Here is a 144,179-nt window from a genome sequence, read left to right on the forward strand (position 1 = left end):
AAATGGCAATAAAAAGATTTAAAAAAAATAATCAGCTCAGCCTCAATTGATAGCATTCTCACCTCCGAGTCAGATAGTCACCGATGGCATAACATCCAGGCCGACTGAGCGAGTGCTGCACAGTCACGTGTGCTGCCATTTGGTACTTTGAAGACGGACAGAGAATTGGTAAAGTGGTGAGTTTTTGGAAGAGAGATTCAAAGTGCAAGGGTTGCTGGCTGAAAACACTGATGCTGAAGTGGATTGTGGGGTGTGTGGGTTGCCAGTCATCAAAATATTTCCAAAATGCTCATACTGCGTTTAAATAGTTACATGAGATTGCAGCGATAGGATGAAGACCATGAGGCAATTTGCAGATGGGGAATCAATGGAAAACAGTGAGGACCAGTGGGTAGGACAGAATACAAATGGCAGTGTTTTGAATGAATTTGAATAAACGTAGAGTGGATCTCATGATGTCAGTGCAACTCCATCTGTACACCTGTGGACCCAACCATGATTCAGCATCTGATATCCCAACTTCCATTGTTACACAAGCAGACGTTACCCAATGTCTGATAGCTAAAGTGGAAGCTGCCTACTGTCATGTATGTTCAGTTGCTGCTGGGCAGGTTCAAGCTGCTGCCATCATGATTTGGGATATAACTGATGCAAAGGGTTTGCAAGGTGTCACAGTAGTTCAACAATCTATCCTTCAACAGATAACTAGGACTTGCTGAGGTGCGGCCTTTGTGGAATGGCCATTGATCTATGGAACATGGACTTGTCAGTCAGCCAAGCCTAGATTACTGTAATCAGCAGTCAGGCCCCTAGGCCCAGAGCTGCTTGATGTCATTGTCCAAGGCCAACTGGAGTCTCCTCCAATAAAAGTCAGTGGCTTCCACCAGCTATGCTGCAGTCACTGGGGTAGCACTGCATGGTAAAACTGGGACAAATGAAAGCACATGTAAGGCAGGCTCTGAGGGAATGATGAAGGCAATTAGTTCACATTTGTATCTGATAAGGCATGATGTAATTTCTGAATTTGGTTTAGAATGTTTATGTACTGGCATTATTCCTGCATGGTGACCATGCAAATGCTGCGATGATGACCAATGTCGGAGGAAAGGTGAATTGTTAGATTGTTGGCAAATGGGGTAAATAGGGTAGGGTTGACATGTGGCACCAGCAAAGTGGTATGCTTGCAGTGAATACCACCCTGCACCATGGGGAAGCCAGCAATGCCTGTAAAGCCATGTGCTGACTCTGCCTGCTGGGATTGGGATTACTGATATTCATTCGAGTCCATTTTTCACAAGCAGAAAGAGGCTGTCTAGGTTGCTGACTCCCTTCCCATTCACTCATCATTATTCTTTTGCTCCTGCTCCCCATTGAATAGCTGGTAGCATTGGTTGTCCTCTCATGATGGCGAGGTGATGCATCATACAGCTTGATACCCATGCTAGCAAGTATTGTAGGGCTCCTCTGGAGGAGGCAGTTGGATAGGATGTTTCAGCATGTGAATGGTCTGCTCTATCTCATTTCATGTATCAACATTTTTTCAATTTATGCACATAGGAGTCATCACCTTGTCAAAGGATAGCCATTGTCAACCAGTGGAAGGAACATAGAAAAGGAGGCCATTCAGCCCAAACCTCCGAAAAATCACTCTGCCGAGGTCCATTCCCCCTTCCTATTCCTGTAACCCTATGCAACCCACCTAACCTGCAATCTTTGGACAGTGGGAGGAAACCAGAACATCCGGAGGAAACCCATGCAGACACAGAGAGAATGTGCAAACTCCACACAGTCACCCAAAGACCAGAATCCAACCTGGCTACTGCTGGTATGAGGCAGCAGTGCTAACCACTGTGCCATCGTGCAGCCACTCTTTGGTTCACTATGGTGGCTCAAACACAGTTGGCACAATGGACTGATGCAGAATGAAAGCCAGGATACTTGACAACAGCCTGCATGACTCCTTGAAAAGAGTCACACATCAGCTGGATACTGAGGAGATATACCTTTTTCAGTTTTGGTATAGGGTAGTGTTGACAAGTTGCACCAGCAAAGTGATGTGCTCAGTCAATAGGTGCCTGCACCATGGGGAAGCCTACAATGCTTGCAAGGCCATCTGCGCGCACTGCCTGCTGGTCTCTGCCAAGAGAGAATAAAATGTAGCTGGCTGTTTGAATTGAGAGCATCTGCGACCTCCCTTCTGTAACAGTGGATGGCTAACTGTGAGTTGTTCCAAATATCTCCGGCTCCAACCTGAGAGGAACCAGACACACAGAGCTGAATGAGAAATAGAAAATGCTGAAAAAATATAGCAGTTCTGGCAGCATCTGTGGAGAGACAAACCTGCTGAGTTTCTCCAGCACTTCATGGTTGTATTTCAGCATCTGTAGTATTTTGCTTTTTATTATACCGAGGTCGGAACTTTCAATTGCCCAAGGGAGTAGGATTACCAACCCTCTTGAATTGAAGATCAAAGTGCAGCACGGTGGTAGGCATTGCTGCCTCACAGCACTGAGGACCTGGGTTCGATCCTGGCTCTGGATCACTGTCCTTGTGGAGTTTGCATGTTCTTCCTGTGTCTGCGTGGGTCTCACCCCCACAACCGAAAGATGTGCCATGCTAAATTGCTCCTTAATTGGAAACAAATAATTGGGATACACTCAATTAATAAAAAGAAAGAATTAAAGATCAATCTATAGGTTGCTGTGGACAATCCTGACAAAATATCACAGGGACAATAAAAAATGATGTTTTATTTTCATTTTCAACGTTTTTTTATTAGATATAAAAAGATTGCAAATGAGGGGGAAAATAGGCCGTTTTTGCTAACATCCAATGGGGCAATAAATCTTTATGCTTTCCAGTTGGTGCAAGAAGGCAGTGCGTCACAGGGATAGATGCGTGGCTGGCGTCATGTCATGTGATGAAACTTCCCAAATACATTTAATGTGGGGTTGAGTTCAGGTGAGGATGGGCCCCTGAAAATCGTACACTTGGAAAGTGCCTCTGGCTTCGAAGCCTTAGTGACGAGGTTAGATTTTCAAAGGAAAGGTGGGAGAGGGGAGAGCCAGCAAATGGCACGCATGCAATTAATTGCTTGAATTAATTGCAGAGCTTGTTAGGAGTAGGGGGGGGACGACAGTTAACAATTTTCAACTGACCAGTTGAACTACGAAACAAGTTTGAGCATAGCTGTGAAATCATAGAATTTACAGTGAAGGACGCCATTTGGCCCATCGAGTCTGCACCGGCCCTTGGAAAGAGTATCCTACTTAAGCCCACACCACCACCTTATCCCCGTAACCCCACCCAACCTTTTTGGGCACCAATGGGCAATTTAGCATGGCCAATCCACCTAACCTGCACATCTTTGGACTGTGGGTGGAAACCGGAGCACCCGGAGGAAACACGGGGAGAACGTGCAGACTCCGCACAGACAGTGACCCAAGCCGGGAATCGAACCTGGGACCCTGAAGCTGTGAAGCAACAGCGCTAGTGGGCCGCCCAATAGTTGTATAGAATCTAAGATTTAAACTCAAATTGTTCACATGGAGGTACAGTTACCATCGCAAGAGCTGAGAGGCTTGATTTTGTGAGGAGAGTAGTTTGGACTCAATAGGAATAAGAGACTGCTGGCATCCATAGTCACTTGTTTAGTTGGTTCTTCTTCCAGATGGAAGGAAAAGTGCAGCTCCCTCGTGCACCAGGGCCTCCAAGGAGGCATCAGACAAACATGGGGTTGGCTGCGGACCAGACCACTGCAGCCCCTTGCTGGTTCCCACTCATTGATTTCCAAAGGGAAAGGTAATCTCAGCCATGGTTTCAATTTGCCTTTTAATCCCTTTCCCTTTGTGCTTACATCATGCCCATGCATGATGCCATTAATTGGGCACTGAACTCGGTTCTGAACCAATTAGCGCTCGACACTGATGCAGTGCAGGATTGGGACCAGAAATGTTCCAGCTACTGAGTTCCTGACCCTGAAATAAAAGTTTAATGCATAACGGTTTATTACTACGGCCACCTTCACAGCCAGTGAAAACTCAATCCTTGTCTTATTCCATGGTTACATTTGTGGGTGCAGCAGCTGGCAGATTTTAATGACTGTCTTTACTGAAGCACTGATGTCTCTCAGTGCTCCTCACTAAGGTTCAGCTAGAATTGTTCCCTCTGTCCTCCTGCTGACAGCCCTTCTCCATTTCCAACGTCTCTCCTTCGAAGAGCTTGCACTGCTCTGCTTGGCTTATGCTCAGTGTTCCAGTCATGCTGTATTCCAAGTCTGCTAGTACATTCATGCCAACTGGTTTGTGACAAAGCCTTGAATTCAGTGAAAAGGTTTTCCAGTACATGCCAAACCACTCTTTCTGGGCCTTACAACTTGAAAGCACGAAACATTTGTAGAATTGTAGCAACAGCCAGAAAAAAAAAAGAACAACTAACCTATAAGTAGTTGCTAACTCTGTGCGGGTGGGTCCTTGTTGCTGCTTAACAGTACGGCAGGATGGTACAGTTGTTCGCACTGCTGCATCACAACACCAGGGACCCCGGGTTCAATTTTGGCCTTGGGCGAATGTGGAGTTTGCACATTCTCCCAGTGTGTGTGTGCTTTCCTTCCTATGTCCAAAGATGTGCAGGTTAGGTGAATTGGCCATGCTGAATTGCCCCTTAGTGTCCAAAAATGTGCAGGTTAGATGGGGTTACAGGGATAGAGTGGGCCTCTTTCGGAGGGTTGGTGTAGACTCAATGGCCTCCTTCTGCATTGCAGAGGTCCCGTATGATTCAACTTTATGGGATTAATAAAGGGCACGGACTGGAGCACAGAGATCCAAAGTGGTACCACGGGTCCAATCAGCAATGCATGCTGACCAATGATGTGATTTCCCTGCTCTGCATTCTTCTGGTGCACTTTTCAGGAAGATGGTGATGTAATGTCACTGGCCTGATAATACAAAGACCTCGGCTACTGCTCTGGGGCCATGGGTTCAAATCCCATTATAGCAGCTGGTGAAATTTAAATTCAGTTAATAATCATAGAATCCCTACCACCGATAAATCTGGAACATGAAGCTAGTCTCAGTAATAGTGACCTGGTTCACTAATGCCCTGCAAGGAAGGAAATCTGCCATCCTTACCTGGTCTGTCCTACATGTGACATCAGATTCACAGCATGAGTGGCCTAACCAAGCCACTCAGTTCAAAAGCAATTAATAATAACATGAAACCTTTTATTGTCGCAAGTATGAAGTTTACTGTGTAAAGCCCCTAGTCGCCACATTCCGGCGCCTGTTCGGGTAAGCTGGTACGGGAATTGAACCCGCGCTGCTGGCCTTGTTCTGCATCACAAACCAGCTGTCTAGCCCTAACTCTGGCCCACTGAGCTAAACCAGCCCAATTAGTGACAGGCAAATGCTGGCCTTGCTAGAGATGCTTACATCCCATTAATGAATGAATGAAGAAAATTAGGTACCCACACACACCCTCAGTAAGGCGGCATCAAACACAATACACTGAAGCATGTGGGTGCATTACTAGATACCATTTTGGACCCCGATCAGCACCCAAAGTCCCCAAATGGGAGCTGACAAAGTCAATCTTGCATCCTACATTTTTAATAATCTTGAGCTCATAAAATTTTAAAGTGAGAAATTACATTTCTTTGCATTTAAAGAAACAAACACTGTGATCTCGATCACCAGCCAAATTGCACCGCACGTCTGACCTCACTAGCAAGACACATTGAACCATTTTTGTGATTGTGCAAAATTTTAGGTGGATTGGCGATCTACCAGCACTCAATGAGTGCAAGAAATCCAGCAGCTTCTCCACGCAGCTGAGCAAGAGGAGGGAGGTAGGGACCCAATCACAGATTGGTGGGACGGGTGGCAATAAGTGAGTGGTAGCAGGTTGGAAGGTTTGCCTGGGGTCAGGATTGTTGGTTTGGCTATTTAATCATCAGACCTGCTCAGCGGAACACATGTCCAGCCCAGCAGAAATTCTTTCAAGGTCTTAACAAAGGGTGTAAGTACCTGATCAAAATATGTGAAGGAGGTTGAGTACCTGTTTTGGGAAGGATTGCTAGCTGCTCACTGCTCAGAAATTGGGTGAAGTTTAAGGTGGCTAATAAGTGGTATTTTAGTATTCCCCCTTTTTTTAAAGGCAGGAATGGGGTGGTCCAAAAATGAAAAGAACCCCCTTTATAATTCTAACACACATCTACACAAGTTTCAGAACACAAGGGAGGTGGATAGCATAAACCTGTATTTCTATTACCTTATTTTCTGTCATAGAATTTACAGTGCAGGAGGCCATTCAGCCCATCGAGTCTGCACCGGCCCTTGGAAAGAGCACCCTACCCAAGCCCACACCTCCACCCTATCCCCGTGACCCCATCCCGCCTTTTTGGACACTAAGGGCAATACAGCATGGCCAACCCATCTAACCTGCACATCTTTGGACTATGGGAGGAAACTGGAAAACCCGGAGGAAACTCATGAAGACACGGGGAGAACGTGCAGACCCTGCACAAACAGTGACCCAAGGCGGGAATCAAACCTGGGTCGCGGTGAAGCTACTCTGCTAACCACCGTGCTGCCCAATTCTTCAATTTTACTCACTAAGGTGAAATTCCTTCAGTATTCTCCCAAATTGATGGTGCTGTTAAAATGGTCCAAACTTTATTTAATAATACTCAAGCCATGAACATAAGATCCACTTGTCTTGTGAGTATAGGGAAGAATTAGAACATAAAATCCAGTGATACATTTAGTAATTTGCAGCTATAGCTACCTTGAATGATTAGTTGTCTAGGCGCTGGTCAAGGTTCAGTACAGTAGCATTCCACTGAGTTGTGAAACCTGCTACACCCTATGGTTCTCATTCTTCTGTCGAAACACAGCCACATATGTTTCATGTTATTCTTAGTTATACTTCAGGAATCTCACGGGTGTGTTTCCTCTTCATCCCAGAACAGTGCCAAATTGATTCTACAGTTCGGATTGCACAAACCTTTTGCTGCCAAAGTTTTCATAGTAGATCCTATGAACGAGCAGTTCAAGAGTAATGAGAAAATAATGAGAGTTAAATACAGCAATTCATATAAAATGATAAATAGTTCCCCGTCCCCATCACTCTGTTCCTCCTGAAAAGAGTGTTAAAGGGGACAGTAGCCATATTGAGTTTTTAAAGGTTGCATTTAAATGCTGGCAAGAATAGAAAACTTCGTGCTGCACAACAGCGTTAAAAAATTTTGCATCGGTGCATAATTCAACAAGAATTCTTTTGAAAAATCACATATTTGGTGTTTTAGAGAAATATAATAAGATTCACATATTGAGATGCAGCAGTGGACGTACTCATGAATCACCTCTGGAAAAGTCAGAAGAGTGTTTTGGATACTCAAGCTCTTGAATATTGGCCCATGATGGGAACCCCTCGTTTTCTCCAGACTGACATCAGCATGTAATTCAAATGCATGACTGAAACAGAGTCAAATTCACCATCAAGAAACTGAATTCTTTGGAGATCTGAACTATAATTTGTACCTTGAGCGAGTTCACGGCTTCCAATTATCCAATGTTTTGCATTCTGTCATAAAAGTAATTTCCACGGCCACCTCAAACAATTACACTTTGGTGGAAGATGTGCCGTTTTAGTGTGACATCCTAACTATGCAGTGTGTTTTTAATTTGATGTGAACGTTGCTGGCTTTGCCCATTCGGACAACCACGATTGGATTGTTCAACATTGACCTTCGTTGCAGATCTGAGAGCAGAAAGCATTGGAAAAATCTAAAATTAAGATTAAATTTCAGATTAGGATTCCTAATCTCATGGCACCGAGGTCCCAGGTTTGATCCCGGCTCTGGGTCACTGTCCGTGTGGAGTTTGCACATTTCCCCCATGTTTGCGTGGGTTTTGCCCCCACAACCCAAAGATGTGCAGGGTAGGTGGATTGGACATGCTAAATTGTCCCTTAATTGGAAACATTTATATTAAAAAAAGGATTCTTAATCTATTTTGAAAACTTGCAAAAGTGTGTCAATCAGAACGCCGTGGGGGCTCTGAGGAAATCAATTGCTACTTGCCTGGGGCTTTGGGGGCAGGTTTTCATTTCATTTCATAGACTTTACAGTGCAGAAGGAGGCCATTCGGCCCATCGAGTCTGCACCGGCTCTTGGAAAGAGCACCCTACCCAAGGTCAACACCTCCACCCTATCCCCAAACCCAGTAACCCCACCCAACACTAAGGGCAATTTTTGAACACCAAGGGCAATTTATCACGGCCAATCCACCTAACCTGCACATCTTTGGACTGTGGGAGGAAACCGGAGCACCCGGAGGAAACCCACGCACACACGGGGAGGACATGAAGACGCCGCACAGACAGTGACCCAAGCCGGAATCGAACCTGGGACCCTGGAGCTGTGAAGCAATTGTGCTATCCACAATGCTACCGTGCTGCCCTTGTATATACTTAAAGAAATGTTTGTGTCTGGATTGTTTGCATCCAATTATAAAATTATGCAATTAGGCAAATTGGTTCTGGAAAATCAAAGTGGATAAATTTATAAAAACTGCCAGTAGGAACTATCATTTTTTTGTATTTCGCATACATGAAATTTTAATTTTCAAATGCTGCAGATTACAGGTAAAAAAATATATATGCTAACTGGTTAGGGAAAACAGATACCTAATCTGCATATTTTAAAATCTGTCAATTTTAGATTTACAATGAATAGGGGCAGCACGGTAGCATGTTGGTTAGCATAAATGCTTCACAGCTCCAAGGTCCCAGGTTCGATTCCCGGCTGGGTCACTGTCTGTGTGGAGTCTGCACGTCCTCCCCGTGTGTGCGTGGGTTTCCTCCGGGTGCTCCGGTTTCCTCCCACAGTCCAAAGATGCGCAGGTTAGGTGGATTGGGCACGCTAAATTGCCCGTAGTGTCCTAAATAAGTAAGGTTAAGGGGGGGTTGTTGGGTTACGGGTATAGGGTGGATACGTGGGTTTGAGTAGGGTGATCATTGCTCGGCACAACATCGAGGGCCGAAGGGTCTGTTCTGTGCTGTACTGTTCTATGTTCTATGTAACTTATTGTCTGCTTCTGTAATTGCACAAAAATCCTGAGTTGGAAAAGCCTCAAGTCTGTGAAATTTAAGGAACAAACGTTCCCTATATTACAGCCAGGGGTGGGGCACGTGGTGCAGTGGTTAGCACTGGGACTACGGCGCTGAGGATCTGGGTTCGAATCCCGGCCCGTGGTCACTGTCCGTGTGGAATTTGCACATTCTCACCGTGTCCAAGAGGGTTTCACCCCCACAACCCAAAGATGTGCAGGTTAGGTGGATTGGCTACACTAAATAGCCCCTTAATTGGAAATAAATGAATATTTGGGTACTCTAAGTTTAGAAGAAAACTTGAAAAAAAAATAACAGCCACAGAATCTCTGAATTTTGTCGTATAAATTGCTGTCAGAATGGTTCAATACAATGAGATGCTACATAAATGCAAGTCTAAACTAGTGGTCTTATTTCTAATCTACAAATTTAAAATATATTATAGGACAGGGATGTGTAGAACCAGAGATTCACCAGCATTGGGGAATTCATTTTTTCTCGTGTGAACCCTTAATGGAATTCATGACAAAATGCTGTCATGAAGGCTACTACCATTGTTCAGGTGATAACATAGGAACAGGAGGCGGCTATTCAGCTCAAGCTTGTTTATGGCATTAGCTTGTGGCTTATCTATACCTCAAATCCATTTTGCCTACCTTTGATTTGTACCCACTGATACCCTTACCCAAACAAAATCTATTGATCTCAATCTTGAAAACTTTTAGCATCCACAACTGTGCAGAAAGAAGGTTCCAGATTCCACTAATTGTGTCTTGTAAAATGTTCAGCCCTGTTTAGCCTCAATGTTAAAATGCTGCCACTTTCTTCTGAATTTTGCCAACACGACATCTACTCTACCAAATATCTTTAGCATTTTAGAAACTGTGATTAGTTCACCTCTCAATCATCTAAACCAAAAGGAATGCAAGTCAAGTTTCAGCAACATGACCTCATAATTTATCCCTTTATAGCTTGGTATAAAATTCGAGTGAATCTGCACCGTGCCCGTTCTACAGCCAATATGCCTCCAGAGGTTAGGTACTGAAAACTGAATGCAGTACTCCAAATGGAGTCTGATCAAGACTTTATACAACTAAAACAAACTTTGTATTCCAGATCCCATGAGATAAAAGGCAAACATGCATTTTTGATCACCATTTATTCCCAAGCATTAACTTTTATTGCTTTGTTTAGCTGGTCATCCAAAGTCCTTTGCCGCTCCACAGTTCTTGTCACTGGTCATTAAGAAAATACTCTGATTTATCAAGGAGAAACTTGTTCATGCAGAGGGTTGTGAATCTTTGGAATTCTCTACGGCAGAGGGTTGCAGACGCTCAGAATCCTTACAGTGCAGAAGGTGGCCATTTGGCCCATTGAGTCTGCACCGGCCCTCCAAAAGAGCACTCTACCTAGGCACATTCCCCTAACCCCAATTAATCTTTTGGAGTGATAATTTAGCATGGCCAATCCACCTAACCTGCACATCTTTGGGCTGTGGGAGGAAACCGCAGCACTCAGAGGAAACCCACACAGACACGGGGAGAATGGTACCAACTTCAGTCACCCACGGTCGGAATCGAACTTTGGTCCCTGATGCTGTTATGCAGCAGTGCTAACCACTGTGCCACCACCTTGATGAATATATTTGAGACTAAGGAGGAGAGTGATATGGGAATAATACAGGGAAGTGGAGTTGTTGCAGATGTTCAGCCATAACCTTATTGAATGGTGGAGCCACCTCAATAGGTCGTGTAGCCTACTCTTGCTCCTATGTCTAATAGTCACCAGCTCCTAAGCCAGGAAAAAAAAACTTTCCCTAAGCATCTGACCAAACTTTTCAATTTTAAGTGTTTAAAAATGACATCTCTACCAACTAACTGCTCGTTTCTTCGATTATCCCCTTCTCATTTTATGTTTAGACGCGTAACATTTGATATTTGTGTTTTCAAAGAAGTTGTGAATTTAGTTAGTACCCTTACTACATTACTCGCCTCCAGAATAGACCAGCTCAGCGACATCTTTTGAAATTACTTTTTAAAATCTTTAAAAAATATATTTATCAGTTGCTGTTCAACAATCTCCCTCTACGTACTTCTGCAGTCCTTTCAAAATAGAGGCAAAATATTGTTAAACAGCTCCATCATTCATTTATACAAAACCAAAATACAGATGTTGAAAATTTGAACTAAAAGCAAAACTACTGGAAATTTGCAGGTCTAGAGATGGAGCCAAAATTTCAGGTCAATGACCTTTCATGCAAACTGAGATTTGATGAAAGATCGCTGACCTGAAACATTCATTCTGCACTTCTCTCTCCACAGATGTTGCCTGATCTGGAGTATTTATACCATTCTGTTTTTCGCCCATTATTCATTTATTCTCTGCTATAAAACTGCCTCTTTCATTCCTTAGTGACTAAGCCCTTCTCTAATTACCCATTTACTACCTGTTTCAAAGTTTTTGTGCATACCTTTTCATGTTGGCTTCCAGGCTTTATTCATACTCTTAGCTCTTCAGATCGACATAAAAATAAATCATAGCTCATATACAGTGCTACGATAATTAACTTTTCACATTTAGGTAACCTTGCAGAACACACGATTAATGCGAGCTTTTTATTTGAATCCATTCATGGCCCCTTTCTATTTCTCAGATCTTCCTCGCGGTGACATCACCTGAAAGCAATATCAGGTTCCACATATACACTGATTACACCAAGTTCTACCTCACTACCTTCTATTTCTAACCCTTCACTGCCTCGGATTCTTCATGCTACTTGTGCAACGTCTAGTATCGGATGAGCAGAAATCTCCTCCAATATTGGAAAGACTAAAGCCATCGTCTTTGGCCCCGGTCACGGATACCATTCCTAGCCACCAACTTCATGCCTTTCCTTGGCAATGTCAGAGACTGAAGCAGACTGTTCACCACCCGGGCATCCTATTTGACGCTGATGTGAGCTGAGCAACTGAGTCCATACCCTCACCACCACCACCAAGATCACCTAACTCCGACTTCATAGCACTGCCAATCTCTCAGCTGAATCCATGACTTGTTATCTCTATTAACATCGACAAACATGAGGCAGCAAACAAGTTCCTATCCACAAATCTGACTTACTGTTGTTCCAATTCTTGGTCACTCTTCTGTTAACACTTACCAATCCCAATGTCAACATTTCCCATTTCATTTTATTACAATTGTCCCAAAGTATTGCAAATTCTGGCCACGAGAAACTCTGCAGAGTAAGTTTCTGAAGGTTCCTCCTCCATCTTGTATATAAAATTGTACATTAATCAGCTCACTTTTTACAGCATCTCACACAATTTACTTCAACAAAAACTTGCATCATGTTCAACCACTTTAGCAAGAACTGAAAATTCCCCACTTCTTCCTCAAAAAATACATTTTATATTTTATCATCTTTTATGGAATCAAGTCACCAAGTTAAAAGTTGCTAATGGATGCCCAAGTTCATAAGATGCTCAAAGGTGAGGGGCTCCATTCTGCCCATCTTACTTCATCCATGTATAACTGACACTATTCAGTTTACAACACCCAATCATTTCTGACATGTTTTTCACCTTCATTTCAAAAGTCCATTCCAAGTGTTCATCACTCTCAAAGAACAAAGAAAAGTACAGCACAGGACCAGGCCCTTCAGCCCTCCATGCCTGAGCCGACCATGATGCCCGTCAAAACTAAAATTTTCTACACTTCCGGAGTCCGTATCCCTCTATTCCCATCCTATTCATACATTTGTCAAAATGCCCCTTAAACGTCACTATTGTCCCTGCTTCCATCACCTCCTCCAGCAGCGAGTTCCAGGCACCCACTACCGTCTGTGTAAAAAATCTTGCTTCGCACATCACCTCTAAACCTTGCCCCTCGCACCTTAAACCTCTGCCCCCTAGTAATTGAGACCTCTGGGAAAAAGTCTCTGACTATCCACTCTGTCTGTGCCCCTCAGAATTTTGTAGACCTCTATCAGGTCGCCCCTCAACCTTCATCGTTCCAGTGAGAACAGAGTTTATTCAACCTCTCCTCATAGCTAATACCCTCCATACCAGGCAACATCTGGTAAATCTCTTCTGCACCCTCTCTAAAGCCTCCACATCCTTCTGGTAGAGTGGCGACCAGAATTGAACACTATACTCCAAGTGTGGCCTAACTAAGGTTCTATACAGCTGCAACATGATTTGCCAATTTTTATACTCAATGTCCCGGCCAATGAAGGCAAACATACCATATGCCTTTTTGACTACCTTCTCCACCTGTGTTGGCCCTTTCAGTGACCTGTACAACTAGATCTCTCTGATTGTCAATACTCTTGAGGGTTCTACCATCCACTGTATATTCCCTACCTGTATTAGACCTTCCAAACTGCATTACCTCACATTTATCTGGATTAAACTCCATCTGCCATCTCTGCCCAAGTCTCCAAACAATCTAAATCCTGCTGTTTCCTCTGACAGTCCTCATCACTATCCGCAATTCCACCAATCTTTGTGCCGTCCCGCAAACTTACTAATCAGACCAGTTACATTTTCCTCCATTGTTATTTACATCAGTTACATTTTCCTCCAAATCATTTATATTTTTCCTCTAAATCATCTATATGAATAACTCCAGATATCCATCGTACTTTTTACTAATGTACCCCCTTGCCTCCAACAAAGCTCAAATGTGATCTTTAAAATAATGCTCTGGAATAACTTCTAGAAAGGCCGCTGTTAATTTGGGTATTAATACTCAAAAAAACTTTGTTTGTACTCATTAATCAAAACTAATTGATAAGATGTGAACATTGGCATTTGTAAAAACTTACATAACTCACCAGATCATAATAGTCAATCCTTGGGAGGTTTCGGACTGGATTGTATATTGCCATTCCTCAATAAATGTTTAAATGCACAGGCCAAATATCCCCACTGAGTAAAGTTTTGGGAGGGGCACAATCATTAAAAGAACACTTATCATTCTTACCAGCAAGGATTCATATTTAACTAATTTACCAGTAGTTCATAAGAATCAGAAGCACAAGTCGGCCATTCTGCCCCTTGAGCCTGCTCCATCATTCAATAAGATTGTGGCAGATCTGATTGTGGCCTTAATTCCACTTGCCTGCTTGTCCCCCATAACCCTCGACTCCCTTGTTGATCAAAAACCTGAATGCAAGTTGTACTTCCATTGTTTGAATTTTTTTGGATTGACTTATCCAATCGGATTTATAGCATAGCCACTGCTGCTGACCAAATCTATACAAGATTAAAACCCGCTGGTCAGATAGAATATTTATATGTCTTGCAAAATGTGTTTAGAGAATGTTGCTGAGAGACAGTTATATCAGTCTCCAATCACAGTCAGTCCTTGATGTAATCTTATCACAGAACCCCATACCATTTCCTCAATCTTTTGAATTACAAGGGAGAACATGACAGAGCCAAAATGACCGAATAACTTAGGAGGCACATCAGGATGGGAGAAAGACTTCTACAATTTTTCATATTGCTGGCAACATATTGCCAAAGCTTTTCATCTTGCACTCATCAAGACAAGCACAATAGTGCCAAATTTCAAATCATCACAATAATTTATACTACAGGAGAAAAGGATGCGGATTGGTTCGTTGGTAAGTTGACTGATTGGCCGAGGCATTGCAATGGAGAAAGCAATGGGAAACTATAGGCTACTTAAGCTCTCAGATCATTAAAAAAAATTCACAAGGCTTCCTTTTGTTTGCCGAAAACGGTTCCTTGTGTATGAATGAGCCATTTTATTAGCTCGACTGATTATCTTAAATTGGTTTAGTGTAGCTTTTAGGGCATTCAGGATTGATCAGCAAGTGCTGCCCAATCCCAGAATGAAATCTAACAGCAGAGGTTTTGTTTTGTGTTTTGCAAGCGTGGGCTGGTTCAGAACAGCCTGTACTCTGCCTATTACAAACAACCAAAGGCACATGCTGTTTGATTTGATCAGCCAATCGCTGGAATGTGGGGCCTATGTATTTCAGCCAGAGTAGACTTCCCAACTAACCAGCCCCCTTTTCTCCTGTAGAAAAAATTGTGGTGATTTTTGAAATTTGGCATTCCTGCATTTGTCCTGATGACTGCAAGTTGTAAAACTTCAGCAACACGTCTCTTTTCAGGCATATTCAAGCTCTGTGCTTTTTCAGCCAAGAGATCCAATGGGCAGCACAAGTGGATAGCACTGTGGCTTCACGGTGCCAGGGTCCCAGGTTCGATTACCCGCTGGGTCACTGTCTGTGCGGAGTCTGCACACTCTCCCCGTGTCTGCGTGGGTTTTCTCCGGGTGCTCCGGTTTCCTCCCACAGTCCGAAGACGTGCAGGTTAGGTGGATTGGCCATGCTAAATTTCCCTTAATGTCCAAAAAGGTTAGATGGGGCTATTGGGTTACGGGGATAGGGTGGAAGTGAAGGCTTAAGTGGGTCGGTGCAGACTTGATGGGCCGAATGGCCTCCTTCTGCACTGTATGTTCCATGTTAATACATAGAATTGTTACAGTGCAGAAGGAGGCCATTCGGCCAATCGAGTCAGTACCGACTGTTAGAAAGAGCACTCTATCTCGGCCAACTCCCCCACCCTATCCAGATAACCCCATACCTTGACCATGGCCAATCTACCTAACCTGCATATCTTTGGACACGAAGGGGAAATTTAGCATGGCTGATCCACCTAACTTGCACATCTTTGGACTGCGAAAGGAAACTGGAGCACCTGGAGGGAACTGATGCAGACATGAGGAGAACATGCAAACTCCATACAGTCACCCAAAACCGGAATCCAACTAGTTTCTCTGATGCAATGAGGCAGCAGCACTAACCACTGTGCTGCTCCTGGATGTCTTAAAAAGAAGTAATCTCAAGGTTGTAATGCTACAACTTTTATAAAGGTTACACACAATTAATTCGCGGAACACAACAAAGTCACAGTTATGCACCTAGAATCTGCACTTCAATGGACCAAAGCACTTCCATTCATTTGACCCACCTGGCATTACAAAAATATCGTCATTTTGAATGAGGTGCATCAAATCTGCTTCAAGGATTTAAAGAGATGAGTTTTATAGAGGGAGCTTTTGATAAACTGGTAATGGGCTGGGAAATTACTCCACTTCCGCATCATTTTGATCGCTCCTGCAATCATTCAAGGGCAGGGCAAATTGAATTTGAGTAGGTAACTCTAGTGATTTAGCTTGATCTAAAATGTCGAATCTATTTGGGAATATATCACAGCGTCACTGTGAATTCCCCAAACAAGTTTTATTTTGCTTTGACCAACAGAGTGAGACAAGAGGAAAACTTGTTATACATTCATTTTCCAAATTCAGCTACTGAAAAATCCTTTCTGTCAGCCTGACATGGAATGCCTGTAGGGACATGTGAACTGACTCTGCTAGTTCAGCAAAGTTTAGGCACTAGCTGGCAACTGGCTTAGAGAAGGCCAAGCTTGTGAAGGCTACTGCTGAATTAGCAAACTGCTAACCAACACGGAGCACTGGAAAACCTCCTGTTGTTTTAAAGTCAGAATCAGGTTTCTTATTGGTGTCACAGCCTAGTGGAAGACTACCAACTCCCAGTGACAGGTTTAGTCCTTCTAGTCCCATTAATAAACCAGACAGAAAAAACACCTATATAGTCCTGCAGTCTTGGATATCGGATTGGTGAATATGTCACAGGACTTATGGGGTTACAATGGCTTAGTGGTAGCAGTAATGTCATTGGTCTCGTGATACAGAAGCCCAGGCTAATGCTCTGGACAGGGATTTAAATCCCACCACAGCAGCTGGTGGAACTTAAATTCAATTTAAAAATCTGGAACATAAATGAGTCTCAGTGATGGTGATCATGACAACTGTCATCGATTAGTGAAATCAGAAAGGAAATCTGCCAACCGTACATGGTCTGGCCTTCATGACTCCAAACACACAGCAAAGTGGTTGTCTCTGAGCTGCTCACTGAAATGGCAGAGAAAGTAAAAAAAAAAAACAGGAATCATCTTTCATCACCAGGCACGTCATGTTTAGCAGCTAAACTCAAGAGCCGGTCACGAGAGACTTCTTTGAAATTCATTCATGGAACGTGAGTATTTTGCTAGGCCATTTCAGAGGGCAATTAGGAGTCAACCACATTACTGCAGATCGGGAGTCACGTAGGTCACATTAGTTAAGGATGGCAACTTTCCTTTCCCGAGGGACATTAGTGAACCTGATGGGTTTTTGTTTCGTGGTCACCATTACGGAGACCAGCTCTCAATTTCTGATTTCTAAAAAACAAACGGAATTCAAATCTTGCCAGCTTGCCATGGTGGGATTTGAACCCATGTCTTTAGATTATTAGCCTGGGTCTCTAGTTTACTAGTTCAGTGACATTACCACTATGTCACCATCTCTCCTGTTAAAGACAAAAAGTTGAGGAGAAAAAACCTTGCAGTGAAACACTTTACACTCTGGCCTTCCAGTACTCGTTTTTTTAAATATGCCTGCGTACACATACTCTGGAGATGAGCATAGCAACTTCTTCGGCAACTTAGTGGGTAATAATGAGGCACATTAACAACCAAGTTTTGTAGTGTTTATTTTCTAGCAGACACACTACACAAAAGTCCCCTTAAATTAGTGTACATTATTACCCTTTCATAGGGCAGGTCCCTCAGAATGCCGTAGAAACTGCTTTGAAGGCAGCCTTAGCTAAGAAAAAAGGAAAAAAAAAAAAGAGAACCCACTTCAAACCAATTCCTTTAAAAACAAAACAAAAAAAACAATTCCCAGAACGATTAAAGCAGTGGAGCATTGATTTCAGTATTTTTCAGTGCCTTTCCTTGTTTTTCTTTTGAGAATTTTCTCGCCAGCCTCTGGTCAGCTGCTGCTGGGAGGGCAGGAGGAGCTCTTCTTTTCTCATTGAGTTTTGTCATGCTAGAGCACAAGGATTCCTGTTCACATGATGCGTACACCTTGGATCGAGGATTCCAGAGACTGAAAGGAAATAAAAGTACTAAATGAGTGCATGGTAGCAGAAGGCAAGAGTCGTGTTCTGGTAAACCGGATGAAAACTTTCGGGGGAGAAATAGAACCAAATTTTGCTGATTGTACACTTGTTGTGGGAATCCTGATTGGAAGGCAGCAAAGATGGAGAGAGTTAACCATATATCATGTAAGATAAAAATATAACAGCTGAAGGAATGAAATGCAAAGCAGGAGCTTAATGATAATATAAGGAACCAGAGTTGTTAATTATTTTATTGGCTGTTACCAGATTGCTACATTGACTCTTTGAACCCTAAATGAATGCCTCCCAATTACGGTCGTCTTAAGCTTACTGTATACTCAATTGTAATATTGAGTCTCTAAAGCAGATTTTATCAATAATGCTGCTTACACAGCAGGCAATGGGATAATTAAATTATTTTCCTTCTGCCCCCCCCCATCCATTTTGATTTCCTCCATAGTCTCTTCTTTTTGATAGAAGCTTATCGACCTCAGGCCAAAAATAGTAAGTTAACCAGTGAAAGGAAACGTAAAGAGGTGGCACAGTGGCTAGCACTCTTGTCTCACCGCTCCAGAGATCCAGGTTCGATTCTGACCTCAAGTTATTGTGTGGGTTTCCTCCAGGTGTTTTGGTTTCCTCCCACCCCTCAAAGATGTGTAGGTTAGGTAGATTAGACATGCCAAATTGTCCCTTAATGTCCAAAAGGTTGGGGAGGTTACTAGGTTGTGGGGATAGATCAGGGGCTTGGGCATAGGTAGGGTGCTATTTCAGAGGGCCAGTGCAGACCCTATGGGCCAAATGGCCTCCTTCTGCACTAGGATTCTATAAATTTCAGTCCGATCACTTAAAACATTCCCCCCTTGCCTTTTCTGAAGTTGTTTTTAGATGCTAACCAATCTATGTATTTTATATCTTTACAGGCCACATTGACCAGTGGTAGTATTCAGACCCAAGTTAGAATATCAAATCCTGCCCAAAAGATGCCTGAACATACACAAAAGCTGGCACTTCATTGCAATGTCGACGGAGTGATTATGCAGAAAGGGTCATGTCGTACTTCAGCCATTAAGTTGAGACTATGCCTGTCTGCCAGGTAATGCCAAATATTCCACAGCACTCTGTTTCGGAGATTAGTGGCAGTTGGGTGTACACAATCTTACAGTTAATACCTGACATTTCTCAAACAATGTCTCCTGCCAATGCAAAATGGCCATTTATACCTGTCCACGCATGTGCAGTAAACCAGTGACATCTTTGGCCAGAGACACAGTGCCAGCAAAACAGTCTTCAAAAAAACCTTCTGTGGAGTTCAGTCCAGCATTGGTGCTGGTTTGTATGTTAAATATTAATACTGAATCTTCCATTTATAGTGCAGTCATCTCTCTCTCTCCCACTGTGTTTCTCACCCCCTCTCTCTGTACCTATCTAGCCCCCCCAACTCTGCTCATCTTTCTCATCTGTCTTCGAAAGTCTATCAAAATCTTTTTTTTATCTCGAACTACCTCAAAATTACTTAAGTGATTGAAATACACTCTGAAAAGTTTGTCTTACCATTTTAAATAATGCACACTACAGCCATTTATTTATCAATACTTTACATTGGGAAATTAAGAGTGGGGGGGTCATGGGGGAGATGGAAACAACTCACAGGTTGTCAGTATACTGAATTTGGGGAGTGCAGCCACGGTTGCAGTGCAGGAACAGCTGCAGGCAATGATGTCAGAGTAAAATAGTACAACTATGCATGCACCTCACTCGCAGTCTTTCGCAAATCAGTCCAACTAATTTTGAAGAAACTACTAACAGAGCATTTGAACTGGTTAATGGCTTTCAATATCAACTCCAACTGCATAGTTTCATACAACACACATAATAAGTTCGAAGTCTTAATTATAAACTATTAATAAATGTTCCTTGTGTGGTTGGAACCTATTGAAAGCACCCCAAAATAAAAGTGTCTTCACCTTCAAATCCCAAATTGTCATTGCGCCGTCAATACCAGTAGTGCAAAACTTCCGACAATCTCTTTTATCACCTTCATATACCGAGACTTGGCTATGGAGAGAAAAACTATTTTATATATATAATACATACACTTCAATCATGTTAAAAACAATTTTTTTTGACTTCAGGTTATGAGGGGTTTAATATTACACTTGGTATACAGCACATAATATTTAATGACATTACCATTGCTGAACCCCCCACTATCCTGGGAATTGCCAGTGACTGGAAACTGAAATACACCAGCCACATAGATAATGTGATTATAAAAGCAGGAATTCTGTGGAGAGTAACTCCCCTTCTGACTCTCCAAAGCCTATCCACCATCTACAAGACACAAGTCAGGTGTGTGATGGAATAGTCTCTTGCATGCTTGGACAAGTGCAGCTTCAACAAAACACATGAAGCTTGACATCACCCAGGACAAAACTGTCTGCTTGACTGGCACCCAATTGGCCACCTTCAACATTCACTCCCTCGACCACCAACACCCAGTCGCAGAAGTATGTATCATCCACAAGATGCATTGCAGCAACTCATCAAAGCTCCTTTGACAGCACCTTTCAAACCTCCACCACCTATAAGTGCAAAGACAGCAGATCCATGGTGATACCACCACCTGCAAGTTCCCCTCAAAGCCACATACCATCCTGACTTGGAACTATATTCCAGTTTCTTCAATGTCACTGTGTCAAAATCCTGGAACCCCCTTTGAACAAGGTGATCCTACAACCCATGGACTGCAGCTGTTAAAGGCAGCTCACCACCACCTTCTAAGGGCAGCAAGGCATGGGCTATAACACTGGCTTAGCCAGCGACACCCCCATCCCATCAATGAGTAAAACACAAAAGTTTGAGGAATGGGAAAACAGGTTAGAAGGAAAGATGGTCCCGAAGCAGTGGCAGACATTTAAAGAGATATTTCATAACACTTAACAAAGGTATATTCCACTGAGAAAGAAAGACACAAGAACGATGAGCCATCTGTGGCTAACTAAGTAAGTTAAAGATGGCATAACATTGAAAAAGGCGTACAATGTTGTGCAGATTTATGAGGCAGGTTTTAGGTAAGATCCCAGACTTAGAGTCACATAACCTGATCATGGGAAGAGACTTCAATAGTCATTGATCCGGAATTGGACAGGTCAAAATCCAGGACAGGGAGGAGGCCGGCTGTGGCAAAGGAATTGAAGGGTTTTATGGAACAGATGGGGGAGTAGACCCATGGAGGCTTGCACGGCCGAGGGCAAAGGAGTTTTCCTTTTTCTCACATGTTCACAAGGTATACTCTTGCATTGACTTTTTTGTTCTGAGCAGGGCGCTAATACCGGAGGTGATGGATACCGAGTACTCGGCAATCGCAGTGTCGGATCATTCCCCGCATTGGGTGGATCTACGGGTTAGTATGGAGAGAGGGCAACGCCCACTTTGGAGACTGGATGTGGTGTTGTTGGCAGACAAAGCGATCTGTGGGCGGGTCAACAAGTCCATCCAGAACTAGCTGGAAACAAATGATACGGGGGAGGTCTCTGCAGCGACGGTTTGGGAAGCTTTGAAGGCAGTAGTCAGAGGGGAATTAATCTCAATTCGAGCCCACAGAGAAAAGGCAAAATGGGCCGAGAAGGATAGATTAGTGGAGGAGATACTCCAGGTGGACGCGGGGCGACTGAGGGAGCGGCAGAGGTTACAGGCGAAGTTTGGGTTGTTGACCACAGGGAAAGCGGTGGAACAGTTGAGGAAGGCAAGGGGGGCCATCTAGGAGTACGGGGAAAAGTCAAGCAGAATGTTGGCGCACCAGCTCAGGAAAAGGGAGGCAGCTAGGGAGATAGGTAAAGTAAAGTAAAGAGTAGAGGTGGGAATACTGTCCTGGACCCAGCGGGAGTAAACGAGGTGTTTACAGACTTCTGTAGTAAATTATATGAATCGGAACCCCTGGCTGGGGTGGAGGGGATGAAGCAGTTTTTGGATCAGTTATGGTTCCCGAGGGTGAAGGAGGACCTGGAAGGGCTGGGAGCCCCAACTGAGATTGAGGAAATAATCAAGGGGCTGGAGGGCATGCAGTTGGGCAAGGCCCCGGGGCCTGATGGCTACCCGGTGGAATTCTATAAAAGACGTTTTCAGAAATATTGAGTCCACTGCTGGTGAAGACATTTAATGAAGCAAGAGAGAAGGGAATCCTCCCCCCAACAATGTCGCAGGCCTCGATTTCACTGATCCTGAAACGGGAGAAGGATCTGGAGCAATGCGGGTCATACAGGCCAATTTCTCTACTGAATGTGGATGCCAAACTGCTGGCTGAGATACTGGCTTCAAGGATATAGGACTGTGTCCCGGGGGTGATAGGGGAAGACCAGACGGGATTTGTAAAGGGCAGGCAACTCAAGGCCAATGTTCGAAGGCTTCCAAATGTTATTATGATGCCCTCAGAAGGGTAGGAGGCGGAAGTGGTGGTAACGATGGATGCGGAGAAGGCTTTTGATCAGGCGGAGTGGAATTACCTGTGGGAGGCGCTGGGAAGGTTTGGGTTTGGTGAGGCTTTATTGACTGGGCGGTTTCTCTATCAGGCACCAGTAGCGAGTGTACGAACCGGCTGAGGTCGGAGTATTTTAAAATACACCAAGGGACGAGGCAAGCGTGCCCCCTCTCCCCACTACTGTTTGCTCTGGCCATAGAGCCATTGGCCATGGCGTTAAGAGCCTCTAGGAACTGGAAAGGGCTAGTTTGGGGGGGGGGGGGGGGTCTCGTTCAATGCAGATCACCTGCTCTTGTACATTTAGGACCCATTGGAGGGGATGGGGGAAGTAATGCAAATCTTGGGGGAATTTGGCAATTTTTCAGGGTATAAATCAAACATGGGGAAAAGCAAGATGTTTGTGATCCAGGCAAGAGGACAGGCGAAGGGACTGGGAGAGCTGCCACTTAGAATGGTACGGAAGAGCTTTTGATATCTGGGAATCCAGGTGGCTTGGGAATGGGGAGCACTGCACAAGTTAAACCTATCCCGGTTGGTAGAACAAATGGAAAGGGAATTTAAGAGATGGAACATGCTCCCGCTATCACTGGCGGCGAGGGTACAGACAGTGAAAATGACGGTCCTCCCCAGATTTCTGTTTGTCTTTCAGTGCATCGCCATCTTCATCCCAAAGGCCTTTTTCAAGCGGCTGAATAAGGTTATTTTGGGCTTTTTGTGGGCGGGTAGAACCCCGCGAATGAAGAAAGTGTTGCTGGAGTGCAGTCGGGGGGAGGGTGGGTTGGCGCTGCCGAACTTCTGCAATTACTATTGGGCGGCTAATATAGCCATGATTAGGAAGTGGATAGTGGGGGAGGGGTCAGCATGGGAGCGGATGGAGGCGGCGTCATGCAAAGACACCAGTTTGGGAGCATTGGTAACGGCACCTCTGCCATTCTCGCCTGCCCGATACTCCACAAGTCCAGCAGCAGTGGCGGCTCTGAGAATCTGGGGGCAATGGAGGAGATATGAGAGTGGAGGGAGCATCGATTTGGACCCCTATTTATAATAACCACAGGTTTGTACTGGGTAGGCTAGATGGTGGGTTCCGGAGTTGGCAGAGGGCAGGAATATGAAGGATGGGGGATCTATTTATAGACGGGAGCTTTCCCAGCTTGAAAGCCTTGGAGGATAAATTTAAATTGCCAGCATGGAATGGTTTTAGGTATTTGCAGGTGCGAGACTTCCTGAGAAAACAGGTGCTGGTATTTCTGCTGATGCTGCCACAGGGGATACAGGATAGAGTAGTCTCCAGTACCTGGGTGGGAGAGGGGAAGGTATTGGATATTTACCAGGAGCTTTCGGAGGTGGAGGAAACCCCGCTGAGACGATGATCTCCCCCCTCATGCGGGAATCAAAGTTTCAGAATTAAGGATTCCCATTTAAGATGGAGATGAGGGGCAATTTCTTCTCAGAGGGTTGTTAAGGGCAAATGGCAGGGCGAGCTAGGAGGAGAGATAGAGGCGGGTCTATGGGCGGATGCCCCAAGCAGGGTTAATACCTCATCATGTGCCAGGCTTAGCCTGATACAATTTAAGGTAGTCCACCGGGCACACATGACAGCAGTTAGGATGAGTACGTTTTTTGTGGTAGAGGATAGATGTGCGAAGTGTGCGGGAAGCCCAGCAAATCATGTCCACATGTTTTGGGCATGCCCGAAGCTTAGAGGGTTTTGGCAGGGTTTTTCTAAGGCAATGTCCATGGTGCTAAAAACACGGGTGGTGCCGAGTCCGGAGGTAGCGATCATTGAGTGTCGGAAGATCCGGGAGTTCAGGGGCAAAAGAGGCCGACGTCTTGGACTTTGCCTCTCTGGTAGCCTGGAGACGGATTCTGTGGAGGGTCTCGAAGCCCCCGAGTGTAGAGACCTGGCTTAGTGACATGGCTGGGTTTCTCAGTCTCGAGAAAAGAAAGTTTGTCTTAAGCGAGTCTATGTTTTTTTTAAAAATCATTTTTATTGAGAAATTTTGATTTTATACAACATTGACGCACCTTAGTAAAATACCGAAAATAACAATAATATTAACAATCATATACATTCGCCCCATCCCCATGAACAACCCAGCATTTTAACAACAACGCATATTAACACACTATAAAGTTACAGAATAAACACTACAATAATGCACCCCCCCCCCCCCCCCCCCCGGGTTGCTGCTGCTATTGACCCAGTTACCTATCTCTGAGCCAGGAAGTCCAAAAAAGGCTGCCATCGTTTATAGAACCCTTGTATTGATCCTCTCAGGGCAAATTTGACCTTTTCCAATTTTATAAATCCCGCCATGTCACTGATCCAGGTCTCCACGCTTGGGGGCCTTGCATCCTTCCATTGTAACAGAATCCTTCGGCGGGCTACTAGGGACGCAAAGGCCAGGACACCGGCCTCTTTCGCCTCCTGCACTCCCGGCTCTACCGCAACTCCAAAAATCGCGAGTCCCCACCCTGGTTTGACCCTGGATCCAACCACCCTCGACACCGTCCCCGCCACCCCCTTCCAGAATTCTTCCAGTGCTGGGCATGCCCAGAACATATGGGCGTGGTTCGCAGGACTCCCCGAACATCTGGTGCACCTGTCCTCACCCCCGAAGAACCTACTAATCCTAGTCCCGGACATATGGGCCCGGTGCAGCACCTTAAATTGGATGAGACTAAGCCTCGCACATGAGGAGGAAGAGTTGACTCTGTCCAAGGCATCCGCCCAAGTCCCGTCCTCTATCTGCTCCCCGAGTTCCTCCTCCCATTTAGCCTTCAGCTCCTCCACTGACGACTCCTCCACCTCCTGCATTACCTTATAGATGTCAGACACCTTCCCCTCTCCTACCCACACCCCCGAAAGCACTCTGTCCATCGCCCCCTGCGAGGGCAGCAAAGGGAATCCCTCTACCTGTCGCCTAGCAAACGCCTTTACCTGCAGGTATCTGAACATGTTCCCCTGGGGAAGGCCAAATTTATCTTCCAGTTCCCCCAGGCCCGCAAACCTCCCGCCAATAAACAGGTCCCTCAATTTGCTGATGCCCGCCCTTTGCCACCCCCTGAATCCCCCATCCGTGTTCTCCGGGATGAACCGATGGTTGCCACCCAGTGGAGCCTCCATCGAGGCCCCTGTTTCCCCCCGATGCCGTCTCCATTGTTCCCAGATTCTTAGGGTCGCCGCCACCACCGGGCTCGTGGTAAACCTCTTAGGGGAGAGCAGCAACGGTGCCGTTACCATGGCACCCAGGCTCGTACCTCTACATGACACCATCTCCATTCTTTTCCACGCCGCCCCTCCCCCCTCCATCACCCATTTACGCACCATTGACACATTGGCTGCCCAATAGTACCCCAGAAGGTTAGGCAGTGCCAGCCCACCTCCATCCCTTCCTCGCTCCAGGAACACCCTCCTCACTCTCGGAGTCCCATGTGCCCACACAAAACTCAGAATACTGCTAGTCACTCTCCTAAAGAAGGCCCTGGGGATAAATATGGGCAGGCACTTAAAAAGGAACAAGAACCTCGGAAGCACTGTCATTTTGACGGACTGCACCCTCCCCGCCAATGACAATGGCAGCATGTCCCACCTCCTGAACTCCTCCTCCATCTGATCTACCAGCCTGGTAAAGTTATGCTTGTGGAGAGTCCCCCAGTCCCTGGCCACTTGCACCCCCAGGTACCTAAAGCTCTCCCCTGCCCGCCTAAGCGGGAGCCTACCAATTCCTTCCTCCTGGTCTCCAGGGTGCACCACAAACACCTCGCTCTTGCCTAAGTTTAATTTATAACCTGAGAAGGTCCCAAACTCGGCTAGTAACTCCATCACTCCCGGCATCCCTCCCACCGGGTCCGCCACATACAGTAACAGGTCGTCGGCATACAACAACACCCTATGTTCCTCTCCACCTCGCACCAAGCCTCTCCACCTCTCTGAATCTCTCAATGCCATCGCCAGCGGCTCGATTGCCAGTGCAAACAACAAGGGGGACAAGGGGCAACCCTGCCTGGTCCCTCGGTAAAGCCGGAAGTACTCCGACCTCCTCCTATTCGTAGCCACGCACGCCATCGGGGCCTCATATAACAGCCGTACCCATCTAATGAACCCTTCACCAAATCCAAACTTCCCCAACACCTCCCATAGGTACCCCCACTCCACTCTATCGAAGGCCTTCTCCGCATCCAGTGCCACCACTATCTCTGCCTCCCCCTCAATCGCCGGCATCATAATGACATTCAGCAATCTCCGCACATTCGTGTTCAGCTGCCTTCCCTTCACAAAACCTGTCTGGTCTTCGTGCACAACCCCTGGCACACAGTCCTCTATCCTGGTGGCCAGGATTTTTGCCAGCGCCTTAGCGTCCACGTTGAGGAGAGATATGGGCCTGTATGAACCACACTGCTGGGGGTCCTTGTCCTTCTTTAAAATTAACGAGATCAGCGCCCATGACATCGTCGGGGGCAAAGTCCCCCCCTCCCACGCTTCATTGAGTGTTCGCACCAGCAAGGGGCCCACTAGATCCACAAACTTTTTATAAAATTCCACCGGGAACCCATCCGGCCCCGGTGCCTTCCCTGACTGCATCTGCCCGATCCCCTTAACTAGCTCCTCCAGCTCAATCGGCGCACCCAACCCCTCCACCTTCTCCTCCTGCACCTTCGGGAAAGAAAGCCCGTCAAGGAACCTCTCCATTCCCCTCCTCTCCCCCGGTGGCTCCGACCGGTACAGTTCCCCGTAAAAATCCTTGAAGACCTCATTCACCTCTACCCCCTTCCGCACCACATTCCCACTCTTATCTCTCACTCCAGCAATCTCCTTAGCCGCATCCCGCTTACGCAGCTGATGAGCCGGCATCCTACGCGCCTTTTCACCATGTTCGTACACTGCCCCTTGTGCCTTCCTCCACTGTGCCTCCGCCTTTCTAGTGGTCAGCAAATCAAATTTAGCCTGCAGGCTGCGCCTCTCCCCCAACAGTCCCTCCTCTGGTGCCTCTGCATACCTCCTGTCCACCTCCAGCATCTTTCCCACCAGTCTATCCCTCTCACTCCTCTCGCTCCTCTCCGTGTGTGCCCGGATGGATATCAGCTCCCCACGAATTACTGCCTTCAGGGCTTCCCAGACTATCCCCACCTGAACCTCCCCCGTATCATTCACCTCAAGGTACCCCTCAATACTTGCCCAGACCCTCCTACACACCTCCTCCTCCGCCAACAACCCCACATCCAACCGCCACAACGGACGTTGGTCTCGCACCTCTCCCATCTCCAACTCTATCCAATGCGGAGCGTGGTCGGAGATTGCAATGGCCGAATACTCGGCCTCCTCCACTCTCGGAATCAGTCCCCTACTCACCACGAAGAAATCTATCCGAGAGTAGACCCTATGTACGTGGGAGAAGAAAGAGTACTCGCGTGCCCTCGGCCGTACAAATCTCCATGGATCCACCCCACCCATCTGGTCCATAAACCCTCTCAGTACCTTGGCCGCCGCCGGCCTCCTACCCGTTCTAGAGCTGGACCGATCCAGTGAAGGATCCAACACCGTATTAAAGTCCCCCCCTATGATCAGACCTCCCGCCTCCAGATCCGGGATCCGTCCCAACATACGCCTCATAAAGCCCGCATCGTCCCAATTTGGGGCATACACACTAGCCAGTACCACCTTCTCTCCTTGTAGCCTGCCCCTAACCATCACATACCTACCCCCCTTATCCGCCACCACCTCCGATGCCTCAAACAACACATTTTTCCCCACCAGAATCGCCACTCCCCGGTTCCTCACATCCAACCCCGAGTGGAAAACCTGCCCCACCCATCCCTTCCTCAGGCGGACCTGGTCCGCCACCCTCAGGTGGGTCTCCTGAAGCATTGCCACATCCGCCTTTAGCCCCTTCAGGTGAGCCAGTACCCTCGACCGCTTCACCGGCCCATTCAACGCTCTCACATTCCAGGTGACCAACCGGATCAGAGGGCGTCCCGCCCCCCTCCCCCGTCGGCTAGCCATAGCCCGTTGACTGCCCGCCCCAGGCCAGCACCCCCTGCTCGACCCCGTCCCCATAGCGACAACCCCTCACCTCTGTCCCCCCAGCCCCCACCAGCTCCTTCTTGACCCTACCAGCAGCAACCCGGTATTCCCCTTTCCCCCCCTCCCTTCCCCCCCAGGCTAGGAATCCTCCCAGCCGCGAACCGTCCTCCATTGTACTTCCGTGGGTCAGCTAACTTCTGCTGACCCCGGAAACTCCCGCCAATAGCCCGACCCCTCCCGAAGTGGGATCATCCCCCAATCTATCCCTCCTCCTGGCACCGCTCCAGCGCGGGGAAGAACCAGTTAAGGCCCCGCCTCCCCCGTCACCATCTCCACCCCCCAGCCCCGCAGCACGAGAAACCAGAGGAAAGCCCGCGCTTTTGCACTGCCCCACCACACCCTTCTGACGCAGCTCCCAAATATCAGCCCCACTCCATACCCCCACTCCGGCATAGAATACAACATACCCCCCCCCGACCCTCCCCTCAAGATACACAGCCCAGACAATGTCCCACAGCACAAAAACAAAAACATAGCAGAACAACCCCTCCGTAAATAACCATATCAAAATTGCAAAAGTACTAAACAAGAAGAAAACAACAGAAGAAAAAGAGAACACAGCAACAGCAGAATCCAGCACTAATATCTTACAGCCGACCTCGCAACCCCCAACCCCTAGTTCAAGTCCAGTTTCTCCGTCCGCACGAAGGCCCACGCCTCCTCCGGGGAATCGAAATAATAATGCCGGTCCGAATAAGTTAACCACAGGCGCGCGGGCGGCAACATTCCGAACTTTATCTTTTTTCTATAAAGCACGTCTTTCGTCCGATTAAATCCGGACCGCCGCTTAGCCACCTCCGCACTCCAGTCCTGGTAGATCCGCACTACCCCATTCTCCCAATTGCTGCTCTTCACCTTCTTGGCCCAGCGCAGCACGTACTCCCGATCACTGAACCGGTGGAACCTCACCAGCACCGCACGCGGGGGTTCATCTTCCTTGGGCCTCCTGGCCAGCACCCTGTTCGCTCCCTCCAGCTCCAAGGGCAGATGGAGAGATCCGGCCCCCACTAGCGAATTCAGCATTACAGCCACATAGGCTGTCAGGTCCGATCCCTCCAGCCCCTCTGCAAGGCCCAAGATCCGCAGGTTTTTCCGCCTCATGCGGTGATCCAGCTCCTCAAAGCGTTCCTGCCACTTCTTGTGGAGTGCTTCGTGCCCCTCCACCTTACTCATGAGGACCACGGCCTCCTCCTCTCGTTCAATGGCCTGCGTCTGCAACTTCTTGATGGCAGCACCCTGGGTGGACTGAATCTCTGACAGCCTTCTGTTCGTTTCCTGCAGAGAGCTCAGTACTTCATCCTTGAATTCTTTAAAGCAGCGCAGGAGATCAGTTTGTTGTTCCTGGGCCCAGAGTCTCCATTCCTCTGGAGCTCTGTCGGCGGCCATCTTGGATCCCTTCCCCCGTTTTTTCTGAGGAGCTGTTGCTGTTTTTTCCCCCTTTCCACTCAGAGTTCGAGTCATGGACTGCAGGGAAAGTCGTTCAGCACACCTTCCCCCACCGGGAGACGTCGAAAAATTTCCGTTTTGGGCTCTCAAAAGAGCCGAAAAATCTCTTTAAAACGGGAGCTCCCAGATGTGTGGCTTACTGATCCATCACAGCCACCGGAAGTCGAGAGTCTATGTTAGGGCTCACCTGGAGGTGGCAGCCGTTCGTCGACTTTCTCGGGAAAAATTAAAATGTCAGCAGATGCAGTATTCCGGGGGGGGGGGGGGGGGGGGGGGGGGGATTGTTGTTGTATGGTTGAGGTGCGTGATGATTGGGATGGGGGGGGGGTGGAAATGTTTATTTTACCATGTTGATGTCATTGTTTATGTTACCATGTTGATGTCATTGTTTATGTTATTGTTATAAAAGTTTTCAAATACCTCAATTAAATATTTTTTTAAAAAGGAAGGATGGAGTATAAAAGTAGGGATGCCTTGATATAATTGTCCAGGGCTTTGGTGAGTTGGTGAGTCACAGCTGGAGTACCACCTATAGTTCTGGTCTCCTTATTTAAGGAGGATTTGTTTCCATTGCAGGTAGTTCAGAGTTTCAGTAGGTTGATTCCTGGGATGAAGGGAATGTCTTGAGGAAAAGTTGAGCAAGTCGGACCAATGCTCATTGGAGTTCAGAGGAATGGGTGATCTTATTGGAACATAAGATTCTGAAGGCGCTTGACAGCATAGATGCTGAGACGATGATCCCCCCCCCCCCCCCCTCCCCCCCCATACGGAATCAAAGTTTCAGAATTAAGGATTCCCATTTAAAATGGAGATGAGGAGCAATTTCTTCTCAGTGGGTTGTTAATCTTTTGAATTCTCTCCCCCAGAGAGCAGTAGAGGCTAGGCCATTGAATATATTCAAGGCTGAGTTAAAACAGTATTTTCATCTGTAAGGGAATCAGGGTTATGGAGGGACAGGCAGGAAAACTGACTACAGTACTCAGATTAGCCATGATCACATTGAATGGTGGAGCAGGGCCGAAGAGCTGAATGGATTACTCCTACTCCAGCTTCTATTGATCAAGTTCTTATGGAAAAATTACGGTCTAAAACTACCACCTGTCCAGAAGGGGTCTAGTTGTGCGAAAGGGCCTTGTGTCATGGAACAAAAAAACACCGGACTGTTTTTCGGGGAAATCCCTGAGCGGAACTGGAAGAGAGACTGTGGACTGTGTTTGAACAGCTGGAAAATGTATAAATATTACAACTTACTTTTTACGGATTTGTATTGTAATTTACTTCTCTTTGCATTGTTACAGAGTTCAAGTTAATGGTGGGTTGATTGGCGATCTGTGTTGCGACGGTTAAATGTTATGTTAGTGAATTATAGGGGTTGGATTGTTGGGTGTGTTTTGTTGTTTCTTTCTCCGGGACTGGGTGGAAGGGGACGATATGTCTTGGCGGGGGGAGCCACCCACGCTAGCTAACTAAAGTCAGCTAGTGAACAGAGGTGAGGTGAGAGGAGGGCTGCGGACGTTGGAGCCTGGATAGCAGGTTTCGATGGGCCTACGAGGCGAGTGAGAAGGGGCAGGGGGAAAGAGAAGAGATGGATGTTGGGGGATGTTGTTTCAGGGGGAAATGTAGGGGGGTTCTCGGGAGGGGGGGGAAGGGGTTCGATGTTAATAATGGACAGGGGCGGGTCAGGCCTATGGGGCAGGGCCCGGTGGTATGACGATGGTGGATAAGAAAGGTTGGGGGGGGGGCGCGGAAAGAGAGACCCCCAGTAAGTATAGTCACGTGGAACGTGAGAGGGCTAGGAGGTCCGGTCAAGAGGTCAAGGGCGCTTGCGCATCTTAAAAGTTTGAAAGCCAATGTGGCAATGCTGCAGGAGACTCACTTGAGGGTGAAGGACCAGGTGAGACTTAAAAAGGGCTGGGTTAGCCAAGTGTTTCACTCTGGATTTGATGGAAGGGCTCGAGGGGTAGCGGTGTTGGTCAGCAAAAGGGTATGCTTCCAGATGGAGAAGATGGTGGCAGATCAGGGGATAGATATGTGATTGTGGCAGGGGCGCTGGAGGGGAGATTAGTGGCGTTGTTAAGTATATACGGTCCCAATTGGGACGATGTGGGATTCGCGAGGAAAGTGTTTGGGGCCATTCCCGACTTGGACACACGAGTTGATTGTGGGGGGAGGACTGAAACTTGGTGCAGGAGCCAAGGTTGGACAGATCACGGCCGCGCTCGCTGGTCCCATCAGGGGGGGGGCGAAGGCGCTGGCTGGGCTAATGGTGGAAATGGGAGGAGTGGATCCTTGGAGGTTTCTGCACCCAAGGCAACGGGAGTACTCGCTTTTCTCAGCAGTCCATCAGGTATACTCGCGGATCAACTATTTTGTGGTGGGAAAGGCTTTGCTGGCTGGAGTCAAGGGGTCGGAATACTCTGCAATTGCAGTCAGATCACGTTCCACGTTGGGTGGATATGGTGCTGGAGAAGGGGGTAGCGCAGAGGCCGAGGTGGAAACTGGATGTGGGGCTTTTGGCGAACCAAGTATTCTATGAGAAAATTGAAAAGGTAATTAAGGAATATGTAGGTTTCAACTGTACGGGTGAGGTGTCGAAGGCAGTTGTCTGGGGGTGAGGTAATTTTGTTCAAGGCCAGGGTGGACAAAGAGGAGAGGTTGGAGCGGCAGAGGCTAATAGATGAGATGTTGGAGGTAGATAGGAATTATGCAGAAGATGGGGACCCAGCGAAGATGATTCCCAGTGGGTCAGAATGGAGGAGAGTTTATGCAGGGGTCGGGGCTGAAAGCACTAGCAGCAACAGCGCCGCTCCTGATAGCTCCGTGGAAATACTCAGTGAGTCCGGTAATAATAGCTTCATTGAAAATCTGGAGGCAGTTTCGCCAACACTTCGGGTTGGGGGCAGGGTCAAGGGAAATGCCGATTCGGGGCAACCACAGATGTGAGCCAGGGAGGTGGGATGGAAGTTTTCGGAAATGGGAAGAGAAGGGGATTAAGACGCTAAAAGATTTGTTTCTTCGAGGTCAATTTGTAGGGTTGAGGGAGCTGGAAGCAATGTATGGGCTGGAGCAGGGAGAAATGTTTAGATACATGCAGGTTCGGGACTTTGCCAGGAAGGAGATACAGAGCTTCCCGGAGGAACCGGCTTCCACATTGCTGGAGGAGGTGCTGACGACAAAGGGACTGGAGAAGGGGGCAGTGTCAGCGGTGTAGGGAGCAATGTTGGAAAAGGATAAGGCACCACTGGAAGGGATCAAAGCAAAGTGGGAGGAAGAGCTGGGAGAGGTTATAGAGGAGGGGATCTGGTGTGAGGTGCTCCGGAGAGTGAATGCCTCCACCTCATGTGCGAGGTTGGGGCTGATACAGCTGAAGGTGGTCTATAGAGCGTACCTCACGAGGGCGAGGATGAGCCGATTTTTTGAAGGAGTAGATTAGCGGGGGGCCCCCGCTAATCACGTTCATGTTTTGGTCCTGTCCAAAGCTAGGGGAGTACTGGAAGGAGGTGTTTAGGGTAATTTCTATGGTGGTGCATGTGAAACTAGACCCGTGTCCCCGGGAGGTCATATTCAGGGTGTCGGACCAGCCAGGGTTGGAAACGGGTGCGGAGGCAGATATCATAGCCTTTGCCTCGTTGATCGCCCGAAGGCGGATCCTGCTGGGATGGAGAGCAGCCTCTCCACCCTGTGCCCTGGCGTGGCGGGGAGACCTGTTGGAATACTTGACCCTTCAGATGGTTAAGTTCGAACTGAGGGGAAGCTCTGAGGAGTTCTACAAGTCATGGGCACTATTTATTATGCACTTTCAAGAACTGGATAACATCGAACATTAGTTGGGGGAGGATGGGTGGGAGGGTTGGGGGGGTGGCGGGGGGCTGTGTATATTAAAGATGACTATGGGTAATCCCCGATTCCTTTTTGTCATTTGCTTTTGTTAACATGCGGGGTGATGATTGGGGGTTGGTGAGAGGATGGGATCGTTGTTATTGTTATGACATATTTGTTGTTGATTATTGTTTGTTGTTGGTGGGTGGAAATTCGGGAGAAAATGTGAAAAAGGAGAAAAAAAATATTTAAAAAAAAACAATCCGGTTCTGCAACAGGGTACTTCCAGGGTCTTGGACCGGTGCGCTCAGTGGTAGAAAAGGTAAAGCCATGCTCTAAAAATCCTTTTAAAGTCACTGTCAAAATCCAAAACCAAAACAAATTGAGCAATATCGCGCAATATTAGACCCATTCTGAGCTCTTGGGGCTTGTGTCAGCCTTGAGGGCCCAAAACTTCCAACTAATTGCTTTAATCACTTTCATCATACTACATTTTTCAAAGAACCAAACACTAATATTAAATGTATGGCCCATTAGATTCCCGATACATTTTAGTGGTTGATATATGGACTAATGTAGCTTGTCTAAATCTCTAAAGACTTCAATTTAAATTAGCTAAAATTCTAAGAGCAACACTCAAATCTATTTGTAGTTGGTAAAAGCACAATAGTAGGAACGAACTGTAGCTTCATCCAGCACATCCTTGCCTATCCGGTTTGGTCTCTAAAAATCCACTCCTACCCAGCACACAGTGGTAGCATCCCTGCCTCCAAGCCAGAAGCTCTTGAGTTCAAGTCCCACTCCAGGATTTGATGGCAAAGGAAGGGGTGTTAATAACATGACCAAACAGGTTGAGTATCGGCCTGCAAATCCTTCCAAAATGTGCCAATGGCAGATGGCAAGGACAGGAGAGTTTTCCGATTTGCAATGAAAGTAAACGGCAGCCTCTATCATCACTGTTCTAGCTTCAGGACTAGAATATGGATGTAAACATGAATGTTACCACAGTAACTCAGACTCCTTGAGGGAGTTGGTTGGGTGGACGGCAAGTGTGGATCAGATTGGATTTGATCCCCGTTCCAGCTGGGATGCATTCGGGACCTGCATTCATGCAGCGAATATATAATATATAATCGCTTATTGTCACAAATAGGCTTCAATAAAGTTACTCTGAAAAGCCCCTAGTCGCCACATTCCGGCGCCTGTTCGGGAAGACCGGTACAGGAATTGAACCCGCGCTGCTGACATTGTTCTGCATTACAAGCCAGCTGTTTAGCCCACTGTGCTAAACCAGCCCATAACGGGCTGCCTTAGCCCGTTTAGCCCATAACGAAAGAAGAATATTGCCCGATAGTTTGATAACTACTCAGTAAATTTGCGAGTCAAAGATTTAAGCATGAAATGATCACCAGCTCCAAAGCTCCCAAACAGAATTAAGTTATCAAATCCTCTTTTCTGGCCCCTTCAAATTTCTATAATTTCCCTGAATTCCTATCACAATACATGTCACCCCAATCAAACTGACAGATAAAAAGGGGTTAAAACCTAATGATGTTCAGGATTGCCAAGTACCGGCTCCACTTGTAGATGAATGAGAATGATGGATGTATTTTGCTTTTTGCCATCTCATGGGTGCCTGAGAGTTGGAATGTCAATGAGAACAAGTGAAACTCAACATGACTGAGGTGGGGGTCAAACTGACAAGCAACTAAGATTAGGAACTCATCAGCAGCTCATTAGGCGAAGAAACATTCTTGATGCATAAAATACCAAACCACTCCAATTAGATGCATTTTGACGACCAACATAAACACTCAAGTCTCACAGAATATTACATGAAAATGGGCCCCATGGCAGTTTGGCTGAAAAACTGCTGGCCTTGACTACCTCAAACTTACGTGATACTGTTCTGGTGGAGAGTCTCGAGCATGGTATTTCGATCCTCTGTAGTTGCCCTTCTATCCAGATTGTGGAAGCGCTGCATGGCAGACATGTTGCGCTGAATGCTCTGCTTTGGAATGTCTAGCTTGGAGATGTAAGTCAATGAACCACGATCATCATACATGAACAGCATCGGACAGCAATCATGGCCCTACAGATACAGAGAAAGCTGTAGAACAGGCTATCCAGTTTAATGTCCATCATTGATAAATACTGATAAATGTGCACAATTTTAGAATCAAAAACCAAATCCTCTATACTACCATCTAAATCTATTTCTAATTAGCGTTTAGCAAGCAAGTAGAATCTTATCTAAAAATAGCACTACCAACCTAGTACACACATAAACATTAATAGATTAGATTTTGACAATGTTAATTCAAACAAGAGCGCCAAGAAGCAATACTGCGAGTGGAATCAGAGTGCTTTATGCTCCTGCTCTCCCTCAGTTTCTTCATCTTTAGTCCTGAAAGATTGCACCCCAATGGGGTGTGGTACCTCGGGTTGCTGAGCCCTCTGGTTACCATTAGTAATGTAGAAGCCAAGGCACCAACTGCTAGCAGACTAGTTGTTCATGGGTGACATCCAAGCCAAGTGCAAACTGCTCCATTTGATACGTGCTTTTCCCAACAGAGGCCAGTGAACAACACACAAGGCTGAATCTCTCCCCTCTTATCCCTCCTCCTCCCTCCCTAGCCCAGGGCCCGGTCATGAATTGTACAGTATATCCCATGGAACCCAACTTTTCATTGATTTACCCATGCCACGTTGGCTCCTCGTTCCTACTTTGATATTCCAGAACCGATGAGTGGCAGAATGCTATGTTCAAGACTTTTAATAAAGGACTACATAATACTTTGAGTCACTCCCATAGACTGTTGTAACATGAAACCAGGTTGTACTCACTGCTGCCACTATGTTATTCTCAGAGACAAAAATCACACTCAACAGAGGGAGAAATTCGGTCTTCGTTTGAGAAACCCTATAAAGAAAGATTACACTTTAATTCTAACCACTTATCTTTTAAGCATCCTTAGCCACTATTTAATCACCTATTTCCTGATTAAAAGGTAGAACTCCTACAGTTAAAGATGAAATTGACACAAGTCAAAAGTATTTGCCCAATTTTCTCCTCATTTCTTTTCATGGCAAGGCCCTTATGAGAATAATTCATGGACACAACCAGCTCTCTGTTACGAGTGCAGCTAGACAGTAGGTATTAGCAGACTGTTCAACTGTGGAAAGCATCATAAGTGCGCCATTCTCTTTTTACTAAGCATGCACACTTTCCAGTTGGGATCACTGGATGTGTTTGGGAGCAGAAGCCCTGGTTGATTTTCCCTCCATCTCTAACCAAGAGAGACTGAAGACAATTGTCAAACCACTGTCTCAGCTGAGATTAATTAACTCAAGACATATCAGGCACTTCCTGGTCTATATAGTTGTACTAAACTGAGAAATAGAACAAAATACCTAGTCATTTTTCAAATTGCTATTTTTAACACTTTGATGTTGAACTAAATTGGGCTATCAACCACATACTGAGAAACAGCAAAGGTCATTTTTTGGGTGTGCTCGTAATAAGCATGACCATAGCATACAGGGAACAAAGGTGTAGGGAGAGTACATTTTATCCAAGTACTCTTTGCTTGCATTGGCTAAATGATATTGCTGTCAAATACTTTGACTTATAATATATTCATTTCACCCATCACCATTGTACCATGGAGACCCAGAGTTTGATCTCCCTCGATGCCTGATCGCTCAAGGAGTGTCAATTACAGGGAGCAGCTCAATTACAAACGATAGAACACACAATTTCACAGTAGCCTAAGCCTCAGGAATCAATGCTAAGAGACTAGGATGTCAAGTGCCTAGACTGCAGCAAGATTAACAGGCTTCCCTCATTCTGGCCTAGAGCCGCACCAACTGCTGTTTGCAATAGAATAACTCTCCGATTTATGATTGGTATTTCATAACAGACACCTTGGGAACAGCCGAGCTGGAAAGAACAACCTCCTTCAGGGACTCTAGGTAAAAATAAAATTGCTTTGAAGAATTAATATCTAGAAACAGTATCATGTTCTTTCTAAAAAAATCAGGGGTGGTTTTGATCAAGGCTACTAGCCGACATTTTCTCCCAATGTCAGGATGTGCACGTTTACATGGCATCTTACTGACACCATGTGGTGCGAACATGCATTACACAAGAAAGCATTATGTAAAACAACTCAATACAAAATAAATGCCAACACTTAATACAGAAACAAAGGAACAGGAGTAGGTAGCTGACGATACTCAAAGTGATGCGAATTTACTTTGTACAAACACAAATTGTCTCTTCACACTTGCTTAACCAATGTGAGATATTGCAAATGTCAACCACCAAATTTGAATGCATTTGAATCATAAAATCAACACACCTAACCTCAATTTATGTAAATGAAATTCTAATTTTAAGGATACCAAACATCAACACTTCACGATTCAATTACAGTAGACATTTCCTAACACCAATGTATCAAAATTGCTGGACAAGTTTGAAATAAAAAACATTAGAAAAGTGGTGATTGACATATATGCTTAGATTCAAAACCCATCTTCCTATGCTTTACTTCAATAATTTTGAAATTGGAGGCCAGCATGACCCTTCGTTCATGTGAAAATAAGAGACGGAATGGCACTTACGTCATATTTTTACCAGCGTCAACAATAGATACAGTGCTGTCGTGGCTGACCCATGCCAGGCGGTTTCCTGTGGCAGAGAAAGAAACACTGTGGACCCAACCACCACTACCTGCACCCCCAAACTCTGCCATTACTTGTCCGAAAGGCATTTTGGAACCCCAGGGTGTGGCAGAAGGCTTTGTGTCTACTTCTTTGATGTAAGCAGAGAAAACTCTAAAGGAAATAAAATTGAATTGTCAGAAGAATATGGTGAGGGATGGTTAATGACATTCTGCATGGTTAAGTAAAAGATACAGCACGGTAGCACAAGTGGATAGCACTGTGGCTTCACAGCGCCAGGGTCCCAGGTTCGATTCCCCGCTGGGTCACTGTCCATGCGGAGTCTGCACGTTCTCCCCGTGTCTGCGTGGGTTTCCTCCGGGTGCTCCCGTTTCCTCCCACAGTCCAAAGACGTGCAGGTTAGATGGATTGGCCATGATAAATTGCCCTTAGTAATCAAAAAGGTTAGGAGCGGTTATTGGGCTATGGGGATAGGGTGGAAGTGAGGGCTTAAGTGGGTCGGTGCAGACTCGATGGGCCAAATGGCCTCCTTCTGCACTGTATGTTCTATGTTCTATAACATGACATCACAAAAACATTACAAAGCATTTGGTGTAAGACAGAAATGGTCAAGAGATAAAGTGGTAATACTATGCAAGCATTTTTCTATAATACAACCGTTGAATACGATGAGTAACTACCAACCTACAATCAGCCTTACAGAAAATCAATTGTTGGCACTATCTCACCCAAAATATGACCTCAACTTTCCCACAACACCATGTATAATTCCCTTAAAATCACTTACCTGCCCCTGCTATGTTACCCGAAACATCTCTTAGCAAGTCACAAATGACATTCTGTGTGACTGCGACAAAGGCAAACTAACCTTCCTCGTCCTTCTCAACCTGTCTGCAGGCTTTGACAGCTGATCATCCTCCCCAAAATTCTCTTCGCTGTCATCCAGCTTGGTGGGACTACACTTGCCTGGTTCTGTTCCTATCTACCTAATCAGTCAGAGAATCATCTTCACTCAATTATCTTGCCAACCCTGTTCAGTTACCTCTGAAGACCGATTCTTGGGACCCATCCTATTTCTCATGTTGCCCATCCAAAACCACAATTTTGGTTGCCATATATACAATGACAACCCCAGATCTCAGTCACTACCATGTCTCTTAAACCACTCCCTCCCACCCCCACTACGGTCCCTAAATTCTAAGTACTCGATGAGCTGAAACATCCTCCGATTAAATATCGAGAAGACTGCAGCCATCATCTGCTATCCTTGCCACAAACTTGGCTCCCTTGGCACTAACTCCATCTCTCTCTCTGCCAACTGGTTGAACCAGATTGGTTTTCAAATTCGGTGTCATATCGGATCCCAAAATAAACTTTCATCCACATATTCAGTCACTAATACTGTCTCAATTCCATCTTCTCAACATCTCCTGATTTTAATTACTCTACGATAGATTTAGTGTCTTCAGTTGCCGAGATTCCAAATCTCTAGAACACACTCCCTAAACCTCTCCACCTGTGTTTAGGATAGAGATTGATGGATCCATGAGGCAATAAATGAGGGATAAGAGGGGTCAACGCAAGATGTGGGGAGTAGGAGGAAGCTCCTGTGGAGTAGAAACCTTGACATAGGCCTTTGGGACCAAATGGCTCGAATCTGTACTGTAAATTCTAAGTCATTATAAAGTCTTTTTGAATACGATGAGTAACTGCCAACCCAGCGCCGGCTCTAGGGTTGCTGGCGCCCCGGGCAAGCTGAACTTCGGCGCCCTTGGGGGGGACGGGGCCGGGGCGGGGCGGGGGGTGGCCGAGGGGCCGGGGCCGAGGGGGGGGGCCGGGGCCGAGGGGGGGGGGGGGCCGAGGGGTGGCGGGGCCGAGGAGGGGCGGGGCCGAGGAGGGGCGGACCCGAGGGGGGGGGCGGCGCCGAGGAGGGGCGGACCCAAGGGGGGGGGCGGGGGGGGGGGGGGGGGGGGGGGGGGGGGAAGGGGCAGACACGCGGGGTGGCGGACGCGGGGCGCGGGCGGACCCGAGGGCGGGGCGGGGGGGCGGACCCGAGGGGGGCGAAAGTGAACGGGGGGGGGGGGGGGGGGGGCGGACCGAGCCGGGGGGCCGCCCTGGGGGCGGGCGGCCACCGCGCATGCGCTGGTTGGCACCGGCCCAACTGCGCATGCACGGGACCCGAGTCTATGGCGCCCCCAAGCACATGGCGCCCCGGGCAACAGCCCGAGCTGCCGGTGCCTTGAGCCGGCCCTGTGCCAACCTACAATCAGTCTTACAGAAAATCAATTGACAAGTAGTCTTTCTAGATGCTCAGGAAGAAAAAGAACTAATGCCCAAGGAGAAACTAGGTAAAAATGTGAGAGAGACAGTAATAGAAGTTTTTGCAGATTGGGTTAGATGAAGAGGGATGGACCAGTTAGGCCAAAAGACCCGTTTCCGATTTGCATAAAATACATAGCACTATGTTATAGCAGAGCCCTGCTCTGGTTCTGGAAGTGAGGGGAAGAGGCGAGAGGAAAAGTGGAGAAAATGGAATGGACACAGTTGAGGGTTGTTAACAACAGCCAAGGGAGTGGGAATCCTCAGCTAAGGAAAAGAATGGCTTATCAAAAGCACTTTTATGGAAGGTGGCAGAACAGATGCGACAGACACAGAGACTGAGAGAAAGTATGGTCAAGGTAATGGAGAGTCAATCAGCGTAAGGTGAACCCACAAACGGAGACAAAGAAGCTGAGGAAGGGAAGACAAAGAAGCTGAGGAAGGGGAGACAAAGAAGCCGAGACAAAGAAGGGCAGTGTCAGAGATGAATCGCCTGATGTGAGAGTAGAGTGGAAATTGGAAGCAAAGCTGATAACATTTTCATATTCAAGGTGAGGAGCAAACAGCACTAACAGCAGCTAGTGATAATTCTGCTTTTCCCACTTACAACTCCTCGAGACTCAACTTTTGTTTCTTTACTTATCCCATTACTACCTCCGTTTGCTTTGCACCATCATCCATTTTGTAATTTAAATTACTCAAATGTCCATTGAAACATGGATTAGAAAAGGGCTTCCAGCACTTGAATGGCCCTTTCCTTCTACACTAAAATTTTATTGACGACAATAATCAGAGCTTCACTCCAGGAGTTTAGTTTACCATCTGAATCCTTCAGTTGAATTCCTGTGGTATACATTCAAAGCTTTTTGAAGAAACTATGTACATGTTTCTTCGACATCAAGAGGAAGCTGCATGAAATTCATTTTGGTGTGGTACAGTATTGTATATTTATGACCAAAACCAGCACCCATAAAATTATATAAAAACTTCAAACAGAAGCTGCAGTGCCTCTCACCTGCATTTGAAGTCACACGAGCCTGCTGCCAGTAAGACATTATTAGGATGCCAGTCAAGGCTAAGGATAGTAGAACGAATTGGCTTCTTGATGTGTTTACTCACCCACCTAAAACAGAGAACTACAGCTAATTATGTTAATGCTTAATAAATGGGTTCTTTCATAAATAAGCAAAATATAAATTTCACCTAAAATGAGATTATCTTGAAACTTCCATTCATCTGGTTAAAAAGTATCTCCCTCTTCCACATCTCACTACCTTCACTGTTTTAGAGTGCATCATTTCTTGAGCAAGAGGATAGATGGGATCAGTTCCCAGGCTTCAGCAAATGCTGTGCAAAGCAGTGGACACTAGACACAAGAGCCTCACAATTTTACATTCTACCCTCGAGAAAGGAAGCATCAATTTGAGTTCAGCAATCAACCTCTGATGGTTTAGGCAAGAAAAATTAACTGTCTGTGTGGAGTTTGTACTTTCTCTCCATTTCTGCATCGGTTTCCTCCTACAGTCCAAAGATGTGCAGGTTAGGTGAATTGGCCATGATAAAATTACCCCTTGATTCCAGAGAGGTGCAGGTTAGGTGGGGTTACAGGGATAGGGTCTCAGTGTCTTTCAGAGAGTGGTTGTAGACGCAATGGGCTGAATGGCCTCCTTCTGCACTGTAGGGATTCTATGGTGCTATGGCTTTGGTTCAACATGAACAATTGTGGACATCAACCCGCATCCTATCATGATACAATGCAGCAGCATGATTTATAATGCAGCAGCATGATTTACATGCTGCAAGTTAACCAAACTGTTTATGGAAAGATCAAATGAAAAAGGTGATGCCAAATTTGGAGTGGGGTTTAAACAATTGCAGAAGTAAAGCAAACACAAAGGGATCTGTACAGATTTAGAAGATGGGTTTATGAGAGGAGAGAAGGGAAATGAACAGTGCAGTTAGAAACAAAATACTTCTAAGCTACAACAGGATCTGAAAGCATTAATCAACAACTCACTGCAATCAATAGTATAGTGCTTGCCAGCGGTAATAAAAGCTAACAAAATCTTTATGTAAGACCATGAGATAATAGATAATACAAGCAAGTGTAATGGCTACACGTATAAAATGGTATAATTCCAGGCGCTAGACAACAGCAATGATATCCAGGATTTGAAGGCAGCACAGGGAAGAGAAACCAAATTGATATGTTATGGTATCAGATCCATGAAGAAAGACTGAAAAAACTTGGGGATACTTTGCAGAAGACAAGTTTCTATGGTGGTATTATCGAAGTATTTTTAAAGACAGTAGAAAACTCAAATCCCGGTAATACATTTCAGATTGCCACAAATTCCAGAAATGATGATGTAAGCTTAAGAGGGAATGTCAAATACACAGGGAGGAAGAAAGTATGGAAACTTTTCAGAAGGAATTGGATAGATATTTTAAGGGAATGTAGGACTGAGACATATTCACTTCAGGGATCAGGAAGTTAGATTACAGCATATTTCCATTGCTGTGGCGTCTATAAAAAAGATACATTTTGATCAACACTTGCCAAGACTCAGCTGATCTGTACAAACCAGGAAGGTCCTAAATTTTACACTCCGTCAGTGCTATTTAGCAGAGTGCTAGCAGGAGAGCAACAACTGTACACTGTACCCATGGATTCGATGAGCAGAGATACAAACGCTGGCACTGGATATCTATCTACCAGTTTCTGCTGCAAGGCACATGCCTGTGAATGAAGATGTGGCTATGATGCACCCAGTGGTCGAATATCTAGTCATCACTAACTATTTAAGTTTATACATATAATAGGAGTATAGTAGTGGAGGACACCGAGTACCTAAGAAATGAGCCAAGCAAGGAGTCATCGCATTCAGGAGATGAGTTGGTCAGGACAATGATAGAAAAATACCGTAAAACAAAGCATTTTAACAAATAGTGTTTGAAGACTGCTGTTTATTTAGAGATCCTTCTATTCTCGTGTATATTTTCCCCCAGATGCCGAATAAAATGGGCATATTTTAAAAGATACTCCGGAATCATATTTAAGCAGTTTAAAATGTCTTTGTTCAAAACAGCTGGAGGTTAAACCCAGCATGAACAAATTAGAGCTAAAATAACTCCACAGTTAAAAATACATTTGTCATTGAAACAATGTCACCTATCTTCAGCAGAAGATGACCTGAATAATCCTCTATGTAGCTTGTCCACAATGACTAACAGAAAGAAAAAAAATCCATGGTCTAATTTTCTTCTATCCGTTTAAATGTTTAACAGTCCCTTTCAGGAATGCAGAACAAGGCTCGACAGTAAAACCCCAGCATTTGCAAATATTATAAATTAGTAAATACTTCACACAGATTCACTCTAAACGAATAAAACTATCTGGCATCCAGGCATAGTTTCAAACCATATTATTTACCTATATTAATGACATCAGATGAAAGGACTGAGTGTAACCTATGTTTGATGATACAAAGCTTGAAGGGATAAGCTGTAAGGAGAACATTGTCTGCAAAGGGATAGATAGACTAAGTGGGTGGAAAAGAAGATGGCAGATGGAATATAATGCATGAAACGCGAGGTAAGAATAGAAAAAAGGCTTTTATATGGTGAGAAACTACGGTTGAGTGTCTTTGGAATTTTCTACATCAGGGGCTGTGAATGTTTAGTTGAGTATAATGAGGTTGGGGGCTGCTTTAGCTCAGTTGGCTGGACAGCTGGCTTGTGATGCAGAGAAAGGCCAACTGCACGGCTTCAATCCCCGCACTGGCTGAGGTTATTCATGAAGGTCCCACCTTCTCAATGTTGCCCCTCGCCTGAGGTGTGGTGATCCTCAGGTTAAATCACCACCAGGCAGCTCTCGTTCTCAAAAGGGGAAAACAGCCTTTGGTCATCTGGGACTATGGAAAGCGGTTAGCACTGTTGCTTCACAGCGCCAGGGTCCCAGATTCGATTCCCAGCTTGGGTCACTGTGAGGACTCTGCACGTTCCCCCCGTGTCTTCGTGGGTTTCCTCCGGTTTCCTCCCTCAAGTCCCGAAAAATGTGCTGTCAGGTAATTTGGGCATTCTTAATTCTCCCTCAGTGTACCCGAACAGGCGGGAATTATGGCTACTAGGGACATTTCACGGTAACTTCATAGCAGTGTTAATGTAAGCCTACTTGTGGCAATAAAGATTATTTACTTTTATGTGGAGATTGCCAAATTTAAATTGAGTTTAAGGTCAAGATCAGCCATAATCTTATTAAATAACAGAGCAGGCTTGAGGGGACGTATGGCCTAATCTTCCTCCAATTTATTGAGTTCTTAAAACTATACGGCATTTGCTCGTCAATAAAACTCAATAACCTAAAATCCTATATATTTTTACTATAAAAGTAAGGCCCCATGGCTATTATGCATTTGACGACAGGAAATAGAACATAGACATCTAACAAAACAGTACTAAATGCTCTAATTCCTTAGACGGCACCTAATGCTGTCGGCACTCGATTTTATCAAATACTCACTCACCAATCATTTTCTCCTTCAAAGTAGCACACTGAGATCAGCCGAGCACCACTACCTACTGCAAACTTATTTTCCTGAGGAGACCACTTCACAAACGTTGCTGCGCGGTTAATTCGTAGAATGACCAATGTTGGCTTCCATACACCGTCTTTCTGACTCCATACATAAGCATTACGGTCAGCGCCACAGGTTACAATGCGATCACTCTGGGGAGCCCAGTCAATGCCTGTACAGATAGCATAGCAATCAATTAGTTTGAATTGTTTACAAAACCAACAACTAAAACATGCCACAAAAGCTGTTACATTTCTTAGATTTCAAATGCCAAAAAAAAGTAAGGACTCCCTGCCCCACAAAGGAGTAGTTAAGCTCAGGCCCATCATTTCTGTGGCTAGTGTGTCAAAAAAAATGGTTTAAAACATGTAATTATTGATTTTATATTTCAATTATAAATAACCTACTGTTGCTAGTTAGTTATTAGAAATAATGGTAAAATTAGCAGTTGCCATGGTGGTAACATCTGTCCAAGTCTAATTTAAAGGATGAATATTAAAATTGTCCACTATTTACAAGTTAAAAAAAAAAATTGTTCCACAGCATGCAGTTTGTGCTTTTGAAATGTTATGTCCAAAGATTCTACAATATTTATTGACTCAAGTTACTTTACCCATCATACAGAAAATACAACCAGATGACATGCCAGTCACACTTTCAAGTCAACAGGAGATACAACAAAATTTCTAGTACACGTTTCCCAATCTGCTCTTAATAAACAAAAACCCTGTTGTATGTGTGTGCATGTGCATCATGGCTGAAAGCAGATTTAATATAAATTATACGGTTTAAAAACAAGCAATCAAGACACAAGAGTTTAGCAATTCTAAAATATTCTTCCTTTCAGGTTCTTCTATCACAATAAATATCCAAAATGCCATGTTCCATGAATTAGACGCTTGCAAAGCACCTGCCCATTCACACAAGTGGTTAGGATCTGGAATAAACTGTCTAAGTGTGTGGTGGAGGCAGGGTTAATTGAGGCAATCAAAAGGGAACTGGATCATTATCTGAAAAAGAAGATTGTGCAAGCGGGGAAAAGGCGAGGGAGTGGCACAAGGTGAGAGCCAGCACAGACATGGTGGTCAATGAGCCGTCCAGCCTTCTTCTGTGCTGTAATCATTCTAGGATTCCAAAACTTACACTAACATTGTACACTCAGCAAAATACAATTAAAACATTTACTTGAGCTCAGTTAGAGAGGTGGTAGCATAGTGCTCTGGGAACATGGTTTCAAATACTACCACAGCAGATGGTGGAACTAAAATTCAATTAATGAATCTGGAAATAAAGCTAGTTTCAATAACGATGATCGTGACAATCAGCAGCAATTGTTCACTAATGTACTTTAGGGAAGGCCTAGTCTGGCCTTCATGTGACTCCAGAAGCACAGCAATATGGTTGACTCGCAAATGCCCTCTCTAGTGACCGAGCAAGCCACTCACTTCAAGGGAAATAAGGGGCTGCCAACACATGCTGGCCTTGCTAGTGGTACCCACATCCCATGAATTCTTCCTCAGTGTACCCGAACAGGCACCGGAGTGCGGCGACTAGGGGATTTTCACAGTTACTTCATTGCAGTGTTAATGTAAGCCAACTTGTGACACTAATTAAGATTATTATTCTGTCTGTTGCAAGTGCACTCTGCCAAACCCACCGAAATTAACATGCTCTGTAAAATGTGGCAAAATTTTGTATAAATCATTAAGTTTCTTTGTCGCACAGTGAGTGAACATACAGGGCAACAGCTCCGATTATCAGTATAACTCACCTTTACATACAAATACTCAATAAAAAGTGTGGCCCATTTGCCACCAGTGATCACGCTCAAGTTGAATAAAATATTTTTTTTTTCAATAAACATTTTGTTGAGGTATTTTTAGTTTTACAACAATGACAAAATAAACACTTGCATGAATCAATAAACATAGTTCAAAAAGCTGTCTCCCTCCCTTACAGGTCCCACCTTTATTAACCCCCTACTTTAAGCTAGACTACCCCCCCCCCCCCCCCCCCCCCTGCTGCCGATTAATTTTCTGCAAAGAAGTCAATGAACGGTTGCCACCTCTCAACATTGACCCTCTCAAGGCAAACTTAATTTTCTCCAAACAGAGAAAGCGAGCAATGTCAGTTAGCCCTCCGACTTCGGGGGCTTTGAGTCCCTCCAAGCTAATAGTATCCATCTCCGGGCTACCAGGGAAGCAAAGGACCAGAACACGTCTGCTTCTTCTCCTCCTGATTCCCGAATCTTCTGACACCCCGAAAATCGCCACCTCTGGACTCGGTGCCACCCTGGTCTTTAACACCGTGGACATGACATCTACAAACCCCTGCCAGAATCCCCTGAACTTAAGGCGTGTCCAAAATATGTATACATGGTTCTCTGCCCCCCCCCCCCCCCCCCGCACAGCCCTTGTGCACCGTATCTTCATACCCCAAAGAACCTGCTCATCCGGGCCACTGTCATGTGGGCCCAATGAATGTCCTTAAACTATATCAGGCGAGCCTGGTGCATGTTGTGGACCGCGTTGACTCTACTCAACGCATCCGCCCTGAGAACCATCCTCTATCTGTCCCTCCTAACTCCTCTTCCATTTGCGCTTCAGCTCCTCAGTCTGCGTGCCCTCTGACCGCATGAGCTCCATACAGATGTCAGAGACCTTCCTTCTCCCACCCACACTCTGGAAACTACCCGATACCTGTATCCCCCCCGCTTAGTGGTAGGAGCAGGCAGGTTGAGAACCTGCCTACGTAGGAAGTCCCGCACCTGCAGTACCTAAATTTGTTTCCCCTCGCCAATCCAAATTTCTCCAACCAGCTCCCTCAAGCTAGGAAAGCTCCCCTCTACAACATATCCCCCATCCTCTCAATCCTGCCCTCGCCATCTCAGAAACTCCCCCGTCCAACCTTCCCGGGGCAAACCAGTGATTATTACAAATTGGAGACCAGACCGATGCTCCCTCCGCTCCCACATGCTTCCTCCATTGCCCCCAGACTCTCAGGGCCGCCACCACCACAGGGGCTGGGTGGAGCACCGTGCAGGCGGGACAGCAGAGGCGCCGTTATCAACGCCCCCAAACTGGTGCCCTGACATGAGGCCGCCTCCACACGCTCCCATGTCGACACCCTGTCCCCCCCCCCCCCCCCCCCCCCCCCCCCCCCCTGTCGCGTTCCCCCCCCACCACCACCACCACCACCCCCTAATCATGGCTATATTCGCCACCCAATAATAGTTACTGCAGTTTGACAGCGCAGGCCCGCCCTCTGACCGGCTCCGCTCAAGCATTCCCTTTTTTACTCGCGGGGTCTTGCCCACCCAGACAAAGCCTGTGATAACTTTGTTAACCTGTTTAGAAAAGGATCGTGGACTAAAGATGGGGAGACACTGGAACACAAACAGGAATCTTGGAAGGACCGTCATCTTCACCGTCTGGACCCTCCCAGCTAATGACAACGGGAGCGCGTCCCACTTTCGGAAATTGTCCTTGGTCTCCTAATCGGGCAGATTAAGTTTGTGCAACCGTTTCCATTCCCGCGCCACTTGGATGCCTAGATACCCAAAACTTCCCCCTACCACTACCGACAGTTCCCCTAGTCGTCTCTCCTGTCCCCTTGCCGAATCGCAAACATCCCGCTTTTGCCCATATTTCGTTCGTACCCTGAGAACGGGCCAATTCCCCCAAAACCCTCATGATTTCTTCCATCCCCTCTACTGGGTCCGATACTACAGGAGCAGGTCGCCTGCATAAAGCGAGACTCTGTGTTCCACTCCCCCCGGACCAGCCCTTGAGGCTCTTAGTGCAATTGCCAACGTCTCCATAGCGAACGTGAACAACAGTGGGGAGAGGGGGCATCCCTGTCTTGTCCCCGATGTGGCCTAAAATAGTCCGATGTTGTCTATTCGTCCGCACGCTTGCCACAGGAGCCTGATACAGCAACCTGACCCAGTTCAATAAAGCCCTGCCCAAATCCGAACGTCCCAGTACCTCCCACAGATATTCCAATTCTACTCGATCAAAAGCCTTCTCTGTGTCCATTGCGACCACTACCTCCACCTCCCTACTTCTAGGGGCATCATGATCGCATTTAGCAACCTTCTTACATTGGACACCAACTGCCTTCCCTTAACGAACCCCATCTGGTCCTCCTAATCACATCCGGAACGCAGTCTTCAATCCTTGGCCAGTAGTTTGGCGTCCACATTCAATAGGGGTATCAGCCTGTAGGACCCAAACAGCTCCGGATCCTTGTCCCGCTTCAGGATCAGCGGGATAGTGGCCTGTTACATCATCAAGGGAAGCACCCCTCTCTCCCTAGCTTCATTGAATGTCCTCATCTACAGCGGCCCCAATATCCCAGATAACTTTTTATAGTTTATGTATTTGCGAGTAGAAGGAAAACTCCTTCACTCTTGGCTGCCCAAATCTCCATCGGTCCGTTCTCTCTCCTCCCCCCTCCCGACCCAATTTTTCCTTAATCTAATCTGGTCAGCTACCGAAGGTGCATCTCCTGCAGCATTACCACGTCCGCCTTCAGTCCCTCTCAAATGTGCGAACACGAGTGCCTCTCCTAAACCGGCCCATTGAGCCCTCTACATTCCAGGTTATCAGTCTAGTTGGGGGGCCCATCGCTCCCCCGCTTCGCCGATCAGCCCATCCCTTCTCTTGGGCCACTCCCCATAGCCTCCAACGTCCGCCCCAGGCCGCCTCCGGCCCCGACTTCCTCTCTGTCCCTCAGCAAAAGTCCCTCCCTCGTCTAGCAGAACATTTCCCCCCCCCCCCCCCTTCCCCCCCCCCCCCCCCCCCCCCCCAAGTAACAGCACAAGTAAATCAACCCCTTGGTAAGCCTAACATCATGCTCATCCCCCCACTAAGCTTCCGTAAGCTAGCCCACCAGCTAGCTGGTGGTCCCTTGCCCCTGGCACCAGACATTCTCTCACCGATTGTTTCCTCCTCCACCCTCCCCCGGCTCATACATAAAAATTCAAATGAAAAACAATCCCAACACAATTGCCTGATAGAGATAAACAAAAACCCAGTTGAACAAAGAATGGTCAAGCAAAAGATCCAGCATCTGAACAAACACACCTCTATCCCCCAACAGTGCAAATGCAAACTTTAACTCACTCAGCTCTGCAACTGGCCCCAGATCAATACAGCAGGCATTACAAATAAAGTCCGCAAAACAAAAAGCAAAAAACTTTTTTTTTTTTTAAAAACAGCAGAGTTCAAAGTTCTCAGTCCGACACCAGTCCTTTCCTTTTATAATTCCAGCGCTTCCTCAGGCAACTCGAAATAGAAATGTTGCTCCTCGTGTGTGACCCAGAGGCGGGCCGGATACAACAGCACGAACTTCACCTTTTTCTTGAAAAGGGTCAACCTGATCTGGTTAGACCCCGCTCTTCTCCTGGCTACCTTTGCACTCAGGTCCTGACAGATCCGCAGGATACTGTTGTCCCATTTGCAGCTCCGTGTCTGCTTGGCCCACTGTAAAGTACGGCCCTTATCCAGATACCTGTGGTTTCTCACCACCATTGCCCTCGGGGAGTCACCCATTCGCGGCTTCCTCGCGAGCGCTCTATGAGCCCTGTCCACCTCCAAGGGTCGGGGGAATGCCCCATCCCCCAGCAACTTCTTGAACATGGCCGCGATGTGTGCTCCAGTGTCCGCTCCTTCAGATCCCTCCGGGAGCCCAACGATTCTCAAGCTCTGCCGGCGGGACCTGTTCTCTAGGTCCTCCACCTTCTCCAGGAGCCTTTTCTACTGGTCTCTCAGCATCCCCACCTCCAACTCCACTGCTATTTGATGTTCCTCCTGGTCAGCCAGCGCCTTCTCTACTTTCTGGATCGCTCGATCTTGGGCATCCAATCTAAGCTCCAGCCATGCAATTGCCTCTTTAATCGGGTCCAAGCAGTCCTGCTTCTGCTTGGCGAAGCCCTCCTGGATAACTTGCATCAGCTGCTCCGTTGACCGCTGGGTTGACAGGCCAGAGGTCCAGTCCTCCGCCATGTTTTCTCCCACTGCAGCTTCAGCCCAAGCCTTCTCTGTCCTTCTGTTTCTGTCTTTACAAACACTTCTAGCCCTCCTCTCCATGCATCGATGTGGGAATCCAGTACACAATCGCCTCGGTCATTGATTTTTCAAACCAAGTCCGGTAGATAAATCGGGGGAAAAGGTCCAAAAGTCCAACCCGAGCAGGAGACACCAAATGTGCGACTTACTCCTTCATAGCCGCCACCGGAAGTCGAACAAAATATTTTCTAACCATACTCCAGCATTTCTAATCTCTGAAGTCAATAGAAAAGTACATCAGATAGGTGTAAAATGGGTTGCTGATTCCTCATCACCTGTTTTGAACTTCTGCCGAAGACGATGCCCTTCAGATTACAATTACAAACTGGATGTCACTGAATTGAGAGCAGTTAATGTTTCACCAGAAAATGTTTACCTGCTTGTTCAGAACACAACAGGTAAATTCCACCTTATTAAAACCACCTTTAAACCACAACATTTAACCTGGCAACTGATTTAGTTGCCCATTAGCCAAAACCTACATGCTGAGGGAAAACAATGAGCTGATTAGTGCTCTGCCTCACTTATTAAACAATAAACATTGGTGTTTAGGATGTAATCTTGCAGGTAAGCCTCAAAAGCCACCTTCGAGCATGGTTTGTAATTGAGCCGTGGTACACTTTAAAAATAGAAACACCCAATTTCAGTGAAAAGAACACCGATTTGGTTTGCCCAATTTAATTTTGAATGTTTTATATAAATGAATGGGCAGTGCAAATAGTTTCAGCCAAATTGGATAATCAATTAATCCAAAAGAGCAGAACTAAGGTTAAGTGCAGTCACAAAAACATATTTGGTGAACATTTACACTTTAGTCTTAGGCAGCATTGAATAAGTACATAAAACACCTCAAGCGCTTAACAAGAATGATATTAATAGAAAAATACATTTTTAACACCAGGCTAGAGGCAGAAATCCGGAACGATGACCAAAGAGTTGATCAAAAAAGTAGGCTTTAGGAGCGTTTTAAAGCCGAGATAGAGAGATTTCATGAGGGAATTCCAGAGATTATGGCCTAGATTGCTGAAAGCACAGCTGCTAATGGCAGAGCAATGAAAATAGAGGGTGTGCAACAGTCCACAATTGGAGTGCAGAGGCCTTGGAGGGTTGCAGGGCAGGGGGAGGTTACATATACAGGGAGAGGTGATACCATTGATGGATCTGAAAACAAGGTTGAGATTTTAAAATTGAAGTGTTGTCAAATCAAGAGTTAGTGAAGGTCAGCAAACAAGGGGGTAGGGTAAATGAGATTTGGGGTGACTTTAGGATAAGGGCAGCAAAGGTTTGGATGAGCACAAGTCTATATAGGGTGGAAGATGGGAGGCCAGCCAGGAGAACATTAGAATAGTCAAATTTAGAGTTACCAAAAGCCTAGATGAGCATTTCAGTTGGTGAGCCAAGGGAAGGTAAGAGTCAAGCAATGTTATGAGGGTGGAAGTAGGCAGTTTTGATGATGGCATAGTTATGGAGTCGGAAAGTCAACTTGGGGTCAAACCCAAATCTGAGGTTCTGAATGATTTTTTTTGGCTTAGACAAAGACCAAAGATAGCTGCCTTACCACCAGTGAGAGGAAATTTGTACTCACTCAATATTGGATGTTAGGTAAATGGGTGACAAATCAGACAGCTTGAGGTGTCCACATATCCGTATAATCACAACTGCCTACTTACAGCTCCTTAATATTGTCCGACTTCACAACCACCTCAGCTCATCTTTACATCCACTGATCTTTGAATAGTGAACAGTTTAGTGATGGAGAGCATTGCCTGATAATGTTCTAACTGGTCTAGCCAAATCTGGCTATGAATGGTTAAACCAGTTGTTCACAGATTTTAAAGTCTGCATCTCTTGGACTCATGGGAGCAGAGATGAGGTGTACACTGTGGAATGATTTGGGGAGTGGGAAGACAGAGGAGGATGGTAAGAGACAGAATACTTCTAGACAGTGGAGTATGAGAGATTTAGAAATTCAGTAGCTGCCAAGATGTCATGATCAATAGAAGGCCAACGATGAGTTGGTTGGGAATTTGAGGGAGAGATAAAAACTGGCGTATCAACAGAAACTGCACTGCAGAAGTTAGCTTTGGAGGAAATACAGCTTTCGTAGTTATTACCTCATGATCCTCACATGCAGCTCCAAAATGGACTTTTCAAGCAAACTGTTTTAGGTAAGAGCCGGTCTAAAATGTTCCTCAAATATGCAACAACTACTCTTTAATTTGTATACAAGAATTGAGACAAGGTACAGCTGTTATTCCTGCCAAAATGGATAACCTGACATCTGTCAACATTGTATTCCACCGGCAGACCCTAGCCCATTCACTTAAACTATCCAAATCCCTCTGCAGACGTCCAGGATCCTCTGCACTTTTTGCTTTACCACTCATCTTAGTGTCGTCTGCAAACATGGACACATTGCACTTGGTCCCCAACTCCAAATCATCCATGTAAATTGTGAACAATTGTGGGCCCAACACTGATCCCCGAGGTATACCACTAGCTACTGATTGCCAACCAGAGAAACACACATTAATCCCCACTCTTTGCTTTCTATTAATTAACCAATCCTCTATCCATGCTACTGCTTTATCCTTAACGCCATGGATCTTTATCTTATGCAGCAACCTTTTGTGTGGCACCTTGTCAAAAGCTGCATGTAGATTGCTGAATGTAGACGCCAAGTTGTTGGCTAAGATCTTGGCCTCGTGGGGAGGCACTGGAGAGAAGAGTAGGGCAGGAGAACCAATGGGGGGGGGAAAGGTGGCACTGTTTGTGTAAGCCATATTGGCTGAGGTTTGTTGGTTATACTGTTGTGTTTTTGTTGAAATTTGATGTTTAAAATTGTTAAAATTATAAATGCCTCAATAAAATATTTAAAAGAAAAAAGATCTCGGCCTCGTGGATTGAGGACTGTGCGCTTAAGATGATAAGGGAAGACCAGATGGGGTTTGTACAGGGGAGGCATCTGTCAGCTAACATTAGGCGTCTGTTGGATGTTACAATGATGTCCTCAGAGGGACGGAATGTGGAGGCCGCTATGGATGTGGAGAAGTCCTTTGATCGGGAAGAATGGGAATATTTGTGAGAGGTACTGGGGCGGTTTGGGTTCGGCCAAGAGTGGACAGGCCCGGTTGTTGTCCGGAGTGGCAGCGTGTGCGACAAATCGGGAGGGTTTGGGATACTTTAGGCTGTATTGTGGGATGAGGCAGGGATGTCCACTCTCCCCATTGCTCTTTGCCTTGGTGATAGAGCCAGGGGCAATGGCTCTATCAAGGGGTTGCCGGGTGTTTGGGGAGGGGATTTGGAGCATTGTGCCTCGCTATATGCAGACGCTCTGTTGCTCTATATATTGGGCCCATTGGAAAGTATTGGAGGTATCATGGACATTTTGGTGGAATTCGGCTGGTTTTCTGGGTATAACTTAAACATGTGGAAGAGTGAAGTGTTTCCGATCCAGACGAGGGGGCAGGAGGGGAGGTTAGGAGAGCTGCTGTTTAAGGTAGTGGGGGCGAGTTTCAGGTATCTGGGCATCCGGTTGGTGCGGGGGATGGGAGCAATTATACAAATTGAATTTGGCCCGGTTGGTGGAGCGGATGAAGGGCGATTTTAAGAGGTGGGACGTGCTCCTGTTGTCATTGGTGGGGCGGGTGCAGTCGTGAAGATGACGGTACTCCCAAGGTTTTTATTTGTGTTCCAGAACTTCCCGATTTTTATATCAACGGTCTTCTTTAGGAAGATCAACACATTGATCTCGGGGTTTGTGTGGGAAGGGAAGGCCCTTTGGGTGAAGAAGGTGCCTTTGGAGCTGGGACGTTTGGGGGGTGGCTGGCTTTGCCAAACTTAATTACCTATACTGGGCAGCAAATATAGCCATGGTAAGGAAGTGATTAGTGAGGGAGGGGTCAGTATGGGAGTGATGGAGGCAGTTTTATGTAAGGGCACTGTTGACAGCACTTCTGCTGTTCTTGCTGGCCAGGTACTCCACAGGTCTGGAAGTGGGGGCGACCCCGAGGGTGTGGGGACAATGGCGGCAGCACTCGAGGCTGGAGGGGGCCTCTGTGTGGGCTCCAATTTTGTGGGGAGAATGAAAAGAAATGTAGTCTTAATCGGGGATAGTATAATTGGGGCATTGACACTGTTCTGTGACCAGGATCGAGAATCCCGAAGGTTGTGTTGCCTACCTGGTGCTCGGGTTCAGGATATCTCATCTGGGCTGCAGAGGATCTTCGAGTGGGAGGGTAATGATCCAGTTGTCGTGGTCCATGTTGGTACCAACGACATGGGTAGAATAAGGGCAGAGGTTCTGCTAAGCAGGTATGCACAGCTAGGAGCCAAATTAAAAAGCAGAACCAAAAAGGTAATAATCTCTGGATTACTACCTGAGCCACAAGCTAACAGGATCAGTAAGATTAAGGAGGCAAATGCGTGGCTCAAAGAATGTTGTGGGAGGAATGGATTTGAATTCATGGGACATTGGCACCAGTACTGGGGAAGAGGGGACCTGTTCCAAAGGGACGGTCTTCATCGGAATCATGCTGGAACCAGAGTCCTTGCGAACCGCTTAACTAGGTCAGTAGATAGGGCTTTAATTAAACTAAATGGAAGGGGGAGGGGGGGGGGGAGAGGTTCAGTTCTAGGGGAGACTAGAAAATCCAATTTAAAGGAGGAGGTAAGAGTGCAGGTTAGCAATGTGACAGATGGTTACCAGAAAATAAAAGTGAGGGACAGAGAACAGGTGAATGTCTTTATGCACCACGGAATTATAGAAGAATAGGAAAATCTAACATTAATACTAATTTAATAGCTTTGTATCTAAATGAAAGAAGCATTCGGAACAAAGTTAATGAGCCAACAGCACAAATAGAAACAAAAGGCTATGACTTGGTGGGTATTACTGAAATGTGGTTACAGGGAGACCAGGTCTGGGAATTGTATATCTAAGGATACGCAGTATTTTGGAAAGATAGGGTGAAAGGAAAAGGAAGTGGTGCAGCGTGCTGGTGATCAGTGCTGTAATAAGCATTGGGGATCAAGATGCCGAATTGGTCTGGGTAGAAATAAGAAATAACAAAGGGAAAAAGTCCTTGGTAGGAGTGATCTACAGGTTCCCAAACAGTAGTTCTACAGTGGGGCAGAGTATAAACCAGGAAATACTGTGGGTTTGCAAGAATTGTACGGCAATAATAACAGATGATTTTAATATGCACAAAGACTGGAGGAATCAAATTGGCAAGGGTAGCCTGGAGGCAGACTTCATTGAATGCATTAGAGATTGTTTCTTCGAACAGTATGTTGGGGAACCAACAAGGGATGAGGCTACTCTGGATTTGGTATTTTGTAATGTGGGGGGGGGGGGGGGGGGGGGGGGGGGGGGGGGGATTAATTAATGGCCTCATAGTTAAGGATCCACTCAGGAGTAGTAACCACAGTATGTTAGAATTCAAGATTCAGTTTGGGGATGAGAAAGTGGAGTCCCACACTAGTGTTCTGGAATTAAACAAAGGAAATTACAGCGGCTTGAGGATAGATTTGGACCGGAAAGACTGGGCAGCAAGGCTAAAAGGTAGGACAGCTGATGAGCAGTGGCAGTTGTTTAAGGAGATACACAATTCCTCACAACTAAAATACATCCCAGTGAGGAAGAAAGATGGGAAGGGGGCAAAAAGAATCCATGGCTAAACAAGGAGGTCAAGGACATTATAAAGACAAAAACAAATTTATATCATATTGCAAAGGCCAGTGGCAGGCTGAAAGATTGGGAAACTTTCAAATTACGAAAAAAACTAACACAGAATATCAAAAAGGATAGCAAAAGCTTCTACAGGTACATAAAGGGAAGAGATTTGCTAAGGTGGATTTTGGCCCCTTGGAAGATGAAACTGGTGAGTTAATAGTGGGGAACACAGTAATGGCAGAGATGCTAAATCAATACTTTGCCTCAGTTTTCACAGTGTAGGATACTAGAACCATTCCTATAGGAATGGGCATTTCAGAGGTAATAGAAAGGCTGGAAGTTGGAACAATCAGCATCAATAAGGAAACGGTACTCAACAAACTCTTGAGATTGAGGGCAGACAAGTCTCCAGGGCCTGATGGCCTACATCCTAGGGTGTTAAAGGAAGTGGCAGCAGAGATAGTGGATCCATTGGTTATGATATTCCAAAATATCGGGCAGCATGGTAGCACAATGGGTAGCACTGTTGCTTTACAGCTCCAGGGGTCCCAGGTTCGATTCCCAGTCTGCACGTTCTCCCCGTGTCTGTGTGGGATTCCTCCGGGTGCTCCGGTTTTCTCCCACAAGTCCCGAAAGACGTGCTGTTAGGTAATTTGGACATTCTGAATTCTCCCTCAGTGTACCCCAACAGGCGCCGGAATGTGGCAACCTGGGGCTTTTCACAGTAACTTCATTGCAGTGTTAATGTAAGCCTACTTGTGACAATAAAGATTTTTTTTTAAAAATTCCGTGGACACAAGAAATGTTCCAGTGGATTGGGAAAGTGCTAACGTAACGCCCTTATTCAAAAAGGGAGGGAGGCAGAACGTGGGAAATTACAGACCAGTTAGTTTAACATCTGTTGTTGGAAAATTGTTAGAATCAATTATCAAGGATGTAATATCAGGAAATTTTGAAAGCCAAAGTGCTATCCATCAGAGTTAGCATGGTTTTATGAAGGGCAAATCATTTTTGACCATTTGCTTGAGTTCTTCTTGGAAAAGATTCTCAGAGATACGATCTATGCACATTTGGAAGTCAATGGTCTTATTAGCGACAGACAGCATGGTTTTGTAAGAGGGGGCCATGTCTCACTAATTCAATTGAGTTTTTTGAGGTGACAAAAATGATTGATGAGGGAAGGGCAGTGGATGCTGTTTAAATGGACTTTAGTAAAGCATTTGACAAGGTCCCTCATGGCAAGTTGGTGCAAAAGATTAAATCACATGGGGTCAGGGGTGAACTAGCCAGATTAATTCAGAACTAGCTTAGCCACAGAAGACAGAGGGTAGCAGTGGAAAGGTGTTTTTCCGAATGGAGGTCTGTGTTTAGCACAGGGCTAAGTCGCTGGCTTTGAAAGCAGACCAAGGCAGGCCAGCAGCACGGTTCGATTCCCGTAATAGCCTCCCCAAACAGGCGCCGGAATGTGGTGACTAGGGGCTTTTCACAGCAACTTCATTTGAAGCCTACTCGTGACAATAAGCGATTTTCATTTCATTTCAACGAGTGGTATTCGCAGGGATCAGTACTGGGACCTCTGCTGTTTATAATATATATATTTATAAATGACTTTGAAGAAAATGTAGCTGGTCTGATTAGCAAGTTTGTGGATGATACTAAGATTGCAGGAGTTGCGGATAGCAATAAAGATTGTCAGAGAATACAGAAGGTAAATGGCAAAGCAGGCTCGAGGGACCACATGACCTGCTCCTGTTTCCTAGGTTCCCGATAAATAAACACAGGTTGAAACTGTGGTGTTGTGTTAGGAGGTATATGCTTCTAATGTGTAGCCCTGTAAAGAAAAATGCAAGTGTGTAAAGATCAGCTCCAGTTCTAGCCTTCATCAGCTGACATCTGAAGAACACTAGAACACTTCCATCAGTTTTAACAATTCAAATTTTAAAAAACATTCTGAAAATCTGCTTGATTTTAAGAAATCATCTTTAAAATCAATAGTGAGAAAAACATTACATAGTTGCTGCCTTTATTAAGGCTTAAACTTTATCGTACCTTTGAATGAAGATGCTATAAGGCTCAAAAAGCTGATGCATATTGAAATTGACAACGAATATCAAAAAGTAGCACAGCTTCATTCTGTTTGATGCTGTTCTCAGTTCTTAAATAAATTTGCAGTATCAATATTTAGATTCAGAAGCATTCAAATTATTTTTGTACCTGTTATTCGACCATTATGCTCCTTCAGTTCGTGATTCTTGATCCATTGGTTTCCACTTTTCTTATAAATATGAACCTCATGGTTATTAGGGCTAAGTGCTATCTCTGTAGAAATCAGAAAAATAACGAGTAAAAATTGACATTCATAATCTTCAATTCAATATTAAATGTCAGATACAAGGGAGGATCCTTAAACTTTAAATCCAAGATTTTGAAGGATAACTTTATTGGACTGGTGAACTTCAGGCCAAATAGACTTATTTATCTTGATGAATGGTTTGACTTACTCTACATAACACTGACCTGAGTCAGCTTCAGGTTCATCCTTAGAGATTAAGGGACAGTTATAAACACCTCGTGACTTTCTAATAATGTATATGTAACTGTGACTCAAAATCTGATTACCTGAACTTAACACTTGACTTCCAATAACATAATATGCCAAATCACACAAAATAATTTAGATGGTTTATGCGCTGCAAATCTATGTAATCTTCAAACCTACAACAATGGATCAGATTATAAGAGTGGGAAGCACATGCTTTCTAATTCCATGTATTTCTTTGGCAATTAAACAGATATGGTGAACACTGCAGACTGTTCTTTTTATATGCAAATTTAATTTAGTTCAACATATTTTAAAATAATGAACAGAATCATAAAAAGGAGGACAGAATGTATTCCTGCTCATTTATCCATAATTGTAACCTTCTATTCCTTTCTCTCTGCCTCATATACTGTCTTTTTAATGCTCAGTTTAAGATTTCAAACCTGCAACCTCTACCACCTAGAATGACAAGGGCAGAAAATGCATGGGCACGCACGCACGCACACACAATCCTGGAACTTCCTTTAACAGCACTGTCAGTGTTCCTAGAACACATGGGCTGCAGTGGTTCAAGAAGGCAGCTCACCACCACCTTCTCAAGGGCAATTCAGGATAGATACCAATTGCTGGCCTCACCAGTGATGTCCATATCCCATGAACAAATAGAAAAAAATTAAAAACACGTTTTTTGTTGATGATCTCCTTTCTTGTCTAAATCAATAAAAATGTTAGTACAACTTCAAGCAACAAGTTGATAATAAATAAATCAAAGAGTAAAAAAATGAGGGCCGCTACAACTGAAGATATTTACATAGAAATAGGCAATTCAGCTTAACCAGCCTGATACTTATAGAACATAGAACAGTACAGCACAGAACAGGCCCTTCGGCCCTCAATGTTGTGCCGAGCCATGATCACCCTACTCAAACCCACGTATCCACCCTATACCCGTAACCCAACAACAATATGCCCTGCTCTATAATTCCACAATTTTAAACACCACTGTGTTGTCCATAATCTAGATGGTTCTAATGAGAAACACGCAACTTTTTAACGTTTTCTTTACACGTGTAGCAGCACGGTAGCATAGTGGTTAGCACAGTTGCTTTACAGCTCCAGGGTCGCAGGTTCGATTCCGGCTTGGGTCACTGTCTGTCTGCACATCCTCTCCGTGTGTGCGTGGGTTTCCTCCGGGTGCTCAGATTTCCTCCCACAGTCCAAAGATGTACGGGTTAGGTGGATTGACCACGCTAAATTGCCCGTAGTGTCCAAAAAATGTTAAGTGGGGGTTACAGGGATAGGGTAGATACATGGGCTTCAGTAGGGTGCTCTTTGTAAGGGCTGGCTCAGACTCGATGGGACGAATGGCCTCCTTCTGCACTGTAAATTCTATGATTCTGTGTAGTGTCTTATAGCAGAAGTAACCAAATGAATCTCCGCTGTACCCTTTCCAAAGGCAGAGCAGCCTTCCTGTTGTGTGAAGCCAAATACAAATCACAGTACTCTAAGGGAGATCATATCAAAGGTTTTAGACAGGTTCATCATTACCTCATGGCTTTTATATTCTCTCTATCTCATGATTTAGAAAATGGAATTCTAGGTTTTAAAATCTTATCAACCCAAGATGCTATCTTTAGTGTCCTGTGATCCCCTTTGCTCTTCCACAGAACTGCCTATTTTCATTCCAGTGTAATTACTGCCATTGCTATTATCAAGGTATACTGACATTAACATTCCATCTGATGATTTTTCTTTCCCCATTCTACCAATAACCTAATACAGCTCCTTTTGGTCTTCTAAATAATTAACTTCACCATGCGCCATGATATCATTTGAAAATGCCTTCAATTCCTCTTGGTCTATCTTCAAATCATTGGTATACACAGTGAATAAAACGGATCTCTGTGAAGTGTCATTTCTCACTTCCAACCACTCTGAAAAACTACACGTGCTTGGTTTTCTGCCTTATTCATAAAATTATAGAATTTACAGTGCAGAAAGAGACCATTCGGCCCATCGAGTCTGCACGGGCTCCTGGAAAGAGCACCCGACCCAAGCCCACACCTCCACCCCATCCCCATAACCCAGCAACCCCACCCAACAATAAGGGCAATTTTAGACACTAAGGGCAATTTAACATGGCCAATCCACCTAACCTGCACATCTTTGGACTGTGGGAGGAAACCAGAGCACCCGGAGGAAGCCCATGCACACACGGGGAGAACGTACAGACTCCGCACAGACAGTGACCCAAGTTAGGAATCGAACCTGGGACCATGGAGCTGTGAAGCAATTGTGCTAACCACTATGCTACCGTGTTGCCAATTCATTTTTAAAGCAGGTTTACCATCTTCCCTTCTGAACAACTCATCATTGCATGTGTGGTACCTTGTTAAAGCTCCAATGTGCCACATGCACAGTGTTTTACCCTCTACAATGTGTCCACTGCCATCTCACTTTTTATTAGATTTGTCAAGCACAACTGCCCCTTTTGATAGCTGTGATGGCTATCTCTAAATATTTTCATAATTTCTGAAAAACATGTACTTAATATATTTACTACAGTTGGCTAACTGGCCTAAAAATGCTTGATTCAGCTGCCTTTATATAAAAAAAGGCATCAAATTAGAAACATAGAAAATAAGAGCAGCTCATTTGGCGGGACGTGTCACCACCTGCCACTTTGAAAAAGATTCATTTATTCCTCCTTCCAGTCGGCTAATCAATTCTCAATCCATGCCAATATATTACCTCCAATCCCATGATTTTAATTCTATCAAAAGCTTTAGGAAAATCCAAATATAGCACATCCACTGGTTCACCCTCATCTATTCTATTAGTTACATCCTCAAAAAACTCCAGTAGTTTTGTCAAACATTATTTCCCTTTCATAAATCCATGTTGACTTTGTCTAATCTCATTGAGAGTTCCTATGTGTCCCATTATCACATCCTTTATAACAGACCCAATAGACATTAGCCATGTTCTGCTCCTCTGGCATGCAACCATATTCAATGCAGACCTGATTTTGAGAAATTTTCATCCTTCAAAGCTATGTATCCTGTCAAGCTGTGGCACAAGGCACTTTGTCTTCCTTCTGCCTAACATATCACTTCAAGATCGATCTCTGTTCAACAAACTTCTCTTTAGTAAACACCAATGCAAAGTACTTACTTAATATCTATGCCATTTTATGATCTTCGTTTGTGAATCCTCTCATCTCATTGTTTTAACAATTCAATTTTACTGATTAACTTGTTCTTTTTGATTTTTATCCCCTCACATACCCTCTTGCTTTTGGCCTGTTTCCCCCTCTCTACATTCTTAAAGTCCTCAAAGGCGTTCCTCCTCAACTTTAATTAATTTCTAACCTCCATTTATCCATGACATCTTAAAGCTTGCAGTTTAGTGGACTGCTTAACTTGGAAATAACAGAAAGTATACAGAAGATGTTGTGCCAGCTATGGTGTGGTTGAAAAAAAATTAATTTAGAGTACCCAATTAAGGGGCAATTTGGTGTGGCCAGTTCACCTACCCTGCACATCTTTTTGGGTTGTTGGGGTGAGACCCACGCAGACACGGGGAGAATGTGCAAACCCCACACGGACAGTGACCCGGGGCTGGGTTTGAACCCGGGTCCTCGGCGCAGTGAGGCAGCAGTGCTAACCATTGCACCACCGTGCACTGCCCGGTGTGTCACAGGAGTGACTGATATTATTTTTCACAATTTAAAGATATCACCACCATGCCAGTTTATTTACTAGGGCATACTTTGAAATGCACCATCCTGTGCAAATACAACTACAGAGTCTTCTTAAGGGTAACTGATCACATTCCTGGGAAACGGAAATACCCTCAAATGTGTGATTAACCAACCATGACTCACCAGCTGCTCCTTAAACAAATAAAAGGTTAGTGAAGAAATTCTCATTCAGTACAGCCATTTAAAATTCTCACTGGCTCTTTTACACAGCCTCAATTAAATTGTCAATTGTACCCTGTGCAAGATTTTTTGTTTGCAGTTGTTTAATGAAATTTCCACAACTCGATGGGAATTAACACATACATTACGGAACGTGGCAGGCAAATTTATATAGAATGGTGTATTTAATTAAATTATCTTCTACCATTTTGACAAGTAAAATTCTGTGGGTCGACTATTCTACCTCTGGGATAAGAGATTGAGCAGTGTAAACACGAGCCAGCACAAGACGTCAACAAGTGTTGTTGTAAAATTGCCTTCAACATAAAAACACCAAACTATTAGCATTATCACAATCATCCAATTTTTCCTTCAAGTTTGATTATTAATGCCTGCTTAGAGGGACATCCCAAAATGTAACTTACGTGTTCGATCTTGATTCCAAGCATGGCATGTGATTGGCTCAAACAAGAATTGATGACGAGACATTCTAGTGTCAAAACCTCTGTATGACCGTCACTGAACCTGTAAGATTTTATAAAGAGTAAATAATATTTCAATCAATGTTTCAAACACATACCTAGTCAAAGAGACCAATGCTGTTCATGTCAAAAATATTAAGGAATGAGTATTATCTTAATTACCAAATTACTGAAAGGAAGGCAGTCGCACTTTCTGTATAAAACGGCGCTTGGGGTTCAACAGTGGCTAACAAATACCGACTATAAAATACAGGCTTTTAAAAAATAAAACAATTGGATGTCTTTTACCACAGCACTTCACGTCACATGGAAACTCTAGCATTAACCTTTTGTCTGAATACATTAGCTGTGTTTTTGATGGAGCTAATCCAACCAATCCTTAGCTTTTATGATTTTCTCATGAAATACATTATATATTATTCCTATATTACAACACTCATTAAGTACTTAACTAGCTATAATGCACTTTGGAGGTCAAGTAAGGTACAATTTGGAATAAAAAGTATTTCTTTCTAATCACTAGCTAAAATAACAGGCAGCTGATATGCTCCAATGCTTCGTAATATCTCTAAATAATCAAAGGGAAATAGAAGTTATTCATTAGAGTTGCACCTAGCCTATGTCCTGCACATTTATCAAAATTCTTAAACCAAGATTCAGATCACATCACTGGGAAAACTGCACCCATGTTCTAATCATGGTGTTCGAAGGGTGGGTGCACTGGAATAGTTAGAGCCCGTACTTAAATTGTTCCAGAGCAATCGGCTACAAACACCTTTGTAGCCTGAATGAATAACTAAGAACTGAACCGTGTTTCTTTTGCACACTAAAATGTCTTTGATCATTCAATGTCAACAATTCACACATCAAGCACAGGAATATGGGAGTCTGGTAAAAAAACACTTCTAATTTAATTGGTCCCAAAGTTAGAAAAATAGCTCTACGGATATTCCACAATAACCTTTTTCACCAAAGCAAAAAGCGCCCCTCCCAAATTGATCAATACCATCGATCTCCACATTAAGAACCAGTGCATGGAACAAGAAATCATGTAAAGCCGTTTCCTTTCTGTGCCTTCTGACTGAGTACACCAATCTTGGATGACTGAGGGAAGTTGAGTTTAATGAAGGTCATTGAACACTATTACAATGGAACGCGAGAACACACTCCTCTCTTCCAGTCAGCATGGGTGCAGAATAACAATAGTTAATCACTTAGCTCGCAAAACAGAAACGTTAATTGACAACTTAAGTTAAACCTTACAAAACAACCTGTGTTCAGAAGAAACCTGAAGCTTTATGGCCTCAACCATTACACCTGTGCAGAATCTGCCAAGTATTTAATATTAAATATAATTAGGCAGCTGGAATTAGCAACATTTCACTCTCCAACTCAATTTTGATAAGAATTTCCATTCCATTTCATTTCCACTGCTTAGTTGTAACTGGACCATATTTTAATCCAAAGCAGCGAGAGACTGCTGTACATTTTAAGTAAATGCAGGAATCAAGATTTCCTATATTTCTTAGAAAAGGTATAATGCAGACTGTGTATTATGTATGTGGGAACAAACTGCCTCAGCAGTAACAGCCCATATGCAGCTGAGTTTCTAACGTTCACCCGAAATTTTACTATGGCATTATAATTACAACGGCATTACCACTGCTAAATCCCCCACTGTCAACGTCGTATGGGTCATCATTGGCCAGAAACTGAACTGACGTGCCAGAGAAATACTGTGGCTACAAGAGCAGGTTAGAGGCTGGGAATTCTGCAGAGAGTAACTCACCGCCATTTGTTCGCCGTTGCTGTGTCAAAATCCTGGAACTACCTCCCTAACAGCTCTTTTGATGTACCTACACCACATGGATTGCAACGGTTTGGGAAGGCGGCTCATCACCACCTGTTAAAGGGCAATTAAGGATGGGTAATAAATGCTGGCCCAGCCAGCGACGCCCACATTCCATGAAGTTAAAAATTGCCATTTAAGCCGACTTTATGCATTTCAACCCAGCATTAAGCTAATAAAAATATCTGAATTCAAGAGAAAGACTTTAGTACCTTATTAATGACAGTGCAGGAGATTGAAGGTTGCCTGGGTAACAGAACATCTTTCATTTGAACTGCCAAATTCAAGCAACTGCTTTTGTGTTGCAAGTACATTCTGACTTTCAAATGTTACTGCTGATTGTTATGAACTATTACCAAGTTTTTCATAATTATCATTACAGAATCTTCAAGAATTTGGAACAATGGACATTCTTCACAGTTGAGTACTGTAAAATATTCTACATACCAGTCACCAAAATGAATTCTTCACTTAGAGCATCAGAACACAGCATCAGTACACATTAGGATTGCTGGTGACAAATTGAATCTCAGCACTAGGATATAGACACATTTGGCACTGAATCTCATTTGAAAAGCTGACTGAAATTCCGATCACCGAAACCAAACAGAAAAAAACCCTGCATTCTGCCAGCTAGCTAGGATTAACACTTTCACTCAAAAATTTCAAGTCTGTTTTTTGCCAACTGAAGCTGGCTGCTTATTTTGTGCTTAGCTACAAATAAAAGGTTAATTGAAATACTGCAAACACATTTATGCAGAAACAACTTTAAAAAGACATTTCCAGATGTCGAATCCACAGGATTGACAACAGTACATCACAAATAAAACCCACTCAATTCTATCTTCCTACTCTATTTAATAAGCCACAATAACATACCAGTAACAGAAGGAATAAACTTTTGTCACTGGTGTAGTTATTCAGTGCGGTCGATATTTGGGTGTGTAATTTGTGTACTTGATTTTAATAAAAGCCTATGAAATCAGATTCATGTGAAATGTTTTTTGCACACAATCTACAAAAGGAAAATATACAAACATAAGAATGGGATAGGCCATTTAGTACCTGGAGCCTGTTCCCTTCAATGAGATCTTCCCTGATCTTCAATCTACCGTTGCCCCATATCACTAGTTTATAAAAATCTATCAATCTCAGATTAAAATTTTTCAACTGATATCAACAATGCATGGAGCGTGTAAGAGGGAGAAAGTGGAAAAGAGCGCCAAGTCGGAAATTTGGTGTAAGTAGGAAAATGGTGAAGAGGTGCTGCTTTTTATTCTTTTTGTTTTAACTGGAAAGTGTGCTTCTTTTGCCTGTAAACTGTAGACTGCAACTTGAAATTTATTACTTTACTAAATTAATGACTATTGTTATGACTGGTCCCCAGGTGAGGTGCCAAATTTGTTTTGATTCCGGGCAAGATACCCCGAAATTGTCAGGGTCCCAAGTGAAGAGGGATGAATTGGATTTCCTGTCTTTATTCAACCCCCTCAGTTCGTCACAACAAGAGTAATTTAAGAAGGATCCCTTCCCTTGTGGATACCTTTTCCCAATATAAATGGAATTATGTTTTAAAATAAGGCAATTAACCAGGCTGCCTTAAATTAAAGAGTGAGTTTATTAGTTTCTTAAATGTAGGAAGAAAATAATAAAATGCAATATGCATACACAATAGAAATGAGCAGCGAGTCCAAAAATAAAAGCTAAAAAAGATACAAATCAGGGTCTTTGGCTTGTGTGTGAGACTGTCAGGTTGGAGGAGTCTGGTGCACTGACTTCGGCAGTTAAGCAGTTGGGTTGAAGATTCTTGGTTCTGCAAGTTAGAACAAAGAACAGTACAGCACAGAAACAGACCCTTTGGCCCTCCAAGCTTGCACGAATCAAGATGCCTGTCTAAACTAAAACCGTCTTCCGAGGGCATTATCACTCTAATCACATCCTATTCATGTGTTCGTCAAATGCCTCTTAAACATCGCTATCGTATCTGCTTCCACCACCTCCCCTGACAGCGCTTACCAGGCACTCATCACTCTCCGTTTAAAAAACATGCCTCTGCTATCTCTAAACTTTCCCCCTTGCTTGCCCCCTCCCCCGAAAACCCACGCTCGCCCCCCTCCCCCGAAACCCCGCGCTCGCCCCCTCCCCCGAAACCCCACGCTCACCCCCTCCCCGAAACCCTCGCTTGCCCCCTCCCCCAAAACCCCTCGCTCACCACCTCCCCCAAAACCCCTCGCTCGCCACCTCCCCCAAAACCCCTCGCTCACACCCCATTCAAAACCCCTCAGCTCCCCGTTCAAAACCCCTCGCCCGCCTCCTCCCTAAATCCCCTCGCTCGCCCCGCCCCTAAAACCCCTCGCTCGCCCTCTGCCCCTAAAACCACCTCGCACGCACCTTTTCATGATTCAGATCTGCCCCTTTTCTTCCGAACCCTCTTTTTCTTTTTAAATTTAGAGTGCCCAATTCTTTTCTTCCAATTAAGGGGCAATTTAGCATGGCCAATCCACCTACCCTGCACATCTTTTTGGGTTGTGGGGGTGAGACCCACGCAGACATGGGGGCAATGTACAAACTCCACACGGACAGTGACTCTCCCGAACCCGCTTGCTCGCCCACTCTTCGAACTCTCAATTCACCACTTTCCCTCTCGTATCCTCTCACTCACCACCTTCCACGAATTACCCCTTTCCTCCCAAGCCCTCTCACTCGCAGCAACATCCCAACTCACCAGTGCCCTCCTGGGTCCACTCATTCGCTGTCTCTCTCGACTCAACCAATTGCAGCCGAGCCTTCTTGCTCGATGCCTCAGATTCATAGCTTCCTCTCCAACATTCACCACCTCTCCCGACTTGTCACTTCCCTCCTGAACCCTGGCATTCTATGTCCCTGTCTCGAGCACAGCCGATTCTGCAAATCCTCATGGTCCCAATTCATACTAGTTCCTTAGCCAATGTTAGCAGCTTCATCTCTCCTGGGAAAACATCAATCACCCCAAAATTGCACCTCAGACAAATATTTGTGCCAACAGAGTCCAGGCTCCTTCAGAAACTACTCAACAGTTCATAGCAATACAGTCAGACTCAATACCTCAAATGGCACGTCCTTTTTTCAAACCATTTCCACTACCAGAGTGCGCTCTCCTCCTGCTTTTGCCATGTGGCTTGGCTGGCAGCATCTGGCAGGATCAGGCACCAATGGAAATCAGCCGCTCATGCTGTCACAGCTTCACAAATCATCGATTAGCGGAGCAGAATATGCCCAACATACATGTGAGCGGTGTTAATAACTAATTGCGTAGCCACACAGACGGGCAATTTAGAGAGAATTTAGGGAAATTCTGAAATCGAAGGCCAACTAAAAAATTGATAATAGAAAAAAAAGTAAATGAACAAAGTATATAAAAATTAAATGTAATACTGGCAGCACGGCGGCGCAGTGGTTAGCACTGCTACCTCATGGCGCCGAGATCTCAGGTTCAATCCCGGCTCTGGGTCACTGTCCGTGTGAAGTTTGCACATTCTCCCCGTGTTTGCGTGGGTTTCGCCCCCACAACTCGATGTGCAGGGTAGGTGGATTGGCCACGTTAAATTGCCCCTTAATTGAACAAAATGAATTGGGTACTCTAAATTGTTTTTAAAAGAAAAAAAAGAAATGTAATACCTTTCACAAGTATATAAAAGGGAGTGTAGCTAAACTAGATGCTGGTTCCTAAGAGGCAGAGTCAGGGAAGATTGAGGCAATGGCAGAGATATTGAACAAAATGTTTGTATTGGACTTCATGATAGGGCAACCAATGGGCTAATAAAAATGAGGAACTTACTAGCAGAGAAAAAAAATTGAGAAACTTAAGGGATGAAAAGATAACAAACCCCCAAGACCTGATAGCCTACAGACTTGGGGTGCTAAAATCAGCAGTTGCAGAGATAGTGGATGCTCTGGTTATGATTTTCCAAGTCTCCTGAATTTTAGAACAGTCTCAGCTAATTAAAAATTAACAAATGAAACACCGCTATTTAAGAAAGTAGGCGAAGAGAGAGAAAGGAGGAATATGTGGCAGTTGGCCTGATATCAGCTATTAGGAAAATGCGGGAATCTATTAAAGGAGTTAGAACAATGCATGTGGAAAATCCTAATATGATCAAAATGAGGTTTTATGGAAGGGTAATGGAGTTTGCCAAATTCATGAGTTGTTTTTTTGAGTGAATAGGATTGATAAAGGGAAACCTATAGATGGCAGACACTTGAAATTCCAAAAGGCATTTGATAAGGTATCACACAAAAGATTAATGCGCAAGTGCTCATGGAGTTGGGGGAAATATGTTCTCATGAATGGAAAATTGGGCATCTGACAGGAAGCAGAAATTAGGGATAAAAGGGGCATTTTCAAAATGACAGCTCGAATTAGTGAAATGCTGTACAGATCAGTGCTGGGGTTTCAGCTATGTTAATGACTTAGACAAAGAGACAGTACTGTATCCAAGTTTGCTGACCATACGAAACTAGGTGGGAATGTAAGCCATCAGAACACAAAGAGGTTACGGAGAGGTATAAACAGGTTAAGTGAGTGGGCAACAAAGTGGCAGTGGAGTAAAATATGGGGCAGTATGAGGTTCTTCACTTTGATGATAAAAATAGAAAAAAAGAATATTTTTCGAGAGACATGAAACTTCTAAATAGTGACTTGGATGTACTCATCCAAGTAATACAAAGTTAGCATGCAGACACAGCAAGCAATTTGGAAAGCAATAGCATGATGGTCTTTATTGAAAGAAGATGAGTGCAAGAATAAGGATTTTTAAAAACAAATCGTGCAGGGCTTTGAGTAGATCTACGTCTAGTTTTGATCTCTTTATCAAAGGGAGGATATGCTGGCTTTGGAGGCCCTACAGCAGAGGTTCGCTAGATTGGTTCCTGTCGTATGAAAAGATGAAGCGTAAACTCTGAGTTCAGAGGATGAGAATTGATCTCATTTTAAACATAGAAGACTCTGAAGGGGCTTTGCTGGGTAGACACAAAGATTGTTTCCGTAGAGGTGGAATCTAGAGCATGGAGGCACAGCCTCAGAATCATTCAGGATTGAGACAAGGAGAAATTCCTTCCCTCAAGAGGGTTGTGATTGTGAATTTTTGTGAATCTCAGATCCTGAGGAGACTTGACAGGGTGGATGCTGGGAGGATGTTTCCCCTCATGGGGATCTAGAAATAGGGGTCACAGTTTTAAAATTAGGAATCTTCCAGTTAAGACTAAGAGGGTCCTCAGAGGGTCGTTAGTCTGTGGAATTTGCTGCCACAGAAAGCAGTGGAGGCTAGGTCATTGAAAATATTTAAAGCTGAGTTACATAGGTTTTTGACCAACAAGGGAGTCTAGGATTAAAAGGGGCAGGCAGGAAGTGATCTTATTGAATTGTGGAGCAGCTCAGGGGATCAAATAGCCGACTTCTGCACCCAATGTGTGTTCTTGTTGAACGGTTTACCGTACAGGGTTGTGGATGGTGCGTTGCTGAGGTCCGTATATACTCGTGTAAAAATCAATCTCATGTAGAAGGTCTCCTTTCTGAACTAAAAATCTTTTTTTCATATGCCCTGTGCAAACATTGACCCCAGTGGCAGCACGTTAGCACTGTTGCTTCACAGCGGCAGAGTCCCAGGTTCGATTCCCGGCTTGGGTCACTGTGCGTTTGCACATTCTCTCTGTATCGCATGGGTTTCCTCCGGGTGCTCCGGTTTCTTCCGGGTGCTCCGGTTTCCTCTCAAAAGTCCTGAAAGATGTTCTATTAGGTAAATTTGGACATTCGGAATTCTCCCTCCGTGTACACGAAAGGTGCCAGAATGTGGCGGCTAGGGGCTTTTCACAGTAACTTCATTGCAATGTTAATGTCAGCTGACTTGTGACAATAAAGATTATCGTTTTTCAGGAATCAAAGCCCAAAAATATCAGAACCAAAGAGTATGAGCAGCTGGGAATAGAGAAGCCATTGCATGGGCAATAATTGGAAAGGCAAGAGTTAAACCAAGCAAACAGTTCTCCACCTGGCTGACAAAAGCAAAAGATAAGTCCTTGTTGTCATAATTATCTTGTTGAGATAATTACAATGATGGCTACTAGCTGAGAATATAAATGCGGATTTATTTTTAAAAAGAGGGAAAGAATATTGTCTGGAACTTTGCATAGTGGAAGGGTAGAAGGTAGACTCACAGATACATCACTCAACCTATAGGAATGTAGGACATTTGCACAAATATATTTTTATGCAGAAATGCAAATACAGACTAGGCTTTTGTTGCAGCATCATAGGAATAAGAATATTAAGCAGAGAATTTGGTTTGAGAAGTATATTTAATAGGCTGTAGTTCCCTTTTATAATGGGTTAAAAAAAGATTTAAATTAATCCGGCAATTCCTCAAAATTTCTAGCCACCAGAGGTCACCTTGTCCATTCAATATGGCCCAAATCAAACACGCATGTCAACCCCTTGAAAACATTACCCTTGTAAAAGTCGAACTCATGATGTTTGGTTGAAAAGGTTTCAACAATTAACTTTTACACAATTACATACGGTACATTTAAAGCTGCCAGCCTTTATATGTAGTAGTCTTTCCTAATTTCACATACAATAAGTTTACCTCTAATATTTAGACCATACAGCGCAGACCTTGATTCCCTAATGAGCCGAAATGGTCCTGTCCACCCCATGTTCACTTTAATATTACAAAACTTTTGATCAAAGTAGTAACAATCAGTTTGTCTGCTGACTACTATTCTTTGCACAAAATATTTTTGGAACTAAACAAAATTAATCAAAAATAGAAGTTTAATTCAGTAATACTTCAAAATAGATCATGAACACTTCAGAAAATTAAAGACTAGATCATGTATTTGTATTTGTGTATATATTTCAAATGTTTTTCAATGCAACAGCTTAATTCTTAACAATTTAAGAAATGACTTGAGACTTTAAAAGAAGCATTGTGAAACACCCATAGTGCATAAAACCACCGAATGAGCACTGTTGCACCTTGTGGTTTTATTGCCAGTGAATGGGCTTTGGTTTTAATCACCATAGTGATCCAAAGAATATATTGCACTTACACATAAATTCCGATTTCTCTGGAGCACAGGTTAACAGTAATGACAGTGAAAGGCTGAAGCTCATCGCTAGAAGTTACTGCCAATCTGAGTGGAAATGCTATGCACCGTTTGTCACTGAATTACAGTCAGCAATTTTTAAAAAATAATGTTGGTGCTCTTTGAATGTGCAGTCAGCCGGATTTAAATATTGATCTAACACTCTGCTTCCTGTCTCTTCTAATTTGGATTACAATATATTATTTGTAGAAGGTTTCATTTTGAATTAAAACAGTGTGCTATGAAGAGAAAGTTATTGGATGAGATGGGTCCATGGGCTTTGCTCATTCACTTCTATCCTGTGCATTGTTGTCGAGTACATAGTAACATAAATAGGCAATGAAAAAATAACCAGTAGATTTCAATATCGATTGATAAACTGCATGTATTTTGCACTTAATTTATGATAGTATTAATGGCAATCTGGAGTGTTTCTCTTTCCAAAATTCCAACCTTTTGTTGGTAACCAATAGCCTTTACTTTAAAGCATGCAAAGCAGTGGAATTCATCCAGCGTCTTATTGGGACATTATCACATATTACATCAATCATGAGTGAAAACATATTTCAAAATGTATTTTCTCCAAACAGAAAGATGATTCTGTGCAGCAGGACTGGAATGGATAAATCAAATGTATTAAAAGGAATTAGCCAATGGACTAGTGACAGGATAATTAAAATCAATTGTTTTCAACTGATTAAAAATTCTGAGGCATAAAAGGACAATATTATTTTCATCTAATCTTATTGGCAAGCATGGGAAAGAAAGATTTTGCATTTACACAGTGATTTTCACACCCTCCGGGTGTTCCAAAGTGCTTCATGGCCAGTGAATTAATCCTACAGTGCAGCCACTGTTTTAGTTGATAAAGGCGCAGTTTGCAAGCAATAAGATCCTACAGAAAGCAATGAGTTGGATTGTTAGTTAATCTATTTGGTGCAGTTCCAATGGTGCATGTTGACATGGATGCCATTACAACTTCTAGATCTTCGAATATGCCCGTTATATTCCAGAAAGCCAGTTGAAGGTAAAACCGGAGCCAATATTTTACACTTTTATAAGCATTCATTTACAAGAATTTCACAGTATAAAGATGCACCCCTAATTCAATAACAAGTTTCAACCTTTGCCTATTTGTAGGGGTACAGCAACTTCCCAGTTATGTCTACCACCTGGATGCAATCAAACACAATTTAAAAAAATTAATATATTCCTTGCTCTCTTTAAATACAAATTAGATTTTCCATGTACAACCAAAAATGTCAAACCAAATTAAATCAAAAACCTCCATATATATTACAAGACATTACACTGAAAAATGCATCTCCTTTGAGGACTCAATTTCTTTGTTACACGAAACACAATGCACGTCCAGACTGATGTTTTGTAGCCACCCCTTAATTTGAGATTTCCTTTCTCGCCAGCATCTGTTTCATGGCAGAAGGTTTAATCCGTAATTCTTTCTCAATCTCACTTTTTGTAGGTTGTACATTTATTTCAAACTGAACGATTATCCATAAAGCTTTAAATGGGTATGCTATCTTCAGTACACCCAGCATCCAGAATCTCACTTAGAATCTTAACAAATAGTGATACCACTGCCTCCCTCAAGCGTCAGTATTTCAGGAGACAAAGTACTTTTAACAAATTATATTTTCTTAGCTTCCCAAATTATTGGACAACTTTTCCCATTTTCACCCATAAGAATCATGCTGAGTAACTCACCTCCTGGCTCCCAAATCCGTACCACATCTTCTCCTGTCCACCATCTATCTACAAGGCACAAGTCAGGAGTGTGATGGAATATTCCCTACTTGCCTAGATAATGGAGTTCCAATAACACCAGACGTCATCCAGAACAAAGCAGCTTGCTTGATTGGCACTCCATCCGCAAACATTTACTTATTTCACCATCAACGTGCAGTGGCAGCAGTGTGTTCCATCTATAAAATGCACTGTGGAACCCACCAATGCCCCATCAGCAGCATCTTTCAAACCACTACCACTATCATCCAAGGACAAGGACAGCAAATGCATGGGAATACCACTAACTAGAAGTTCTCCTCAAAGCCATACAACAGCCTGACTTGGCAATATATTGCTGTTCCTTCACTTTAACTGGGTCAAAATCCTGGAACTCTCTCCCTAACAGCACTGTGGGTGTACCTACATCACATGGGATGCAGCGGTTCAGGAAGGCAGCTCACCATCACCTTCTCAAGGGCAATTAGGGGTGGGCAATAAATGTTGGCCTAGCCAGTGACACCCACATCCCATGAATTTCAAAAAAACTGCACTAGAAATCCTATCAGGAAGATAAATATGTGAAGCATCATTAAAAATGACTAGCTGTATGATCTTTGGATCATCAGAGAATGGGAGATAAGTAAACATTCTCCAGATTTATTTTTTACTGTTTTATTTGCCATTAAAACACTTAAAAATATCTGTATTCAAGGTTTTTGACAAATATGCACAAAATATAACACATCAACTCAAACAAACAACCACAGATCCCCAACGTCCCCTGATACGAATACCCCCACCACATCCTGCCTTCCCCATTTTTATTCGCTTACACTCTTCTCTCCACCCCCCCCCCCCGCCTTCCCGAATCCTCCTTGAAGAAATCAATGAATAGTTTCCACCTCCAGTATGAACCAGTCTACCGATCCCGCACAAAGCAAACTTGATCTTCCCCAATCTCAGGAATACTGCCAGGTCACTCACCCACACCCCTGCCTTCAGTGGCTCAAGAGTGTCACCAACACAACAAAATCTGTCTCCGGGCTATCAGGGAGGAAAAGGCCAACTCATCGGCCTCTCTCCCCCCGGACACCCGGGTCTTTTGACACGCCAAACACCGCTACATCTGGACTCTGGCAACACCACACCCAGAACCTTGGACATAACTACCGACAACCCCTTTCAGAACCCCCTGGGCCCTGGACATGCACAGAACATGTGGACGTGATTCGCGCACCCCCCACACCGTCTTTCACCCCCGCAAAGAACCTGCTCATCCTCACCACAGTCATGTGGGCCCTCTGCACCACTTTAAACTGGATGACGTTTCAACCTCGCACATGATGAGAACGCATTCACCCCCCGCAAGGCCTCGGCCCACATTCCGGCAGCCCCCCTTTTCATAGCCCCGCCTCCCACGTGTGCTTGATCTCCTCCACTGGAGCACCCACCCTCTCCATCAATTCCTTGTATATATCTGACACTCTTCCCCCTCCCATACTTTGTCCTCCGACAGCAGCTTATCCTGCAACACCGGAGGCGGCAGCCCTGGGAAGGACGTCACCTCTCTCCTCACAAAATCCTTCACCTGCAGGTACCCTTGGGCAACTCATACAGTTCCTCCTATAAACAAGTTCCTAAAATACTCGATCCCCATCTGCCGCCTCCCCTGAAACCTCACATGAAGCCCTGCCTGCACAAACCTATGGTTGTCACATTTCGGCGCCCACAAATACATGCCTTCCAACCCAAAATGTTGCCTGCACTGACCCCATACCCTTAATGCTGACACCACCACTGGGCTCACGGAGTACCTGGTCGGCGAGAATGGAAGAGGAGCCAACAACAGCGCCCTTATACTCGTCCCCCTACACAATGCCGCCCCAGAATGACCTCTCCTCCACAGCCCATTTCCTCACGATTGCAATATTCGCCGCCCAATAATAATTCATCAAATTTGGCAGTGCCAGCCCCTGCACCCTCACTCTCAAGAACACCCGCCTCACACTCGTGGCCACACAAACCCCGAAATTATCCCATTAACCTTCTAAGAACTTGGGGACAAAGATAGGGAAGTTCTGGAACACAAACAGAAACTTTGACAACGAGAGCCGCGCATTTTCACCATCTGCATGCGCCCAGTCAGTGACAGTGGCAACACATCCCACCTCCATCCCCTCCACCAATCCCATCTCTATCAATCAAACCAAGTTCAATCTGTGTAGCTGGGCCCAGCTCCACGCCACCTGGATTCCTAATGCTCGTCCCCACTAACCCTGCCACAATGTAGCCCAAGTACCCCAAACTCATCCGGTTCGTCCGAACACTCACCACCGGCGCTCTGTACAACAGCCGGACCCAATCCACAAACCCCTGCTCGAACCCAAAACGTCACAGCACCTCCAACAAGTACGTGCACTCCACCTGGTCAAAAGCCTTCTCCGCATCCGTCAACACCACATTTACCTCCTGCCCCATAAGTCTTCATAATTACATTAAGTAGTTTCCATACATCGCCGACAACTGCCTCCCCTTCACAGATCCCGTCTGATCCTCCCCCATCACACAATCCTCAATTTGCGATGCTAGCATCTTCGGCAACAACTTAGCATCGAAGTTCAGCAGCAATATCGCCCGGCCCAGGGACATTCCTGCCTGCATCGCACCCATGACATTCATCACCTCCATCAACCCAATCGCCCCCCCCCCTTGGGAACTCTAACCCATCCAGGTACGACCCACACTGCTAAGGGTCCTTATCTTTCTTCAAAATCAGGGAGATGGAAGTCTGCGACAATGTGGAGTGGGGGTGGGGGAGCTCCCCATTCTCCTTGCCTTGTTATGCATCCAATGGCCCCAGCTCCCCGCCAAACTTTTTAGAAAACTCTACTGGGAACCCATCCTGCCCCAGGGCCATTCTTGCCTGCATCGCACCCATGCCATTCATCACCTCCCTCAACCCAATCCCACCTCCAGGTCAGCCACCACCTTACCCATCTCGTCCCTCACCCTACTGATCTCTCTTGCCCCTACCTGCTTCAACTGGTGGGCCAGCATCCTAATTGCCCTTTCCATATACTGCCCCTATGGCCCTCCGCAATTGGCCCACAACCTTCCTGTGGACACTAATCCAAACTCCATCTGGAGCCTCTTAACAGCCCCTCCACCGATACCAGAGTACCTCCGATCCACCGCCAGATGTCTACCAGACTTCCTCTCTCCTCCCACTCCATCCTCCTTCCCTGTGACAAATCGAAATAAATTTCCCCCAACTACTGCCTTGAGTGTCGCCCAATGCGGCGAGTGGTCAGAAAGCACAATCGCAGAATACTCCTAGTCGGCCACCCCCACCATCGCAAAAAAGTCAACCCGTGAGTACACCCGGTGCTCATAAAAGTAGTATTAAAACACCTTCGATCTCGGACTCCCAACCTCCATGGCTCTACCACCCCCCACCCCCCCCTCAATGAACTCTCTTGCCACAGCCATCACCCTCGATGACTAAGGACTCGAACGGTCCAGACTCGGGTCCAGGACCGTATTGAAATCACCCCTCATACTCAGCGGTGTCCAGGTCCAGGATCTTCCCTAACCTCAAAGTCCAGGTCTTCCCAATTTACGGCATAAACATTTGCCAGGAGTACCAGCAGCCCCTCCAGCTTCCCACTGACCATGAAATACTTACACCATTGGATCTACCACACTGCCTCCCACCTCGAAAGCCACCATATTAACCAACATCGCCACCCCCTCGTCTTCATATCCAACTCCAAGCGGACCACCTGCCCACCCATCCTTCCTCAGCCTCGTCTGATCCCCTAGCTTCAGGTGCGTCTCCTGCAAGAACACAAAGTCCACCTTCAGACTCTTCAGATGCATAAACACACATACACGACCATTCAACAGGCCCATTCAGACTCCACACATTCCATGTGACCAGCCTGGTTAGGAGCTCCCCACCCCCCTCCTTTGCCAATCAGCCATATCCCTTTGTAAGCCATTCTCTGGCCCGCGTCTCACGCCCCTCCAGGCCCGCCTTCAGATTTCCGCTGCCATCTCTCCTTCCCAACTGCGCCACACCTATGTCAGCAAGCCCCTCCCCCCCACTAAACAAAAAAAATAACCACATGATCCCCCCCCCCACTTCACTCATGTTAACTAGCCCGCCAAGCTAGCATGGTGGCCTTCGCCCAAGGCCTCAGACTTTTTCTCACCCCTTCAGTCCATCCTTCCCCCCCCCACAATTGCCAATGAGAAACAAAAGGCACGCTCACCATAACTCCTCCCCTGTCAAAACCCACCCCAAAGTGCCGTCACCATGTGCCTTACAATGAAAACAAAGCTCCTCTCTAAAGTTCAATGTCCTCACACTCCTCTCAGACCATGGCCCCTCGAAGTCCATCACCTCCTCTGGTGAGTCAAAATAAAATTCCTGCTTTTGGTGTGACACTCACAAGCAGGCAGGGTACAAAACCCCAAACTTCACCCCCTTCTTAAAGAGTGCCGTCTTCATCTGGTTATACCGGGCCCTCCACTTTGCCAGCTCCGCCCCCAGGGTTCTGGTAAATCCACAGCTCACTCCCTTCCCAGGTGCATTTCTTGGTCTACCTCGCCCACTTCAGAATTTTCTCCTTGTCCAAAAATCGATCAGGCCACATACTTGGCGGCCTCCGTTCCCTCAATGACCTCAGGCATTCCAACTATCTTCAAATTCTGCCTCCGACAGCGGTTCTCAAGGTCCTCGAAATTCTCTCAGTCTTTCCTGGCTGTACAATACCATCCCCAGCTCTGTCGCCAGCGAGGCTAGCCACTCCTTGTGCTCCATCAACTCCTCCACCTTCTGGATCTCCAGGCCTTTTGCCTCTGCTCCACTCGTTCAATCACTGCCCAAAGCAGCTCCACCACCGTGGCCAAATCCTCCAAGCCTTTTTCTTCTGCTGCTGGAATTTGTTATTCAAAAACTCCACCAGCTGCTCCGTTAACCACTGGGCGAGCAGCGCTGCTCCCTTGCCCTTGACCATCTTCATCTGTGGTGCACCACGAAAACATTCCTGCTCCAGCTGCTCTCTTTATCTCGTGGCAGTTCACATTCACTGATCCATACATCAGCCGAGTATTACCTTCCCTGGGCACTCGAGCACCTCTTGCCCTCAAATACCACACCATTCGGGCGGGGATGGACCCAAAAAATCCAACATGAGCCACCAAATGTGCGACTGCTCACTCCACGGACGCCACCAAAAACTGCCATTGAAACATTCTTGACTCCAGGATGTTGCATTCAAATGACAAAACAGTTCAATTGACCAATCAAGTTCAGTCACTTTCGATACAACCTCAACCTTCTGCTGGGGGCCTAGTATACTTAACTGGAATGGGAGTAACACGCTCCAAAAAGGTTGTTGATTTAAAGTGGGTGTAGACATTCTCTACCTAATATCTAAACCAATATATTTAACAGTCCCACTAGCGTGACTCCCAATCTGCTTTTAGTTGAGCACAATCTATTTTCAGCAAATTGGTCAAACTGAAAATTAACATACCCTGGAAGCACCATTTAGATCATTGGTGCATTTGTTTGGTTCTCTGTACCCAATTATTTTTTCCTTCCCAATTAAGGTAGAATTTAGCAGGCATCTGCACCAACGCCTCCCGCTGCCACGGGGCCCTGGGAGGAGAACCCACCTGTTGATGATCCCGGTGTCAGGCAGCCCCTGGGGTGGTTAGTGGGCCCGTGTCACCCTGCCGCACTCAGTGTGGTGGAGGATTCGGGCCCGGAGGGTGACTGTCCGAAGGCTGTCAGCCACCCAGTGTCGGGGGCACAGGGTGCACGAGACGTTCTGTAGCGGGATGCAGGGCTCACTCATGCCTGACTGTGTTGCCCCTCACCCTCTCTGGGGGACTCCCGGAATCTGACACATCAGAATTGAAGGTTCTTTTGTTTTTCTGCCTCCGTAGATAGTTCAGGCAATGCCCTATTTGCCTCCCCCCTCCACCAACACCCCGAGTCCCTCCCTCCCACCACCCTCCTTTCCCCTCTCTACCCACCACCCCCCTTCCTTTCCGTTCTGTTGGTGCAGAGGCGAGGGTATCTGGTCTCTCCAGCGCAAAGTTTAGTGCTTGCACCATTTGTTTTTGTAGAAATGTGTTGTGAACTGTTGTAATAATCAGAGTATCCACCCCCCCCCCCCTCCCCGTACATTGGTACTGAGGGGAGAGTAACCTGTTTCTCCACCACAAAATTAGTGTTTGTACAGTTGGCCTTGCATATATGTTTTACTGTTGTAATAAAAAGATATGGCCAATCCACCTACCCTCCACATCTTTGGGTTGTGGGGGTGAGACCCAAGCAGACACGGGGACAATGTGTAAATTCCACACGGACAGTGACCCGGGGCTGTGATAGAACCCAGGTCCTCGGTGTCGTGAGGCAGCAATGCTAACCACTGCACCACCGTTCCGCCTTTGGTTTGGTTCTCGTAGCCATTTTTCTGCATCTGTTGTTTCTTTGGCAGGTTGCAGAAACACCTCTCTCTAGGTCACACACTGCTGAAATCTAACTTTTACGTTGATTGTTCGACACTCCCATGAATATGTGGCCAAAAGAGCTAAAACGATTTTCAAAATTACATTTCTAGCTGTGGCAGAGTCCACTCTAACATCTGCAATACCCACTCGCTCTTCAAAGTTCCTAGAGATTAGCCTTATATCCAATCTGCAATGACATCTTAGTACAAATCCACCAATGTGTCAAACCTGGCTTCCCTTTATCTGGTACCTCAGAACAAACTTCAAACTCTCTCCAATCTAATTCTCCTTTTATGGCTCTCATTAGTTTGTCCTAAAGTACATCTACAGCCACCAATGTTTCATGAGTAAGAGGACCTTTGTGTCTAGTTCAGTTCTGTAGCCTTTATTTCATTATCCAATCTATTCAAGCTCTGGCCTCTCCTTGCACTTTTAAATTTGCCAGAACTAGTACTGTGAAATCATCCTTGCACACTACTGAAGGATTCTTCTTCAGTCTGTAATATTTTTATGACACAAGTCAATTCTAGACTCTATTCCAGTACTTGCACTGTGCTTTCTTACTGTACACTTTCATGCCATTCTGCCAGACTGTGGACCTCACTTCTTGGCCAATATTCAACCAAATATTCAAACTTGCAATAATTATTTTTGCATGTCCCACAAGTATCGCCTCCCTCTATTTGCTAGTACCATCATATGTCACCTGAATATCTACCCGGAGGTATTCATCTTTTGGATATAATAGCCATTGTGTGTAACAATCACTCACATTACTACTATCTAGCCCTTGATCTGCTGAGTTCTGTTCCTCGGGACCTTTATCAGAAACCACAGGAGCATTTGAGGTACAAGGTACCTTGTTTACTTCTGTCAGCTGTTCAGGATCAGATTTTGAAATTGATCATGACATTAAGCTTAACTGTTTGATTGTCATGTCAAATAATCTCTCATCATCATGACCTATTATCTTACCAGGGCATTTCCTTTCCCCACAATCCTCTCTTTTACAAGACACCAAATCTCAATTAAATTCTCTGATGGTTTTTATACCCCAGTGTCCTCTGAATTTTCTGAGATCGTAACTTGCTGAAAACCTATCGCCCTGCATGCAAAGCATTCAAATATACAGAAAAGATTAAATTGTGCTGCTTTCTGGTTCAAGAGTATTGCACAGCAGAGAAGGTAATGTGTGATTTCACTCAGGGACCAATCAATATGTCGTCCAGCCACCAGAGTGAATTATTTGCCTGAACTGCCCATGACAGGGCGATTGTCAATTTGCCATCTGGCTGAACATAATTTTATGCAGCAATTTTTCGCTCACTGCATGATTCCTATCACAATGTCCACCGCCGAAAGAACTTTCAGCTGCAATAGTTCTGCCCAAAATATGTTCATATTTTCGATTCTCTGAACTCCGTCATCATTGACAAACTCCCCTCCATTATTTGTCAGAAACTTTGCTGGTGGCCCAAGTCCAGGCCCATTTATCCATGATTTTGTCCTTTTGTCTTTACTGTACATTAGTGCAGAAAGACTAAATCTGGTCGCCAGGTTTACAAAATATAGAATGCAAATGTTTTTGTCCCATATCTTTAGATCCATGGCAACTACCTGCTAAAGTGCCATGCCAATGAAAGGCTTACAACAGAATTTGCCAGTATCAAAAAGCTTTTACATTTCACACCAATCTTCCATTACCCTCATATTTTTTCAACCACACTAATTTTAACCTTTAACAATAAAGTGTGAAAATTATCATGCATCTTTAGGACATTTTTCTATCTCTCTGATTCTCACTTGATTCCATTAACAGTCTGGTGACACAATAATATCACGCGGATCCACTGACTTTTCAGAAATAATTACCTCATCATGGTAGCTTTACTCAACAGCACAGGCATCACACTAGTAACTACATCAAACCTATTGAAAATATTACTTTTATATTCCTTAACCTTGTGTTGATTCTCACTACTTAGTAAATAAACATAACACTTTGCTGTTCCACATACTGTTGAAGTGCAAGGACTATCTAGTACTGCAAAGTTAAAGACGCCTCGACTAATGCATTCACCACAGAATCAAAACTCCATCTGACCAGCATAATTTTTGTTCAGATACACCATTATCTGGACTACCTTTGAGAATTATTTTTTTTTTTTAAAAAAGGACCTTGCCTCTGTTTTGGATAGTTCGGCAGATGATGGTATTTTGAGTCACAACTGAAGCACTAACTGTTCCTTGGACATTCCTGGGATTCATTCCCCTATAATTACCGTTCCAATTTGGTCTTCTGCTGTGATTGTTAGATCTACTAAGATGCTTTCATCCTCATTCGGCTGGTCTTTGATCCTTTCATATTGTTAGTCGTATCCAACATCTGGTCCATTTTGAAACTCCAAGAGTTCTTTACCCGTTGTGCTGCCGCAAAATGCTCCATTTGTTCCACGAAAGTTGAAGGAAATGATCGGTTCTCCAGAATTTTTTCAAGGCCGCAGACATCTGATCTAAAAAGGTCATCCATCTCGAAGAACCAAAATCCAATTAGAATTAGTAGGCTGCCCAGATGAGACACCTTGGCACAATCCAGCAATTTAATTGCTGGAACTAATCCAGGAATCCCCAAATTAAATTTAGTCAATATTTCATACCATCTGTTAAAATCCATGATGCATTCTTCGATGGAAGGACAATCTGATTTCAAAAATCTACCAAAGTTTTATGATGCCTCATAAGCATATACATAGACAGACTTTCTTGTAGATTTCATCCAAGAACCCTAGAAGATTTGGAGATTCACCATTGGGACATTCCTCTCACACAATAGTTTGTTTCTGATTTACTTGTAGAGAAATGACAATGTCAAGAGCGTATTCTTGTTTCCTTTTTGTTTGGATCATAACCCTTGCTGCCATTTCTATTTAATTCTTTCATTGATCATATTGTTCATATTCCCCAGAATAAAATGCCAGAAGGTGCTTCACAGGAGCATTATTAAACAAGTTATGAGATAAGACACATGAGCTATTGGGTCAGATTACCAAAATCTCAGCCGAATAACTGGGAATTTTAAGGAGGAAAGTTAGGTAGAGACATGGAGAGGTATATGGAGGGCATTCCACATTTTAGGGCCTAGGCTACTGAAGGCACTGCCAACAATGGTGGAGCAACTAAAATCAGGGATACTCTAGAGGCCAGGGTTAGAGCAGTGCAGATGTCCTGGAGAGTTGAGGGGTGAGGAATTACTGTGATGAAGAGGGACTAAGCTATGGAGGGAGCTGAAAACAAAGATCGGAGCAGGATTCTCCATCCTGTCACACCAGTTTTCTGGTGCGGCACGCCCCTGCCGGCAGCGGGATTCTCCATCCTGCCAGCCAATGGGGTTTCCCATTGTGAGCAACCCCACGCCATCGGAAAATCCCTGGGCATGGGTGTGCTGCCGGCGCAATGGAGAATCCCGACAGTGGAGAATCCAGCCCCAGAACTTTAAAATCAAAACATCGCCTGACCCGGAACCAATATAGGCCAACGAGGGCATGGGCGATAGATGAACAGAACGAGGTGCAAGTTGAGACACAGGCAGCAGAGTTTTGGATGACCTAAAATTTAGGGTGGATAGAATGCAGGAGACCAGCCAGAAGTGGTAGAAGTCCAGTGGTAACAAAAGGAGGAATGATTGAGGGTTTAGGCAGCAGATCAGCTGAGATGGGGCGAAGTCATACGATGTTACAAAAGTGGAAATGAGCACTTTGTGGTGGCGCAAATGAAATAGGAAGCACATTTCATGAATACCCAATTCTTTTTTTCCCAGTTAAGGGGCAATTTAGCGTGGCCAATCCACCTAGCCTGCATATCTTTGGGTTGTGAGGCTGAGACCCACACAGACATGGGGAGAATGTGCAAACTCCACACAGACAGTGACCTGGGTCTGGGATCGAACCCAGGTCCTCAGTGCCGTGAGGCAGCAGTGCTAACCACTGCACCACAGTGCTGCCAGAGGAAGCTCATTTCACAGTCAAAGATGACATCAAAGTTGCAAACAGACTTGTTTCATCTCTAGATAAAAGCAAATTACTGCGGATGCTGGAATCTGAAACGACAGCTTTGGCAAAGAGTCATTGGACTCGAAACGGTAGCTATTTTCTCTCCCTACAGATTCTGCCAGACCTGCTGAGATTTTCCAGCATTTTCTCTTTTGTCTCTGGTTTCATCTGACTGTTGCAAGGAAGAGCAACAGAGTTGGCAGCTGGAAACAAGTTTGGAGTGGGGGACCAAAGGCTTCGATATTTAATTGGGAGGAAATTTCTGTGCACCAAGTTTGGAATGTCAGATAAGTTGTCTGATAACTTAGCAACAGTAGAGCGGTCAGGAGAGATGGTGGTCATGTAGAGCTGGGTATTGTCTGCATACATGTGAAAAATAATGTTGTATAACTATCGGAGAGTAATCATACCCCAACAGTTGGGATTTATTTTCTGACATTTTTCACAATGACCACCGCCAGGATTGTAGTTTTAGATCTGAATTTGTTTGAAGTTTCCAATCTTAACCCTGAGGCAACGATTCCCTGCTACCATGTTATATTCCAGAAAACCAGGTGGTAAAGGATCGAATTACAGCCAATTTTTATGTAACTTCTATAAGCATCTATTTAACATTACACACAAACACTCCTAAACCCAACAACCAGTTTCAGTTTGTGTTTATTTATACCTCTTTTGATCCAACCAAAAGGTTGTCAATATAGTGGAATTAAGTGTCCCTTCTGAAAGTGGCACCACTAATACAGTATAACAATAAAAACTTTAAAGGAAGGTTATCTAATCAGATTAAAGTGATATTCTGAAGTGTGGGGATGCCCTGGAGAACCAGAGGGCCTGAAGTGTACTGGTAAACACCTGCACATGGGCATAGCCATGGAAGAGGCAGATCTACCTTGTGAATTCCCTGTTAATGCCCACTATTTGCATGCAATTAACATATCCATGGGATATGTCTACCTTAACAGGAGGGCTGGGCCTTGATTTAATTGCACCTTGTGTTAATGCAACACTCCCTCAACTCTGCACTGAACTGGGCTCCCATCTGCAACAACCATAGGTTCAAACCAGCACTGACCGACGCCACCTTCAAAAGGTGGAGGCAGGACGGGGGGACACTGACAGTCAGGGACCTATACACGGACGACAGGATCGCAACACTGGACGAACTGACAGAGAAATTTCAGCTAGCTGGGGGGAACGAGCTACGGTACCTGCAGCTCAAAAACTTCCTACGAAAGGAGACAAGGACGTACCCACAACCGCCACGACAGACACTACTGGAAGACCTACTGGACGCAAGTATCCTAGAGAAAGGGAACTGTAGTGACATGTATGACCGACTGGTAGATAGGGACGACACCGTACTGGACGCAACAAGGAGGAAATGGGAGGACGACCTGGGGATGGAGATCGGGTGGGGACTCTGGAGCGAAGCACTGCATAGGGTCAACTCCACCTCCACGTGCGCAAGGCTCAGCCTGACGCAACTAAAAGTGGTACATAGAGCCCACTTAACAAGAACCCGTATGAGTAGGTTCTTCCCGGAGGTGGAAGACAGATGTGAACGGTGCCAACGAGGCCCGGCCAACCACGCCCACATGTTCTGGTCTTGCCCCAGACTCGTGGAGTACTGGACAGCCTTCTTCGAGGTTATGTCCAAAGTGGTGGGAGTGAGGGTGGAGCCATGCCCGATAGTGGCGGTCTTCGGGGTTTCAGAACAGCCAGATCTATTCCTGGGGAGGAGGGCGGACGCCCTTGCCTTTGCCTCCCTGATCGCCCGCCGTAGAATCCTGTTTGGCTGGCGGTCAGCAGCACCGCCCAGAGCTGCGGACTGGCTGTCCAACCTCTCGGAATCTCTCCAAATGGAGAAAATCAAATTTGCCATCCGAGGGTCGGACGACGGCTTCCACAGAACGTGGGAGCCATTCATGCAACTGTTCCGGGACCTATTTGTGGCCAATGTACAAGAGGAAGAATAGTCGGGGGAAGGTAGCGGGAGGGGGGGGGGCTACAGGTTCGTTACGGGGGTTCGATGGCTAGCTAAGGCCCAAAACCAAACTAAATAAACATGTTGAGGGGGGGGGGGGGGGGGGGGGGGGGGGCGCAGTTACTACTACGAAGATGCTTACCTGTAAATATGTATGTTAATTTTTGCGTGTTTGTTTTTTTTTTCTCTCTCCTAACAATTTGTAATTTGTTCAATATGAAATATGAAAACTGAATAAAAACATTTATAAAAAAAAAACTCTGCACTGAACTGTAAGTTAATTCAATGACCAAGTGTTAATGGGCGGCACCGTAGCAGTGGTTAGCACTATTGTTTCACAGTGCCAGGGTACCAGGTTCAATTTATGGCTTGGGTCACTGTCTGTGCCAAGTCTGCACGTTTTCCCTGTCTGCGTGGGTTTCCTCCGGGTGCTCCGGTTTCCTCCCACAATTCCCGAAAGTTGTGCTGTTAGGTAATTTGGACATTCTGAGTTCTCCCTCCCTGTACCCGAACAGGTGCCATAGTGTGGCGAATAGAGAATTTTCACAATAACTTCACTGCAGTATTAATGTGAGCCTATGTGACAATAAAGATTACTGATTGACATGCAAAATGCATAGAAATCAACTAAATTGAATTAAACAGCACAAGTTATGATTTTCCTAGTTTCTGGAGAACACAAGAAAACAAGTGTAAACTGCCACTGAGTATTTTTTTTTAAATGAAGAAAATATTTTGCAAAGTAGTTTAGCCGGCAGTCACAATCATCTCATTGTTGCTGTGATTCTTATCTTTAACAAGAACACTTTACATTCCTCCTCTCTTATCTTATTGTTCCCCACCCTATTCAGACTTCAACCAAATGACTCAAGTCTCATTACACTGAAAACATTAGAGGTTGGTACAATGTACCTTCAAACTCACAAAACAAACAACCATTCTAAAACCAATCCAAAGTACAACCTCCATTTTCAGGACACAGTTCATCTCAATTTTAAATTCAAAATGAAATGAGACTTCTCTGGAAGTAGTCTTGGATAGAAGCTCCTCCATTTGTGCAGAATGGAAATCTTTCTAACATATGGACTGTTGCACCTTATTTATGTAATTGCAAAGTTTCTTGCGTCCACAGGAAAAATGCAGTAATGAATCAAAAATCTGTTAATTTGGCTCACTGGTACACTGTCAACGTAGAGCTCACGGATTCAAGTCCTACACCAGGGGCTTGAAACGATTACTAAAGGGGCGCTACACGGCTCATGGTGCTGTCTTTCTAAGGCATTAAACTAAGGCCCCATCTATCTCAAAAGAGAAGGAAGGAATATTCTTCCAGTGTCTTAGCCAGCTCCCCCCCCGTTATCAGATTACTAAACGACCCTCTTATAGACTTACCTGATTAATACTACACTCCTGTATGTTTCACCAATGCCGGTGTCTATGTATTTACATTGTGGACCTTTTCTTGTCCGTTTATGTACTTTCTTTTATTTTATTTTCATGTACTAAATGATCTGTTTGAGCTGCTCGCCGAAAAATACTTTTCACTGCACATCAGTGCACGTGACAATAAACAAATCTAATCCGAAACACACCATCAATATATAAATTCATTTTGTCATCAGTTATGTATGCATTCAACATAAAAACATATAACAATATTGCCACTATGTTTATTGGTGCAAATATGCGACAGGAAAAGCAGCACTTAAGATTGTATTGAAGTGTATAGGCTTAAGTTCATCATGTCAGTTTGTTCCATCATGACCACTGGCTAACCCATAACTGCTTCACATCAAGGCTAAACACTCTTTCTTGACAACTCAAATTATTTCACACGTCCATGACACAACTGTGGCAAAACCACATATACAAAATGTGACGAACTTGAAAAGGAGAACATTCAGACGATCGAAGGTTTCTGCATAAATTTCTTCTCAAACTTTATATTGTATTAGCTGGACAAAAAGGAAATAATGCAAAACTGTCGCTGGCTGACAAAGGATAGATAGATAGATCATAGAATTTACATTGCAGAAGGAGGCCATTTGGCCCATCGAGTCTGCACCAGCTCTTAGGAAAGAGCACCGCACCCTCCACCCGTAACCCCACCTAACCTTTTTTTTGACACAAAGGGCAATTTAGCATGGCCAATCCACCTAACTCCAGGAATCGAACCTGGGACCCTGGAGTTGTGAAGCAATTGTGCTAATACCCAATAGCTTTCTGGGGAGCAATCTGGTCAAATCATTTAGCAGGTATGCAAACAGGTTTCCCTGGATAACATGCCTGAAATTCTTAAAATCTTAGCTTCGCTTTCCCTCTCTCCAGCTAAACATTCGACACAAATCAACTTTCCCTCCTTCAGATATTTAAGGATTTAAGGGGGGGGTAGACACAAGGAAAGCCATGCCACTCACTCTTCATTCGTTTGAATGGAGAGAATTGCTCCAGTACACTGGAGAATTACTAAACGTTCGAGCTTTAGTTTGGAACACAATCGTGTACATACTTTGATGAACTCCAGTGAAAAAATGTGTGATTTCTGACCACCTCGTTACCCTGGCGCTGCAGTAACTATTGAGGAACGAACTGTCCCGGTTACTGTATTGTATTCACTTTTCCTCCTTCCCCGGTTAGGATGCCAGTTCCGACGCCAGGACACTTGTCCTCAGCTCTGGAACCAGCTCCTCCCCCCTCCCTCACTCCCGCGGGCTCTCACGCCGGGCCTGACCCCCGGGTTAGGGGCAGGTCACCGGGAGGGAGGAGGAGGCAGCCGTTCTCCTTCCTGGGTCTCAGCGGTCATTTCCTCGCCGACCTCCCCACGGAGTGTGGTTGGCGGCAGGGCCGTGCCGCTGGGTCCACCGACTATTCCCCCACCCGCCACAGTAGTAACAGTACAAACCCCCCGCCCCTGTCGGTTTTGCCGGCTCGCTCCCGGCCTAGGCCTCAGCGGCTTCCTCAGCCGGGAGGACGGGGGGCGGCCTCCCGGTTGCCTTCACCCCGCCGCCCCGGGTTGCCTTCCCTTCCCCCCTCACCTACCCCGGTACCTGGCGCGGGTGGTCGGGCTTGAATTCGCGGACTCTGGTCAGTCGACACGAATTCGGTCACCGGGCGGAGACGGGACTGTCGGGATCCGGGAGCGGCACCCGCGCGAGCACGCACATACGCGGGCTCTGGGCACCCGCCGCGGGCGCGCGCGCGTACGGGTCGGCGTGGGTGCCAGAGCGCACGGGGGCCGGACGCCGTGGTCGGCGGCGCGCCCGTAAACTGCTGCTAGGCGACGGCCTTGGTCGACCGCTTCAGAGGGTGGTACCAGGTGGCCAAAATATTTTTTTTAGCAAAAGTGTCCCCTTTTTATTTTAGACAGGCAGAGCCAGGAGAAATAAATATTTTTTTAAAAAAGGAAGCTTATTAAAAAGGGGCTGTTTAGCACACTGGGCTAAATCGCTGTCTTTGAAAGCAGGCCAGCAGCACGGTTCGATTCCCGTAACAGCCTCCCCGAACAGGCGACGGAATGTGGCGACTAGGGGCTTTTCACTGTAACTTCATTGAAGGCTACTCGTGACAATAAGCGATTTTCATTTAATTAATTTCATTATTAAATTAGATAATCTCGTCACTTGTGCCAGTGATGTCCGCAGGTCCCTGAGGTGCCCACCGGTCATGGAAGGTCTGAAGTGTGCACTCCTGTTGGGGTTGGGTCCAAGAAAGTGCCCACATGGGAGCAGAAAGGATACAAATGTTTATTTAAATGTTGAATGAACACACTATACACCACAACTCCCTGAAGGGTCTCCATGATGGACCCACACCTAGGCTGGGGTTTTATGTCCAGGTTTGTTTCCCGCTTGTATTCCTCGAGATGCATGGTCCAGTGGCACTCATATACGTTATAATGCTTTTCCCTCCACTAAGTCCCACTATGTATCTGCTGTAAAAGGTAGAAGCCGCCGCCGATAGGCGGTGGATGTCCAGCCATTTCGAGTGGGAGCCAATGAGGAGAAGAAACATCAATCCATGAAAGGGTCCTGCAAAGCCGGCATGGAGCCATGCACATGGGCAACCCGGCCACTCCCACAGAGGGAGGGGCGCTGCCGGCGGGTGTTTCGGCTGCTCCGGACATATCCGGCAGTGCTGGGCCAGCCGCTCGATCTCCATGTCCGGGTTTGGTGGATTGGCCATGATAAGTTGCCCTTAGTGACCAAAAAGGTTAGAAAGGGTTCTTGGGTTGGGGGATAGGGTGGAGATGAGGGCTTAAGTGGGGTGGTGCACACCCGGCGGGCCGAATGGCCTCCTCCTGCACTGTATGTTCTATATTCTATGCCTGGCCACCACACATAATTGCGGGCAAGCATCTTCATTTTTAAACACCCCTGGGTGCCCATTATGGAGGTCTGCCAGGATGGGGCCCTGCCCTTTTTGTGGGACGCCCACACGTGTTCCCCACAGGAGGACACCATCTTCGATTGAGAATTCTGCAATCTTGGACGTAAAGGTCTTCAGCTTGCAGGGTGGCAGGCGATGCTGCGCAACATAGAAAACGATGTGGCGAACCCAGGATAGTAGGGGATCGGTCTTGGCCCACACACACGTATCCGGGCTGCCGTGACAGGCAATGTGTCAGGCAAAGTGCATGGTGGCAATGACTTATTTGGTGCTATAGAGCCTAGTCGGAAGGGAGAGTCAATTCAAGGCATTTGCATGTGTGATCTGTGTCCTGGGGCGGTGCTCCAGCGCATATGCCGCGAGATTGAAGGCCCATCGCTGAATCCTAGCTGACACAATGGGGGGAATGGCTTTGTCCACTTCAAACAATCCCAACAACAGTTTGTGATCGGTGATCACCATGCATCGACGTCCATAAACGCACTGATGGATTTACTTGACAGCAAACACCACGGCCAAACTCTGCTTTTCGATTTGGGCATTGTTTCGCTCTGCTGCACTTAGCATCCGCGAGGTAAATGTGTTCGGACATTCCTCTCCATCATCCAGCCGGTGGGTCAAAACCGCCCCGATGCCAGAAGGCGAGGTGTCACAAGTGGCCATGAGCGGCCTGGTGCAGTCGAAATGGGTGGGCAGCCGGGAAAAAGTGAGCTGCTTCTTTACCTCCGCTAATGCCATCTCCTATGGCTGAACCCATATCCATGTCTGGCCCTTCTTGAGGTGCCTGTGCAGAGGTGCCAACATCATTGCCAAGCTCGGGAAAAACTTGCCATAATAATTAATGAGTGGCAGGAACAAACAGAGTTCCGTAGCCCCCTCAGGAACAAGGGCCTGCCGAATGGCCCAAACCTTATCTTCGACTGGGAACCCATCCAGAACACCTGCTGCCAATCGAGCGAGGCGCTGCAACCAATCTTAGCCAAGCAAACTGGGACTCTTGTCCCGTACCATGACCAGGGTTAGGCAAAAAGACTGCTGGTCCACACGGCAGCTCAATAAAGTTACCTCACAGGCGTTGAAAATGCACTTCCCCCTGTGGAGGCCAACACCAAACGCCGTGAAGCAATGGAGCACATTGTTGAGGTTGTCTTGGTGTTCTTGGTTTGACGTTCCGTTGACCAGTACGCTGTCCAAATGAACCGCCATACGAAGTAGGACCTGTAATATGTTCTCCATTACATGCTGAAAATGCCGCAGGCCAACAAGACCCTGAACGGCAACCTTGTGTATTCAAATAACCCCCGGTGAGTATTTAACATCACATACTTCCTCAATTTTGAATCGAGTGCCGATTAGAGGTACGCATGTCTCTTGTCAAGCTTGGTGAATGAGTGTCACCCACTGAGCTTTGCGTAAAGGTCCCCGATCTTTGGTATGGGGTAACAGTCTAGCCTGGAGGCCTGGTTCACAGTCGTCTTATAGTCACCACAAAGGCGCATGGTGCCATCGAACTTCCAAGACAGGGATGACTGATACTGCCAATCCACGAACTTCATAGGACGGATAATGTCCAAGCCTTCAAGGCAGCCGAGCTCTGCATCCACTTTAGGTCACAGTGATGGGACAGGGCAAACACAGAATTACCTAGTCTGCACTCCAGGGTCCATGTAAATCCTCGTGAGGCCCCGCAGATAGTGCCCACTCTGGCTTTGAAAACTGCAGGGTACTTTGCCAGCACCGCACGTGGTCCCCAGAACCCATCCAGAACACCTGCTGCCAATCGAGCGAGGCGCTGCAGCTAATTTCAGCCAAGCAAACTGGGACCCTTGTCCCATACCATGACCAGGGTTAGGCAAAAAGACTGCTGCCCGTAGACAACCGGAACCATAGTAGTTCCGGCAATCGCCAGCGGTTCCCCGATGTAGGTGGCCAACCAGGGCTCGGTGTCCTGCAATGATAGGGGCTGAACCCCTGTTCTAATTCTGTCAAGAATGCCCTGGCCAACAGCATATCCAATTCTATCTGGGTTGGACGATGATTAACACTGATTGACAGTGATCCTAATGGGTGCAACCATAGCTGAGGAAAGACAGTTCAGCTGCTAGCAGCTTCTGTGGTCTGGGGTGGATGGTCCGACTCCCAGTGGGCAGCCATCCAGGGCCGGGGGCTGGGATCGCCCAGCCCTGAGGGTGTGGGGGCAATGGAGGCAGCATATGAGACTGGAGGGGATGTCAGTGTGGTCACCGATCTGTGACAATCACAGGTTTGGTTTGTGTGGGGGGAGGTTGGATGGGGGCTTTAAGGTATGGCAGCGGGCAGGGATTGAGAGGTTTGGGGATCTATTCATCCAGGAGAGCATTAGAGGAGGAATTTAATTTGCCGGGTGGGAACAGGTTTCGGTATCTTCAAGTGCGGGACTTTGTACGGAGACAGGTCCCAAGCTTTCCTCGCCTCCCCCTGAGGGGACTACAGGATAAAATGCTGTCAAAAACAGGGGTTGGAGGTGGGAAGGTTTCGGACATTTACAGGGAATTGTTAGAGTGGGAAGGGGCCCCTATCAGAGAGGGGAAGAGGAAGTGGGAAGAGGAGCTAGGAGGGGAGCTGGAAACTGAACTGTGGGAAAAAGCCTTGAAAAGGGTAAATGCATCCTCGTCCTGTGCTAGACTTTGCTTGATTCAGTTCAAGGTGGTCCACAGGGCCCACTTGACGATAGCTCGGATGAGTAGGTTCTTCAAGGAGGTGGAGGACAGATGTGGGCGGTGTGAGGGTAGCCCGGCCAACCATGTTCAGATGTTTTGGGCATGACCAAAACTGCGGGAATTCTGGTAGGGATTTGCAGATGTTATGTCGGAAGTCCTGGAAGGTAGGGTAATTCCGAGTCCAGAATTAGCAATATTTGGGGTGTCGGAAGATCCGGCGGTGCAAAGGGGGGGGGTGGGAGGCCGATATTCTGGCCTTCTCCTCCCTGGTGGCCCGGAGACGGATCTTGTTGAGATGGGAGGACTTGGAGCCCCCAAAATCAGGAGTGTGGGGCAACGATATGGTAGAGTTTCTCAGTCTGGAAAAAAATCAAGTTCACTCTAAGCGGATCAATTCAGGGATTCGCCCGGAGTTGGCAGCCATTCATCGATTTCTTTAACAAAAACTGAACGTCAGCAGTAAGGGGGGAAAGGGAAAAAGGGGGAGGGGAGAGTAAAAATAGGAGGTATGGTAATGTTAAATAAGGACAGGGAATTTAGTATATGTGTAATTAGGAATAGGGCGGGAGAAGTGGGGTATGTGGTCTATTGTTTGTTGTTATTTGAGGGGGTATTTTGTGCGTCGATCCACACAGTTGTTTTAGAAATGTCAATATGTTAAATTGTGAAAATTACAAATGCTTCAATAAAATATTTTCTCAAAAAAAAAGAGCGTTCTGTTCTCCAAGAGGAGGCCCAGCCTAGACTGAGGACCTCCATCCCCTGCGACTCTTGCACGCTCTAGTCCGCGCTTTCTCTGTCACCTTTGTGAGGTCCAGCTGGGGCTCGGCGAGCAGCTTTCACTGGGATGCTGCGTCACAGATACCGCAGACCAGTCTGTCCCGCAACTTCTCCGAAAGGGTAGCCCTATATTCGCAAAATTCTGCAAGCTTCTGGAGGCACGCTAAATATTCCAACATGGACTCTCCAGTGGTTCATTCAGTCATATAAAAATGGTAGTGCTGGACATGACGGATGGTCTGGGGTTGAAATGCTCACCTACCAGTGCGACTAAATTTGCGAATAACCTCGAGTCTGGGGTGGCGGAGTACATTAAGTTTTTCATTTTCTGAAAGTGAACACACCACAGGCTATTAACAGGATAACGGTCTGGCGTTCAACCCTGACCATGGCGGTCGCTCAAAAAAATAGCGCTCAATGTACTGCGACCAGTCGTCGGTACCTGCGTCAAACGCTTCAAGTTCCTAAAGTGTGGACTTCCGGTGGCAGCATGTATGAGGAGGTCGCACGCTGGGTTGCTCTGGCCAGAGTCCTGAGTTTTAGGCCCTTTTCACCCGTTTGTGGAGGGAAAATTGCATGAAAAGTTGTCCCCATCAAGATAGTTGGTGGAGAATGGCTAAGAACTTGCAGAAAAATCAGTGGAAGAGGGATTTGGCCGCTAGTCCCAGGAGTTTCGAGCACAATGAAGCATGCATGGGCAGGAAAGATGGTGGAGGTGACTGGGCTGGAAGGGGCCACCAATATAATGGTGGATATATTGATGGAGGTGATGGGGGTGGAGTTCATACGGCAGTTCAATAAACACTTTGAGAGTCATTCGGTGGAGGACCTACTGGCCCCGATAGGGGAGACTCTCAGAAGAACGTCGGAGACTGTACAGGAACAGGACAAGGCTTTGAAAGGGGTGGCACTGTCAAAGCATAGTGGCCAGCTGAAATGGCCAAGATGGAAGATCGGAATAGGGGCCTGAGAGCAAAGGTGGAAGACCTTGAGAACCGGTCCTAGAGGCAGAAATTACAGATTGTGGCTGCCGGAGGGTGTTGAGAGTCAGAGGCCAACAGAGTTTCTAATAGAGATGCTGAGGAAACTGATGGGGAGGAGGAAAATGTTTGCCCTCTGTGATGTTAGATAATCACTCCGGCTGAAGCTGCAGCTACCAGGTGAAGGAGAAGGTGTTGAGGTGGGTCAAGCAGACGCGGGAGATGAAGTGGGAAGGCACTGTGATTCAAATTTACCAGGATCTCAAGATGGATTTGGCGAAAAGGATAGCAAAGGCGGCACTGTATAAGATTGGTGTGCACTTCGGGGTGGTCCACCTGGCGAAGTTGAGGGTCACCTGGAATGGGAGAGACAATTATTTTAAGATGGCGGAGGAGGCCGAGGCATTCGATCATGCAGAAGGACTGGGACTTGGTGGATCAGAGGCATTGGTCTTGGTGGTGGGTTGGGGCTGGTGGGAGACTAATATTTTGTAAATTGGTATGTTTTTGTTTATCTAACTGTTCTGATGCCCTTAATTTCTTGGAGGAGATGGGGTAAGAGTTCAGGGGCCAGTCCATTGTTGGGGTTTGGGGTTTTTTGGGTGGCAGGGTTGATGAGTGGGGTGGAGAAGGTTTGATTCCTTTGTTTGGGTGGGGGGAAGGGGTCTCTGGTGGAGGGATGCCCACACTAGCAAGCTTTGGTTAGCTAGCGATCGGAAGCGGAGTGGAGGGAGGGGCTGAGGCCTGCCAAACCTGTTTAGGCAGGTTTCAGTGAGCCTAGGAGCTGTGAATAGTAGGGTGATGGGTAGATGGGGAATGAGGTAATTTTGACAGAAAGTGGTAGGGAGGTTTCTAGGAAGGGGAAGGGGGATGGGTTAGGTTGCTGTGGTGATGAGGGGTGTGGCTGGACCACCCATTGGGTGGGGTAAGGCACCATCCTGTGCAGGCCATCTTGTGCAGGGTAGGTGGATTTAGTGGCCACACTAAATTTCCCCTTAATTGGAGACATTAAAAAAACATGTTTTTTCAAAATGTTGAACAAAAATATTTTCAAAACAAAAGCTTCCCAAAATATGATAAGTCAGCGGCTGTTGAAACAACTTCCAAAGGCCTACAGAATGATGGCTGAGCACTGCAGAAATGGCAGCATCCACAACTCCACTTGATCCTCGTCGCCAGTGTTGGGTCCAAGGAAACAACCACACAGGAGCATAAAGGATATAAAGGTTTATTTAAACATTGAATGAAAACTCCATACTCCACCACACCCCGAAGGGAGTCCCTCGACCGACCAACACCCGGGCTGCGGTTTTTAATTTCCAGGTTTGTTCACCGCCAATGAGGGAGCTCCATCCCTCAATTTGAGTCCTCTGCTTAAAGGCATGTTCCGATTATGGGTCCGCAGACCAAAAGGAAATAAACAGGAAGTACACTTGCAAGAGATAGGGTGGCTAGAGAAAATGAAGGGAGTTGAACACAGGATAAGAATTTACGAATTGTGATGTTGCCGGACCAGGGGCAAGCAGATGGGTGAGCAGGACTAGGTGCAAGTCAGGATATGGGCAGCAGAGTTTGAATGAGTCTTAATTTATGGAGGGTTGAGTATAAAAATTGGCAAGTCATGTTGCAGCTGTATAGAACCTTGGTTACGCTACACTTGGAGTATAGTGTTCAATTCTGGTTGCCGCACTACCAGAAGGATATGGAGGCTTTAGAGAGGGTGCAGGAGAGATTTCCCCGGATGTTGCCTGGTATGGAGGATATTAGCTATGAGGAGAGGTTGAATAAACTTGGTTTGTTCTCACTGGAACGAAGGAGGTTGAGGGGCAACCTGATAAGAGGTCGACAAAATGATGAGGGGCTTAGACACAGTGGATAGTCAGAGACTTTTTCCCAGGGTAGAGGGGTCATTCACTAGGGGGTATAGGTTTAAGGTGCGAGGGGCAAGGTTTAGAGGAGATGTACAAGGCACGTTTTTTACACAGAGGGTAGTGGGTGCCTGGAACTCGCTGCCGGAAAAGGTGGTGGAAGCAGCGACAATATTGACATTTAGGAGGCATCTTGACAAATACATGAACAGGGTGGGAATAGAGGGATACGGACCCCGGAAGTGTAGAAAATTTTAGTTTAGACGGGCAGTTTGGTCGGCGCCGGCTTGGAGGGCCGAATGGCCTGTTCCTGTGCTGTATTTTTCTTTGTTCTATAGGTTGTAGTCTGGCGAAGGAAATATTGCGATACTCGATAAAAGCAAATTTCCAAGGATGCTGGAATCTGAAACAAAAACGGAAAATACTGGACAATCTCAGCAGGTCTGACAGCATCTGTGGAGAGAGAAGAGAGCTAACCTTTCGAGTCTGGATGACTCTTAGTCTTAGAGAGAACTGCAAATGGGGTCAGATTTATACCGTAGTAGGGCGGCGTGGAGTGGTGGTGCTGGATAGGGGGCTAGTGATAGGTGGAGATTGACAAATATGTCGAGGTACTGAAAGACAAACATGTAAATGAGGGTGATTAAGGCTCAGAAGGATGCTGATAATGGCACAGAAAGAGATTAGAATGTGTGAATGGCAGAACAAAGGTGAGTAATGTGATTTAGGGCAACTAGGAACAGTTGCCCCAAGTGGAATGGGGGGGAGGGGGAGCAATGGTGAGGGAAAAACATCAATGGAAGAAATGAAAATAAATTGATTGAAATAAAATTGGGGTGAAGGCAGAGGAGAGAGTTCACAGTCTGAAGGAACAGCACCTCATCTTCCAACTGGGCACATTACGTAACATTGTTGAACTCAATGTTAAGTCCGGAAGGCTGTAATGTGCCCAGTTGGAAGATGAGGTGCTGTTCCTCCAGTTTGTGCTGGGCTTCACTGGAACATTGCAGCAGACCAAGGACAGACACATGGACGTGAGAGCAGGATGGTGAGTTGAAATGACAAGTGACTGGAAGGTCTGGGTCCTGCATGCGGACAGACCGGAGCCCACATCTGGAGTACTATGTTCAATACTGATATTCTTGTTTAAGGAAAGGTGTAAATGCATTGGAAGCTGTTCAGAGAAGGTTTACTAAAGTAATACCTGGATTGGACCGTTTGTCTTATGAGAAAGGATTGGATAGCGTAGGCTTGTGTCCGCTGGAGCTTTGAAAAATAAGAAGCGACTTGATCAAAACATGTACGCTCCTGAGGGGTTGTTACAGGGTCGATATGGTGAGGATATTTGCTCTTTTGGGAGAATCTAGTCCACTGTTTAAAAGTAAAGGATTTCCCATTTAGGACAGAGAGGAGGAGAAATCCTTTCTGTTGAAGGGTTGTGATTCTTTGAAACTCTCTCCCTCCAAAGATGGTGGAAGAGTCTGTGAATGTTTTTAAGTCAGAGGTAGATAGATTCTTGATAAGCAAGGGGGTGAAATGCTATTGGGGATAGGTGGGAATGTGAAGTTGAGATTATAATCAAGTTAGCCATCATCCCAATGAATAGAATAGTAGACTCGAAGGGCTGAGTCCCCTACTGAGCTCCTAATTCATATTTTCACATGTTTTTTTGAGTCCTGTAGAACAATGTATCACATGGTTTCACTTGTATTCCATGAGAGAGAGAAAGCCTTGTCTAAAGTATTCCAGCCTCTGAATGAGAAAATTCAAAGTTCAAACACCTGCCAAGTGGAGAATTGGATGTCTTTGCTCTGAATTCTGAGTTGACAGCTAGCAGGGAAGCTCACATCCAATACTGCTTCTATGTCCGCCACACCTCCGGGATGAAGTACGTTAAAGTCGCGTTTTCAAGGGGGCAACCTGTTAATTGGATTGGTGTTGGGCTTGACGGCAAATTAGAGGCCACGGATGAGAGTGGAAGTGGGCCATATTAAATGACCATGGCAGCCATTGATGTGGCTGCTATTTAAAACTGGAGGAAACAAGCAGAAACGTTTATGTAAGATTTGGAGTGGACTAAAATGTGCAAAGATGCCATTGGAAAGCCAGAGGTCTGGCACCTGGGGCAGTACCCCCAGCTCTCAGACTTGTACTTACTTGAGGCTGTGAGGGAGAGGAGGGAGGTCATCTTCCTGACGGTGGCTGAAGGAGGTTACCTACCCAAACTAAAAGGCATGGGTTGAGATACTGCCACTGTGGCAGAAGCGTGATTTCAAGAATATGGGTTGAGTGCCTGAAAAGATTCAATGACCTTATTTGTTCTGGCAAAGCGCTTACAACAGCCCAACCCTCAGGACATATCTCAGGACTTACACCCTCCAGCAAACACATCACCTGAGCACTCTCAGGCCACAAGCTGCACCTGGGATGGGATGGGTGTGTGCTCAGTGCAATTACTCAACCCTCAGAATGGCTCAGAGCCATCATGTTGCTGAGAACCTGCCACCACTGATACGTTTAACTTCTAATGGATATGGATAAACGTCAAAGGCCATAGAAGACAGCAGGAGAAAAACAGGCACATATGCCTGGGAAATTGTGATAATAGGTGTTGGGGTTTCCTACCAGCAGAGGATAATGCCAGTGAAGGAAAGTGTAGGATTCTGGATGTGTTCATTGGATTGGTGTTGGGCTAGTGCTTCCAGAGTCACTTCCAGCTCCACTTGGCCCGGAGTTGGAACACAAGTAAAATTCGGATTTATTTGAAATGTCCAAAATTCTTGGCTGAGTCCAATAAACTGCAGTCACCAGGTCTGTAGCTTTAACACAAGTATTCTTTTATTATGTACTTTTATTATAATTAAATTGACAGAAAATGTAACAATCTAATACCCCTTTCCCAACCCCCCCCCCCCCCCCCACCTTTTCTAACTGCCTCCACTCTCTACACACAGACAAACAACACAGAGGTGAAAGGGTGATTGAGAGATAAAGAAAATGTTAATAAAATAAAAGGATAAAGGATCTTTGATGCCCTAGGATGACTTCTGGCTAATGTCATTCTGAAGTTCAAGCTTTTGCTTTGGTACTTCTTCCTTCTAGGCTTGAGATGGTTTTCTCTGGCAAGGTTGATTCATGATCATTACAAGTTTACAGCAAAGATGCGCCAGGCACTCACAAGTTTTAGAATAAGAAAGCAGTTCTTTCAGCAGGAGAAGGTCTAAACACTTCCACCCAATTCCCTCAGAAAGCATCAAGCAGGAACCAATTACTGATCCCTGGCTAACTCACCGGTTGCTGGTTAACCAATTGACCTGACTTCCTCCAAAACCAGTTCCTAAGATTCACCCGGTGTTGAAGAGTCTGGCCTCACATCGCCAAACATAAAACTGGGGAACATAATGTCCTGACAAGCAGGCTACTTGAGCTTCAGTCGTCTCCTTAAAGGCACGTCCGGATTATAGGTACACAGACCAAAAACAATAAAATAGAAGAAATGAGAACAAAGGAAATATACAGGAAGGACTATTACAATGCGTGCATGTGTTTGTGTGTGTACCGGTGCTGGGGTGACACAGAAGCAATAAGCCGAGATCTCTTTTAGATTAATCCTGTTGTGACCAGCAGAGAGGGTTAAATAAAGGCAGTGTGGAAAAAAAGTGGTATACGGTGGAGAAGGGAGATCAAGGAGAGAGCTAAGACTCTAAGCACAGGCAAATCATTCATTAGTTCTAAACCTTTTTCGTAAATGGGTGTGCTAACAGAGTGACTCTCATCTCACGCCTTTCATTTCGGGAAGGAATGGAAGCTCTTCCTCTTGAATCTCGCTGGCCTGTCATTGGGTGCCTTGATTGCTCAAAGGTGTAATTGATGATGCGTTGCACCTGGGAATACCCAGCACTGGCAGCGAAGCCTAATGCCCTATGTTCCTGTGAGGACTCAGCTGACTTGATATGAATGCACCAAGTGACACTAAAAAAAAAGTCATCTGTGAGATGCCGTTGTGTGCTACCATTTGCAAGATGCCACAAGCTTCCATCACCATTGCAGACAGATGCCGCATGAGGTGGCTGCCTCCACCTCTTCTGAGGCTAGAAGAGAGCACTGCATAGGAGTGGCTGAGGACAGGGGAAAAGGCAGCCAATGAAAACTGGGCACCCCTCTATACCCCGTCTGTTCATGTGCCTATACAGATAAGTCTTAAAAGTCGCTAACGTATCTGCCTCAACCACCTCAGTAGGCAGTGCATTCCAGACCACCACCACCCTCTGTGTAAAAAACTTTCCCCGTACATCACCACTGAACCTGTCCCTCCTCACCATGAACTTGTGCCCCCTTATAATTGTCTGTAGCACATCCATGGAAGGAGTCATGGGGAAGAAATTCAAGGTCACAATGACGGCCACCAGTAACCAGTTCAAGGTCTTCAGTGTCGAGGGAACAGATGTCAGTGACCATCTGCCTGGAGAGTTGCAGTCTCCTGTGGCACTCGCTCTTGGTCAACTTCAAGCCATAGGTGGAAGGTATGGGCCTCCCGGGTCGTTCGAGTCTCTCATCCCTCTCTCCTGCCCTCCTGCCAACTTTCCTGTGGAGGATGTGGCACTTCATGATCATGGGGCCCGAAATTGGAGAATCGTGTCCCCATTGCCAGCTGCTGCTCCCTTTTGCTCAGCAGGGTGCCCAATTTTCATTGGCTGCCTTTTCCCCTGTCCTCAGCCCAAACCCGATGCCAGGAGGGCGACTACCCTCTGCAGTGCCTGAGCTCCTACTGCCCACTCTCCCTGCCACCTGCACGCACCAAGGGTATTTGTTTCCCAATTTCTGAGTTCCCTTTGCTCCATTGAAATTTTATGGCTGCTGAGTAATCCTGTCTTGGTGAGCATGGCTGGTGCCTGGAATGGAATCACAAAACTGGTATGCCAGCAAGCTCTGGTATTTGTGGCCCCATCTATCAACATTTCCTTCCAAGGCGGGACTAGAATTTCAGCCCTGGTGTGTATGGGCGCACCCCCATCCTAACGTTCTCAGACTAACTGTTCTATCAGCTGGTAAAAAGATGGTTACATGCAAGGAAGGAATTTAAACATTATGGCTTGTCAAACTGTTAATCAGCTTGTGAATCCAACTGATGCGACCATCAATTCACACAAAACCAGGAGTAGAAGTAAACTGTGGCTTTAATCAACTAGAACAGTGCCTGCCTGCAACTGATCTGTTAGTTGGAGCCACCTACAGGGTGACTGCTCTTTATAGCTCCCCTCAAGGAGTGTAGCCAGCAGCGGAGCCCACACAGGCCCCAGCATGCTACATTATAGGCAGTACCATACAATGGTCCATAGGTGGAGCCCATATGGGCAACAGCGTAATACAGATAAACACATGGTGAATTATTACAGCAATACATTCACCACATTCACCCCCTGTTACAAAAATGAAGTCCGGCGGGGGTGACGGGTTCATAAGTTCAGTCTGCCCGGCGCACGGATTGTGCACTGTGATCGCCGAAGCTCTGGTGTCGCCGCTGGCCCGGGCGTCGAACTCATCCGTGCTGGCGTCGGTAGTGAAGTCGCCAGTTCGGGTACAGACGTGAACTCCGGGAGCGTGTCTCCTGGAGCTTCTGGAGGTGTGGGTTGGTGAAGGGGGAATTGCGGGCAGGAGGGGGTGAGGGTACCACGTCGGGGCAGAGGTGCTGGTCAGCGTAGGTTGGACGGGGTAAGATGGGGTGGCAGTGGTAGTGGAACCTGCAGGTGCCAGGTCCCAGAGAGAGACCGTATCCTGTCGGCCGTCGGGGTGTTCAATGTTATGCGTACTGGGGGTTGGAGTGTAGGATCTGGACCCTCTCGACCAGGGGGTTGGACTTATGGTTCCTGACGTGCTGGCGGAGCAGGAAGGGACCCGATGTCTTCAGCCAGGGCGGAAGCGAGGCCCCTGAGGTGGATTTCCTGAGGAAAACAAATAGGCGGTCATGAGGGGTCTCGTTTGTGGCCATGCACAGTAGGGACCTAATAGAGTGGAGTGCGGCGGGGAGGACCTCCTGCCAGTGGCACACTGGGAGATTCCTAGACCGTAGGCCAGGAGGACGGTCTTCCAGACTGTCGCGTTCTCCCTCTCCACCTGCCCGTTTCTCCTGGGGTTATAATTGGTAGTCCTGCTTGAGGTGATGCCTTTGCTAAGCAGGTACTGACGCAGTTCGTCGCTCATGAACGACGAGCTCCGGTCACTGTGGGCGTACGTGGGGAAACCAAACAGGGTGAAGACACTATGTAGGGCTTTAATGACAGTGGCCACGGTCATGTCGGAGCAAGGGATTGCAAAGGGGAAGCAGGAGAACTCGTCGATGATGTTGAGGAAATATGTGTTGTGGTTGTTGGAGGGGAGGGTCCCTTTGAAATCGATACTGAGGTGCTGAAAGGGCCGGGATGCATTTACCAGGTGGGCCTTATCCGGTCGATAGAAGTGCGGCTTACACTCCGCGCAGATCGGGCAGTCCCTGGTCATGGCTCTGATCTCCTCCGTGGAGTAGGGCAGGTTGCGGGCCTTGATGTAGTGGAGAAGCCGGGTGACCCCCGGGTGGCAGAGGTCATCGTGGATAGCACGTAGTCGGTCATCTTGCACGCTGGCACATGTGCCGCTGGACAGGGCATCTGGGTGTTCGTTGAGCTTCCCAGGACGATATACTATATCGTAATTATAGGTGGAGAGTTCGATCCTCGATCTCAAGATCTTATTATTCTTGATCTTGCCCCGCAGCGTATTATTGAACATGAAGGCTACCGATCGTTGGTCGGTGACGAGGGTAAACCTCCTACCAGCGAGGTAGTGCCTCCAGTGCTGCACGGCTTCCACAATGTCTTGGGCTTCCTTTTCGACTGAGGAGTGTCGAATTTCGGAGGTGGTGAGGGTTTGTGAAAAAAACGCTACAGGCCTGCCTGATTGAGGGTAGGGGCGAGGGCGACCTCTGATGCGTCGCTCTCCACCTGGAAGGGGACGGACTCGTCCACCGCGCGCATCGCGGCTTTGGTGATACCCGCCTTGATGCAGCTGAAGGCCTGGCGGGCCTCAGCCACCAGTGGGAAGGTGGTGGCCTTGATTAGTGGGCGGGCTTTGTCCTCATAGTTGGGGATCCACTGGGTAATATGAAAAGAACCCGAGGCACCTTTTCAGGGCCTTGGGGCAGTGGGGAAGGGGGAGTTGCAGGAGGGGGGCGCATACTGTTGAGGTCGGGTCCAAGAACCCCGTTTTCTACGATGTAGCCGAGGCTGGCTGGCTGGTCTGGTTGTGCGGAAAACGCATTTCTCCTTGTTGTAACTGAGGTTAAGGGTTCGGGCAGTTTGGAGAAATCTCTGGAGGTTGGCATCGTGATCCTGCTGATCATGGCCGCAGATGGTGATGTTGTCCAAGTACGGAACTGTGGCCCGCAGCCTGTACAGGTCCACCATTCTGTTTATCGTTCTTTTGGAAGACCAAGACACCGTTCGTGATGCCAAAGGTGACCCGGAGGAAGTGGAAGAGGCGACCATCTGCCTCAAAAGCCGTGTAGCGGCGGTCCTCCGCCCGGATTGGGAGTTGTGGTACGCAGACTTCAGATCCACCATGGAGAACACCCGGTAGTGCGCGATCTGATTAACCATGTCTGCGATCCGGGGAATGGGGTAGCATCGAGGTGCGTGTACCAGTTTATGGTCTGGCTGTAATCTACAACCATCCGGTTCTTTTCCCCGGTCCTGACGAACACCACCTGAGCTCTCCGGGGGCTATTGCTGGCCTCGATGATTCCCTCCAGCAAGAATCGCTGGACCTCGGACCAGATGACAGTCCTGTCCTGGATGCTGTACCACCTGCTTCTGGTGGCGATTGGTTTGCAGTCGGCGGTGAGATTTGCAAAGAGCGGGGGTTGGTCAACCTTTAGCGTCGCGAGGCTACATACAGTGAGTGGGGGTAGGGGCCTACCAAACTTCAGGGTGAGGCTCCTGAGATTACATTGGAAATCTAGTCCCAATAGAAGAAGAGCGCAGAGGTCGGGGAGTACATATAATTTAAAATTAGCGTACTCGGCGCCTTGTATTGCGAGGGTTGCGGTAGTGCACACTTGGACCTGCACCGTGCGACCCGGAGGCGAGGGAGATGGTTCGATGCGCCGGGAAGATTGGGAGCGAGCAGCGTCTTACCATGTCCGCATGAATGAAGCTCTCTGTGCTACCGGAGTTGAAGAGGCAGGGTGTTTCGTGTCCGTTTACCCGGACGGTCATCATAGAGCTCCGGACGCGTTTGGGTCGCGACTGGTCAAGGATGACCATGCTGACTTGCAGGTAGCTGGCATGGTCGGAGGTGCTGGGATGGTCCCAAGATGGCGGCCCCCGTGAGTCGCACATGTTGTGCGGGCTTGGAGATGGCTGCCCCCACAGACAGCACGAGGCCGATGATGCGTCCGGGGGGAGCGGAGCCGGCAGACACGCTGCCACACTGTGGGATTTGCGGGCCTGTGAGTCTGAGGGTCGGGCCTGCGATTTAGAGTTTTTGGACCCGGGTCGGCAAACTTAGGCAAAATGTCCTTTTCTCCCGCAGTCACTGCAGTTCGCATTCCGGGCCGGGCAGCGCTGCCTGGGGTGTTGAGGCTGGCCGCAGAAATATCAGGGTAGCCCCCCCATGGTGGGCGGGCAGCCGCGCGGCACAGACCCGGGGTAGTCTTTGGTCGGGGGTCCACAAAGGGGTCTCGCGTGATCGGACGGGAACGCGTTAAGGCTTTGGAATGCTACTTCCAGAGAGGAGGCTAATTTTACCGTCTCTTCCAGGTCTAGGGCACCCTTTTCGAGTAGGCGCTGTCTCACATAGTTGGACCTGACTCCAGCCACGTAGGTGTCCCGGATGGCGAGGTCCATATGTTGAGTGGCCGTAACGGCCTGGTAATTGCAGCTTCGTGTAAGGACTTTGAGGTTGCGACGGTACTCTTCCAGCGATTCCCCGGGACGCTGGCGGCGAATGGTGAGGAGATGCGCACTTATAACTCGTTCACGAGCCTTACGTAGAGGCGCTCTAGCATCGCGAGGGCGTCTGCGTAGGTGGAGGCTTCCTCGAGTTGAACAGAGATTCGGTGGCTCACCCATGCGTGGAGGAGACTCAGCTTCTGTTCGTCGGAGACGGAAGGCGAGGAGGAGGCGGAGGTGGCGAGGTAGGCCTTGAAACAGCGGAGCCAGTGCGAAAAATTCTCTTTCGCCTCCTCGGCCTGCGGATCGAGTTCCAGTCGGTCAGGTTTGAGGGCCGATTCCATAGTGGCGTTGTAGTTAAATAAATTAATGCGACCATCAATTCACACGAAACCAGGAGTAGAAGTAAACTGTGGCTTTAATTAACTAGAACAGTCCCTGCCTGCAACTGATCTGTTAGTGGGAGCCGCCTACAGGGCGACTGCTCTTTATAGCTCCCCTCAAGGGGTGGAGCCAGGGGCGGAGCCCACACAGGCCCCAGCATGCTACATTATAGGTAATACCATACAATGGTCCATAGGTGGAGCCCATATGGGCAACAGCATAATACAGATAATCATATGGTGAATTGTTACAGCAATACATTCACCACACCAACTTAGATAAAAACACAGAAAATTTTTCTCTGAAAGATAAAAAAAATTCCAGGAAACCATGGAGATTGGAAAGCACAACCCACATTGCCTCCTCTTATCCTCTTATCCTGACCTCTCAGTTAAACTTAAAAGAGTCTACGTCGCCATTCCAAAGAAGAACAAAGTAATTATCCTAGTTTCCTGCTTCTGTGTTTTTATCTAAGACTTTATTTAAGATGGATTCACAAGCTGATTAACAGTTTGTCAGGCCATAATGTTTCCTGCCCAATGTAAAAATCAACACTATCTGTCATTATCACATTGTTGTTTGTGGGAGCTTGCTGTGTGAAAATTGGCTGACGCGTTTACTACATTGCAAAGAAGTACTTCAGAAGTACTTCATTGGCTGTAAAGGACTTTGAGATGTCCAGTTGTCAGGAAAAGCGCTGTAAAGGCAATTCTCTTTTTTATATGCAGGCATATCAGTCATACTCAGTAATCATCCAACAACCTTTGAGTGTTTGAACTTTTAAAATTAATTTGTGGGATGTGGGTGTCACTGGTTAGGCCAGTAATTATTGCCCATCCCTAGTTGCCCGTTAGGTGTTGGTGGTGAGCTGCCTCCCTGAACCGCTGCAGTCCATGTGGTGTAGGTATACACACAGTGCTGTTAAGGAGGCAGTCCCAGGATTTTGTCTCAGTAACAAAAGAACAAAGAACAATACAGCACAGGAATAGGCCCTTTGGCCCTCCAAGCCTGTACCGATCAGGTGTCCTATCTAGACCAACTGCCTTCTCTATCCCGTCTGTTCATGTGCCTATCCAGATAAGTCTTAAAGGTCACTAACGTATCTGCCTCAACCACCTCAGTTGGCAGAGCATTCCAGGCCACCACCACCACTTTCCCCACACATCCCCACTGAACCTGTCCCTCCTCACCATGAACTTGTGCCCCCTTGTAATTATCAATTCCGCCCTGGGAAAAAGCCTCCAACTGTTCACCATATCTATAGCCCTAATAATTTAATAAACTTCTATCAAGTTACAATGTAGTGGCCCCTCAGCCTCCGTCTCTCTAGGGAGAACAATCCCAGTTTATTCAATCTCTCCTCATAGCTAATACCCTCCATACCAGGCAACATCCTGGTAAACCTTTTCTGTACACTCTCCAAAGCCTCCACGTCCTTCTGGTAGTGTGGTGACCAGAATTGGACACAGTACTCCAAATGTGGCCTAACCAACATTCGAGATAATTGTAACATAATTTTCAAGCTTTTATACTCGATATCCAGTCCTATGAAGGCTAGCATGCCATATGCTTTCTTTACCACCATTTCCACTTGTGCTTCCACTTTTAAGGATCTGTGGACCTGCATGCCCAGACCTCTCTGTGTCTGTGTGCTACTGATGGTTCTGCCATTTATTTTATACCTCCCACCTGAATTGGATCTACCAAAATGCATAATCCCGCATTTAAATTTCATCTGCCATTTCTCTGCCCAGTTTTGCAGCCTATCTATATCCTGCTATAATCTGTCACAATCTTCACTATCCGCAACTCCTGCAATCTTAGTATCATCCGCAAACTTGCTAATCAGACCCCCTACGTTTTCTTCCAAGTCATTTATAGATATTACAATATTATATAAGAGTTAAGGAATGGCAATATATTTCCAAGTCAGGATGGTGTGTGACTTGGAGGGGGACTTGCATCACACTCCTGAATTATGCCTTGTAGATGGTGGACTGGGTTTCGAGAGTCAGGAGGTGAGTTACTCGCTGCAGGATTTCCGCTGGCGTGCTGGTCCCTGGAATGGAATCACAAAACTGGTACGCCAGCCGGCACTGGTATTTTTGGACCCAGTCCACCTCTGACCCGCTCTTGTAGCTACAGTATTTATATGGTTAGTCGAGCTCAATCATTCCCTGAGCCAGGAAATTGTTCCGAAGGTAGATGACTCTGAAATACCTCCTAACATCTGACCTAATTCCATGCTTAAATAACATAATCATAGATTCTCCCTAACCTAACTAACTCAAATAATCCATAAATCTGAAATCTAATTGTTTCATTTCTGTAATGACCTCAATCAAAGCTCCCCGATGTCTACGTCTTTCGACAGTAAATTTCCTCAGCACTTTTAATCTATTGTGATATTTAAAGCGTTTTAAAGTAGATACCAATCAAGTGACCTTGTATTGAAGCCATTTGAGGGTCTTTATTATCACTTGTTATGGGTGGGATTTTTCCGGTCACATTCGTGGTGGGCGTCGTGGCGGGCAGGACGAGAAAATTAGGAGTGCAGCCAAAAACCATTTACCTGCTGGTGGAAAAATAGTTTGAAATGCTTTGTTCATGACTTTCATGGTGGGTCGAGTAGCCCATGTTGGGGAAATGCATTTGCATGTATTTGAATATCATGAATACTCTCTAAACACCTAGGTTGGTGGAATCATGCCCCCACTCCAGATAAGTTGGTCACGCCAGTGGCTAATTAGACCGACGTGATCCATGACTGGATAAAATTGAGGTGCATTTGGCAAACTGCACTTCACTCATGAACCAAAGGTTTGTGTGCTCAGCATTCATCTACCTTTCACTGCACTGCAGTCACTGCTGCTCTCGCTCTGTATCAAGGCTGCTCTGACAAGACCAGCTGGAAGGCAAGGCGTGGGGTGGCTAGAAGGCACAGGCTTGACTGTGTGTGTTGGGGGAGAGAGGGGGGGGGGGGCGGTGAGACAAGACAGATGCAAGGGAGAGGGCTGGCAGAGGCTTGACTGGGAGGTGGTGAAGTGCACAGAGAGACACATGACTGGAGGATGACTTGGGAAGAGCGAACAAAGATGCGATGTGCTGCATGTTTGCACATGTTATAATGAGCTTAAAAGTGGACGTTCTGACACGGAAACCCATCATATACGCTGGCGGGTACTGTGCCACGTTTCTAGCCTGCCAACGCACTCATTCTCTGGTGCTAAAAATTACACCCTATGCCAGGGGACCAAAACTGGACAAAAGTTTCTAAATGAGGCCTAAACAAGACCTTATACAAAGATAGAATAGTAATTTTTGTTTTATATTAATGAAATTGCTGTGCTGAATCATTTTAGAGCATAACGATGAATATCACAACCCACTCAATTTTACAATATTGTAATCACATTTGTTATTTTCAGACTTAGTATCACCCCAATTTATCTTGAAGCAAAAGACAAGCATACCTTTCTTGTAAAAAATGCTAAACAAATTTCACAAACAAAAACAAGGAAGAAAATCACCCATTAGATGTTTTCATGAAATGAAAAAAAGTGTGGGAATAAATTACAGGGATAAGGGAGGGGTTGTTTTCCTAGTTGGTCTTGGTTTTATACATGGAAATGCATAAATGATTTGAATTCCCTTCTGGTCATTTGATATCCTCTATGTAACTTATCCTTTTGGCATTTGTTTCTGATGTAATACCTGCAGAGGTGGTTTACTTGTTCTCGGGTATAAAGCCGAGTGCCTCACAGAGGATACCAGCTAGCTTGTGAGAACACACAATGGGGAATGTAATATTTGAAACAAAAAACTGCAACAAGGTCAGAGATATAAAATATCTCATTTCGGAATAGGAGTATTAATTAAGATTTTATGCTACATGGCAGCTTGGAAAGGAAAATTTGTAATTTTAATACAATGAATTATTTGGCCAGATTTTGCTATAGCGGGACAGTGAATGGCATTTGTCACTGGTTAGATAGAAGTAAAATTCTGCGGATGTTGGAAATCTGAAAGAAAAGCAGAAAATGCTGGCTATATTTAGCAGGCCAGGCAGCATTTGTGAAGAGAGCAACAGAGTTAACATTTCAGGTCAATGACGTTTCGTCAGAATTTTGCTGAGTATTTCCAGCGTTTGCTGTTTTATGCCATTAGTTAGACTTCAGCCTGTATATTATAGCACAAAACAATTTTCAGCACAAAGTTGATGAAAGAGTGACCTGATAACAACACAGCGAAGGAAATAGGGCATCAGGCGCCTTGCTGAACAGGGAGTTCCTTATCCAATGACATTTAAGAATTGGGAATTAAATAGTAGAATGACCGAGAAAGACGGATAATTAAAGGGGGTGAATTCAAATCAGCTACAGGAAGTTAGAATGCGAGAGAAAGAAAGATTGAATTCAGAGATAAAGAACAGATGCAAAGTCAAAATAACAAAAATAAATAAATGTAATATTTGACAATGTTAAAATCATAAACAATTCACAAACTGAAGGAATGAAACTCCATACTTTCAATCGTTACATTCATTTTGATGCCAGAGAGGTTGCTTGATAATCATTAACATCCATCATGTCATTAAAAAGGTACTTAACACTTATAGTTACTGACCCTAAATATCTGACGCAAATTTAGTTCATATCTATAGAACAAATGCAGAACCCTTAATTACGATGCATAACAATGGTGCGTGAGAAAACAAAATGATGTTTGTGCAAAGCTAACAGCAGAGCCACATAACTCAGACAGTAATTTTTGATATGCTATTGCCCAATTAACTTGGAACAATGCTTTCAAAATCCCAACTATCGAGCCTTTGGCCCTTTGTTCAGCGTAACATTTCTGCAGCTACTGCTTCACCCAACGGCACCCTCGGCTTCACATTTGGTGCCTCAGTCCCAATAAAAGTATTACTCTCGCTCACCCTGGCCTTTCTCCTGGTACGGCTAATTCTAAGGATTAGGCTGGAAAGGATGTGGCAGACAACTGGTTTAATCTTTATTATTGTCACAAGTAGGCTTACATTAACACGGCAATGAAGTTACAGTGAATGGTTCAGCCATTCTTTGCCAGATCTGGCTGGGCCACTTACATTATTGGATCCTGCTTTCCCCTGTTTAAATCTGCTCACTATTCCAGGATCATCCTAGAATGCAAAGATAACTCTGTTTCTTTTTACCACTGCAAATTGCCTCCTAAAAACCCTTGCCTCTGTCCCCTCCACCCTTACCTTCAGCAATTAGTGTGAGGAACTCAGAGACATCTTTGCCACTAAGAAGGCGGCTGTTGCCTTGACCCCCCTTTCCACTACTCCGCCTGGCTAAACTTCCCCTAATGCTCCTCCTCCCCCTTGCCCTCAGTTCACACCTTTCTGTAGGTTCTCTCTTATTTTCCGTCATGCTTTCCCTGAGCTCAGCTAGTCCATCAGGATTCTGCTTCCTCAATCCTATTTCCACTAAATTGCTGGCCACCAAATCTCTCCTCCTGGTCCCCACGTTTCTTTGGGTGCTGTCTCTCTCCCTCCTGTGTCATCGGCCCTCTCCATAAAAAACAAATTCTTAATATTACCAACCTTGCAAACTGCCATACTATCTCTGAACTTCCTTTCCTTTCCAAAGTCCTTGGACATGCTGTTGCCTCTAATATCCATTCCACCTTTCTCAAACCCACATATTTAAATCAGCCCAACAGATTTCTGCCTGAGTCAGAGTACTGAAACAACGCTTTTCATAGAATTTACAGTGCAGAAGGAGGCCATTCGGCCCATCAAGTCTGCACCGGCCCTTGGGATGAGCACCCTACTTAAGCCCACACCTCCAACATATCCCCGTAACTCAGTAACCCCATGGTAGCACAAGTGGCTAGGACTGTGGCTTCACAGCGCCAGGGTCCCAGGTCCGATTTCCTGCTGGGTCACTGTGCGGAGTCTGCACGTTCTCCCCGTGTCTGCATGGATTTCCTCCGGGTGCTCCGGTTACCTCCCACAGTCCAAAGACGTGCCGGTTAGGTGCATTGGCCATGATAAATTGCACTTAGTGACCAAAAACGTTAGGAGGGGTTATTGGATTACGGGGATAGGGTGGAAGTGAGGGCTTAAATGGGTCAGTGCAGATTCAATGGGCCGAATGGCCTCCTTCTGCACTGTATGTTCCATTGCCATTTTGAACACTAAGGGCAATTTAGCATGGTCAATCCACCTAACCCTCACATCTTTGGACTGTGGGAGGAAACCACAGGAAACCCATGGAGACAAAGGGAGAAGGTGCACACTCCGCTCAGACAGTGACTCAAGCTGGGAATTGAACCTGGGACCCTGGAGCTGTGAAGCAGCACGCTAACCATTCTACTACCATGCCACAAATGACATCCCATGTTACTGTGACAAAAGTGAATTTTTTATTTTTGTCTTAATCAACTTGTCTGCAACTTTTGACACGGTTGACCACATCATCCTCGTTTATTGACTTTCCAGTGTTGCCCAGCTGTGTGCGACTGTTCTCACCCGAATCCATTCTTATCTATTCAGTTGTAGCCAGATAATCACCAGCAAGGGCTTTTCTTCCTGCTTCCACATCCCCCAAGGATCTATCTTTGGCTTCCTCCTGTTTCCCTTCTACATGCTGGCCCTTGGTAACATCATCCGAAAGCACAGGGTTAGCTTTCACATGCCCACTGACAACACCCAGCTCCACCTCTCTTGACTTCCACACTCTTGCCAAATTAACAAACAATTTATTCAACAACCGGTAGTGGCTAAGCAGAAATTTCCTCCAGTTAAATAGTGGAAAGACTAAAACCATTGGGCTGGATTCTCCAAAAATGGTGCTGTGTAAAAACGCTGCCGTTTCACGCCAGACTTTCCATATAAAAATTTACAGCAAATCTCCTACCTGCAGAGGGCTGGCAGAGTCCCGGAGTGCTTCTCGTAGCTCTGGCTGCGGGTATGGGCCCCCGCACTTCCGGTTGGGATTCCGCGCATGTGCACAGCGGCGGCCTGCAGCAGCCGCGCCGTGCGCCAAGGCGGACTCGGACAGCGGACCAACATCAGCAATGTAGGCCCCCCTGAGATGGCGCGCTCCCATGGATCCGTGCCACCCGATCGCTGCCCCAACTGCCCATGAGGCCCCCCCACATGCTCGATCCCCCCGCCCCCCACCAGGGTGGCCGCGGACTAAGTCCGCAGCCGCCATCCGAGATTCCCGATGGGCAATACGTTGTTACAACCATGCCATCGGGAACACGGCCAGTTTTGCCTGAAGAATCGCTGGGGAGGCCTCTGTCAATGCCCCCCCCCCCCCCTCCCAGCCATGCCGCGTAATCCGCGCGAGAGCGATTCTTTGGCGACCGGAGAATCGCGGAGCGGCGCCGGCCACAATTCCCACGTGAACATCGATTCTCCGCCCCCGCGCCAAACGCAATTTCGGCGGGGGGCTGCGGAGAATCCCACCCATTGTTTTTGGTTCCCATTCCAAATTCCTCTCCCTGGTTATTGACTTCATCCCTTTCCCTGGCAACAGTCTAAAATTAAGTCAATTTATCTGTAACCTTAGCATCACATTTGAACCTGAGGTGAGCTTTTGACCTCATATTCATACCTTCCCATCTCAGTAACATTGGCCAATCTCACCCTGTCTCAGCTCATCTGCTGCTGAAGCCCTCATCAACGTCTTTGTTAGCTTGAGACTTGACTATTTCAATGCACTCCTTACTGTAAACACTATGTTGGAAAAGATTGGCTGGGACAGCACAGAAAAAGGCCACTTGGCTCACATGACATCTACCAGAGTTTCTCTCCACACGAGCCATCCAATCTAATTTCACTCTCGTTTGCTCCCCACACTTGTTAATATTCCTCTTTTTTTAAGCAATTAAACTACTTTTAGAATAATTTATCGACTCCTTCAACAATGGTTTGAATGTCACATGCTAACCCCATTGCCTGAAGACATTTGTGTTAACCTCCTTGACAAATGTTATCAGAATATATTGCCAATTGTAACAACTTTATTTCAATGGCAATCAAGTCAACAAAATATACTGAAGAAATACTATCCTGGACGTGCCACACAATTCTCGTTCCATGTTCTTTATTTAAGGTTGATATTGTTTTGCGTATGTTACATTTTGGACATTTTACTGCATCAATCAATTAATTTTGTTCACTTAATGGCAGGTTTTTTTCTCTGTAATGTCTGCCTGATTGTCAGTTTATACCCCAGCTATGTGATTATTCATGGAAACACCAGATCGATCACTTGCATACTGGAGAAATAAAAATCAACCCCTTTTTTCTGATTATGGTGAAAAATAAAAGCCAATCAGTTATAGTCTCTTTCTGTTACCATGACATTTCTCTGACCCACAGCAACACGGTAAGCAGAGAAAAACAAAGAAATAACTCCCAACTTACACTTAATCTAGCTGCTTTTACACTTGTAGGCCTCAGTCTTCCCATCCTAATTGCCACTAGCTTTCTGTCAGCTGTAGCCTCCTGCTTGCCCCTGAACCTCCTACTTATTGATTTTCATGCCTCTTTCATCATCTTTGGCTCTTGCCTTCAATGTGTTCCTCATTATTTTAGACTTGCTTCCCAGGCCTTCAGTCCTTAACCTGTGAGCAACATCCAGAGACAGTGGGCACAATTCAACCACCACGTTGAGCCAGGCGCCAATCCAGAGGGCCGAGTGTGGAGTGGGAAGGGTCAAAATGGAGGTTTGTGCTGGTGTTGACCATTTTGAAAATTTCCTGGCCTGCTTCCGAAGGTGATTTCTGGATCTCACCCAAACATCGTGAGAAGGTCATTAAGCCCAATTTGCATTAATTTCAATCTCATTGGCGAGATTGAAATTCAATGCAGCAACTTCTGATGGTGACCATGGAGTGAGTGGCTGCGTATTTAGTGGCTCCTGCTCATGTTTGTTTTTGGACTTTTACCCGGTTAACAGGTGGATGGGAGGCGGAATAAAGGTGCAGGGGAGTGAGGGGAAGAGGCTGACCCTCTGGTGTATGGAGCTGAGGGCCAGAACCGGTCGAAAAAGAGGGAATCAGTCGGTTGGAGCTAGTGTGGTGCCGTGACTGCGACACACATGGAGGTGGCAGAGGGGCAGGGAGTGGTCCTGCCGGTTCAACGGTCGACAGACCAGCTGGTGAACTTATTGAATGAGAAGTTCACCCAGCAACAAAAGAAGAGTCTGGAGGACCTGGCCCTGGTGGTGGATTTGAATAGGGCGGTGGTTGACCATGTGGGAACAAAGTTGGCGGCCCTGGGTCAGGCAATTCAGAAGATGGAGGAGGTGGTGGGGGAGCACGAGGTGCAGTTTGCCTCGATGGCAGTGGAGATGGGGCTGATGCGCGATCAGCAGAGGTGGATCCAGGAGAAGGTTGAAGACCTAGAGGACCGGTCACACCTGCAGAATATAAGAATCGTGGGTCTGCCGGAGGGGAGTGAAGGAGCCGATGCTGGTCCGTATGTGGGGAGGATGCTGGATAAGCAGCTCGGAGAGGTCGCGTTTGAATGGCTGTAGGAGTTGGATGGCGTGCACAGGGTGTTAATGAGGAAGCCCCAAGGGAACGAGCCGCCGAGGGCGATGGTGGTGCGGCTGCACTGGTTCCTGGACAAGCAGCAAATTATGAGGTGGGCCAGGCAGACGAAGCGCTATACCTGGGAGGGCAGTGAAATTCGAGTGAACCAGGACCTGGGTGCAGAGTTGGCCAAGAAGAGAGCGAGTTTCAACAAGGTCAAGGCAGCCCTCCACAAGAAGGGGGTGAAGTTTGGGCTACTGTACCCGGAACGTCTGTGGGTGCCTACGAAGGCCGGGATTTGTACTTTAGCTCGGCAGAGGAGGCGGTAGAATTTGTCAGAGAGAATGGACTGGCAGGAGAAGGTGGACATTGAACTTTGGTGGAGATGCTGTGCCGAGGGCGGGCCTGGGAGTGAGCTGGACATGGGCCGGAGGCTGACCCAAGAGGGATTATGGTTGATCGGTGGAGTGGAGGTGGGGGGGGAGGGGGGGGGGGGGGGGGGGGAGGTGGGGGGGGGGGGGGGGACTCATGCCCCGACCAGGCTGGTCATGTGGTGATGCCCTATGAATTACGATGAGACAAGAGTAGAATGTAATTGAGGCTTTATTACACAGAGATGTGTGGCCTCCTACAGCAGCTGACAAAATGGCTGCTGTACGGAGAGTACACACATTTATACTCCGCTTACTGGGCGGAGCCAGCAGGCAGGGATCTACCCCTGTACCTGTAGTACAGGGGCCTTACCATAAAACCCATATATACAATATAATACATCAGTGGTGACTACCACATTCACCCCTGTTAAAAATGAGTCCAGCGGAGGTGATGGAAAACTATATACATACAGATTGCTTTTAAAAATTACAGAGAAGGTTACAAATTTAGACGATCCGGCGCCTTGATCTGCCGTCGAGAGCGCCGCAGGTCTGGTGGCAACTCGGGCGTCGGCTTGGTCTTCGGTGACTCTGGGAGTGTGTCGAAATCCTCTTCATCCCCGGGTGGGAGCAAAGGGGAGGATGGATTGTCCTGGAGCAGGGGCTGCGGTGGGGTGCGCCAGGGGAAGGGAGGGTGGTGCCGGGGCAGAGGGGGGGGGGTGTGGGGAACCAGTTGATGCCAGGCCCCTGAGGGAGACTGTATCTTGGCAGCCATTGGGGTACTGCGGGTTGGCGTGGAGTAGCTGTACCCTCTCAACCAACGGGTCCGCCTTGTGGAGTCGCATGTGTTTACGGAGGAGAACGGGACCTGGAGCTGCCAGCCACGTTCGAAGCGAAACCCTGGAGGTGGACTTCCTGGGGAAGGTAAAGAGACGTTCATGGGGGGTTTCATTAGTCACGGTGCACAGGAGCGACTGAATGGAGTGAAGTGCTTCGTGGAGGACCTCATGCCAGCAGGAGGCCGGGAGATTTCTGGACCGTAGGGCCAGCTGGACGGCCCTCCAGAACCTCCCATTCTCCTGCTCCACCTGCCCGTATCCCCTGGGGTTGTAGCTAGTCATCCTTCTCGAGGCAATGCCCCTGTTGAGCAGGTACTGGCTGAGCTCATCGCTCATAAATGAGGATCCTCGGTCGCTGTGGACGTAGGCGGGGAAACCGAATAGAGCGAAGGTGGTGTTGAGGGCTTTGATGACTGTGGCAGACATCATGTCGGGGCATGGGACGGCAAAGGGGAATCGGGAATATTCGTCGACCACATTGAGAAAGTACCTGTTTCGGTCGGTGGAGGGGAGGGGCCCTTTGAAGTCCACGCTGAGGCGTTCAAAGGGGCGGGAGGCCTTCACCAGGCGTGCACGGTCTGGCCGGTAGAAGTACGGTTTACACTCTGCGCAGACCTGGCAGTCTCTGGTGATAGCCCTGACTTCCTCGGTGGAGTAGGGCAGATTGTGGGCCTTAATGAAGTGTTAAAATGGGTGACTCCTGGGTGACAGAGATTGTCGTGTAGGGTCCGGAGTCGGTCCACTTGTGTGCTGCACATGTACCTCGGGATAGAGCATCAGGGGCTTGTTGAGCTTACCGGGGCGATACAAAATCTCGTAATTGTAGGTGGAGAACTCGAACCTCCACCTCAAGATTTTATCATTTTTGATCTTGCCCCGCTGTGTGTTATTGAACATGAAGGCAACCGACAATTGGTCAGTGAGGAGAGTGAATCTCCTGTGGGCCAGGTAATGCCTCCAATGTCGCACAGCTTCAACGATCGCTTGGGCCTCCTTTTCGACGGAGGAGTGCCGAATTTCGGAGACATGGAGGGTGTGGGAAAAGAATGCCACCGCCTGCCTGCCTTGTTGAGGGTGGCGGCCAGACCGACGTCTCGTGCACCGATCTCGACTTGGAAGGGGAGCGTCTCGTCGACTGCATGCATCGCGACCTTGGCGATGTCGGCCTTGATACGGTTGAAGGCCTGATGAGCCTTGGCCGTCAGTGGGAAAGCGGTGGATTGAATGAGTGGGCGGGCCTTGTCCGTATAGTTTGGGTCCCACTGGACGTAGTACAAAAAGAACCACAGGCATCGTTTGAGGGCCTTGGGGCAGTGGGGGAGGGGGGTTCCATGAGGGGGCGCATGCGATTGGGGTCGGGCCCTAGAACTCCATTCTAAACCACATAGCCGAGGATGGCTAATCGGTTCGTGCTGAACACACACTTCTCCTTGTTGTAAGTTAGGTTGAGGAGAGTGGCGGTGTGGAGAAATTTGGAAAGGTTGGCGTCGTGGTCCTGCTGGTCGTGGCCGCAGATGGTGACGTTGTCCAGGTACGGGAAAGTGGCCCGCAGTCCGTACCGGTCAACCATTCGGCCAATCTCCCGTTGGAAGACCGAGATCCCGTTGGTGACGCCGAAGGGAACCCTAATGAAATGGTAAAGGCGGCCGTCTGCTTCAAACGCAGTGTATGGGCAGTCCGCTTTACGGACGGGGAGCTGGTGGTAGGCAGATTTCAGGTCCATTGTCGAGAAGACCCGGTACTGTGCAATCTGATTGACCATATCCGATATGCGTGGGAGGGGGTACGCGTCGAGCTGCGTGTACCTGTTGATGGTCTGACTGTAGTCAACGACCATCCTGTTTTTCTCCCCAGTTTTCACCACTACCACTTGGTCTCTCCAGGGGCTGTTGCTGGCCTCGATTATACCTTCTCGTAGCAGCCGCTGGACCTCAGACCTGATGAAGGTCCTGTCATGGGCGCTGTACCATTTGCTCCTGGTGGCGACGGGTTTTCAATCCTGGGTTAGGTTTGCAAAAAGGAGGGCAGCATGGTGGCCTAGTGGTTAGCACAACCGCCTCACGGCGCTGAGGTCCCAGGTTCGATCCCGGCTCTGGGTCACTGGCCGTGTGGAGTTTGCACGTTCTCCCCGTGTCTGCGTGGGTTTCGCCCCCACAACCCAAAAATGTGCAGAGTAGGTGGATTGGCCACACTAAATTGCCCCTTATTTGGAAAAAATAATTGGCTAATCTAAATTAAAAAAAAAGGTTTGCAAAAAGGGACGGCGAGTCGATCTTAAGGGTCGCGAGGCCGCACACAGTAAGGGGTGGTAGGGGCCCGCCAAATTTCAGGGTTAGGCTCTGGAGGTTGCACTGGAAGTCCAGGCCGGGTAACAAGGCAGCGCAGAGGTTGGGGAGGATGTAGAGCCAGAAGCCGCTGAACTCTACGCCCTGGACGGTGAGGGTGGCGATGCAGTACCCCTGGATCGCCACGGAGTAGGATCCGGAGGCCAGGGATATTCTTTGGTTAGCGGGGTGTACCGCGAGGGAGCAGCGCCTTACCGTATCGGGGTGGATGAAGCTCTCGGTGCTCCCGGAGTCCAGAAGGCAGGATATCTCGTGCCCGTCGACCTTCACATTTGTCGAAGCGGTCGCGAGGTTGTGCGGTCGAGACTGGACAATCGTGACCGAGGCGAGATGTGGCTGGTCGTCGGCAGTTGCAGGCGATGAGTGGCCTGATGAGGTGCCCGACAGCTGGGGTCCTGAGGCGGGTAACATGGCGGTGCTCATGGGCCGCACGTGTCCTGGGGCAGCCAAGATGGCGGCGCCCTAGGGCCGCACGTGTCCTGGGGCAGGCAAGATGGCGGCACCCATTGGTTCTGAGGCAGACAAGATGGTGGCACCCATGGGCCGCATGTGTTGTGAGTAGAGCAAGGTGGCGGCGCCTATGGACCGCACGTGGTCCGAGGAGGGGAAGATGGCGGCGCCCACGGGCCGCACGTGTCCTGGGACAGCGAAGATGGCAGCTCCCTAGGGCTGCACGTGTCCTGGGGCAGGCAAGATGGTGGCACCCATTGGTTCTGAGGCAGGGAAGGTGGCGGCACCCACGGCCGCATGTGTGGTGAGTAGAGCAAGATGGCGGCGCCTACGGGCGGCACGTGGTCCGAGGAGGGGAAGATGTTGGCGCCCACTGGCCGTACGTGGGGGATGTTGGGACAATAGCGGCGATTGAGCGGGCCTGGCACACTGCAGTGAAATTTCCTTCTTGCCACAGGCCTTGCAGAGCGCGCTCCGCGCTGGGCAGCGCTGCCGGGGGAGTTTTGTCTCTCCGCAGAAGTAGCATTTGGGTCCCCCGGGGTTGGTTGGCTGTCGCGTGGCCAACGTGGGGTTGACTGGGCCGGTCGCTGATGGGGCCCCGATGGGGTTGCCGCCGGCGGGGTCCACGATACACAGGTGGGGTGGGCCGTGCGGTCGGGGGCATAAGCCTGTACGTTGCATGAGGTGACAGTAAGCAAGAGCGCTAGTTTCTTGGTCGCCTCGAGGTCAAGCGTGGCCCCTTCTAAGAGGCGCTGGCGGATGTAGTCAGACCCTATGCCCGTAACGAACACGTCTCTCATCAGCAGATTCGAATGTTCAGTGGCCGAAATGGCTGGCAGACAGTCTCTCACCAGGGTGAGCAGGACACGCCAGAACTCTTCCACAGACTCACCGGGAAGTTGGTGCCGCGTAGATAGGAGATGCCTGGCGTAGATCCTGTTGGTCTGCTGAGCGTAATTCTCCTTCATAGCGCCATGGCTTCTGCGTAGGTCGTCGCGTCCTGGACGAGGGGAAAAACGGAACTCAGCCACGTGTACGGAATCTGGAGCTTCTGTGCTTCTGGGATTGCGTCTGGCGCAGACCCGATGTATGCTTCAAAGCAAGCTAGCCAATCTTTTTTATTTTTTAAATAGTTTTTATACACAGCGGAAGAGATAAACTAACACCCATCATTCCCCCAAAACATCTGCCCGTCCCTTCAATAGACAGGACAGAACCCATCCCCCCCCCGCGTATACACAGAAGAGGAAATGAATTAATGCCTGACATTGGCACAGAACAACTATGCCCGTCCTTTTAGTACAAAACATCAAAACACCCCCCCCCCCCCCCCCCCCCCCCCCCCCCCCCCCCCCCGGGTTGCTGCTGCTGCAGACCTGTTTCTATCGTTCTGCCAGGAAGTCCAGGAATGGCTGCCACCTCCTGAAAAGCCCCTGCACTGATCCCCTTAGGGCAAATTTCACCTTGCTAGCTTGAGAAACCCTGCCATCCGCGGGCTACCAGGGACCCAAAGGCCAGAACACCGGCCTCTTTTGCCTCTTGCACTCCCGGCTCCTCCACAACCCCAAATACTGCGAGCCCCCAGCCCGGATTGACCCTGGATCCTACCACCCTCGACAACGTCCCTGCCACGCCCTTCCAAAATTCCCCCAATGCTGGACATGCCCAGAACATATGGGCATGATTTGCTGGGCTCCCTGAGCACTTGATACACCTGTCCTCACTCCCAAAGAACCGACTCATCCTTGTCCCAGTCATGTGAGCCCTATGCAGCACCTTGAACTGTATGAGACCAAACCTCGCACAAGAAGAGGAGGAGTTCACACTCCCCAGGGCGTCCGCCCACGTCCCCTCCTCAATCTCCTCACCCAGCTCCTCCTCCCATTTACCCTTCAACTCCTCAACCGAGGCCTCGTCCATCTCCTGCATCACTTGGTACGCCGCCGAGATCCTCCCCTCCCCAACCCACACCCCCGAGAGCACCCTGTCCTGGACCCCACGCGGCGGCAACAGAGGGAACCCCGCCACCTGCTGCCTGACAAACGCCCTCACCTGCATGTACCGAAAGGCGTTCCCCGGGGGGAGCCTGAACTTCCTCTCCAGCTCACCCAGGCTCGCAAATTTCCCGTCTATAAACAGGTCCCCCAACCTCCTGATACCTGCCTTGTGCCAACTCAGGAGCCCGCCATCAATTCTCCCCGGAACAAACCGGTGGTTCCCCCGTATCGGGGATCCCATCGAGGCCCCGTACCTCCCCCCTGTGCCGCCTCCATTGCCCCCACATTTTGAGGGTAGCCACCACCACCGGGCTCGTGGTATACCTCGTTGGAGGGAGCGGCAGCGGCGCCGTTACCAGCGCCTCCAGGCTCGTGCCCACACAGGACGCCATCTCCATCCTCTTCCATGCTGCCCCCTCCCCCTCCATCACCCACTTACGCACCATCGCTGCGTTGGCAGCCCAGTAGTACACACAGAGGTTGGGCAGCGCCAGCCCCCCCCCCGTCCCTGCCCCGCTCCAAGAACACCCGCCTCACCCTCGGGGTCCCATGTGCCTACACAAACCCCGTAATGCTCCTGCGAACCCTTCTGAAAAAGGCCTTCGGGATAAGGATGGGGAGGCACTGAAACAGGAACAGAAATCTCGGAAGCACCGTCATCTTGACTGACTGCACCCTACCCACCAGAGACAGCGGCAACATGACCCACCTCTTAAACTCCTCCTCCATTTGCTCCACCAGCCTTGTAAGGTTAAGCTTATGCAGGGCTCCCCAGCTCCTGGCCACCTGCACCCCCAAGTACCTGAAGCTCCTCTCCGCCCTTTTCAATGGGAGCCTACCAATCCCCCCCTCCTGGTCCCCCGGGTGTACCACAAACAGCTCGCTCTTCCCAAAGTTGAGCTTGTACCCCGAAAAGTCCCCAAATTCCTGGAGAATCCTCATCACCTCCGGCATTCCCCCCACCGGGTCCGCCACATACAACAATAGGTCATCCGCATAGAGCGACACTCGGTGTTCCTCCCCACCCCGCACCAGCCCCCTCCAGTTCCTCGACTCCCTCAGCGCCATAGCCAGGCAATTGCCAGTGCAAAAAGTAGGGGGGGACAAGGGACACCGCTGCCTCGTCCCTCGGTGTAACCAAAAATACTCCGACCTCCTCCTATTCGTGGCCACGCTCGCCATCGGGGCCTCATATAACAGCCTCACCCAACTGACAAACCCCTCCCCAAACCCGAACAAGCTAGCCAATCTTCAAAGTCTTTTTTGGCGTTGTCTGCTTGAGGATGCAGCTGCAGGCGATCCGGCTTGATGCGGAGGTCCATCTCTGAAAAATCTCTGTGTAATAAATTGATGCACTATCAATTACGACAAGACGAGAGTAGAATGTAATCGAGGCTTTATTACACAGAGATGTGTGGCCTCCTGCAGCAGCTGACAAAATGGCTGCTGGACGGAGAGCACACACATTTATACTCCACCTACTGGGCAGAGCCAGCAGGCAGGGATCTACCCCCGTACCTCTAGTACAGGGGCCTTACCGTAAAACCCATATGTACAATATAATACAACAGTGGTGACTACCACATGTGGAACGTGCGAGGTTTGAATGGGCCAGTCAAGAGGGCCCATGTGTTCGCACAATTAAAGCAATTGAAGGCAGATATGGTCCTGCTACGAGTGACGCACCTGAAGGTGGGGAACCAAATTAGGCTGAGGATGGGATGGGTTGGGCAAGCGTTTCATTCGGGGTTGGATTATAAAACGAAGGGGTGGCGATTTTGGTGAATAAGTGGGTGGCGTTCGAGGTGGGAAAAATAGTGGCTGACTCAGGGGGAAGGTAAGTTATGGGAAGCGGGAAATTGGAGGGGATGCCGTTGGTGTTGGGAAACATTTTTGCCCCGAACTGTGACGATGTGGAATTTGTGCGACGGGTTGTGGAAGATTCTGGATCTGGACTTTCATCGGCTGATTATGTGGGGGGGACTTTAATACGGTCCCGGATCAAAGACTGGTCCGGTCGAGCTCAAGGTCGGGGAGGGTGTCGGCTACAGCGAAGGAGCTTCAGGGGTTCCTGGAGCACCTGGGGGGGGGGGGGGGGGGGGGGGGGTAATCCATGGAGATTTGGGAAGCTGAGGGTGAAAGAATTTTCGTTTTACTCCCATGTGCACAAGGTGTAGTCCTGAACAGATTGTTTAGCGGGGGAGAAGAAGTTGTTGGTAGTGGTGGTGGATGTCGCGTATTCGGCAATAGTGGTGTCGGATCATGGCCTGCACTGGGTAGATTTACGAGTGAGAAAGTGGGGGAGGTCAGTGCCCGCAATGGAGGCTAGATGTGGGACTGTTAGGGGAGGAAAAGGTGTGTTAGCGGGTTAGGAAGGTCATCCGGAGGTATGTTGAGATTAATGACACGGGGGAGTTTTCAGCAGGTACGGTTTGGGAGGCACTGAAAGCAGTGGTCGGGGGGAGTTTATTTCAATTCAGACACACAGGGAGAAGGCAGAAGGTGGAGATAGAAAGGCTAGTGGAGGAAATCCTGCAGGTGGACAGGAGATAAGCAGAGGCCCCGGAGGAAGGGCTGTTAAATGAATACCAGAGGCTGCAAATGGAATTTGGATTGTTAGCCATGGGTAAGGCGGTAGGGCAGTTGTGAAGGGTGAGGGGGCGGTATATGAGTGTGGTGATTGTAGATCTGAGTAGATGCAATACAACTGAGCAAGCACTAGAGGGAGCACGGGAGAGCTATAAATACACAGGGACAGGAAGTGAGGACACACTTCATGGAAGGCAGAACTGGGAGCAGGACACAGGAAAGCAGGCAGCACTTGAGGTAGCTGTAAGTTAAGCTCTGAAGACAGAACGGATTCACAATAAAGCATCTTCTCCACCTTTGAGACTACGAGCTTTATTAAGACACAAGGAACAACATATCGTACCAGGAGTGGCTTCAGACGCTTACTACAAGACAACTCAGCTGAAGACACAGAAAGACCAAAATGGCAAGAAAAACTCCTACTGGACATTCGACTTGGGAAGACATCGCTTATTCGAGGATGTGGCTTGGACGCCCACCTCAGCTGGACATGACCGGCAATGTAAGAAATGTCTGGAAAATATTTAAACAAATGTTCGATTTTTATATCATAGCAATACTCAAACAATCACTATCAAAACAGAAAGGGTTCAGTCAAGAAATCGCGAGTGAAAAGTACAGATCAAAAAGAAGAAATAACTTGAATTTTTCACAAAGTCAAAACGCTGAAATCCAGTACAGATCGAAAGGAAAAGGTAACTTACAACTTTCAGAAAGAAAAAACGCTGAAATCCGCGATAAAATGGCGTCGGAGCACATTTTACAGTCTCTGGAAGACAAAGAATTAAAATCTGCGTCTGCGCATGCGCAGGAAACAGAAGCCGCGCATGTGCGGTTTAAAAAAGTTCATGTTGCTGATCGTTATGCGCATGCGCAGTCTCAAAACGTTTTGGTCGCGGATCATTATGCGCAGTGGACACAAAACCGCACAGTAAAGGAAGGCCGATTTGCGCATGCGCAATTGATTCCTACGCATGACGTCACGAGCGTCATGACGTCTGAGCATTCGGACCACCCCTACTTAAAAGGGAAATGCCCGAAAATTGAAAACAAGATACTTAAAGCTGTAAAACCAAATTTTCAGAACACAGAAAAACGCCTGAACTTAAACCAGCAGTTGAAAATAACTCTCACAACACCCTGAAAAAAGCAGTCTGCACCACCCAAAGTGAAGAGAACAAAAAGTAATCCGAAACAAAAAAAGATGATTTGTTTTTCGAACAATACTACTCAGACATGGCTGAGTTATTTGGATATGCAAAAAATTATGAAGACAACGATACCAAATCCGAAGCAAAAAAAGATGATTTGGTTTTCGAACAATACTACTCAGACATGGCTGAGTTATTCGGGTATGCTGATCACAGCATCAGCGACACGGTCGCAAAGCTCAACACGAATCTACTCGTGGTAGATGAATCCAACACCATGGTGCCATGGCAGATTGTCGATACATTGGATGACAGCAATACCCAAGACGAAGACGACGCCACACAGAGAGCACAGAAAGACTCCACAGAGAGAGCGATGACAGGCTCCACAGTGAGAGTGATGAAAGACTCCAAAAGGGAAGCAAGCAAACACCCCCTGGCGAACACCATGCATGAACATGACCATGAAGGTCAACCCGCCGTATCTGAGCAACCGCAAGCAGACTATGAAAGTCTACCAAGCTCACATAATCAAGAAGAAGACAATGTACATCTACCCACTGCATGCGAAAACAGTGACAAGGTGATCACACTCGACATACAGGAGGTACAGGATCACAGTGAGACTGACAGTTCTCAGCTTGTCTGTACAGAAGCACAGAGTAGGGCCACCCAAGAGTCCAGAGAGACCACGCCAATAGAAACCATGCAAATTTTGACTCCAGAAGAGGAGCACCAAGAGTCCAGTGAGACCACATGAACAGAAACCATGAAGGTTTTGACTCCAGAAGAGGAGCACCAAGAGTCCAGTGAGACCACATGAACAGAAACCATGAAGGTTTTGACTCCAGAAGAGGAGCACCAAGAGTCCAGTGAGACCACATGAACAGAAACCATGAAGGTTTTGACTCCAGAAGAGGAGCGCCAAGAGTCCAGAGAGACCACGTCAATTGAAATCATGAAGATTTTGACTCCGGACGAGGAGCACCAAGAGTTCAGAGAGACCGCGTCAAATGAAATCGTGAAGAATTTGACTCCAGAAGAGGAGCACCAAGAAAGCAAAGACGATGAATCAAATCCACCACAAATGACTGATGTCACCAGCATCAATGCAACATCAGATCATTCTCACCATTCTCGAGACGAAACGTTCAATGTAACAGATTCCACAAAGGACACTTGCACCAATAACTGTGACAATGACTCAAATTATCCACATGGGACACTCATTGAGCATAACAAGAAAAACAAAAGCCACAAGAAGCACAGCAGAAACGAGAACAACAACAGCAAGAACAAAAGCAACATGAAGCGCGATAAGAACAACAAAAATCGCAAGAAGCATTGCAGAAACAAGAACAACAACACCAACAAAAACTACAAGCACAACGACAGAAACTACAAGAAGAACAACAAAACCAACAAGAAGCATAACAAAGATAGTGACAACAACAAAGACAGAAACGACAAAAACAGCAACAAGAACGGCAACGAAAACAACAAAGACAGGAACGACAGAAACAACAGCAATGAAACAACGACTTGTACAAAATGGTACAACTCTGCACATGAAGGACAATGCCACAGCACACTGCAAAACAATGACAAGACTACAAACATGCCATGGGATGACAACAAATCGTACAAACTCACATCTGCTCCAGAACAAGCAAGCACACCAGCTTTCAAGGCAGATGACATACTAAATCGATACCACAAGCACAGAAAAAAGTCTATGTCAGTCAACATCAGTGGTTCGACCATGCAAACACCATGGGATGACGTATTGGTTACTTAAAATAACAAGAACCCTGACAACATTCACAATGGAGTTGCAATATCAATATCACCACGTCAACAACAACAAAAGAAAAAACTCAGTGAACAAATTCATCAAGTTTGGACTTATAAATGTTTTTATTAAGATTGGACTCATAAATCTAAATTGGCTTTGTAAAATATGCAATAGCACCATCACTTGTATAGATACACATATCATAAGTAATTGTTTTGTACAATTTTCTTTAACGATGTACAGAAAATATGTAAAGAAAAAAGGGGGGATGTGGTGATTGTAGATCTGAGTAGATGCAATACAACTGAGCAAGCACTAGAGGGAGTATGGGAGAGCTATAAATACACAGGGACAGGAAGTGAGGACACACTTCACGGAAGGCAGAACTGGGAGCAGGACACAGGACAAGCAGGCAGCACTTGAGGTAGCTGTAAGTTAAGCTCTGAAGACAGAACAAATTCACAATAAAGCATCTTCTCCACCTTTGAGACTATGTGCTTTATTAAGACACAAGGAACAACACAATGAGTATGGGGAAAAAGCGAGCAGGATGTTAGAGCACCAGTTGAGGAAGCAGGAGGCGACGAGAGAGATTGGCAAAGTGAAGGACACTTTGGGTGGGAATACGGTCTTGGACCCGGCGGGGGTGAATGGGTTATTTTGGGAGTTTTATAGCAAATTGTATAAGTCGGAATCCCCATCTGGGGAAGAGGGGATGAGGCAGTTTCTGGGAGGGTTGGAGTTCCTGAAAGTTAATGAGAAGCTGTGGAGGGCCTGGGGGCCCCAATTGGGCTTGTAGAAGTAGTGGAGGGGTTGGAGGTGATGCAATCGGGTAAGGCCTGGGAACCGGACAGGTATCCGGTGGAATTTTATAAGAAGTTCTCGGGGGTATTGGGACCGCTGTTGGCAAGGGTCTTCAATGAAGCAAATGAGTTGGGAGTGCTTCCCCCGAAGTTGTCACAGGCATCGATCTCCCTCATTTTAAAATGGGATAAAGATCCAGAAAACTGTGGGTCGTATAGGCCGATCTCCCTGTTAAATGTGGAAGCCCAAACTATTGGCGAAGATCCTGATCACAAGGATCAAAGATTGCATCCCAGGGGTAATAGGGGAGGACCATGCGGAGTTCGTTAAGGGGCAGCACATGGTGACCAACATTAGGAGGTTGCTTAATGTAATTATGCTGCCTCCAGAGTGGCGTGAGGTTGAGGTGGTGTGGGCATGGACGCAGAGAAAGCCTTTGATCGGATACTTATGGGAGGTGCTGGAGCAGTTTCGGTTTGGGCAAGGATTTGTGGATTGGGTCCAGTTGCTATACCAGGCACCGGTGGCGAGTGTGCGGACGCATCGGGTGAGATCAGATTACTTCAGGTTGCTCTGTGGGACGAGGATGTCCACTTTCCCCACTGTTATTTACCTTTGCTATAGAGCCGTTGACATTGGCATTGAGAGCGTCGAGATTCTGGCAGGGGATGGTGCAAGGGGGTGTGGAACACAGGGTCTCGCTCTACGCGGATGATCTGCTTCTGTACATATCAGACCCGCTAGGGGGAATTGGAGGGATTATGGTGATGTCACGAGAATTCGGCCGGTTTTCGGGCTACAAATTGAATATGGGTAAGAGTGAGGTCATTGCGATCCAGGCAAGGGGACAGGAGAAGCGATTGGGTGAGATGCCAATCAAGGTGGGGTGGGAGGGAGCTTTTGATATTTGGGTATCCAGGTGGTGAGGGAGTGGGAGCAGCTGCATAAACTGAATTTGGGTCGGTTGGTAGAATAGATGAGGGGGGACCTTCAGAAGTGGGATGCGCTCCTGTTGTCATTGGCGGGGCGGGTACAGCCAGTAAAAATGGCGGTCTTCCTGAGGTTTTTGTTGTTTTCTAGAGCCTCCCAATTTTTATCCCCAAGGCGTTCTTTCAAAAGGGGAATGCAGAGATCTTGGGATTTGTTTGGGTGGGTAAAACCCTGCGGCTTAAGAAGGTGCTGCTGGAGCGGGGGCGTGGGGGGGGGGGGGTGTCGGTATGGGAGCGGGTGGAGGCGGCGTCATGTAAGGACACGAGTTTGGGGACACTGTTAACAGCACCTCTGCTGTTCTCGCCGGCTCGGTACGCCACAAGCCCAGTCGTAGTAGCAATCCTGAGAGTGGGGACAGTGTAGGCAGCACATGGGGTGGGGGGGGGGGGGTTCGGTGTGGGCACCGATATGTGATAACCACTGGTTAGCTCCGGGGGGGCTTGATGGGGGGTTTTGTAGGTGGCAGCCGGTGGGGATTGAGAGATTTGGGGATCTCTTTACTAATGAGGGTTTCCCGAGCTTGGAGGAGCTGGAGGAGGAGTTTGAGTTGCCAGAGGGGAATTGGTTCCGGTATCTGCAGGTGAGGGATTTTGTGCGGAGGCGGGTTTTGACCTTCCCGCATCTGTCTCCCCAGGGGCTACAGGATAAGGTGGTGTCGAGAACAGGAGTAGGAGAGGGGAAGGTCTCCGACATCTATAAGGAGCTGATGGAGTGGGAGGGAGCCCCAATAGTGGAGGTTAAGAGAAAGTGGGAAGAAGAGCTGGGTTGGAGTTGGAGGTCGGGTTATGGGAGGAGGCCATGAGGGGAGTGAATGCATCCTCGTTGTGCGCCAGGCTCAGCCTGATACAGTTTAAGGTGATCCACAGGGCACACATGACTGTGGCCTGGACGAGCAGGTTCTTTGAGGAGGTGGAGGATAGGTGTGGGCGCCGTGCCGGGGGCGGGGGGGGGGGGGGGGGGGGGGGGATCCTCTGGACCATGTCCATATGTTTTGGGCATGTCCAAGGCTGAGGGGTTTTTGGCAGGGATTTGCTTACGTCATGTCAGGGGTCTTACAAGTGAGGGTGGTGCTGAGTCCAGAGGTGGTGATTTTCAGTGTGCCGGTAGATCCGGGAGTCCAGGGGGTGAGAGAGGCCGAAGTCGGGGGTATGGGTTAGTGACATGGTGGGCTTTCTCAGACGCGAGAAAATTAAATTCGCCTTGAGGGGTTGTTGCAGGGGTTTGCTCGGATTTGGCAGCCGTTCATCGACTTCTTCGAGAAAAATTAAGCTGTCAGCAGGGGTGGGGGGGGGGGGGGGGGGGAGGAGGGGGGGAGGGGGGAGGGGGGAGGGGGGAGGGGAGGCAGAGGGGAGATGAGTAAGGATAGGAGAACCAATGGGGGTGCAGTTGGGGAAGGCGGCTGGAGTCTGTGCGCGGGGAGGGCGGGGATGGTTGTTAGTTATGTTGTGTTTTTGTTAAAATTTGGGGCCTGATTCTACGCTCCCCACACCAGGTGGGAGAGTCATGGGAGGGCCGGGCGAATCACGCCACGCCGCCCTGGCACCCCCCGCGATTCTCCCACCCCCCCAAAAATGGCGTGTCGCGTTTTTCGACACGCCGCTCGGAGATTCGCCGCTCGCCGTTTCTCACGGCGACCGGCGATTCTCTGGCACGGATGGGCCGAGCGGCCTGCAGAACCTGACCGGTTCACGCCGGCGCCAATCACACCTGGTCGCTGCCGGCGTGAACAGAGCGCGACAGGTGAGTGTGGGGCCTGTGGGGGGCGGAGGGAGGATCAAGCACCACGGGCGTGCTGAGAAGATGTCTGGCCCACAATCGGTGCCCACCGATCATCGGGCCGGTGTCTGTAAACGACGCACTCTTTTCCCTCCTCCGCCCCGCAAGATCAAGCCGCCATGTCTTGTGGGGGCAGCGGAGGGGAAGATGGCAACCGCGCATGCGCGGGTTGGAGCCGGCCAACCTGCGCATGCGCGGCTGACGTCACTTCGGCGCAGCCGGCCGCGTCATTCCCTGCGCGCCGCTTTGACGCAAGCGTCAAGGCCGGGCGTTCGGGATTCACGCACCGCCGCTCCTAGCCCTCTGGAGAATAGGGTGCGAGGAGCGGCCTCCGATGCCGGAGTGAAACACTCCGGGTTTCACACCGGCGTCGGCACTCAGATTTGTGTTGGGAGAATCGCGCCCCATGGCCCCATGTTTAAAATTATAAATGCCTCAATCAAATATTTTCTAAAAAACAAGAAATTGAATGCAGCAGCCTTTCAGGAGTCACCCAGCTTCCCAGTGAGAAGTCACGTGGATGTTGTTTAGTTCTCATTTACAAAAAGGAGATGTTGGTGCAATGGCTACTGAAGGGAAGTAAGGAGGTGAGTAGCCCTTCCCATTTACCATCATGCAGCTCAATGGCACCGGGGCTGCTGCCTGGTGCTCTGGGGAGGGCATGCTGGGTGGGGGAAAGTTGTGAAAGTCTCTGGATTTCAAGAGCCCGCCACGATTTTTTCTTAAAACCAACCCTTTCTCTGTCTGTACATTGTCGGAACGAGATGCTACTTCTTCAAGTACAATGGGTAGGATTGTCCCTATTGGAGTCCAAGTGCCGACGCCGGAGTAAAAACCGGAGTGTTTTACTCCGGCATCGGCGCCCGTTCCCAGACCCCTATTCTCCCCCCTCCGTGGGGCTTGCAGGGGCGTTGCACGATTTACGGGGCGGGGCCTCGGCGCGGCGTCTGAGACCCGGCGCCGTGTAAAACACGCGGCGCCTTGGGTCCCGCGCATGCTCAGTGGGGCCAGCGCCAACTAGCGCATACACGGTGGCCGTCCTCCCCCAGGCCGCCCCGCACAAACATGGCAGATGGATCCAGGCTCGCCGGCGGAGGAAAGAAGGCCTGCCGACAGAGAGGCCGGCCCGCCGATCGCTAGGTCCCGATCGCGTACCAGGCCACTCGGGAGGCCAGTCTGGAGGCCCCCCCCGTGAACGGAGACCCTCTCCCCCCACCAGAGGCCGCCCCCCAAGCCTTCGCAACGACAACCCGCCGGCAGCGACCAGGTGTGGACGGCGCCGGCGGGAGTAGGCGGTTTCCGCGCGGCAGCTCGGCCCATCCGGGCCGGAGAATCGCTGCTCGGCATTTGCACCGATTCTCCGAGCGGCCGGCGCGATTCGCGGGGCGCTGGTTTCGGGTGGGGGTGTGGGTGGGAGAATCGCGTGCCGGGGACGGGGCGGCATGGCGCGATTTGCGCGGCGCCCCGGCGATTCTCCCACCCGGTGGGGGGGGGGGGGGGGGGTGGGGGGGGGGTGGGGGCAGGAGGGGGGGGGGGGGGGGGTACCACCCAATGGCTTTTCTCGACCAATTGCCTGAATCTTCTATTCTCACAATGATGTGGAGATGCCGGCGTTGGACTGGGGTGAGCACAGTAAGAAGTCTTACAACACCAGGTTAAAGTCCAACAGGTTTGTTTCAAACACGAGCTTTCGGAGCACGGCTCCTTCTTCACCTGAAGAAGGAGCCGTGCTCCGAAAGCTCGTGTTTGAAACAAATCTGTTGGACTTTAACCTGGTGTTGTAAGACTTCTTACTATTCTCACAATGTCATCACTACTCAGAGGTGGTAAAGGTCTAGACACTCTATCATAGAAGTGCTTTTGTTTTGCTTTAATGTTTTTGCATTTCCTGCAGTACCACTGCATTCTCCTCCTTTTCCAAGTATGGAAGTGTGGTACACAACCTTCTATTCATGAGTAACTCTGCTGGCGATCTACCATGTGACAATGGTGATGCCCTGTAACTCAATAGTGCGAGTTATGGATCAGATTGGCTGTCCATTGCCTTCTTCAATAATTGCTTGACAATATGTACATCTTTTTCGGCTTTTCCATTGACTTGTGGGTACATTGGATATGGCGTGATTGAAATCATACGTGACTGTGAAGTGTTGCCACACTTTATAGCTAAAACAAGGACCGTTGTCACTCATGACGACTTGAGGAATTCTGTGTCTAGTAAAAATCGACTTGGTATGCAGTATTACACTGCTTGCCATTATGCTTGACAGTAGAGCCATTTTGGGATAATAGTTTGAAAAATAGTCTATGATAATTAAATAATCTTTCCCTCGTAGGTGAAAGAGATCCATAGCCATTTTCTGCCATGGAGCCGTAGGTTAATCAGATATTTGCATAGGTTCTCTTGTTTGCTTGCAACAATGCATCTGGCATGTGTCACAACAACTGATCATTTTGTCAATATTCTGGTTTATACCTGGCAAGTAAACAGAATCACAAGCTCTCCGTTTACACTTCTCAATCCCGAGATGTCCTTCATGTATCCTAAGTACCTCCTGGCAAAGAGATTGATGTATAACTATAGTGTTCAAATGAAGTACCACTCCATTAATGATACTGAGTTCAGCTCTTATATTGTAGAACTCCATACATTGACATCTGGGCCAGTGTGAGTTGATGTTCCTCATCACCTCTTGAAGAGTTTGATCCTTCTTTGTCTCTTCTTGGATCTCAAAGAGTTTCGTACCTGATACTGGTAGTAGTGTGGAAATAAGATTGACATGCAGATCTACATCTTCAGCTATTTCACTGCTAATATTTTGTGTCAGCGCTCTCCATAATGCATCTGCTAAAAACAAATATTTGCCTGGTGTACAGATGAGATTGAAGTCATAGTGTTGTAACTTCATCAACCTCTGAATGTGGCCCTTGAATGCGAGGAGACATTTGGTTGAGATTCTTTGTGATGTTAACCAAAGGACGATGATCTGTCTCAACTGTGAAAGTTGGACGGCCATACACCTAGCTGTGGAATTTCTCTAAGCCTACAACTAAACCTAGGCATTCTTTTTCGATTTAAGAGACATCTGCTCTGTTATCGTCATGGATCACGATACATATGCGACTGGTTTCCAATCGTCATGCTCGAGTTGCAGAAGAACTGCTCCGAGACCATCTTTCGATGCGTCAGTTGACACTTTAATCTGTTTAGTTGGGTTAAAAAATGTGAGAACTGGCATGGTGGTTAGTGAAGTCTTGAGCTTCTTCCACTCTTGCTCATGTTGTTTGGTCCAAGTCAAATCCATTGTCTTATGCAGGAGATCACGTAGACGTGTTGTTTTTGCTGACAGGTTTGGACTGAATTTCCACATAAAATTGATCATACCCATCATTCATAAGGTGGGTTTCTTGTCGTATGGTTTTGGCATGTTGAGAATTACTTGGAAATTGTCCTTGTCACGTTCAATGCCACGCGATGAAAGTTTGTCACCTAGGAATGTGACCTCAGTTACTTCAAATTGGCACATCTGCATGTTGAGCTTCAGCACATTGTTCCTGATGCCTGTTACAACTTTAAGCAACCTCGTATTGTGCTCTTCTATGATTGAGCCCCAAATGATATCAGCCACATACACATGTACGCCTTTGATGTCTTCGGTTATGTGTTCCATGGCATGGTGAAAAATTTCTGATGCTGAAATTATGAAAGACGGCATTCGCAGAAAGCAATACCGTCCAAATAGCGTATTAAAAGTGCAATACTTTGTTCCTCTAGCTTTAGCTGCCAGAAACCTTGAGATGCGTCAAATTTTGTTAAGAATTGTGCACCAGCCAGCTCAGATGTAATTTCCTCATGCGTTGGTATTTGTTCATGTTCTCTTTTGATATCCTCGTTAAGATCTTTGAGACCGATACATATGCGAATATCGGTATTCTTTTTCTTTACACATACCGTGGAATTTACCCAATTGATAGGTTCTTCCATCTTTCTGATTAATTTTAATTGCATCATTCTGTCTAGCTCCTTTTTGAGGCGATCCCGAAGAGGTTCCATGAGAGACGCACGGTGGCATAGTGGTTAGCATTGCTGCCTCACAGCGCCAATGACCCAGGTTCAATTCCGGCCTCGGGTGACTGTCTGTGTGGAGTTTGCACTTTATCCCGTATCTGCGAGGGTTTCCTCCGCTTGCTCCGATTTTCTCCCACAGTCCAAAGATGTGCAGGTTAAGTGGATTGGCCATGCTAAATTGCCCCTTAGTGTCCAGGGATGTGCAGATTAGGTTATGGGGATAGAGTGGGGAGGGGGAGCAGTGGACTTGGATAGAGTGCTCTTTCAGATGGTAGGTACAGATTTGATAAGCCGAGTGGCCTCCTTCTGCACTCTAGGGATTCTAGGTGTAGGTACTCTTCTTGATGTATGTATTACAGGTTTTGCATCCTCTTTGAGTTGCATCTTGTAGGTGAATGGTAGTGCACCGAAACCTGTGCACACATCGCTGAATTTGCTGATAATGTTCTCAGAATCGTTGGAGTGTTGATCCAATGCTTTGTGGATGCTATATTGCCACAAGACTTAATTCTTCACAGGGCTGATCACCTAATAATGAATCCAAGCCCTCGGATACAATATAGAATGGGACGGAATAAACTGTGTTCTTCACCACCACACTCAGGTCACAAGCACCTTAACATTTAATGCTTGAACCATTATAACCTCTTAGAGATATTCTGTGATTTCTTCTAATCGTCTAAATTTTTAGATGTTTGAAATCAGTCGTGCTGATTAAATTGGCTTTGGCACCAGTGTCTAACTTCAATTGGACCACTGTACCGTTCATTTCAAGTGGTAGCAGCCATTTGTCCTCATCAAATGTATTTATTTTAAACGTGGCACCAGTTTGCATTTTTTTTTAAGTGCTGGAGAATTTTTTGACGTCTCCCAAAAATTCTTCTTCTCTGTTATTACTCCAACAAACAATGATGTTTCATCACTGGAGACTGTGTCTTCCACTTTGTTGACTGATCTGGAGTTGAGCTTTGAGTAACAATTCTGAGCAAAGTGATGTTTTCACTTGTATCTGTTATATTACCTTACGTAATATATATATTACTCTTTGAACCAGCCGAGTTGATGAAATGAACAATAGTCTTCTTGTAAAGATGAACTAATTTAATGAGTAATATAAATAATATTTGTGAGCCCTTTGTACTTAATACTCACCGAGTAAAAGAAACAAAATACAGTAAAGATAACTAACTAACTATACAAAGTAATAATGAAATAACTTATAACTTCTCTCTCTAGCTATTCTATGTCTTGTCTGTTCACTCTCCTGAAGCACACTCTCTCAGAAGGAGCGGGAATGTCTTATACCATCTGATAGTGAGACATCTAGTGTTGAATTGACTGTCCTACTTTTACATATATTGATCATGTATATTGATATACAGAGATCACTACAGCACCTGGAACAAAACTTGGCAAATGCTGGACACTGCTTGGTGTGTGAGGAGCTGCAGGAAATTTACCACCTTTTTTTTAGAGGTTTCCTGCCTTTTTGGAAAAAAGGCGGCAGCCAGAGTGCTTTCCTCCAAGAAGACACTGCCATTACTGAGAAACATTTTAGAATGCTGTGCTGCTAGCTTGTAAGCTTGATAAATCTTTTTTTTAAAATTTAGAGTGCCCAATTATTTTTTCCAATTAAGGGGCAATTTAGTGTGGCCAATCCACCTACTCTGCACATTTTTGGGTTGTGGGGGTGAAACCCACGCAGACACGGGGAGAATGTGCAAACTCCACACAGACAGTGACCCAGAGCCGGGATCGAACCTGGGACCTCAGCGCCGTGAGGCGGTTGTGCTAACCACTAGGCCACCGTGCTGCCCAGCTTGACAAATCTTAACTGTTTGTTCCAAGGACAGCTCTGATTCCCTCAGCAACCATTCCCTCAGCTTATTTTCATTCACACCAAACACAATTTGATTCCGAATCATGGAATATAAATTTACAGGTTTTAGCTTTTAACTTTAAATCAGTGATGAAATGATCCATGGACTTTTCTGTCTTCTGTAAATGTGATCTAAACACAGAGCCTTCAGAAATTTCATTCTTTCTGGGGTGCAGTGTTCATCAAATCTTCAAATTACTGCATTTAAATGTTTACTATCTTCAGCATTTGCAAATTTAAACGTATTAAACAGCAATTGCTGCTGTTGTTCCCTCCTCCAATGGTCTATGTCACATCTCTCCAGGGTGAAGGGCCTGTGTTCACACTGTCAGCAGGTTCCGGTACAAGGCAGGAGAGTGATGACTATTCATGATCCGGTGCTCCTCAGGATCTGATTAAGTCTGACTCCTGTCTTTCTGCTGACAGTGCACTCACACCCATTCTCTGCATCAGGGTTTTTTGATCTTTGACCACTGTGCAGGGGGGGGGGGGGGGGGGGGGGGGGAGAAGTGGGGCGGAATGAAAGGTCACAGGAGTGGGGATGCAGGCAGGCCCACTGTGAAGAATAAAGTGACAGTGGCTTCATATGTATTAGGTGTGAAATGTTTTAATAGTGAACATTTTAATGCGACAGATTTCCATTGCCAATAGCTATGGATAGTGACCTCACCAGTGTCCACTCAGTGCTCCTCACTCTTCTTGATCTTCTCTGGTTGGGTTCTATGTCTAGGTGTGTCCTCAAGATACACATCAGAGGTGGAGGCAACCTGCTGCTTTACACACCCTGTGGCGTTTGATACCCTTGGTGGTCATCCACTGGAGAGCCTGGAGCCGGAGGGTCCTGGCCGACTTGTCATTGTCACAGGTGTCACCCTCCAACCCTGTTCTGCTCACTGCCCTTGAAACGTGCCACTGTCAGGAGGGGGAGATTCAGAAGGACTAGAGACTGCCTTAGTCTCCTTGGTGGAAGGCCCCGTGTTGGGGCTCTAACCTGAGGGTGCCTCTAGGGTGACTTCATGGGGTGGAGGAGTAGCTGGAGTTAGCTCCAGACACAGAGTTAGCTCCAGAAGCCTCTGTGTCATCTGGCACTGCTAGTCCTGGAGGCTTCCCATTGTATGCACCATGGTGTTGATGTCCTCAGCAATAGCCCTTAGTGACTGGGCCACAGTGCCTCGGCAATGTCCACCTGCATTTGGGACATGTCCCTCATCTTTCGACAATGGACATGATGTCGTGGCCCTCAACCATGGTCGTCGCAGACTGAGCAATGCTGCGGACGTCACCACTCAAGGCTCAGACGTTGCCCTCCAAGTTTTCTACTGCTGTTATCACCTTTTGGCGTGGCTGCCATGCATTGCCGGCACTAACTCCTGCACTTGAAGGCTTTGGGACACCTACAATTGGCCTTGCAGTCACTGGAATGTCACTGACACTCCTTCTTGAATGTCATGGCTGTGACGTATCATCTGCATCAGATCTAGGAAAACCTTGTCCAGAGGCTTGACATCTGGCTGGGATCCAGCAGAGGCCTGGGAGACTGCTGCCTCCCTTGAATGTTTCTGCTTCCACCTGTTGTGCATCAACAACTGTGTGGTGCTCACCAATAAGTGCCCTGAAGCCTGTCCACTAATGTCGCCCACCAAGGTGTGTGTCTATGCACTGCTGGAAGGTGTGTGTGATAGTTGTGACGCATTGCCACAGGTTTCCTTTGAGCTCTCCTCCAAGGTGTTCTCTTGGGTGGCGGAGGAGGGAGGCGGGGAGACACGACTCCAGATCGCCCGGCCTGTGGAGGCAGTGACCCTGGGTAACAATGGACATGTGGTCAGTGCGAGGGGAGGATAATTTTGAGGGACATCAACAACTTATTTGAGACAGGTCATCTGGATGAAGGAGCAGTGAATCCTCCCATCTCTGGCAGACGCTGATCTCACTGCCAGTGTCTGCTCTCTCCTCAGGCAATCCCGCGATCCCCTGAGCCCATTCCTCATAGTGGGTGAGGATTTGGATCTCTGGAAATTCCCCACCCCGGTCTTCGCCCTTTCTCTCTTCCGGGTTACTTTATACCGTGGGGACATTATGGGCTGCACGCTTGGTGATTCGGGCAGGTCTACAGCAGGTTGAGTATGTGGGCACCGCACCTGGACGTGAAGGGGTTGTGCTGGTGGGTGCCAGGGGGTTCTGAGGAACAAGCTTGAAGATCGGATGTTGGAAGAGTGCAAGGTATCAGCCAGTGGATTGGGTGAAGGAAGGGCTGTGGGTTGGGAAATTGAGAGGTGGCAGGGGGTACTGACACCATGAGAGATGTTTTAATGTACCCTTCCAGCTTGTTGGAGGTAGTTTGCCTTCTTCCGACATTGGACAGCGGTCCTCCTGGTTATGCTGCCTTCACTCACTGCAGCTGCCACCGTCTCCCAGGTGGCATTGCTAATCCTTCTGCTGGTTATCTAATCCCCTGGGGGGAACATGGTACCCTGCATCTCATCCACTGCATCGAGAAGCCTGGCCAGGTTGGCATCCCGAAAGCGCGGAGCAGATCTCCGCGCTGCAGTTCTAGTTTCTTGACTGGGAGTCAGTTCTGAGGGAGCATTTAAAAACAGCTCTCCCTTGTTAGCAGCAAACAGCTGAGGAGTGAGTTGGGCGAATCGGATGGCGAGGGAGCCAGGCATGGCGAGATTCACATGGGAGCTCATTTTTGGAACTAAGTGTGGGTGAATACAGGCTTCACAAAAAACCCCGCCAAACACGCCCAAAATGGCACTTCAAAATATTTCAGTTGAATCACCCCCACTAGCAGGTGTGGATGTTTGCCACTGTTGTTCTGGAAAGTTAAGAATGCAAATGAAGGGACAGAAAGCCACAAATCCAAGTTTGCTGATAACATAAAGATTGTTGGCATTTTAAGCTGTGCAAATGAAAGCATTGTCATGTGAGAGTTCCTTTTCGAAATGGGTGTTTAAGAAAGGTACCTTTAAGAAATAGGTGTTTACTAGTAATGTCAGAGTATGGGTGGAGCTGGGCTGTCTGTCAGCTTTTTACTTTCGATTTTGAGCAGGCTGCTATAGAGTGAGTTTTTGGTTTTGTTTTCAGTGTTGGAGCTGAAGCCAGACAAAGCAAGTGTACTGTTGATCTCTCTGCCATGAAAAGTCTATCTCTTGATCATTTGGTGAATTCAGAATTATAAATGTTTTCAGTAATGAATGCAAACCTGATGTGTTTCTGTTAAAAGGTGTTTCTTTTGTCTTCTGGATTGGGAAGTTATTAAGGATTACTTAGTGTTGTATTCTTCGGGGGTTGTATTTGAATTGATGGCTGCTAAGACGTTCATTGTATGTTTTAAAGAGGTTAACTTGAGTTCACAGAATAAACATTGTTTTGCTTTAAAAAATACTTTTCCATTTCTGATGTAGCACTCCTGTAGAGTGGGCCGCGTGCTCCCCATACCACAATCTATTAAAAGTTGTGGGTCAGATGAACTCCATGATACACTCTAAACCCTGGCCCATAACAAATTGGGGGCTCGAGGGAGATAAAAGTCTCACTATTGGATTGGCTTAGTGAACTTAAAGTCAGTGAGGGGTGAGCATATTGTTGTTGCTTTTCAGATGTGGTATTTTAGTTTAAGTAGGGAGTATGTTGTGGACAATGGCTCTTTCAGAGGCTCTGAAGTTTTTGGGGGTGGAGACGGTCACATGCAGTACCTTACGGACAGAGACTACAAGCAGACTGTAAGATTTGGCAAAAACATTGCAGTTAATATTACTTGACAAAATGCGAAAAGATTAGGTAATTATGGCTGTGGCTAAGCATTTAAAGTTGCCTGAGATACAGTTTGACTCATTGGAAATGGCAAAAATTCAGTTACAAATTAAACAAATGGAACATGAGAAAGAACTAAAGCAGCTTGAATACGAAAGAGAGGAAAAAGAAAGAGAGAGTAAAAAGAAAAGGAGAGAGAAGAAAGGAGAAAATAAAGAATAGCCTACGCAGAACAAAAAGAAAGAGAAAGGGAGATACAGATCATGGAAAAAGATAAAGAGAGAGAGTTTGAACTTCAGAAAATGGCCATGAAACATGACAGTCAGTTAAAATTGGCAGATGTAAAGGGAAACGTACAGTTGGTGGATAGTGATGAGGATAGTGAGAAAGAGCATCAAAGTCGAAGGCTTGGTGGGGATCTATTTAAATATGTCCAAGCATTGCCAAGGTTTGACGAGAAGGAGGTGGAAGCCATTTTCATTTCATTTGAGAAGGTGGCTAAACAAATGAAATGGCCACAGGACATTATTACTGATTCAAACAAAGCTGATAGGTAGGGCTAGTGAAGTGTTTGCATCACTACCGGAGGAGGTATCTGGGACGTATGAGGAGGTAAAAATATCAATCTTAGGTGCATATGAACTAGTGCCTGAAACCCATAGACAAAGGTTTAGAAATTTAAGGAAAGAATTTGGTCAAACATACATGGAGTTTCAAAGGCTCAAACAGAGTAATTTTGATAGGTGGATAAGGGTTTTGAAAATAGACCAAATGTATGAAGCTCTCAGAGAAATTATGCTTTTGGAGGAGTTTAAAAATTCAATTCCTGATGTAGTGAGAACTCATGTGGAGCAGAGGGTTAAAACTGCGAAGTTAGCAGCAGAAATGGCAGGTGATTATGAATTAGTTCATAAATCAAAGCTTGGTTTCCGACATCAGTTTCAGCCTGTGAGGGATAGAAACTGGGGACATGAGAAATATTTAAGTGGTTAAGGGAAAGGTGATCTGATGGAAGATAATAAGGAGAGTGTACCTCAGATTAAAAAAGAAATCCAGGATGGTAGAAGAGAAATTTAAAGTTTCAAATGTTTTCACTGTAATAAACTACGCCATGTAAAGTCACAGTGTTGGTGGTTGAAGAAAAGCACTGGGATGGCTGATGTGGTAAAACAGGATAAGACAGTGGGGTTTGTTAAAGTGGTAAAGAAAAGCCCAAGTGAAGTGAAGGAGGTGCAAAAGATTGTACAGCCTGATCAAGAGGTGATTATGTACTAGAATGGCCTCTGGAAACCTAGTAGACACATCCATTATAGTCAAAAGATATTGATATATTGATTCCCACTTTTTGTTTGAGAAAGCGGTCCTACGCAATCAATTAGGACCCTTGTAAAAGGTTCCTCAAATGCTGGATCTGGTTGACTCATTAGGTGCATCCCTAATTGCAAACAATACGAATGGAATTTCTTTATCCCAATCCTCTGGATAATCGTGACAATAAGCCCTCAACATTGTCTTTAATGTCTGATGCCATTCTCTTTAAAGAATTTACTTGTGTGGGTAAAGTTTACTCATGTGTATCAGGAGGAGCAGGTAGAGAGTTAACAATTTTAAGAGATATGGGAGTTAGTCAATCATTAATGGTAAGAGATGAGAAGTTATGTAGTTTGGGAAGAATGTTGCCAGAAAAGGTGGTAATATGTGGAATTCAGGGTGAGAGGAGTAGTGTTCCATTATGTAAGGTAAGGTTGGAAAGTCCAGTGAAGAGTGGTGAAGTGGTAGTAGGAGTAATCCAGGAATACAGTTTATCTTGGGTTATGATATAGCTGGATTGCAGGTGGGAGTGATGCCTACTGTGGTTGATAAGCCAGTGGAAAATCAGACAACTGGAGTGTTGAAGGATGAATATCCTGGAATTTTTCCGGATTGTGTAGTAACAAGGTCGCAAAGTCACAGGCTAAGACAAGAGGAGAAATCAAAGAGTGTAGATGAAGTTGAAGTGCAATTATCAGAAATAATTTTTAATCAGATGGTTGAAAAAGAACAAGAACAGGTGGAGGATGAGGCAGATACTTTTAATTCAGGAAGTTTGACGGAGTTACAACAGAAAGATGTAGAAATAAAACGGATGTATCCGAAAGCATACACAGAAGAGGAATCTGAATGTATACCAGAATGTTATTACTGTAAAAGTAATGTCTTGATGAGAAAATGGAGACCTTTACATATGCAGGCGGATGAAAAGTGGGCAGAAGTTCATCAAGTAGTATTGCCGCTCAGGTATAGAAAGGAGGTGTTGCGAGTTGCACAT

The 144,179-nt window shown here is 46.7% G+C and overlaps 1 protein-coding gene across 3 annotated transcripts; it reads right to left on the reverse strand.

Annotated features, from left to right (window-relative positions):
* Positions 1-17,686: 17,686 nt before the first annotated feature.
* Positions 17,687-90,698, reverse strand: LOC119978237 (actin-related protein 2/3 complex subunit 1A). 3 transcript variants are annotated; one of them, XM_038819699.1, is made up of 10 exons: positions 90,547-90,698; positions 64,162-64,261; positions 59,487-59,591; positions 45,477-45,699; positions 41,966-42,073; positions 38,572-38,784; positions 36,790-36,865; positions 35,841-36,034; positions 20,080-20,170; positions 17,687-18,102 (listed from the first exon to the last, which is right to left on the reverse strand). In XM_038819699.1, exons 2-10 carry the CDS (start codon positions 64,223-64,225, stop codon positions 18,064-18,066), a joined length of 1,113 nt encoding a protein of 370 aa, XP_038675627.1. In that variant the 5' UTR covers positions 64,226-64,261; positions 90,547-90,698; the 3' UTR covers positions 17,687-18,063. The 3 variants fall into 3 exon arrangements, with proteins under 3 accessions (XP_038675627.1, XP_038675625.1, XP_038675628.1); XM_038819697.1 differs by having other exon boundaries at positions 90,539-90,698; XM_038819700.1 differs by lacking the exons at positions 17,687-18,102; positions 20,080-20,170 and having other exon boundaries at positions 35,837-36,034; positions 90,539-90,698.
* Positions 90,699-144,179: the final 53,481 nt, after the last annotated feature.

Source organism: Scyliorhinus canicula, chromosome 15 (assembly GCF_902713615.1).
Source record: "Scyliorhinus canicula chromosome 15, sScyCan1.1, whole genome shotgun sequence".
Lineage (NCBI taxonomy): Eukaryota > Metazoa > Chordata > Chondrichthyes > Carcharhiniformes > Scyliorhinidae > Scyliorhinus > Scyliorhinus canicula.

Coding starts and splice junctions, on each gene's coding strand:
- LOC119978237 (XM_038819699.1), bottom strand. CDS start 64,225: ATGTCTCGTCATCAATTCTTGTTTGAGCCAATCACATGCCATGCTTGG. Junction 38,785..41,965: donor TCGTGTGACTTCAAATGCAG/GTGAGAGGCACT, acceptor TATTTCCTTTAG/AGTTTTCTCTGCTTACATCA. Junction 36,035..36,789: donor AGAATAACATAGTGGCAGCA/GTGAGTACAACC, acceptor CTGTATCTGTAG/GGCCATGATTGCTGTCCGAT.